A 118791-nucleotide genomic window follows, 5' to 3' on the forward strand; every position below is an offset into this window, starting at 1 on the left:
TCTATTAAAATACAAAAATTAGCTGGGCATGGTGGTGCACGCCTATAATCCTAGCTACTCGGGAGGCTGAGGCAGGAGAATCACTTGAATCCAGAAGGCAGAGGTTGCAATGAGATGAGATTGCGCCACTGCACTCCAGCCTGGGCGACAGAGTGAGACTTTGTCTCAAAAAAAAAAAAAAAATATTACAACTCCACACTTATTTTGATTCCAGGAGTAACTGATGAAATCCCCAAATTCAGAGATGCTTGGAGATCCCTTGAGAAAGCCATCAGTCCTGTGTGGTTTCCCTCTGTGAAGGTAATTTGCCATCCAGATGCTGTGAAAATCACCACGACAGCCTTGCCTTGCCTCCGCAGCACTGTACCATGCCTCGGAAACAAGCTCCACCATGAGACATTACCACCAAGGAAAACCAATTCCAGGAGGAATTCCTGAAACTAAGCTCAAGGATACATCTGCTGAAAGCTCAGACAGGTTGGCCAATCAACATTCACAGATGAACAATGGGAAATCCTGCAATCACGTGGAGTGACCCATGAAATTGTCTAGGCAACTCTTGGAGACAAAAAAAAAAAAAGAGAATCACCATCATCTGCAACAGGCGACAGTCCATAAGGACCCATGGATTTTTTAAAAAATTGAACCTCGGCCGGGCGCGGTGGCTCAAGCCTGTAATCCCAGCACTTTGGGAGGCCGAGACGGGCGGATCACGAGGACAGGAGATCGAGACCATCCTGGCTAACACGGTGAAACCCCGTCTCTACTAAAAACTACAAAACACTAGCCGGGCGAGGTGGCGGCGCCTGTAGTCCCAGCTACCCAGGAGGCTGAGGCAGGAGAATGGCGTGAACCCGGGAGGTGGAGCTTGCAGTGAGCTGAGATCCGGCCACTGCACTCCAGCCTGGGCGACAGAGCGAGACTCTGTCTCAAAAAAAAAAAAAAAAAAAAAAAAAAAAATTGAACCTCACAAAGAAATTCAACAATCAGCTAATGAGTCAAAGGCCACAACCAGTATCCTGTAAGAAACAATGTCAGACCACGAGGATGACAGGAAATCACCACGTCCAAAAAGACCAGACTAGACAAAACCAACCATGTCCCTTGAGCACTTGCCATAAGAGATCCCGGTGCCATCTCTTTCTCTAGCCACACAGGAGGAGGGCCGCACTTCCAAGACAGTTCCAACTCAAGAGGTTACCCTTAAAACCTCTTGGTGAAAAGAAAGAGAGGGGACAAAATTGAGTCTGATGTCAGTAGTGAACTGGCTGAAACACTGGATTGATCAAAGAATTTTAGCATCCTATAGATGGCAAGTTTGATGCAGTGTACTTGGCCTTTGACATATTAGCAAGCATAATTGAGAAAAAATTCAAGATCCTTGATGGAAACTTGGAGAAACTTCAAACTGATATATCATTCATGCATTCGAGAGCCATCAAGGGATACCTCCTACTGGGAATTTTTTTTTTTTTTTTTTGGGATGGAGTCTTGCTCTGTCGCCCAGGCTGGAGAGCAGTGGTGTGATCTCGCCTCACTGCAAGCTCTGCCTCCCAGGTTCACACCATTCTCCTGCCTCAGCCTCCTGAGTAGCTGGGACTACAGGCGTCCGCCACCACACCTGGCTAATTTTTTTGTATTTTTAGTAGAGACAGGTTTCACTATGTTAGCCAGGATGGTCTCGATCTCCTGACCTTGTGATCCGCCTGCCTCGGCCTCCCAAAGTGCTAGGAGTATAGGCGTGAGTCACTGCGCCCAGCTGGGAAGCTTTATTCTACATCACTTGCAGGGATATCAGACCCTCCTCCAGCTGTCCTCACACCCGCTGTGCAGGCTGCTGGAACCACTGCTGGGACCTACAATCCGGAGAGTGACTGGTAACCACCATGCACAAAGGTGAACTGCAACTATATGGAGGTAACTGAGCACCACACCCACAGAGCCAGGATCATCCAACCCATTCGCCCAACCCCAACCATCACCTCGTGGCAAAACCACCCAAATCCCTTCCCATCTTCACTCACAATCCCCCATCGAGTTCGCCCCAACAACACACCAAATCATATTTTTTTAAAGTAGCTGACATTCCTAAGGCGCAGTGATCTGGGAGGGTCTAGCTCGAGAAGTACCCTAAAGTGCACAGGTGGTCCTGTACCCATACTACACAGAGTTAAAGAAGGCTCCTCCCCTCAAGCAGTCAAGGCAGCACAAGACAACAGTGTGTTAGGAGAAGTATTTTTCTGAGTGATACTTTCACCCAGTTTTGCTACACTCCTTACAGCTGTGCTGAGGCTAGGGAAAGAGGTGAAATGGTCATCAACCTCCCCACACAGAGGGGGCAGGAAAAGATGGGAGGGTCAAGATAGGACAAGAAAGGGGAGATGTTCTCAGGGAACAATGAGGATGAAAAAGAGGCAAGCTTAAGGAAGCAGCCAGAGAGGGAAAAGGGAAAAGTCTGCAAGAAAGCTTATCCTCCTGATAGGCTGCCTTTTAATTCTTCCCAATTAGGTAGGTAAATGAGTACAATTACTACAGCTATCCTAAAGTGATAAAATGTGAAGCTTTGGCTCATGAAGATTTTAATGCCCATATAGGTTCAAAGAAGCATGACCTATCCTGTCTGCACCATATATATATGAAAGGAAGCTAAGGCTGTTTCCAAAACAGCCTTGTGATAGAAATGAGACAAACCAGGAACAATACCCACGATTCAAAGGAACATCATTTTAATATCTGAAAGTAGCATAATGTTCAGCCAATAGGCATTGGTACAACCATACATACTGCTTGTTTACAGCAGGCATCCCTTCTGAGTGGTTGGCATCTGTCCTGTACCAGTTGTTAAATATTTTGAAAATCATCTCTGTATTAAAATAATTGTGGCCCTAGGAGATAGGGAATATGAAATAAATGAAAGATTCCTTTAACATCAAAGGTCTTTAGAGTAAGACTAGAATACATTAGTATATTTTAAAAGTCTAAGGAATGCAAAATTCAATAAAGTGATATAGCCAACCCGTCACCTAAGAAAGAAAAACACATTGGGGAACTTCCCACTGTACAAAGATTTTCCAGGATGGAAAACTAACATGATAGAATTCTCTGGGTGCTGATGGGCTTGCTAATTACATTCTGTGCACAAAGGAGGGAAAGATTTATAAGCACTGGATCCCAAATACTTTACATTCATTGCAACATAGAAGAGAAAAACCATGAATGTAGTTTTAAATTAAATATCAAAACTAATTTCACCACTTACAGTTCATTTCCCAGTGTGACTTTTTGCATCTGAGAGCCAGAATGTTTGTCAACCAAAAGAAATCCATGATGATGAAGAAACCACATGGCTGAAGGTGATTTTGGTCCATTGAACTGATGATCGTTCACTACTAAGGCAGTTAAGGAGACAGTACGTAAGCACTTGGATCTCACCAGGATGGAATTGGAATGTATCCTCAAGAGACAGCAGCAAGAAGTCGAAGAGTCCCGCAAAATGGCCAATAAAAACACCATATCCTCCTTTCTATTCACAAACAACTATTATCAAATCTTTCCCAGATATCTAGAAAGCAGACACTATGACAAATCTTCAGGCTAGGAAGTCCTTCCTGGTATCTAAACTAATTCCTTCTATTGCAATCTAAGCTCAATCTCTTACTCTATCCTCAATGAAAACCAAGAGAAGTTGCTCATCCTCATTTACTGTTGATTTTCCGGGGATCCTTTTCCTATCTAAGCGACACAACTCAAATGTCCCTTCTTGGCCCTTGTATCATCCAAGGTTCTTGCCAGTTATGCAGGCTGCTGCTAGGGAGTGATGGAGATGCACCCAAGTCAGAGGCATCTTCTGGCTGTGGTGGCAGGCACTGCCAATGCCCAGATCACGGATCTTCCTGGTAGCTGACCTCCTGACAATCTCTGGGTCTGACCAGCATCCCCCAGGGGAGGTAATCAAACCAAGGCCCAGGGCTGCCTAGGAGCCTGCAGGCACTAAAAGCACTGGAGAGCCAGAGAGGATTTCCTCTCTGTTCCCCTCCTACTCCGCACTCCATCCTTTAGGAAGAGGGACCTCACTGAAGGACTCCTCAGTGGCAGAATGAATCCATATGGCTTGGCAGGCCAGCAGAGAATTTCAGAGAAAATGTCTGGAAAATGGGAAGCTAGGTCTTCAATGGTGGCTGTTCTAAAGTGAAAAAGAAGGAAGAAGAGGAGAAGAACCAACAGGAGGTGGTCTTCTGCTTCCACATTCACATCTGGTGACTGGCTGCTGGTATGGGGATAGCTGGATGCCCTCCAATGCACACCAAAAATAACTGAATGCTTCGGCATGGCTTTGAGATGACCAAGGACAGGGCCAAACTTGGTCTTGATTCTTCTCTGAGAGACTCGCCATTTTCTCTGTAACCAGAACTTCCCTGAGGCACCACACGGCCCAAATCTTCCATCCCAGCAAAGACTCTTAGTTGAAGAGACTGAATAAAAGTGTTACAATTAGACAAAAAGGGAACATATGATTCATTCCTCCTTTTAACACAATACTTTGAAGATGTCACCACAATTTGGATCTGGCCATATTTTAAGTTCATTTACAAGTAGACTAGTTCTCAACTAAAAATAACCATGTGCGTTATACATTTCGACAGCTGCCTGGATTTTCCTCCGAAGGAAACAAGATTCTATATTTCACTCACATTCAGCAGAGATTCATTTTAACCCATTCGATGAAGACATAAATCACCACTACCACCCACTGGTGGCTGTGACTTTTCAGAGCACTTTAATTTCTCCTCAGAGTAGCCTCAGGAGTGGGGTAGTGAGTTATTATTATCTCCATTGCGGAGTAAACTGAATGCCAGAAATAGTGGTCTGTCAAGTTATACATGGAATTAATCGAAGGACCAGGTCTCCTGATTCCTAGCTTATTTATTTATTTATTTTTAACTAGAAAAGTTGACTTTAAGAAGGCCTCAGATTTTGTCTTCAGTTATTTACTTATACTTAAATGGTATTTGGACTAAACTATTCAAGAAATTTGGGCATATAGCCTACCTCAGTGCAGGCAAAAATGCCTCAAGTTCTTCCATTTTCTTCATTAACCTGATTAAGGTTGATCTATGCTATTAGCAAATGATATACAGAATTTGGTTTCAAAACAGAAAAACAGTTACGGCCGGGTGCATTGGCCCATGCCTGTAATCCCAGCACTTTGGGAGGCCAAGGTAGAAGGATCGCATGAGTCCAGGAGTTCCAGACCAGCCTGGGCAACACAGTAAATCCTCGTCTCTATAAAAACACAAAAATTAGCCAGCAGGGGCGGCATGCACCTGTACTCCCAGCTACTTGGGAGGCTGAGGCAGAAGGATTGCTTGAGCCCGGATGGCAGAGATTACAGTGAGCTGAGATTGTGCCATTGCACTCCAGCCTGGGAGACAGAGAGTGACGGTCTCAAAAAAACAAAAAAAGAAAAAAAAGAAAAAAAAACAGTTACAATTTAGTATTTCAAAAATCTTTACTTGTTGTTAGTTCTCATTATGTAACAAGTTAAACATGTTAAAGAATGTATCAGTACTATCAACACTATCTGAATATTTTAGCAATTTTCTACCTAGTGTGGTTGCAGTAACCAGAGACATGCCCTTTAGATTCTGAAATGAGAACTAGAAAGAGGATTAAAGGAAATAAAGAGGCAAAGCAAATTTATATGCCAAAATAATCCCATCCGGACCTTGAACCTGTGTAAACGGGCTGCTTAAAACACCCTGACCAAATATTTAGGAAACATTTTTACTTTTTAAAGGCTTATAGCTATTCTTATGCAGTTAGCGGCAGTTCCTGGAAGTGCTATTTATTACACAAATTCCATTTTACAACTAAAACACATTTTACCTTCAATATTGCCATTGTCAAAAGCCAGAAATAAATAAAAATCAGATGTTACAGTTCGCTTTACCTCTTTTCCTTTGCATTTCCAGAATTCATACTGAGAGCTTTCCAGACTGTAGTTTTAGGCATTTCATCAGATATATTAATCTCAGAGGGGTCACATCTGAAATCAGCAATTAGGACAGTGAATGTCAGACATACAAATAAAATATGTATCACAGTCTATAATGATCACTGCCCCACCAGAAGGGAAAAGATGAGGTTTGAGACCACCTAGCTAACAGCTCTCAGGAACTCTGGGAACAAGATAAAGTCTGATCTTTCTTCTGCAGCCACTGAGGTCAGAATGGGAAGAGGCAAGGTGGCCCATGAGATGGTGCTGAAAGCTGGGCTGGTGTGTCACATGGCAGCCAGTCCTGCCCCCACAACTGTGCACTTCTCCGAAGGGCCTCACTGGAGATGCTGCTGACAACGCTATGATATCAACAGTGCAGCATCAGGAACTACCACTTACTGAGCACTAGCTGTATGCCAGGCACTTTTCATTCATGTCCTCATTTACACAGCCAAATCTCTTCTGTTCATAGTTCACAAAGGACTTTCCTAATATCTTAACTATCATAGCAACAGAGATTATTAACATCCTCATTTTGAAGATGCAGAAATGAAACCTCTCAGAGCTAAGTGACTATCCAAGGTCAAACAACAGCAAGTAGAGAATCAAGACCTTGAATCCAGCCCTTGATTTCCTAGAAACAGAATGGTTTGATGTTTTCTGCAAGCCAGATTATCTCCTTTTAAAATGCCAAGAGAGGAGGCAGCATCCTGTTAAAGGGGAAACATTGTTCCCACTTTGCCACCAGATAAATCAAGCTCACAGCTCCTTCCACAACAATGTGTAGAAAATTTATTAAGAACCAAGACTATTATTAAGAAAAAGTGTCCTAATTTCCCCCACCGTATAAACCACAACCAACTCAATGATTCAGCAATAAATTATTCAGAATCTCAATGACCCAGATATCCTGCTCTCTTCCTTCTCTGCTCCCTCTTGACCTCTAGGTTTTTCAGCCTATGGTACCTAGAGGTACACAGTGCTATGTGTACCTCTTCCAATTCAGAAACAAGACGCCAGGAGTAAAACCATGAACGGACCAATTTAGTTTCTTGTCATTTGTGGTGAGCAATAGGTTTGACAGAGAAAGGAGCTAAAATCATTGGCAGAAGTAAGTAATTTTCATGATCCCAGTTCAATTCCCCCTTGCTCCCAGAACTACAGATGCCACAAGCCAGGCTAACATTGACTATTTCTGCCTATCCCCAAAAGCTTGCCCAAGCATTGGAATTTCATGCCTACTAGGCTGAGAACTCTCTGGAAATAAAGACTACGTCCTTTTCATCTTTGGAAGATGGCAAGGAAAGGCAGAAGGAACACTGGTTTGAGGAATAGAAGACAGACCAGGGTTTGAATCCTAATCTTTCTATTCAGCAACATTGTAACATTGGATAAATTGCCTAAAACCCTCTAAGACTTAGTTTCTTCACTTATACAAATGTGGATAGTGATATTCATATGAGTACAGGTTAACTGACAACACGTAAGTAAACCCTCTAGCACAATCCCAGCACAAAGGAGGCACTCAGTACATTGACTTTCTTACCTCTTTTCTCCTTGTGATTCCCATAACCTGATATAGTGCCTGGTACATAGCAGGTATTCAATAAACAATGAGATGGAAAAGGTATTTTCACAGGATGGAACTGGGAAGCTGAATGTTTAGCTCTTTATGCTAGCAGCTGCATGTGTGACACCACCACCACCACAAAGCCAGAACACTTAGAGAATAACCCAAAAAGTAAAGTCCTTGGTGTTTGGAAGTTTTACCTGCAACTGACGCTCTTTCCAGGACTACTTAGTAACTTCCTGCTCTCTAAGGGGAACTTGTCTCCCCCAATTTCTAACATTTTCTCAGCCTCCTGAAAGAAAAATAAACATTATCATATCTTGGACCAAGTAAGACCATAAGTTCACCAGACCATTCTTCTATCACAATTTCTACCTAATTTCATTGCACATTTATTATAAACAGTATGATTAGGTTCTTTCGTAGATTTGAGTTACCACAAAATGAGAGACAACCAGATATTTATACATGTGGAATAGCATTCAAAAAAGAAAAAAAGAAAACATCAATCTGAGTAAACCTCTAGATCTTATGACCAATTTACTACAAATATAGCAGACAGAAGAACATTTTAAATGACACCAAGATACATTTAGCAAAATATAAATGGTGAGAAGCCCTAGAGGTCAAAGACCCTGTTTCTTCAATTTTAAAAAAATGGAAAGGGAACCCCCAAAAAGATTTAAGAAAGATATCAACCAATTGCAATATATGGTTCTTCTTTGGATTCTAATTCAAATAAACAAATTATTAACAAGAAGAAGTCTTTTCTTTCTACCTTTGTAGGTTTAAAATAATCCAAAATGTAGGCTGGGGGTGGTGGCTCATGCCTGTAATCCCAGCACTTTGGGAGGTCAAGGTGGGCAGATCATGAGGTCAGGGGATCGAGACCATCCTGACTAACACGGTAAAACCCCATCTCTACTAAAAATATAAAAAATTAGCTGGGTGTGGTGGCGGGCACCTGTAAGTCCCAGCTACTTGGGAGGCTGAGGCAGGAGAATGGCGTGAACCCGGGAGGTGGATGTTGCAGTGAGCTGAGATCACACCACTGCACTCCAGCCTGGGTGAGAGAGCAAGACTCCGTCTCAAAAAAAAAAAACAAAAATAAAAATAATAAAATAATAATAATAATCCAGTAAGGTAAAAGATCTCTACTAAGAGAACTACAAAACACTGCTGAAAGAGGTCAAGCTGGCTGGGTGCGGTGGCTCACATCTGGAATCCCAGCACTTTGTGAGGCTGAGGCGGGTGGATCACGAGGTCAGGAGCTCAAGACCAGCCTGGCCAATATAGTGAAACCGTCTCTACTAAAAATACAAAAATTAGTAGGGCATTGTGGTGTGCGCCTGTAGTCCCAGCTACTTGGGAGGTTGAGGCAGGAGAATCGCTTGAACCTGGGAGGCGGAGGTTGCAGTGAGCCGAGATCACACTGCACTCCAGCCTGGGTGACAAGGCGAGACTCCATCTCAAAAAAAAAAAAAAAAGAGGTCAGGCACGGTGGCTCATGCCTTAATCCAAACACTTTGGGAGGCCAAGGCAGGCAGATCACTTGAGGTCAGGAGTTCGAGACCACTGTGGTCAACATGGCAAAACCACGTCTCTACTAAAAACACAAAAATTAGCCCAGGTGTGATGGCAGGCACCTGTAATCCCAGTTACTCAGGAGGCTGAGGGAGGAGAATCGCTTGAACCTGGGAGCAGGAGGTTGTAGTGAGCTGAAATCACGCCATTGCCCTCCAGTCTTGGCAACAGATCAAGACTCTGTCTCAAAACAAATAAACAAACAAACAAACAAAAAACACACTGCCGAAAGCAAACAGAGATGATTTCTTTTTCAGAGAATCATCTCTAATCTGACTTCTTTTTCAGAGAATCATCTCTGATTTCTTTCAGCAATGTTTTGTAGTTCTTGTAGAGCTCTTTCATGTTTTTGATTAGGTGTATTCCTAGGTATTTCATTTTCTTTGTGGCTATTGTAGTTAGGATTGTGTTCTTGGTTAAAAGAAGACATACAAGCGGCCAAGAAACATATTAAAAAATGGTCAACATCATGCATGATTAGAGACGCAAATCAGAACCACAAAGAGACTCCATCTCACATCAGTCAGAATGACTATTATTAAAAAGTCAAAAAATAACAGATGTTGGCATGGTCGTGGAGAAAACGGAACATTTCTACACTGTTGGTGGGAATGCAAATTAGTTCAGCTCCTGTCGAAAGCAGTTTGGAGATTTCTCAAAGAACTGAAAATAGAACTAGCATTAGACCCAACAATCCCATTACTTGGTATATACCCAAAGGAAAAGAAATTGTTCTGTCAAAAAGACATCTGCACTCATATATTTATTGCAGCACTATCAACAACAGCAAAGAAATGGAATCAATCCAGGTGCCCATCAATGGCGGATTGATAAAGAAACTGTAGTACATATATACCATGGAATACTATGCAGCCATAATGAGAACAAAACCATGTTCTTTGCAGCAACATGGATGCAGCTGGAGGCCATTACCCTAAGTGAACTGATGCAGGAACAAAAAACCAAATAATGCATGTTCTCATTATAAGTGGAAGCTACACATTGGGTACACATGGACACAAAGATGGGAACAAAAAACACTGGGGATTCCAGAAGGGGGAAGGCAGGGGAAGGGTTGGAAAACTACCTATCCGGTACTATATTCACTACTTTGGGCGACAGGATCATTAGAGGCCCAAAGCTCGGCATAACTCAACACACCCATGTAACAAACCTGCACATGCCCTGAATCTAAAATAACTTTTTTATTTTATTTATCTATTTATTTTTTGAGATGGAGTCTCGCTGTGTGGCCCAGGCTGGAGCGCAGTGGCGCGATCTTGGCTCACTGGAAGCTCCACCTCCTAGGTTCACGCCATTCTCCTGCCTCAGCCTCCTGAGTAGCCGGGACTACCTGCGCCCGCCGCCATGCTCGGCTAATTTTTTTATTTTTAGTTGAGATGGGGTTTCACCGTGTTAGGATGAAAGGATGGTCTTGATCTCCTGACCTTGTGATCCGCCCACCTCGGCTTCCCAAAGTGCTGGGATTACAGGCGTGAGCCACCGCGCCCGGCCTAAAATAACTTTTTTTAGAAATCCATAATAAAATGTTTTCTTAGAAAATAATCCCATTAATTTAACGAAAATAATTACAGAGAAAAAAACTATCTGTACAAAGATGTTTAAAGTAATATAAAACAACTAAAAATTTTAACAAAGGAAAAATATTTAAATTAAATATGAGATAATACTATAGAACATTATACATCCATTTTTAAAATATGATCATGATACAGACAAATAGAAACATGAAAGTTTCTTATGAAATCAGGTTGAGGGAAAAAAACAATACATATGTGCTATATATATAAATATGAACTCACAATTATATAATTATCATAGTTATATGAAAACTATGTTAAAAAATGGAAAACAACATAAAGAAATGAACATGAATGTTGGCTATCAGGTGGAGAAATTTTGGAGTCAAGTCTTCATCTTTTTCTTTTATTTCATTTAGCTTTTAAAACAATTTTATAAAGTAACACGTTAACAAATATGTGCTTATTTCAGGAATTTTGGAAAATAAGGAATATAATGTCTACCAGCCACCTCGAACTTAACATCCAAAGGAGATCTCTTGATTTTCCTCCTAAACCTGCTGTTCTCCTTGGTCTTCCCCATCTTAATAAATAGTAAAACCATTCATTCAATGGTTCGGTCCAAAAATCTAAGAGTCATACTTGATTCCTCTTTCACCCATGCCCACCATCATTAGCAAAACCCATCAGCTCTATCTTCAAAATAAGTACCCAATTCAGCCACTTTCATCACCGCTACCTTAGCATAAGCCACCCTCCCCTTTTGCCTGAGCTGCTGCCAGCTTCCTAGCTGGTCTCCCTGCTACCACTCTGTCCCTTCCAGTCTTACTGGATTTCTTGGTGTTCCTCAAGCACACCAAGCTCATCCCTCCTTCAAGACCTTCGCACTTTCTGTACCCCTGGCCTGGAATGTTCTTAATCCCAGATATTCTCATAATTTGCTTCTTACTTTATTCAGGTCTCTACTCAGATGTCTCCTCAGAAGAGTCATCTCTAATCATCCTAAATAAAGTAACTCTCTCACTCCCTACCTTCTTAAAACATATCACTACCTAAAATTATATATATATTTTTATATACACATTTTTATATACACACACATATATATATAAATTATAGCACTTTGGGAGGCCGAGACGGGTGGGTCACGAGGTCAGGAGATTGAGACCATCCTGGTCTACACAGTGAAACCCCGTCTCTACTAAAAAATTCAAAAAACTAGCCGGGCGAGATGGCGGACGCCTGCAGGTCCCAGCTACTCAGGAGGCTGAGGCAGGAGAATGGCGTAAACCCAGGAGGCGGAGCTTGCAGTGAGCCGAGATCGCGCCACTGCACTCCAGCCTGGGCGACAGAGCTAGACTCCGTCTCAAAAAAAAAAAAAAAAAAAAAATTATAGCACTATAACCAAGAAAATAAATATAGACTTGTTTGCTTGTTGACAGTGTCACCTCCGTGAGAACGTAAGCTCCATGGGGTCGGTCAGGGACTCTCTCTGTCCTGTATACTACTGTGTCTGGAACAGTGACAACAGAGTAAAGATTCAATAAATATGGAGGAAGGAAGGATTAATGTATAATCCTTACCACCTAGAGAGACATAGAGAACCACAATAAACATTTTGGTGTATTTTCTTCCCATCTTTTTCATGTGTGTGGGGGGTGCACACATGCACGTGTGTGTGTGTACAGTATGTGTATATGTTTTAGTAAAAGTGAGGTTCTTTGGCAGTCTTACTGTATGCTCCATTTTATATTCTCTATGTTTTTCACATAAAATGTCAGAAACATGTCCACATATCTTTTTTTTTTTTTTGAGACAAAGTCTTGCTTTTTCATCTAGGCTGGAGTGCAGTTGCATGATCTCAGCTCACTACAGCCTCTGCCTCCCGGGTTCAAGCTATTCTCCTGTCTCAGCCTCCTGAGTAGCTGGGATTATAGGCATGCACCAACATGCTTGGCTAATTTTTTTGTATTTTTAGTAGACACAGTGTTTCACCATGTTGGCCAGGTGTCGAACTCCTGACCTCAGGTGATCTGCCCGCCTCGACCTCCCAAAGTGCTGGGATTACAGGCGTGAGCCACCACATCCAGCCTTTTTTTTTTTTTTTTTTTTTTTTTCCTTTTGAGACAAGATCTCTCTCTGTCGCCCAGGCTGGAGTGCGGTGGTGTTATCTCAGCTCACTGCAACATCCGCCTCCCAGATTCAAGCGATCCTCCCGCCTTAGCTGGGACTACAGCACATATCATTAAGTATCATTACAAAATACCATCATTAAGTATTTTTTAAAACTTTATTTTTAGGCCAAGCACAGTGGCTCATACCTGTAATCCCAACACTGGGAGGCTGAGGCGGGTGGATCACGAGGTCAAGATATCGAGACCATCCTGGCCAACATGGTGAAACCCCGTCTCTACTAAAAATACAAAACTTAGCTGGGCATGGTGGCGCACCTGTAGTCCCATTACTCGGGAGACTGAGGCAGGAGAATCGTTTGAACCCAGAAGGCAGAGGTTGCAGTGAGCCAAGATCAGGCAACTGCACTCAGAGCGAGGCTCTGTCTCAAAAAAAAAAAAAAAATTATTTTTAAACTGTTGTATAATAGTCTATTGTAATATATTTACTCTAATTTTCTTTTTCTCTTTATGCCATCACAATTAAAATATTTTGTCTACATTGCTAATTGTATTCCTTAGGATAAATTTAAAAATTAGAGTTACTGGGCCAAAGGGCATATACCCTTTTTTTTTTTTTTTTTTTTTTTGAGACGGAGTCTTGCTCTGTCGCCCGGGCTGGAGTGCAGTGGCCGGATCTCAGCTCACTGCAAGCTCCGCCTCCCGGGTTTACGCCATTCTCCTGCCTCAGCCTCCGGAGTAGCTGGGACTACAGGCGCCCGCCGCCTCGCCCGGCTAGTTTTTTAGTATTTTTTAGTAGAGACGGGGTTTCACCGTATTAGCCAGGATGGTCTCGATCTCCTGACCTCGTGATCCACCCGTCTCGGCCTCCCAAAGTGCTGGGATTACAGGCTTGAGCCACCGCGCCCGGCAGGGCATATACGCTTTTAAGACTCTATGGTTAAACTGCCCTCTAAAGAGATTTATGCAACTCATATTACCACTTTTAGAGTGTGAGAAGCCCATTTCAATTACAGTCTTGCCAACACTTGTTTTCATCTTTTAAAAATCTTTGGCCGGGCGCGGTGGCTCAAGCCTGTAATCCCAGCACTTTGGGAGGCCGAGACGGGTGGATCACGAGGTCAGGAGATCAAGACCATCCTGGCTAACACGGTGAAACCCCGTCTCTACTAAAAAATACAAAAAACTAGCCGGGCAAGGTGGCGGGCGCCTGTAGTCCCAGCTACTCGGAGGCTGAGTCAGGAGAATGGCATAAACCGGGAGGCGGAGCTTGCAGTGAGCTGAGATCCGGCCACTGCACTCCAGCCTGGGCCACAGAGCGAGACTCCATCTCAAAAAAAAAAAAAAAAAAATCTTTGCCAATTTGACAAGTAAAAATAATGTATTCTCCTTGTTTAAATTTTCATTTTTTAATATTTATTTTCATTTCATAAAATCCAGATGCTGCACAATCATTTCTTTGATTATTAGTGAGAATGAAATTTTTGTCATAGGGCAACTGGCCATTTGTACTTCTTTTTTGTAAATTATATATGTCCATTGCTTATTTCAATTTCATATTATTAATATATAAGAATTTGAATAGTAAAGATATTAACATGTCTCAACTTATCTGTTATTTTTAAATTTTGTTTAGAGTTTTGGATGCCCGAAAGCATAACATTTTATGTAGTGAATTCTATCAATATTATCTTTAAAGTTTTCTTCCATTGACTTTATATTTTATCATTGTTGAAGCTTATTTAGAAATACAAAACTTTTGTTTTGTTTTCTTTTGTTTTTTTTTTTTTCTCGAGATAGGATCTCACTCAGCCTAGGCTGGAATGCAGTGGCATGATCACAGCTCGCTGCAGCCTCAACCTCCTCGGCTCAAGGTATCCTCCCACCTCAGCCTCCCAAGTAGCTGACTACAGGTATGTGCCACCACATCCAGCTAATTCTTTTTTTCTTTTAGAGACAGGGTCTCATTATGTTGCCTAGGCTGGTCTCAAACTCCTGGCCTCAAGTGATCCTCCAGCCTCGACTCCCAAAGCCCTGGAATTACAGTGATAAGCCACTGTGCCTGGCCTAAAAAAAAAAAGTCTTTTAAAAGTTTTTTCAAAGGACACTATTTTAGGCACTAACTGTATTTGGAAACACTTCCCAGCTCACTCATTTCTTGGTCTGGTATTTTCATTTTGCTACACATTCTTTCTTTGCATATGTAGGCCATTTATTGAGGGTCCATTGTGTAGATGACAAGATGCCAAGTGCTGAGGGAAATGAAAAAAGATAGAAAGTCCTATGCAAGTTATCTTTGCATAGTGCCAACCATTTACAATTAGATACATTACAAACATTCTAGGAAATGATGGGTCTTATATATTTGTCAAATTAGTCCTTTTGAAAGAATGTGAGCCATTGAATCTGTTAATAAGGGCATATTGTATGTTCACATTCTAGGTATGAGCCTGTTGAGTAGATTGTAGACAAAGGAAAAAATAACTGGTTGTCAAACCCAAAAATGAAGAACAGACAGGAGCAAGAATCCCTAATCCATTCTCAGCTGAGAACATCTTTGGAGGTAATCTTCCTAGCTCCTAAATATAACCCTTGGGATTCCAGACATGCCAGCTTTTCATGTGGCCCTTCCTATGTTCTGTAATTTGAGGCCCCCAGGTATACAGTTGGTGCAAGGACTATGACCTCTTCCTCCTTGGCCTTCTTTTTGGCATCATCCAACTTCTTCTTTTTGCTTTCAGGCATGAGATCATCTAACCAGCTCAGCTCTCGCTTAGAGAAACAGAGATCCATGACTTTCCTGACAAAGACCAAGGCCAAAACCTGAAGAAAAATGAAAAAAGAAAGTGAATGAAAAGTACTAATTTCCTTCCTGGACTTCAAAGCAAAGCCTTATTTTCACAGCAGACTAGGACATTTCAAGCAAAATCAAACTCATAAGAATCATAACTCTCACCATTTATTGAATGCTTTCTTTGTGCCAGGTAACATATGTTACATACAATATTTTAACTATCATAATAGCTCTACAACTTAGAGAGCAGCTAACTGGATTCTGTCATTGAAAAGATGAGCTCCTCATCTGCAGACGGCTAGAGGTCAGCAGGAAGGCTACAGGACAGCAGGTGGGTAGAAAGCTTCTGCTGGAGCTGGGCCATGGTGAGACCAGCCACAGCCAGCCCAAGCATTCCTCACAGTGGGATGACGGGTTCTTAGAAGATCATCTTTATTCCTTCTGATCCTTTGCCTATTCATTCCCCTACCCAAATCCTTGCTTTGGGCCTGCATCATGTGTCTCCAGTGGTTTTTGTCTCTGCCCTCTGGCCTGGCCTGACACTCACTTTATAAATGAGGAAACTGAGGCCCGGAGAGAAAGTGACTTGCCTAAAATCTGACAGCTGATTTCCCCAATAAAGGTAGGTCCAGGGCATCCCAATTGCTGCTCCACTTTCTTTCCATGAGGGCCATTTTAGCCAAAGGAAAACAAAGAATTAATCCTGTCTGGGTAGACTGGTGTTCATTAGCTATATTTGGTGACTGCACAAGGAATGAGGCAAATCAGGCTTATTAAATTCAAGTACATTTCTCTCTAATTTTAGTGACTACTTTCCTGATACATCTGGAATTGATAGGATCCCTTCTAGGAGTTCCCAGTAATTTACTATTTCTTTAACCCATGAATATAACACACAAATGCAAAGCCTTATACGTATTCTGACAAAATTGAGAAACCCACCAGGAGGTTGTGGATCTAGAAGATTAGAAAAAAAATTAAAGATAGAATTTCCATATGATCTAGCAATTCCACTCCTGGTATATTCCCCAAAGAATTGAAAACAGAGACACTAACAGATATTTGTACAGCCATATTTACAGCAGTATTATTGACAGGTGAATGGATAAACAAAATGTAGTGTTTACATACAGTGGGATACTATTCAATCTTGAAAAGGAAGGAAATTCTGACACGTGCTACAACATAGATTAACCTTGAAGACATTAGGCTAAATGAAATTAGCCAGTCACAAGCTGGGCGCAGTGGCTCATGTCTATAATCCCAGCACTTTGGGAGGCTGAGACAGGTGGATCACCTGAGGTCAGGAGTTTGAGACCAGCCTGGCCAACATAGTGAAACCCTATCTCTACTAAAAATACAAAAAATTAGCTGGGCGTGGTGGCGGGCACCTGTAATCCCAGCTATTAGGGAGGCTGAGGAAGGAGAATCGCTTGAACCTGGGAGGTGGAGGTTGCAGTGAGCCAAAATCGCGCCATTGCACTCCAGCCTGGGCAACAAGAGTGAAACTCCATCTCAAAAAAAAAAAAAAGAAAAGAAAGAAAAGAAATTAGCCAGTCGCAAAAGGACAAATTGTGATTCACTTATATGATGTACCTAGAATAAGCAAATACATAGAGACAGAAAGTAGAATGGTGGTTGCCAGGGGCTGAGGGTATGGGAGAATGGGGATTTAGTGTTTAATAGGTGCAGAGTTTCAGCTCTGCAGGATGTAAAAAGTTCCGGAGCTGGAGGGTGGTAATGGCTCCACAGCAATGTGAATGTACTTAATGCCACTCAACTGTACACTTAAAAATGGTAAATTTTATAGTTATAATGTTTTACCACAATTTAAAAAATAACAATGATAATAAGAATTTATTTTTTGAAACCACCTCACCATCATTGGGAAAACAATGGCAGCTGGAGATGCCTTGATGACCCAGAGCAGGACGAGACAGGTCAGCTGGATGAGGGTGAAGAGGTGCACTTTGCGCAGTGGCACATGCCGCAGGTAGATGAAATCTGGCTGGTGCTTTGCAGGCATCCCAAAGAGCTTTAGACGATCAAAGAACTGAAAGGAAGGAACTGGCATTTATATTCTGGAGGGCTCTCTGGGTCAGAAGCTTTGTTAGACCCATTCATATCTCTTACATCACCTGCTCTGAAAGGTAGGTAACACCATTTCCTCTGGACAGAAATGGAAACTGAGACTTTAAAAGACCAGGCAATTTGGCCAAGGTTAGTAAGTGGCAAAGTCAAAATTTGAATCCATCTTTTCTAATTCTAGGTTCAAACTTCTTTCTCCCATCCCACTCTGTGGCTCCTAAGAGAGCTCTTTCTCAGGGGGTGTTGGAAACAAAATTACATCTTTTTGCTTATTATCAAAACCAAATCTCTTACTGGTTTTAGGAGTTTGGAGCTATTCATTGATTATTTATAGTGAAAAGATAAAATAAAACCTCATAACATCCTAGATATATAAAAAATGATCATCCTGACAAAAAGGAAAAAAGAGAACCAGAGATTAAATAATCCGCCCACGTTCATATTCGAACTCAGTATATAAGAATGGCCATTGGGCATTCCATTCAAACAAAGAATCATAAGCCTAAGTTACTATATTATCTGGAATACCCAAGTTATCAATGACAAGCTCCTGATTTTTCTTTTTGAAAGACTTAGAGCAATGAGTTGATGGATGGAAAAATGCAGAGTATAACAAGAAGTGACATCTCCTTACCAGGAGCAACTCGCACTATTCCCCCATCTCTCTTCTGCCAGTGAACCCCCTCAAAGTTAAACACCCCATTTTTACACGTTAGCCTGACACTGAACTAGATCTGTCCATGAGTGAAAGCCAGTTTGGTTCCTGATCAACCTTTCAGATCCAAGTTTACCAGCACCTGGCAAAGCACCTAATGTTTAATACGAGCCAAAAAAAATTGTCTGTTGAATAATTAATGAATGACTGGGGCCATGACATCAAGCCAGACCACCCTGAAAGTCTCTGTACTCTCCTGCCAACATGGCTGTTTTTCTCCCGGTATCCAAATAAGTGTCTAAAATAGCCTAAGTGGCAAGACTAGGAAATAATTTTCTGAAGAACTGGTTGTGCTTCTCTTGGGGAGCTGTCTCTCCCTGGACAGGACATGCAGTAAGAAGAAACTTCCCTGGCTGAACCATACAATACCTGAATTCCCTGTAGTGAAGAAACTCCCATGTAGAGGAAAACTCCATAGAGTACTGGCATTGGAATAAACTGAAGACAAAAGGACAAGAAAGGCCAGAAATTAAATTTGGTGTCATAGCACACTCAAAACTATATAAACTTTTAAATCTCCAAGAATGCAACAAAGCCACAAAATAGCTGCAGAAACATTGCATTAGTTTCTGCTGCCTGTGGGTGACTTAGGAGTAGAAGCAAAAGCAGAAGCTGACAATGATAAAAATCATTTGTTCCGAAATGAAATGATTACAAGTAAGTTAGGCCTCCCATCTCACCCATCTGGCTCTTCCTCCTCCATGGGGATGGGCACACATACACAAACACATACAAACACACACACACACACAAACACACCCCTCTCTTATAGAAATAATGCCTTTTAAATCTTCTGTAATCTCACAATCACTTCCTCAAGGATTTGATGCATTTTAACGTGAACCAAAAAAGCTTCCATTTTTACTGACCAGTGGCTTGAGGGCAAGAGTGGGGAGGTATCTTATCAGAGAGGTAACGGTCTGGGGGGAAACACCGACATTATTATATTGCACTTGAACATCCACATAGTATTTAAATACGACTTTCTGATCACATCATGTCTATCAACCTAGGTAATCTTCAGATTGACTATGAGGTAGGGAAATTGGGCCTATAGAATCAAGGCAAGGAAAGTCTCAGAGCTGAAAACTAAAATGGACTCGTTTTTATTTTAGAGCTAAAGAATATTCCCAAACCTAATTCTTAGATTTAGAAAATCCCTCCAAACTAACACTGGAACAGAAAACCAAACACCGCATGTTCTCACTCATAAGTGGGAGCTGAACAATGAGAACACATGGTCACAGGGAAGGGAACATTACACACCAGGGCCTGTCAGGGGGTTCGGGGCAATTGGAGGGAGAGCATTAGGGTAAATCCCTAATGCATGTGGGGCTTAAAACCTAGATGATGGGTTGACAGGTACAGCAAACCACCATGGTACGTGTATACCTATGTAACAAACCTGCACGTTCTGCACGTGTATTCCAGAACTTAAAGTAAAAATTTAAAAACCAACGAACTAGAAAATCCCCCCATTGGATTTTATGTTCCAGCTGTAGAGTGACTAGACATGCCAATTCTATGCTGTTTGTGAACTACTGAATAGTTGTCCTAAGAGAACTGTCCTGAAGCAGCTAGAGGAAGGCCCGGTGATGGCCACTGCCATGGCTTCATGGTTCTATCTTGGAGAAGCAGCAACGTTTAGGCTCTTCCAGATGGTGCCTCAACCAGGTGGGAGCGGGAGTTGGGATGGGGACAGGGAATATGGGGTGGGAAAGGGGCGTGAGGAGAGGTGGGTGGTAAGGTTGAGTGGAAAGTTGGGGGACAGGAAGATGGTTCAGAAATCCTTCCCATCCCTCTCAGTTCTCACCCTTGAAGGGCATTTGTGGTACAGGCTGGGGTGGTTGAAGATTTGCCAAAAAGAAGGAAAGAGGAGGCAAGGGAGACAAGGCAGTGCTCCAGAATGATTGGTGCCTGGTAATACAGCCGTAAAGTTTCCTTCTTACCCCAATCTCCCAAATGCAGGCCTTCCACCCACAAAACACTTTTTTAATGTTCAAAGTATCCTCTATCCGTACCGGGGAAAAAAAAAAAAACCCTCTCTTTCAGCCCCACTTCTTATCCGAGCCACTGCTATTTTTCCATCCTGCTTCACAGAAAAACCTCTTGAAAGATTTGCCTGCACTCTTTACTTCCTTCCCTCCTATTCACTCTTTAGCCACCTATAATTGGATTTCTACCCTATAGTTCCACTGAATTCCTTCTCTGATAAGATACCCTCAACTCCTGCCTCAAGTTACTGGTCAGTAAAAAAGTTCCATGTTAAAGTACACTAAATCCCTAAGGATTTGGAAAAATTTTGAGATTATGGAAGATTTAAAAGGCTTCATTTCTGTTAAAGAGGGGTGTCTGTATGTGTGTGTGTGTGTGTGTGTGTGTGTGTGTGCGCGCGTGTGTGTCTGCCCATCCCCAGACGGGGGTGGAGGAAGAGCCAGACATGGAGGCCTGTAATTTAAAATACATGTAATCATTTCATTTCAGAACAAAATGATTTTTATCGTGGTCAGTTTCTGCTTTTGCTTCTACTTCTAAATCACCCACAGGCAGCAGAAACTAATGCAATCCACTGACTGTGCTCTTGTCAGATAACCTGAGGCCTCCAATGTTGCTAAATCCAATGGCCTTAGCTTAGCCTTCATCTTCCAAGATGTGTCTACCCAATCCCTCTTTCTTGAAACATTTTCCTCACTTGGCTTCCCTGATACCACATCCCCCTAGTTTTCCTTCCACCTCTCTGGCAACTCCTTCTGAGACTCTGTTGCTATCTCTTCCTCTACCCAACCTCTAACTCTGCTCTTCTCCTATGTCCCACTTCTCTTTTACATCTTCTCTTTTCCCTGAGTTCTCTCATCTATTCCCTCGGCTTTCAGTACCACCTATGTGCTGGTGACTCTCAAATTTATATTTTATTCCAGAAGCCTCCTCTAGCCTCTTCACTTAGATGACTCCCAGACATCTCACTCCAAATCTGATCACAGCCCTACTCCTCACAAAAATCATACAATCTTTTCCATCTTAATAAATGTCATCACTCTCCACCAGATGGTCAAGTCAGAAACCTAATAGGCTTCTTCGATTTTTCTATTTTCCTCACCCCATTCCACATCCAGTCAACAATTGAGACCTTTGGGTCTGCCACCATGCTATACAGAAGCCATGCCTTTTTATCTGTCCCTGCTACCAGCTTCCTTATCAAAGACACCAGCATCTGTTACCTGCAACAGCTTCACTGGTCTGTCTTCTATTCTTCCGTAGACATCAGCCAGAGTGATCTTTTTAAACTAGCTGGATCATGTCCCTCTCCTGTTAAAACCCTTCAAAGGTTACCTTGCGCACTGTCGACAATGTGATCTGCCCCGCCCCTCTTTCCTTCTCATTGCACTGTGCTCTTGTCTTGACTCAATGCCCATGAGCTACATGGCCCTGACATTTCGTAGAACACTTATCACTCTTTCCCACCTCAGGGCCTGACTAGACTGCTTTTCTCCCCTCCTTCCATGCCATCTCCCACCATCCATGGCATGACTGGCTCCATCTCATCTTCTTTTTTTTTTTTTTTTTTTTTTTTGAGACAGAGTCTCGCTCTGTCTTCCAGGCTGCAGTGCAGTGGCGCAATCTCGGCTCACTGCAAGCTCTGCCTCCTGGGTTCACGCCATTCTCCGGCCTCAGCCTCCCAAGTAGCTGGGACTACAGGTGCCCGCCACCACGCCTAATTTTGTTTTTGTATTTTCAGTAGAGACGGAGTTTCACCGTGTTAGCCAGGATAGTCTCAATCTCCTGACCTCATGATCCGCCCGCCTCAGCCTCCCAAAGTGCTGGGATTACAGGTGTGAGCCACCGCTGCCTGGCCTACACCTCATCTTAAATAGCATCTCCTCAGAGAAGTCTTCTCTGACCACCCTAACTAAAATAGACCCCTCCTGAATTCTCTATAGTGCCAGAAAGCACTGTGTATTTCCTTTATATCACTACTGACATTCTGTAGTTATCATGTTTGTTTTCTTAACTAATTTTCTTAACTACATATTATCTGTCTTACCTCTGTAGAATAAACTCTTTCAGGGCAGGGATTTGTACGTATATCTGTTTGGCACCACTGTATTTCCAGCACCTGGCATGATTCCTGGCACAAATCAGGCCCTTGATATTTGCCGAATAAGTGAAGGGATGATTACCTTTAAGATAGCCGTCATGAAGACTGAGCAGCCCATCAGCACAAAGATCATAAGGCCTGTCACTCTTTGTTCTCGGATGCCCAGGAATTTGGGCTGTTCTCCAGGAGCAGAGCATTCAGATTCTAGCTTGAGGCTGTTCACATGTGTGATGGACAAGACGGTTGCAGCTACAAACCAGGGCAGGCCCATGATGGAGCAGACACCCAGCATGATGGCCACCATCAGTAGGTCCAGGTGGTAGCCACAGCCTTTCTGTGGGGAAACACATCAGTAGGCTAGCTGTAGTCGGGCACAGAACAGTGAGCTAGGGGTCTCAGGCCCAAAGCAGGAAGGGGTGTATGGATAAGAAGGAAGGGGTTCCGGGATCCAAGAGGAGTCTTGTAGCCCCTCCTGGTTAGGAGGAAACAAAGAAGAAAAAGGGGAATCTTAGCCTGTCTTATATATGCCAATATTGATTCTTTTTCCAAGTGCCTCTAGCTTACTCTGAGTCTTACACATTCAAAGATCCATTCTTCTCTGGAAGAGTAATCAGACACCATGCCACATCTTGACCATTCTAGATGGTAGAAACTATAGGAGTTAGAGATAAATGTCCTTATTGGCTTCCTACCACATACCCCCAGATCCTTGACAGATTTGGATGTTGCTTGCCTGCTCTGTTACTTCCCTAGGATCCTAGGGTTCCAGTTTCAGCCTAGAAACTATAGTAACAGACACCAATGGGAGAATACCTGCCTCTAGGAAACAGTGGCCCAGGCCCCCACCTGAACGTCAGGAAGACAAGCTGTACAGCTGCTTGACCCAAAGCATATAGCTATATAGGGATCACCAGGAACTCTACCCAATCACCTTCCCCACAGGTGTGAGAGGACAGTAATGGAGTCCACGTTGCTTTCATACCATACCACCATGCTCCACTCTAGTCTCATCTCCAAAGCAGTCTTTGTTAACAAAGAATGGAAACCCCTTATGAACCTCTTCTATGAGATTCTACAGTTTCTGGTATAAATGTGCTTACCCTACAATTAAAAAAAAAATGTAACAGATTGCCATAGCAGCCTTCTAGGTCAGAACCTCTTTTTACCTTGAGCTTATGTTCCTTCCTGTTAATAATGACGGCTGTGATCTGCTGATCCATGAATATCAAGATAGTGCAGAGAAGAGCTGGGATAATTGCAGCTATCACAGTCCACCAGGGATTGGGGCCAATGGGATTAATGATCCATCCGCGATCATCCCTTGTTGGCTAAGGGGGAAAAAATATATTATTTTGGTAGTTTAAGTTATAGTCATTAGGGTAAAACATATCAAACTGGATCACAATATCCATATTTCTTTTTATTCTTGAGTGAGGGTTCTTAAAAAAAAAAAAAAAAGGCATGAAATACAGCAACTCCTTAGGAAATCTATGACCTTGTTCTGAAACCATTCCCCAGAGTTAAAGACACCAACGACTAACAGAAATTCTTGGGTTTGCAGGATGGTAGATAAGAAAAGAAACAACTTGCTGAAACTCCCTTGGCACATGGGACCCAAGGTAGCATGAAGAGATAACTATGAATGCTTGAGGACTTTCCAGACCTCCCCTTTCCTTCTACCAATAACCTACTATCCCAGAATCCACCCCCTAAACCTTTTCTAATTATTGCAGTAAAGCCAGTGCAGAGAGACAGATTTGAGCTGAATTCCTGTCTCCTTGTTAGTAAACTTGAAATAAAAAACTTTTCTTCTGTCAAAAACCTGGTATCATAGTACTGGCTTCTAGCACATTGGGCAGCAAGCCCCTTTTGCTCAGTAATAGTTCCAAATCCCCTTTGAAACAGTCAATCTTCAATTATCAATTTCTTGTGAAATATTAATTAATCTTGCACTTCCTTCCACTTACTTTCCAAACCTCTGTGTAGAGAGAAAACAACTGTATCTCAACATTAACCCAATTAAAACATAATTAACAACTATATCTGTTGTAAAAAAAATTTAATGACTTCCAAAGAAAAATATACATAACTTAGACTATTCTCCTACTACTTCTCTCCAGAGCCATATAATGTGTGTCTACAGCATAAACAAAGGCAAAGTGGAGCCATCTGCATGGCATCTCTTGGGCTTTGATAGGACTGGATTGCTCCAACAGTCTTCTCCCATCAGTAGTGAAACAGGAGTCCAGCCATCAGAGACCTGAGAAGGAGCCTAAGACGGCTAAAGTTGGGGGTTTGTTTGACCTAGGATCCTCTCCAATTCCCCTGTAATACAACTGTTTATAAATCTTATTGGGGTGTTCACAACATATCTAAACTCACCTAGATCCTGACCCTACCCCTGCAGTGTACTCCGAGGAAGACAAGTTCCCCCTTTTTTGGCAAGTGGTGCTAGAGGATAAAAGGCCAGGGATACCAACTGGCCCAGAGTTGACCCAAACTCAAGAAACAAAGCGTAGACTGTTATATTTGATTTGGTTCCTTATTAGTATGGCTCTAGGATTCAAAGACTCTTTAATAACACCACCAAGTCCAAAATTATGAATGGGTTAGCTTCTGAAAGTTTATAGAATCTATGTTTCCTTAGTAACAATGTTCTAAGTGGTAGTTAGTTATCAGACCAACACAAAAACTTATTAAATAAACCCTTAATGACGTTATACCCTAGTAATAGTACTAGCCCTCAGATTGGGTTTTGGGAGTTAAGTGTCATGTGGTACAACAGGGAGGGACAAAAAGAAGAAATCTTCTTCTCTGCCTCCTGAAAATGGAGTCTGTCATGAGCAACATATTCTTTGACATTCTCCCACTTCCCTTTCTCCCCTGTCCTACCTCCCAGAGGCCTTCTTCACAGATGTCCCAGAAATTCAGTGCCTTCTGACTATCTTAGGCCTATCCCTTAGGGAACCTTTCCAAGGACTGCTTAATGTTCCCAAATTACCTATTTTTACACAAAATCCATTCCTCCTGAAGCACTGACCTCAGCTAGGTATTAGAGAGAAAGCTGATTGTGCTCATTCACACAAAGGTGAGAATGTCATATTCTAGAAGGTATTATACTTACAAGAGGGATTTGTTAGTCCATAAACTTCCAACTGGTGGCATTTCAGCAAATTCAACAAAATTAAAAATTTTCAGACAATATGGAAGAAGGTATTTCAACAGGCCTACTTCATGGGTAGAGAGAAAAAAGAGAAAGGAAAGGGACAACTGAAGGGAGCATTTAGAAGTCAGGGACTGCCTTTATTCCTGTCGGCCTTCTCCTCACCAACTTCTCCCATTTTCCTACTTCATAATTCTTCTCAAGTTACTGAGTACGTACAGATTTTCTCTCCTCTCTGCCCTATGGGGATCTATGGAACTGAGCTCAGCTTTTCTATCTTCTTTGTCTACTTAGTCAGTGCTCCCAAACTGAAATTGATTTGGAGTCCCCATGTATTGATCATTTGTTTGACTTTTTGTACAGGTTCTTGAAAAATACCGTATATTAGAGAAAGTTACACAAACAAGGAAATCAGATTGAGATGATTTCGAAAGAGATGTCATGATTACTCTGGCAGGAGCCCCAGACTCCTGATGATGCTCCTCTTAGTTCCATTCTCCTCCTTCAAGGAAGGGGCACCATCTTTGAAGGTTCAGGCCAAGTCCTTTACCTTTTTCATCCTTCCCAGTGCCCTTATACAGCTGATGCTCAATGAAAGTGCTGTTAGCGAGGCTTGTTCCAGAGACCCATGTTTCCACAGTGTCTTGAATATGTTTATGTAAATGTGCACATTCCATTGTTTAAATATTAATATATTAAGAACAATAAGTGGTATTAATAATAATAATAATACTTTTCATTCATTAAACAACCTTGGTTTTTCTGTTCTCTGGCTTTTCTGACTTGAATTCAACAAAGTCTGAAGTTTGCTTTTCTAAATGACAAGGTATGAGGAGCAAGGTTCAGATTTAGAGGGCTGTAAAACTCATGATTAGAACATGAAAAGGCCTTTGAAATTTACTTGGCATCAGAATGTATGAAATTACATGAGTGCACCAAGCACTCTGAGATCTGTTTACCTTGAATACACTGGGAACTTGAAGCTTTGGTGATGGGACTCCAATCAAAAAATCAATAATCACCATTGTGAAGATAGTGAGGAAAACAGCAAAGTCACTCACCATGGAGCGTACCTGGCATGAGAAAGAAGTGGAAACATGTTTTGGCAGGTCAAATACAGTAGAAAAGAGGTTAGTATTGTAAAAGCCTTAAAAATCCTCAGAAGAATGTTTTCATCTTACAGTTGAATTAATGCAAGCAAATTTAAACAACAGGAATATGTTAATCGCCCAATTAATGCCCATAAAGTGTGGATATGATGAGGGAAAATGAACCCTCCTGACAAATGCTAACATAACCCAGACCAGCCTCTGAAGAGTTATGTTTGGGGCATTTAGGGCAAAGTTGGGACTGTAGTTCTGAGAACTTGGATTTTCTGGGACCAGCCAAGGTCTTCAGTGGTAGCCAAAAACCTCAGCAGCAGCATCAACTCCACTTCTCCCTCATACCCAATATCCAGTCTATTTGCAAGTCCTATTGGCTCTCCCTTCAGAACATATCCCAAGTCTGATCACTTCTTACCACCGCCACTGCTCCCACCCAGATCCAAGTCACCATCAGCTCCTGTTTGGGTAATGGTAGCAGCCTCTGACTTGCTTCTGCCTTTGCCCTCCAGTGTTTTTTAAATGCAGCCACTGGAGTAATCATTTGAAACATAAGTTGGGTCATGTCACTCCTCTATCAAAACCCTGAAATGGCTTCTGGGCCAAAAAGCCTTCTTGGCCTGAGGGCCACACAACTGGCATCATCACATCTCCCACCTCAGCTCCTATTGCTCTCCTGCTTGTCCACTCTGCTCCAGACACAAAGACCACCTTGCTGTTTCCTTAAACATGCCAGGCTCACTCCCACCTCGGGGTATTTGTACTTGCTCATGCCTCTACCTAAAATGCTTTTCCTCCAGGTAACCTCTTGGGTAGCTCCCTCACGTCTTTTAGGTTCAACTCAAATATCACCTCCTTGAGCTCTTCTCTGATGATCCTACTTAAAATTGGCCACCTCCCTCCCCCCAGAACTTCCTGTACTTCTTTACTGCTTTATTTTCTGCCATGGCACATATCTCTATTTTGTTGGAGATTCCCATCCAATTTAGGATCCATCTTAAAAGGACTGCCTCATTTTATAGTGTGGCTTTAATAAAATACAGTGCCTGGCAAATGACCCATGCCTGCCTTAATTAAGCTTCCAAAAGAGTGAGAGCAAAATATATCTTAGCCACACGTAATACCACTGGTACCTTAGCCTGACTTCACTTTACTTTGAAGCCCAAGGTTTCCAGTTCCTCCTCCATGGTTTTGTTAGTTCTTCTCTGAATGTAATATAAATTCTCTGAGTATCCACTGCCTCCCCATCCCCAACATGAAGCCCACTTGACCATCCTGGGGCCCAGTGGCCCTTTTCTCTTCTGAACTTCTACGGCACATACATCCCAGTTGGGCATCCAACTGTTTACTACTGTCGCATATGGCACCTGATTGTTTCATGTGTTTTTCCTTCCTATCTGATGACAGACACTATCTTCTAAATTTCTGTTGTATCCCCCTAGCACTTAACCCAGGCCTGAGCAAGTAGTCAGTATAGAATAGCCACTGTTAACTATTTGTCCTAACAGGAAACAAAGACCCAGAACTTATTTAATACGTACCTCTCATGACTGCCATGTAGGCTCACTGAAGTCTAAGAATGTATTCTAGTCATATATGGTTGTACACGAAATATTTAATTAACCAAGTCCTCCTCCCATTTATGTACCCTGTATTGAAAATGTGCCTGGCTGAAACCTCACTTACAGGAAAAACCACCATTTCCTCCTGATTTGAATTCCCTTTCTTTTCTTTTTCTTTCTTTCTTTCTTTTTGTGTGTGTGTGTGTGAGAATAGCTTTTAATTTAAAACACTTGAAGCAATAAATCACCTATCTCCCTTTCCATCAGAGGCAAGTATTCTTCCCCCAAATTGGATGTAGTTTAAACAACAACTGTGACTAGTGAAAAACGAAACAAATACGATCTCTTTCAGGAAGCAGCATCAAAACCTACTGGGCTGGTGGGTACCGGCAACAGGCTCAGCCTCCACCAAGGCCGAGAGAAGCAGCACACTGAGAGCAGCAAGACTTGCGTGGTATTTCACCCAGCTTTGGACAGACTCAACAATACCTGGGGTAGGGGGAACCACAAAAGAAAGATGCCTAAAATGAAACACATATGCTCCTCTCCCTCATGTGGCTAATATCCTTGGCACCTAGAAGATGCTAGAAAAATAAGTGCAAAGGTAGCAGCTCCCAGGTAAAGCTGAGGGAAGACAGTTTGGGCCTTATTTGCTTTTGTTTTTAATTGGGGTCTTACATATACATTGGTTTTCAGGCAGAAAAATTTTCTGCTTTCTGGAGGGTGTTCTGTGCCACACAGTGCTCCCGCCTCCAGCAAAAATATTTGTGTTGTTTCTGTCTCTTTGAATGCTTCACTGAATTACCTTCTACCTATGGTATTTCACTGCCTACCCCATACCATGTAAGTGTAGAGTAGCATGTCCAGTAGAATTACATTAGCCAGGCCAGGCAGGTGGCTCACGCCTATAATCCCAGCACTTTGGGAGGCTGAGGTGGGTGGATCACTTGAGGTCAGGAGTTCAAGACCAGCTTGGCCAACACGGTGAAACCCCATCACTACTAAAAATACAAAAATTAGCCAGGCATGGTGGTGCACACTTGTAATCCCAGCTATACGGAGGCTGAGGCAGGAGAATCACTTGAACCCAAGGAGGTGGAGGTTGGAGTGAGCCGAGATTGTGCCACTGTACTCCAGCCTGGGTGACAGAGTGAGACTCCATCTCAAAAAAAAAGTACGTTAGCCATATGTCTAATTTTAAATTGTTTAGTAGTCACATAAAAAATATAAAAATAAGTGAAAATAACTATAATATTTATCAAATTATTTTATTTAATAGATATATCTAAAATACTGTCATTTCAGTATCTAATCAATATAAAATATTGATGAAACATTTTATATTCTTTTTTGGTACCAATCCTTCAAGATCTGGTATAATTGTATGTGTACAGTACAGTCTCAATTTGACAAGCCTAAGTTCAAGTGGCCATTTGCCACATGTAGCTATTGACTACCCACATTAAATACCGCAAGTCTACAGAATCTTAAGCAAACTCTTTCAGAGTGATTTACTGAGTGGGAAATCTCTGTGACACCGTGCAGGTCATCTTATATTACCAATTCAAGAGTGCAGAACTTTGTTTTTTTGTGTGTGTGTTTTTTTTTTGAGACAGGTGTCACTCTGTTGCCCAGGCTGGGGTGCAATAACTCACTGTGTCATCACAGCTCACTGCAGCTTTGACCTCCCTGGCCTCAAGTGATCCTTTCACCTCAGCCTTCCTGAGTGGCTGGGACTATATGCGCACACCACCATGCCTGGCTAATTTTTTTTTTTTTTTTTTGTACTTTGCAGAGATAGGGTTGTGCCATGTTACCCAGGCTGCTCTCAAATTCCTGGGCTCAAGCGATCTGCCCGCCTCAACTTCCCAAAGTGCTGGGATTACAGGTGTGAGCCACTCTGCTTGGCCCAGAACCTTGTTTTATAACTTAGGATTTTTTACTTTAAAGAAAGGATAGGATCACAATTGTATCTACTTCCATCCCCTAGTCCTGCCCCTGCTCCCTGCTGTCTCCCCACAGAAGGCCTGTACTGATGTGATTTAGCAACAATGATACCTACAAGGTGAAAAAGACATCCTTTCTGTGATAGCTTCGTCAGCACTTGTTTGGGGATCATAACTCCAGTTGAATTAAAATTTTAAAATACTCTATAAATGTTACAAATTTAGCTGAAGGTGGTTCGGAGGCTTTTCTAGGAGGGTGTTTTAAATAGATTTGTTTTTGAGGGGGATGGTAGCAAACTAGCTCATGGACTGAAAAGTTGTGAGTCTCAAGAGTGGAAAAAAAATGAGATGATTACAAAGAAAGTAAAGACAAGTGGAGCAGGAATAGAAATGGGGTGGGGACACTAAAAATGACACAGGTCCTAAACTTCGGTGTACACTCTGTAATAATCAAAAAATATAACATCTAAATCTCTAAATGGTCCCTCACATTTCACATGTCTGACCCTAACAATAGTAACCACAGGAAAATAAAAATAGAAGAGAATGTTAGGGCAGGAAGGGACTTCTGAGCTCATCTAGTTTAACCCATTCATTCTAAAGAAAAACGCCCAGAGAAGTAAAGCAACTTGGCCCTATCACACTTAAAGGTGGAGTCAGAGTACAACCCCAGGTGTTCTCACTATGAACTGCAGGTAAGGCAGTTCAGGTAAAGCAAATAAATTATACAGGGAACAAGAGGCTCAGGCTACTCCCGTTGTACTTCCTGCAAGCCCAAAGTGAGAGACAGAGAAACAGCAGGCACATTCTATCGTAGGTAGGAGAAAACAACCAAGTCAACTCCAAAATACTGAAGAAACATTGACGTAAAATGTCATTTGAACATGATTCTTCCAGTAGTCTTTTCTGTATTTTTTTTTCCTTTAAAAGAAAATTCCCAATCTGAGCCAAATTGGATTTCTGATTAGTTACATGGGCATTTAGATCAATGAACAAAATACAAATTTTGACACATTATGTGTTCCAAAGATATGTTCATTGGGATTCCATACAAATGGAAATCAAAAGATATTTACAGGAAGAAAATACTATCTTTCACATGAACATCTGCATACAGTGAGAACTTCACATTTATACCACCGTGTCTCACACAGACAACTCCTAACAGGCTAATAATCAGTTGACCCAATCCACGTATTAATCCACTTTTCACTCACAGATAGTATTGTCTGCACACATGTGTAAAATTAAGCAGTACATTCTAGACTTTTATTCCAGGGGAAACTGCCTTGTATATATTAAGACATACATATAAATACATTTTTAAGCAAGAAAGAAACCCATTATTTGCTCCAGTTTTTCCCAACTCTCAATCTGAAATAAAGAATAGCACTTGGCCGGGCTCATGCTTGTAATCCCAGCACTTTGGGAGGCCGAAGCAGGCAGATCACGAGGTCAAGAGATCGAGACCATCCTAGCCAACATGGTGAAACCCCGTCTCTTACTAAAATTACAAAAATTAGCTGGGTGTGGTGGTGCGTGCCTGTAGTCCCAGCTACTCGGGAGAAGGCAGAGGTTGCAGTGAGATCACACCACCACACTCCAGCCAGGCGACAGAGCAAGACTCCATCTCAAAAAAAAAAAAAAAAAAAAAAAATTGCATTTATACAAAACTTGGCCTTGTAGAAACAGCCCTCTGTTTTGTGAGGCAGAAAAAAGGGCAGCCATAGTACACTTTCTTACAATATGTTTAGGCATCAGAAGGGCTGAATTTCTTTTTCTATTTAATGAAATTAAGTAACATATAAGTTATAATCTTAAATATTGATTTTATACCATTGATTTTATAAGGTTTATAAAATTTTATTATAAAATGTGTATTTTGCTCAAAATACACATGCTATCTTTGTCCCCCCTTTTTTTTTTTTTGAGACCGAGTCTCACTCTGTCACCCAGGCTGGAGTGCAGTGGCACGATCTCAGATCACTGCAACCTCCACCTCCTGGGCTCAAGCGATTCTCGTGCCTCAACCCAGTAGCTGGGATTACAGTCATGCACCACCATGCCTGGCTAATTTTGGTATTTTTAGTAGAGATAGGGTTTCACTATGTTGGCCAGACTGGTCTTGAACTCCTGACTTCAAGCAATCCACTCACCTTGGCCTCCCAAAGTCCTGGGATTATAGCCATGAGCCACCACACCCAGCCCCTTTGTCTACATTTCAATCCAAACACCCAATCATCCTCCATCCCCCAAAAAGGCCTTTGTTTTGTAACATAATTGAAGACAATCCATTTTTGATGCCTGTGTGGAGTCACTATTCTATGGGGACTGGATTTTGTAAGGCTGCTTAGTATGGGGATTTCCACAGGAGTCAGCAACTTCAGTAACAAAGTGGGCTGCTTTAGGAAATCCAACTCAACATTAGAAGGTAACACCAGTAGGCATAGTTGAGTAGAGTATTACTACACCATGAGCTCCCCTCCTTCTGTCAATCCCATCTGTTCCCAAATTGAAGAAAATGTCAGAGAGGAAAAGGCAGGGAGCATGCTAAACTAGGACCCACCATGGCACACCACCTTATACTCTTGGTTCATCATATCAGATCTCACTGTATCCTTGAAGCATAATTGGAAAGAGACGGCAGGTGTCATCACAACATTGTGCAGATGAGGTGAGGCACAGAGAGGATGAAGGACTTGCCCAAGGTCCACAGCCAGCATCCAGGTCTCCAGGCCATGGGCCTTGGACACTGCATTCCTGGCTCACATGGTATTAAGCTCCTATGAGACAGGCGCCCCAGTCATAACCAGAATCCTGATTGTTCACAACTCACCACATCCTAATCCAATGTTTGTGCTATATTTCACCCAGCTGATTCTGCTTTATTTTCCTACAGTTTCTGGAAAAATCCTTTCAACCAAACAAATATATGTTAAGCAAACAGCAATAAATCCTGTTTCATTCGACTGAATAATTTGAAATAGAAACTCCAGAGACTCTGGAATTTGGTGCAGAGCAGTAGGAAAATTATAGAATGCTATCGTTCTACTTTTCATCACATTTGAAACTCTAATTTAATCCCAGGTTGCAACTAAAATACTGAAATAACCAAAATGGAAAGAATTGTCTTTTATAACATCACATAAAGTTTCTTTGCATCTGAAATTTTTTTTTTTTTTTTTTTTTTTTGAGACAGAGTCTCGCTCTGTTGCCCAGGCTGGAGTGCAGTAGGGTGATCTCGGCTCACTGCAACCTCCGCCTCCCGGGTTCAGGTGATTCTCCTGCCTGAGCCTCCCAAGTAGCTGGGATTACAGGCATCTGCCACCACACCAAGCTAATTTTTGGGTTTTGCCATGTTAGTCAGGCTGGTCTCGAACTCCTGACCTCTGGTGATCCGCCCGCCTCAGCCTCTCTTAAAGTGCTGGGATTACAAATGTGAGCCACTGTGCCTGGCCACATCTGAAATTCAAAGTGTCCAAAATCACACTGCTAGTCACAGCAGATAAGCAGTGAAGTCAAATCAGGAGGCGATACATGGAAAAATGGCAGAGATGAGCCTCTGGCCCCTGAAAAATGTAGAAATGGAGGCAGGCAAAGAGCTCAGAAATGAGAAAATACAAATTTGGGGCACTTCGCATGACAACTTCCAGGGAGTCATCATGTGGTACGGTAAAACAATACTATTTTAACTAAAAACAAACATTATACTTTTTGGGGAAATGACTGCTGAGAAATAGAGAATTCATCTGTCTACCTTTAGCAAAGTACAATATTATGCTGCTGTGGGCATCTGGCATTGTACCACCAAATATCACAAACCCAAGTGAATTCTTGACAGCACTTAAAGGGATAATTCGGCCCTTTTTCTGCTTTGAAATATAAGTGAGAAACTAATATTTTAAACTGTTCCTGAGTTACAGTTTCATTAAAATATGTACTTGCTTAATACCAACTGCTTAGCCTTTAAAAACCAAAAACCAAACCTTTACAGTTGGTCTCACACTATCACACACATTCACAAACTCATATTATGAATTTTTGTATGATTTAAACTAAAAATATATTTTATTGAAAATGCTGTATTGGCTGGGCATGGTGGCTCACCCCTATAATCCCAACACTTTGGGAGGCTGAGGCAGGCGGATCACCTAAGGTTGGGAGCTCGAGACCAGCCTAACCAACATGGAGAAACCCCATCTCTACTAAAAATACAAAATTAGCCAGGCATGGTACGTGCCTGTAACCCCAGCTGCTTGGGAGGCTGAGACAGGAGAATCACTTGAACCCGGGAGGCGGAGGTTGCAGTGAGCCAAGATTGCACCACTGCACTCCAGCCTGGGCAACAGAGTGAGACTCCATCTCAAAAAAAAAAAAAGAAGAAGAAGAAAAGAAAATGCTGTATTATACATGTATAGGTCAGAAATTTATTGTGTGCAATGAAAAAAAAATGCCATAAATAATGCTCCACCCAAAAGCTGATTTTCTCCATGAAACACCAAGAAGGTTTTTCATTTACTGCAGGTAAGGCCACACCACTGGCCACATAAATAGGTTTCTCTGAAGGCCACTACCACCCATCCCCCAACAGAGGACTGGGAGCACATCCCCATTTTTGATGTACTGATGGTAGATCTCTTGCCAGCAAAATGAATACCCTTTTTAATATTATCTTCTCCTTAAACATTTATTAATACTATCTACAATAGTATATCATCACTAAAACAAATTTTTTCTCAGTTCTATTTCAGAAGGCATCAAATGATTGTGTTCTTTTTTTTTTTTTTAACTTTTTTATTTTTGAGACAGAATCTCACTCTGTCGCCCAGGCTGGAGTGCAGTGGTACAATCTCAGCTCACTACAACCTCCACCTCCCAGGTTCAAGTGATTCTCATGCCTCAGCCTCCCAAGTAGCTGGGATTACAGGCGTGTGCTACCATGCCCAGCTAACTTTCGTTTTTTTAGTAGAGATGGGGTTTCAACATGTTGGCCAGGCTGGTCTCAAACTCCTGACCTCAGGTGATCCACCTGTGTGGGCCTCCCAAAGTGCTGGAATTACAGGTGTGAGCCACCATGCCCAGCATGATTGTGTTCTTTAAATAAACTACAAATACCCAATGTATTTCTTCATATCTGACTGTTCTAACTTTCTGGCAAATTAAAAAGGTATGTGGCTTCTTCTCACTGATTCATATGTTTGAGGTTTAGCTTGGTATACTGTGGTAAAAGTACATGTAATCAAGGCCTTTAGGGGGCCTTTCTGTGGCACAAACTTTGTGGTCACTGTAGATCACCCATCTTCCTTTTATATTTTTGACATGGCAAATGTAATGGTCATTTATTATAGATGTTTCCATGTGACTGAAGGATGTAAATAATTCATGCACTTATCCTTTTCAGTGTTAACTTTCTGTGAGGAGGTCCCAGTAGCCATTCTCCACCTTCTCAAGTTCCCTTTCAAAGAAACAGCCCACGTAGCTACTCCACACTCAGCCTCTAATCTTGCCCTGCCAAAACTGGCAAAAGCCTTGTTCATAATACAAACAATGCTATCTGCACCATGGAAAGGTTGCTGAGGTGTCAAACAGTAATACAAACCAAGTCAGGAGCATGCTGGTTGCTGCAGTCATTGTCGTCAGTGATTTCATAAGCTATTTAAAAAGCCATCCCTGGGAGAAGATTTTTGGGTCCCCTAAAGTATCCAAGGTCACAACCACAATTTACTGTATTCAGGAGCCAGCTGTAGCTATTGTGTGTTAAGTGTCTCAGAATTCTGGAAATGAAACATAACAGCATTCTGGAAATAAGACTTAATAACTTTTTAAAAACCATCACTACCACCTTAACCTTAACTGGCACTTGTAGACCAAAAAGATTTTAAGTATTAACCCTTCATTCCCAACCACAGATCTACGAAAGAGGCTGCCAGACACTAGGAGAGAATGCCAGTGTGGCTCATCAGGACATCTGGAGTTCTCCACCTGGCCAATCAACCCCATAAGCAGCATAGAGGCTGAGAAAAGATTCTGTTATATTTGATTCTAACATGAAAGAAACGCATGAACATGCTACCTACTCGGGTTGGGAAATAACGGCTCGTCTTAAACTGTCTTTAAGGTGCTTGAGAGGATGAAGGTGGTGAAGAAGAGAATACAGGACCAAAAGAGGACATCAGGAGTATAGGGTCCATGATGGCCACACGCAGATCCCATGAACTCTCCATGCATCTCCTGGCATTCCTGGAGGAACAAGCATTCCGGGTGATGAAAGGCAGACACAACCGAATAAATAGCTGTTTCCTTCTGAGTCCACCACTCATTGTCATCCATGGTTGCTGGGAGCAGAGGCTGCAAGCAGCATCCCCTTGACCTTTATGCAGTTGCAGGGTCCTCTCTTGCACAGGCAACTTTCAAGTAGGGTGGCTACTTATGGTCCTAAGACATAGAACCAGAAGTGTTCTGAACAAATACTATTTCCAAGGCTCTGGAAGGACCCTGGCAACTTGTATTATTCTTATCACAGAGGACCTCCAAACTTGAATATTCTTCAACCCCACATGTCTGGATCTGCCCCCTGTCCTGCATGGTTTCATCCCCACCTACCCTTGGTGCAGGGTCACTGGGTAGGATGTGGGGGAAGAAAAGAGAAGGGTAATCTTCTCCTTTTACGTACAAGAACACTTCTGAAAGGATAAAAGAAAATGAGTAAGAATTGTTTTTTAAAAAGCTTTATTTTGGTAAATGCCAGAGTTTGCCAAAGGGCCACTCCTCCCTTTCACTTAGAAGTCCCTCCTAAACCTGTGGTCATAATGCTAGGACATCTGACAGCTCCAAAACTTACACTGACAGTCAGGTTAGCCCAGTGGACTTCTGCTGTCACAATGTTGTGGTCCTTCCAGTACTGGAGGGTATGATTGTTCGGATTCTCTGGGAGAGTACACCTGCAGCTGAGGGGAAAAATTAAAAAGATTCATGAGGAAAACAGCCAAATATCCAGTTAAACGTTTTTAGAACAACTGGTTTAAAGGCTGTCAGGAGCTGCCTTGCTGCTGCTTTGCATACTTCAAACCTAAGTAGTTGAGGCCCCTCTGTAGGCCCCATCACACTCTAATTTTTCAGTCGGTCATTACTAAAGTTGGACTCAAATCAGCCCATGGATCTTGGATTAAACTGTGCCGACAACCACATTTGGCATCTGATATGCCCAGAATGAGTCCTGATTTTTTTTTTTTTTTTTTTTTTTTTTTGCCTGATTTCTATCTCTTAGGCTCTTGCTAAGAAATTTAATCTGCATAGCAAGGAGGTTTCGATATCCTATTTACTTCTCAACAACTTCCTCCAAGCCTGAATATCTTATTCCCTATACCCTTCGTCATGCTCTTGTTCTAGAAGTCAGTGTCTCCTGGAATCGTGATGTAAGCACTTCCTGACACTGAGTTATCTTTGGTAATATCCCACTACCTTGGCCATTCCCTGGTCACTCATGGTAGAGCCAGACCTAGAAGCTCTATTAGCTTCCCCAGGCCTCCTACTCCAGCCAAACCAGACCAGACCAGACCACACCGGTGCCATCGGCCACCATGTTGTCTCCCAGTCCTAGCATGCTTCATGCACAACCTGGCTCCCAATATGGTCAACTGACACAGCCATCCCTACTAACTTTGTATGATCTGTGAATTTAATAAACATGCCTTCTAAGATATGGCATGACTGAATTAAAATTCAAAAAGCTCTCAACAGGTTAGAATAATAGGAAGAAATCGACAAAATGAAAAGTAATAGGGAAAGCTATAAAGCCCTATACTTAGGTTTAAAAAATCAATTCCAAATAAATAAACTGTGGTACATCTAGATAATGAAATATTATTCAGTAGTAAGAAGAAATGAACCATCAAGTCATGAAAAAACAGAGGACCTTAAATGCATATTACAAAGTGAAAGAAGCCAATCTGAAAATGCCACGTACTGTATGATTCCAACTATGACATTTTGGAAAATTCAAAACTATAAGGACATAAAAAGGTCAGTGGTTGTGAGGAGTTGGGGGGAGGGAGGGAGCAACTGGCAGAGCACAGAAGATATTTAAGGAAGTGAAAGTATTCTGTATAATATTATAATAGAGGATACATGTCATTATACATTTGTCAAAATTCACAGAATGCACAACACCAAGAGTCAACCCTAATGTAACCTATGGACTTTGGGTGGCAATGATATGTCTGTTTAGGTTCACTGATTGTAACAAACTTACCACTCTGGTGTGGGATATTGATATTGGGGAAGACTGTGCCTGCACTGGGGTAGGGGGTATATGTGAACTCTCTGTACTTGCTGTTCAACTTTGCTGTGAACCTAAAACTGCTTTAAAAAATAAACCATTTTTAAAAACTCAATTCCATACATATTAACATAAAATCACTGAAAGAGTTGAGGAGCTCTAGCTTCACATCAGCACCATATGAATTAACAGGAGATTGCGGCCGGGCGCGGTGGCTCAAGCCTGTAATCCCAGCACTTTGGGAGGCCGAGACGGGCGGATCACGAGGTCAGGAGATCGAGACCATCCTGGCTAACACGGTGAAACCCCGTCTCTACTAAAAAATACAAAAAAAACTAGCTGGGCGAGATGGCGGGCGCCTGAAGTCCCAGCTACTCGGGAGGCTGAGGCAGGAGAATGGCGTAAACCCGGGAGGCGGAGCTTGCAGTGAGCTGAGATCCGGCCTCTGCACTCCAGCCTGGGCGACAGAGCGAGACTCCGTCTCAAAAAAAAAAAAAAAAAAAAAAAAAAAAAAACAGTAGAATGCGACTTAAAAAAATACCATCTTGAGCTTTATTAACAAAGAATTTGTTTCTAGAACCAAAGTCTACTCAATCCAGGGCTGGTCACTTTGCCTGTCTTCTCGGATATAAGCCTCATAAAGACAGATCCTTTGTCATGTTTGCCACTATGTTTCCAAGGCCTAAAACAGTGCTTGGTACATAATCGGTGCTTAATAAATATTTGTTAAACAAAGAAAATAATGATAAAAAGAGGTCAAAGAATGAACCTTACAGAAATGAGAACTCTAATGCCAATAGGAGCCAATTCACTAGGCTTTGAAGATGATACTCCCTAATCATTGTTACTTTCTAGTAAAATAAAGTTCTAATAAATTTTTTATTAATTCTGATTTTTAAAAGGTTAATGAGTGAATAACTAGAATAGATGAAAGTGTATCTGCGGCTGGTTCGCAGATGCCTCCAGACAGTGTACTCTCTCTTCTGAGATAGTTTCGGACTGCAGTTGTTCATTTCACAACCAGATCCTCCACATCAGAATTGTACAGCCAGAACTTGATGTACAGAGCTAAGGGAAGAGGATCTTTAGTCATAATTTGGAGAATACTATTACAGAGAAGAAATGTTTATAGGACCAGAGTGTCCCAGATGGTTGAAAACACAGCCAGGTACTGTGTTTCTTTTCCAAGTGATCCAAACCATATTGAACACATAAACAAATCATAATCTCTTGAGTTGAAATCTAGGAGGTAAGTAGGCTTCTGGATCTTTATGATACAGTGTGAGACACTTCTGGATCTGAAAGGAATGATTAATATATCTTCACCTAATAATTCCTAAGAGTTGCCTATACATACTTTCAAAGAAAGAGAGTCCTTCATTTCAACAAAGGAGAGAGTCCATTCTCTCACTTGATAACATAGTCCAGAGGTTCACAAGTCCTTGCAAAAAGAAGTTCCTCCCCATAACTAACTCAAATTCTCCCTGTTACATTTGCAGCCCATTTTTGTTTCAGTGCCTAGAACCAAAAGACATGGTCTGGAAAGCATTTCTTGGGTCCCCTCTGTGGGACTTCTAGTCGATCTTCTCTGTCAACACTTTTGATTGTCCTCCTCTGGCAGCCCTCCAATACTCCTTGTCTGTATCTGACATCCATTTCCCAAAGGGCAAGACACTTCTTGACCAGAAGCTGTAAGCACTGCCTAGCACTCTACATCAGCAATTAAACTCAGGCCCTTTGCTCAATTTTTAAAAATAAGCAGAAAGCACACTTACTAATAGAGGCTAAGGTGGTCCAGCTGGCTGTGCATGTGGATGGGGTAGGTCTCTGCCAGGTGAATCAGTTTTTCTATTGCTTCATAGATGAAAATAATGCAAATTAGGGAGGCAAATGCTTCTTCAGTGAAACGGGTAATGTAGCAGACAAGGGAACTGGCATCAGTTGCCACAAGGACAATACACAGGAAAGCGGTCCACAGTCCAATACAAGCTCGCAGGGAGAGGTATGAAAGAGCATAGTCTCTGAAACAAGACCAAAGTTCATCAGAAAGCACGGATGGATGGCATTAAGAGACAAGGAGTCAGAAATGTGGTTAATTCATCTCATCTAAACCAGCACTGGAACCCAGTTTATCCCTAATTCTGACTGTATTTTACTTCTAAATAATGCTCTGGCACAGTTATGATACAGATTTGCCTCACAGGATATGGGCAAGGATATGAAAACTGAAAAAAGAAATTGTCTCATATACATTCCTGCCATTACTACCTAATGTAATTATGACCTTATTCTTGCAGTTAAGAAAAAAGGGGGCTGGTCCTAGTCCCATGAGCTGCTACTTGAAATATAAAAGGAAAAAAGATTATATAGGAAAAGTTGGGAAACCACAGCACTCGTGTGCCCCACTACCACTAGCAAAAAAAAAAAAAAAAAAACAGAACAGGTGGGGGGATATGAGGCCAAATTAAAAACTGACTCACAATGGAAATGGAGAAGTTTGAATTAGCTAAGGAAAGTCTTTTTAAACATAAAATGTCAAGACTTCAATAATGGCTGAGGAATATTAATCAAGCTCATTAAGAATAGGAGATCTGAGGCCGGGCGCGGTGGCTCACGCCTCTAATCCCAGCACTTTGGGAGGCCGAGGCGGGCAGATCACAAGGTCAGGAGATCGAGACCATCCTGGCTAACACAGTGAAATCCCGTCTCTACTAAAAATACAAAAAAAAATTAGCTGGGCGTGGTAGCGGGCGCCCATAGTCCCAGCTACTCGGGAGGCTGAGGCAGGAGAATAGCGTGAACCTGGGAGGCGGAGCTTACAGTGAACTGAGATTGCACCACTGCACTCTAGCCTGGGCGACAGAACGAGACTCCGTCCCAAAAAAAAAAAAAGAACAGGAGATCTGCTATTTTAGGTATGGTGCTACCTGGGGGCAGGACAACAGACCAAATTATGGTCTCCTTTCAGGTTTCTTCCAATCCAAATGATATTGTCTGTCTGTACTGAGTAGAACCCTGACATTTAATCCTGGCAACATAATCACTAAATCTGGTTAGGGTTTTCAGAAAAACAAATGTCTTACTTGCAGAATTTGAACAAAATCTTTTCAAACACAAGCACTGGCCCAGTACTTCCCAGGATGGTGAGAGCCTGTCCCGCAAACAACGAATAAGCAATCCCAGTCATGGAGGCTCCAAACAAGGATTCAATTGCACTCTAAGAGGAAAAAAAGCCATCACTGAGTCCGTAGCCCATCAGTACAGAGTAATGTTGGCTTAGCTACATTCCTGACTTTGCTCTCCTGTGTGCCTTGATGGCCATTTGCTTGTATTTCATCTTAGCAAGAGTGATGTGCACACACCATCTAATATTCCTATAAACAGATACTACTTTAATAATTCAGGTGCCCAGATCCATTGACACATGATTCCTTAACTAACTCCTATTCTTCAGTGACTCAATTCAGTATTTGAAAATATATAGAAAGCACAGTGATACCATTCACACTACAAGCTCACATATAGAGTCACTTTAAATCTTATTTTAAAATGGCATCACTATATCCAATTTCCATCACTGAGGCAATAGAAAATTCAACTAGGCAACCAGCTACTGAAGCTGATGCTCAAGCAGAAGAGTCTGTTCTAAAGAGAGGACCGTGTTGCTCTTTGGTATGATGTCAGAAGACCATGGTAATTCAGAGGAAAAATCTAATCTCTTCAGTCCTAGACCAGGTAATTTCCCCCACAGTGGACTTGGCCACCGCCACAATATTTTAGGTCTTGTTTGGGACCATTAGAAGTGGTTAAAAGTCCTTACTATGCGTCCCTCAGTGGCTTCTCCAAGCAATCCCCCAAAGGTGATGACAGGTGACATGCAGGCACAGTACAGGAACAGAAAGGAGGCCAAACACTGTAAGCTGAGTGCATCCCGGTAGTCACTCCAGTACCAGGGGGCCTTCCGCTTGATGTCCAGCACCAAGCCCCCAAATAGCCTGTGGAAACACAATAGACAGGCCTCTAACAGTCTCTCTTCCCTAAAAGCATGTAAACAGCACACATTTGAAAGCATTTCAAATGTGCTCCGTTTAGAGGTAAGATTTTGGCTTCAGTTTGACTCCAGTACAGATATCTCTCTTGGGTCAGCACAGAGTCTCTTTGCAACCAAGGGTATGACTTATGGTAAATTTAAATGAATATCCTAAACATACAAAGAATTAATTTAGGTATGCATATTATCCATTCAATAAAAAGTTCAAAAAAATTAACATGAAAGCAAGTATTAGCTTCAGACTTTAAATTCTGAGCTGTTAGGAGGAAATGTGCAAAACCAACTTAAGGTATTAATTATTAAATGTTTTCTAGATAAAAAGCCCCTATCACATGCACTTTCTTACTCTGCACAACTACCCCCCTTACTTGTGAGAAATGTGTATAATAATTCATTCATGCAATTGACAAGTAGCAGCAGATACTTGGTGCCAAGCACTGTGCCAGGTACTGGAGATGCAGTAATGAGCAAGACATGAACAGCCTTGCTCTTCAGGACCAAGTCTAGTGCAGGAGACAGGCAGTATTGTGAGGGTGCTATGGTGGCATAGAACAGGGAGGGGCATTTCAGCCATGACTTCAGGGAGGGACTGGGAGTTAAGCAGATGAGGCAGAGGGACCAACATGGGTGACACTTAAAGGTGAGAGTGCTTGGTGGATCAAGGTGCTGAGAGATGTGAGTGGATAATACAGTGCGAAGGGTGAATGCCAATAGACAAGGCTGGAGAAGCTAAGTCAAAAAGGCCTTAAAAATGGTTTTATTTATTATTATTATTATTTGAGACAGAGTCTCGCTCTGTCGCCCAGGATGGATTGCAGTGGTGCAATCTCGGCTCACTGCAAGCTCCACCTCCCAGGTTCACACCATTCTCTTGCCTCAGTCTCCTGAGTAGCTGGGACTATGAGCGCCCGCCACCATGACTGGCTAATTTTTTTGTATTTTTAGTAGAGACGGGGTTTCACTGTGTTAGCCAGGATGGTCTCGACCTCCTGACCTTGTGATCTGCCCGCCTCGGCCTCCCAAAGTGCTGGGATTACAGGTGTGAGCCACTGCGCCTGCCAGAAATGGTTTTAAGGAATTAAAACTTTATCCTAATAGCATGTCAAGTTACTGAAGAACTATAAACAGAGGAGTGACATAATCAAACATAGATTCTGGAAGGACCACTCTGTGGTAGTATGATGAATGGAACATAGATTAGGATGAGAAATGGATGGATTCAAGAGCTAATCAGGAGGTAGAATCAACAGGACTTGGTGGCAGGACTTCAGCGCCCTTCTCCTCTTCTCAAAGATGAGACAGACCAAGACCAAGATATCCCACACTAAGGAGGAGATGTGTTCCCAATTCAATCACTTTTTCTAAGAGTGGAGCCACTGCACCAGGGGGAGGGCTGTCAGGTGAATAACAAAAACAGCCACTCAGCATTTTATAGCACAAATCACCTGGTTTATTCTACCAATCAATGGCATAGAAAAAAAAGGAAGAGGGACTATTACAGAATGGGAACATAACAACCAAATGCAAACTCTGATTGACTCCTATGTCAAACAAATGAACTCTAAAAAAGATGTTGCTAACACAATCATAGAAAGGTTTAATAAGAATGGAGCACTAGACGATGTAAAGAATGATTGCTAATTTTGTTAGTTTGATAATGACATGATAATTTTTGTAATGTCCTCATCAAAGAGATGCATACTGAAGTATTTACAGGTAAAATGTCGGTGATTTGGTTTAAAATAATCTAGAAAACATAAAAATAAAATTAACTGGGAAGAAACAGATGAAATAAGATTGGCAAAATGTTGGTAATAGTTGATGGGTATCTGGGGATCATTAAACTATTCTCCCTACTTTATGTTTGAAATTTTCTATAATTAAAAAGCTATTTTTTAAAAAGCACACAAGCTACTCTCTTATGGAAGGAGACTTGGTGAGCTCTCTTTCCTTCTCTCACCTAGAAGACTGGAGGAGTATGAGGAGGCCTGGGATCTGTATGCCAGGGGAGAAGATCCAGCCAGCCCTTTCTCCTGGAACACTCTCTCTCATCTAGCTAGTACAATGGGTGCACAGGTGGACACAGGACAGACACTTACCCACCCGCTCTGGTTCTGGTGGGTATAGTTGGGTTCACCTTTCCTCAACTTACAGCAGTAACATCATAATCTAGGTCTGGGTTTAGGGAAGAGAAGCAAAGCCAGCCTTGTGATCTGCCTTAGTTTTAGCCTATCTGGCAAACCTAGCTTAGGTAAAGGAGCTATCTACATGATCTAGCCTAAATCAAGAGGCCTCAGGGTTTGGGGCCAATGCTTCAGTTAGTAATAAAGTGTCACTTTGTCTTGCTTTCTCCTCTAGGTAAATAGCCCCTCAATACCTTGCAGGCAGCAGTAATTTATCTGGGGCAAGATTCAAGTATTTCTGGGTTCTTAGCTAACATAGCATCTTATTATCATGTGATTATCACCTCTTCATTACCAGTCATCTTCCTCTGGAGAGCATAATTCTGTGAGAAGAATCCCCCTGTATAATAGTGACCCCCTACACACACATACACACACACACTCTGAGGCTACCTGAGATGCTGCCATGAATACTCAGCCCCTAGACACAGGAGGAGAGGAGTATCTGTGAGCAACAGACAAAAGATTTATGTGAAATGGATTTCTGAGAAGCCGTAAAAAGGGAAGACATCTATCTGTCTAGCAGTGATTAAAAGGTAGGGAAAGATCTGAGCTCTTATAGATGGTATAACTATAAATTAATAAAATAATTTCTGAACACTTTATGAAGTCAACCTCATACCTCATTCATGCATAAAATCAGACTATGGTTGCACATCTACAACAGATATTCATCAGGCATGGATGCTTCTTTCTGTACTTGGGATTTCCTTTCCCTTTCAACACTGTCCTTCACATTCAAGTTTTCTGGGGCAAGAGGCACACAGGGATATGAGTTTAATTTAAGCTTGATGCAAGAAAGGACTTACCGGTGTAGAGGGTCACTAGGCTCTGGAGCATAGACTTAAGGAACCCTTCCCTGGAGGGCTTTAGAAACAGGCCAACCATCCATTTGTCTGGTATACTTTGGAAGAAATCTGTTTGAAGTGTGGGGGGATCATCGAGATAGCAGCTCCTGATTCTTTTTTCCATTAACCCTTCCCAAAAGTGGCATCCCCCATAAGGGACAGAAATCTACCCTGAAAAGACCCTTTCCAGAGCACCCTCCTTGCTGTGGAGCTTGTGGCCTAGGAACACTCTAGTCATATTTTCTTCTTTGTTACTTATGGCATCCCTGCCTTAGTCAATATCAGGGAGGTTTAAGACCTGTCTTAACCCTGGCTTGGAGGGTCAGATCACACAGAACTCACAGTACCATTTCAATTTTGTCTTCTTTCCCACCTTCTTAGAGTCTACTTCACCCTGCCTTCAAATACTTCTCCATCCAACAAGGATAACATTCCCTAAGATGTTATCCAAGTTTTGCTCCAAGATTGTGCAACATGGCATGCATAAAGCAGTTCTGCATCTCAAAGAAACACAACTAATAGTCCAAAAAATTATAAAACCCAGGCTAATGTGGTTTTAATATGCAGTCCAGGAAAGTACAGAAACTTATAGGATATCCACATGCAAAAAAAGGCTCACATTTACCTCCCACATAATTTGAGACTGAGAAAGAGGCCAGAGCTGGACTGGAAATATGATCTTCGCAGCCATTATGCCACCTTGCCTAAGGGGCTACAATGGGAGGAAGGTCATATGGCTTGAGGCCCTTTACTAAGGGCCCTAAGGAAAATGACAGAAGCTCAGAAAGAGGAAGCATCTCCCATATCAAGCAGAGCTAAGCTCTGAGCCCAGAGCTTCCTTTTAGCTTTGTCAATTCCAGAAGTTCCTGACATGACATTATGGGAGAACTCCTTCAAACTCCATTTGAATTTGTGAGTTAAGATACTTGCGGTTTGTGAATAAGCATATGATCCTGGCAATATAGGATTTCCTTGGGGACATCAGATGCCATTTCCAAGATCTTATAACTGTTGAGATCCAATATAATGGTCTCCCAAACCCTCAGGTGGAATTGATTATAAGTGACCCCCTTTCACAAAGCCTGGGACGCTAATCCATTTGTTTTCTTTGGCACCAATAGCAATCTAAAATCTCACCTCTGCACAGATACTGGTTTGAGGAAAACCTTGTTGCCCTAAATTCTACTACTTTCAAACTCTTAAGTTCCTAAACTGTGGATACCCTTTATATCCAAAAGATAAATTAGAATTTTGAAATATCAAATCCATACTCAAAACCTTTTCCTGAAAAAATTACTACCTCCTCTAGGAGAGTCTCTATCCTGGAACCCCTTCTGAGGACACATGCTTCCCTTGAACTGCCTCTCAATACCAGGCCTCCCCACCCAATTGAGACCTCTCCCAACTTTAAAGAAAATGTTTTTTAAAAAGGGAAGGCTGCTCCCTCTTTTCAGTAGCCCTTCCATTGCAAGCACTCCTTCTTTCCACCAATGCTCCCTCCCAGAGCACAGCTATCTTCCCCTACCCTCCAACACATTTTTCCTACCAGAAAACATGCTCCTCGGCAGGACACTGCTAGTCAAGTACCATTCTCTCCTGTTTCTCTGTCTCCTCTCCTGGTTTCTCCCTGGATTTCCAAGATTGGAAAAATAAAATGCTTTCCACAATTCCAAAACAACTCTGAGTTTCCACTGGGTGGAGTGCTGAGGATAGAAGAGTAAGGAAAGCAACCTCAAGCAAGGAGGCAGAAAAGAAGAAAGCAAGGGGTTAGAGGACATAAAAGCTGCTTTCCATAATCTGAGTCCTGCCCTGAGAATCTCTACCCAGCAGAACCTTCTTAAACACAGCACAGCTTAACAGAGACAGAGCCATAGTCTCAACCTTCTCTGGGGACACCTCTGGATATCACACTAACTCAGAATATCATTCTCGTTTACCACCTTCTGACCTAGGGAATAAAACCTCCTAGTCTGGGGACCTGCTTCCCTCACCTACCTCCTCCTTGGACATCTGTCCTTAAAATGTTGGCCTAAAAGAGTAGATTGCCTATTCTGAGGCACATACACCTAAAATAGTACCTGTCTTCCTACTCTAATGGAGTTTCTTAACCTAAAATATTTTCCTAAAATGTTTCTTAACCTAAAACATTTATCATACCTAGTCCATTCCATGCTACAAAATAGACATCATTCTAAAAGTATTCATTCATTTCATTCATTTGGCAGATATTGAGACCCTACTCTGTTCAGGGCACTGTGCTGGGTCCTAGGAATGTAATGGAGCCCCTGCTCTTTGGGAACAAACAGTCTAGCAGAAAAGACAATAGATCAACCAATAATAATAAAGTATGATAAAGGCTGTAATGTAGGGAAGGGAGGTCAGAGCTCAATACTGTGATATTACATAGCAGGAACACCTAACCTCATCCAGAAAGAGTCCTAGAAGGCTTTCCAAAGGAAGCGACACAAGAACTGAGACTAAGGATAGGTAGGAGTTAGCCAGGAGATGAGGAAAGGGAAGAGTGTTCAAATCAGAGTGAACAATGGTAGGAAGGACTGGAGGTGAGACAAAACATGGTAGGTGATTTGAGAAACTTGAATGAATACAATATTTGATATATTCATAATACTTCTAGTCAGTGATTCCATTTGAAATGTCATTCTTCAGCCAATAAATTCCCACTACAGAGAAGTAGGCTGAAAGAAAGAGGATGCCTCGTTGCTTTACATAACTTCTACCCAATAAGCAACATTGCTGTAAAACGTCCCAGGACTTACCGCCCAGTGCGCTGAAGTTCTGGCCCACTGTGACCCCCATGTGGTTCCTGTTCTATGTGGCAAACATTTCCATTTGGAACTCCAGGCATTTTCCTTTTTTCCTTTTAACAGAAGACTACAAAATTAGTAAAGGTAACATCTATCTTTCCATCCTGCTATCAGCAAGGAGTGGCAATGGGATAACCCAAAAGCAACCAAAAATGCCCAAGTGTTTGTAGCTTTCAAATACACTTACTGACTTGATGCAGCTTATTGACTTTACTGAAACACACACACACATACCGCATAATTTCTCTTCCTGTTCCGTAGTACCTGACTCCTAACTAAGCCTTGCCTAGAAAGAGAAAAATGGGGGCTTTGGCATCAGATATGACCTAAGTTCCAGTTTCAAATCTGCCCCTGTGTAATCTGACTTTACCTTAAAATCTTGCCCTAGAAGATAGTTGTATTCCTCCTTTTGTAAAACTAGAGATAGCAATATCTTTTAAGGGATGTTCCCGGGAAGGCTGAATTTGCATATATAAAGCACCTGGCTGGTGTCTAGTACACAGTAGGAGTTCCTTTCCCATCTTTAATATGTCAGAAAGATATCAGACATTCTATTTGCTCTCTTTATACAACTTGATTTTTCATTTGATGACTTGTATACAATGTAGTCACAAGAAATGTTCTCCCTTCTCTCTGCTATTTCACATCAATCCTTCAAAATTTGGCTTAAAATTCATCCTCAGGTAATCCTGACTAACCCCATCACACCTGAGCCAATTTATGTTACGCAAATTCTCTTTTTTTTTTTTTTTTGAGGTGGAGTCTCGCTCTGTCACCCAAGCTGGAGTGCAGTGGCACCATCTCGGCTCACTACAACCTCCACCTCCCAGGTTTAAGTGATTCTCCTGCCTCAGCCTCCCAAGTAGCTGGGATTATAGGCACCCACCACCACACCCAGCTAATTTTTGTAATTTTAGTAGAGATGTGGTTTCACCATGTTGGCCAGGCTGGTCTCAAACTCCTGACCTCAGGTGTCCACCTGCTTCAGCATTCCAAAGAGCTGGGATTACAGGTGTGAGCCACGACGCCCGGCCCAGATTCATTTCCATTACTGTTTTGATATTCTAGGTGCACCAAAACAGGGCTGCATCTTGATATATTTAGCATATACCCACATGGACTTTGCTTTGTCCATGGTGGGCAGTCAGTAAGTGACAATAGCCACATTGGCTGATGTGCATTACCTGGGAAGGGACGTTTTTGGGTGGCTCAATTCTAATGGAGGGATCCCACTCTCCTGGAGGGAGCACCGTCACCTGGTCTAGGAACTCATCAATCCCCGCCAGGAGATCATCTCGCTCTTTTGCTTTATATGCTACATCATGAAAAATCTACGGAGAAGAAAAAACCCTCAGGAAAGTTAAAAGTAACTTTACATGAAACAATCACCAATGGATATGGTGAAAAATGAATACAACCTCTTGATTTTTATCTCTGTCATGGGGATCTGAGATGCAGAAAACTTTAGCACTTAGAGAAGTACAAGGATAAAAGGATTTAAAAAATGAGTGTGGAAATGAGATGCATCAAAAAGAGCTAAATATATGTCTGCTAGTATAAGAAGAGATAAGACATGACTCTAAAGTTGTACAATTATGTTACCTCCACAAAGGATGGAAGGAAAGGCAAGATGTATGAAAAAAAAATTTTTTTAAATCAGTTTTCCCAGGTTGAGAGGGAAATTTTCTTGATCATGAAGGTTGGAAACACTGGATGGAATTACTAATGAAGGTCCTTCATGAATTAAGCCTAACAATCAAAGAAAGCTGATAAAAAACAGGCCACACCTCCCTCTGCTGCCTAAGGCATATGCCTTGAAAGCCCTACTTTGCAGTTTACCAAGCAGTGCAGTCCTTATTAGAGTATGCACTGTGGGTTCTATGTCAAAATGTCAAAATGTCTGATTGTTTTGGTACAGACTAGTCAAGACATTCACACTACACTGCCTGAGGTCACACCCATGACTTTATACAAACTGGTCTCATTTAGTGGAACAGGAGTGAGGTTTCTATATGTAAAGAGCTTGAATGTATTTAATTAACCATCTTCTCTTGAAAGTTAAGCCAACCTTAATATATTTCTCTCTATATCCTACTTGGCAATAATAGTTTCCCCAGAAAAAGATTTCTCTGCATTCTTGATTACTCAAAAAAGGAGAGATAACATAGAAAGAAAAATCCTTTAGAGCTTGGTCCTTCCACACTAGGCTCTCAGAGAAGTGCCCTGAACTACTTCCCAGCAGACATTGCAATGGAAAGTATTTTATCCCCAACAATTAGCATAGTGCCTGGCACAGAGTAAATATTCAATAAATATTTATGAGATGGAAGACTGAAGCAGAAGTTGCACATACCTCATCTGTCATGATGGTGGCCATGGATCTGCCAATCTCATGGTACTGCTGACCTTTCCCTGCTGGACCCAATAAGATAAACAAAAATCTGGCAAAACACACAGAGGAGGAAATTATGTGAGTAAATATAAAGAAGGGCTATGAGTACTCTCTAAACAGCATAAGATTTCTCTCTCCTATCATACAGAAATCATCACTGCAGCACCTTCAAAAAAAAACAAAAAAAAAAAACAAGGAGACAGTAATGAAGGAGCACTTTGAGTTGCCTTGACCTAATAATAGCTCTACTATGGGCATTGGAAGCTATTGTGTGGCATCATTCAATAATGTGGTTACATTTCTTAGGGTTTCCATAGACACAATTCCTAGCTGTAGAAAATATGCTTTTTCAAAACATGGCACTGTGGTGCAAATTCAAGGCTGTCTGAATTCCACTTATTGTTCTAATAAGAAAATGATGGGGAGAGGAGAGGGATAAGGAAGTTGAAATCATCAAGCCTTACATAGGAGTCTAAATGTGTTCTGGACATCTGAATACTCTCTATAAGTAGCAGGGCTCCGAATCACCAGCATCACCACCTTCAGAGTGCATGAATAGCCTTTTGAACAAATGCTTGTATATCTGCAAACCATGCAAACCCTGCCAGAATTGTGTAAAGGGAAACAAATACCTTTATTCAGAGACGTTTCCCTGGAATATGGCTCTATAGAACTGAGAAGATAAGACTTGGCTTCCTATTTTAACAAGTTATTGGCCCTTGCTATGTCCCGTGAATGGTCTCAATTCTCTATTTCCAAGGCTGTAGATACTGTGCAGTCACAGCCTGAGAAATCTCAGAATTCCTTTTCATGGTGGTTAATCAAATATACCTCAATTTTCTGAGATTACCCATTTTTTTTAAAAAAGGACAGAGTCTCACTCTGTCACCCACACTGGGGTGCCATGGTGCCATCCTCGGATTCTAGCTCATTGCAGGCTCAAACTCCTGGGCTCAAGTAATCCCCCGCCTCAGGCTCTCAAGTAGCTGGGATTAGAGGCACACACCAGCACATCTGGCTTTTCTGCTGAATTGTAAACACCATTCCTAAAATTAATTAATTCTAAACTTCAGTATTAACTGGTTTCTTCTACCAGCACTACATAAATTTGAATATGAGATACAATGCATGAGTTTTATCTTTGCCTTTACCTTGTTGGGATTGGCACTTCTGTTAGGCCTGAGAGAAGAACAGCTGGAGACAGCCTCACAAAGGCAACAATGGGACGGTCCAAAATATCCACCTCTCCAACCAGGACATTGGAGGCCTCAGCCCCAGTAGGAATTTTTTTCATGAAATGAAGGTCTACCTGAAAGTTCAAAACAATCCTCTGACAACTTGGGACCCACCACCTTAAATATCATTTTTTAAATTTTTATTTACTTTTTTTTTTTGAGACAGAGTCTCACTCTGTCACCCACGCTGGAGTGCAGTGGCACAATCTCAGCTCACAGCTCTCTGCCTCCCAGGTTCAAGCAATTCTTGTGTTTCAGGCTCCCCAATAGCTGGAATTACAGGCATGCACCACCATGTTAAGCTAATTTTTCTGTATTTTTAGTAGAGATGGGGTCTTGCCATGTTGGCCAGTCTAGTCTCAAACTCCTGGCCTCATGTGATCCACCCGCATCAGCCTCCAAAGGTGCTGAGATTACAGGCGTTAGCCACGGCACCCGGCCCCATCACCTTAAATATCATACCTCATACCTTACACTCATATGTCATTTTATGGTTAGCAAATGTTTTCTTACACTATTTTATTTGATCCTTACAAAAACCCCAGAAGGAGGATATGACAGACTGTATTCGTCCCACTTAAAGGAAAAAAAAAAAATGAAGTATCTGAAACCCAGAGAGGTGAAGTTGCCTTGCCCAGGACCACAGAGCTTTTAAGGTATAGATTTGGATTTTAAAACCAGGTATTCTTATTTCAATCCCAGTCCCCTAAGCTTCCTCCAAGAGAAATGTTTCTGAAGCTCTGGGTCACATTCTTTCCCTTTTTAAACACTCAAATGTTTTGTCAGGGGTTTCAGGTTTTCTAAATAAAATGGGCAGCCCTTATGAGCAGAGAAAGTGATAAGACACTATCTGTGTTTTAGAAACACAGTGTCAAAGATAGACCAGAGCAAGGAGAGGCTAGAGACAAGAAGACCAAGGCTTGGACCAGAAGCTGTAGTGAGGCACTGCTACTACAGAAGGCCTCAGATACCAAAGCCACAGTCTTCAAGGAGAGCTTCAACCAAGAATTACTTTTAGGAGACATCTGTCTCTAAATAGATATCCAAAACACTGTTTTGGCAAAACCCTTGGGGGTGAGAAGGAACTGCTGGAGAGCAGGCACCAAAAAAATAATCAAAAAATCAAGAGATCTGTGTTAGGGAAGATTCTAAGTAGCTAGTCTCAGTTTTCAGTAGGTTGAATCTGGAGGAAGAAACTGTTGAGTCAGCTTCATCCAGGCTGAAGTAGAAGGGAAAAGACATGCACAGATGGGCCTCCTTTCTTAGGGAAAGAGTCTTGAAACACTAAACCTTACCCAGATTCCAGCAATTAAACTCTGGATTCCACTAAAAAGAACCATAGGCCTAGAAGCCAATTTCCCACGACTCTGCTCACCTTGCTTAAATCCACAGGACTGTGTTCACAATTGACTCCATTTTTTACCTCAAGATTTGTAGTTGGAACACACTGAGGAGACACGGTTTGACCTATTTGGAGAAAATCAAACAAAATCCTGAGTCCCTGCCCTTTTCCCCTTCTGACACATCCCACCCAGCATCAGTTGGTTCTGCCTTCTCCTGCAAAGCCTACATAGAAAAGAGGTTAAGATGACTGTGAAGTCAAGACCCACACACATCTTTCTCTTTATCTACTAGTTAGTGGTAAGAGGACAGAGCTCTTGCTACTTCTACACCTTCTTTCTGAACACATTTATGACCCTCTTTTATTTCTCTATTAAGGCAGTGATCCTTCACCAGATGTGCATATGAGAGAGCCCTATGGAAAACTTTTCAAAAATATAGATTCCCAGGCATATCCCCTGCACCCGGTGATTCAATATGAGTAGAGACCAGGAAATAAATGTAGATGAGACCCTGCCTGGCCACAGGAAAAGGAATCAATCAGCAACCGAAATTCTGAGTGCTTATAATCCACCATGCATCTGGCTAAGGCTTTACATGGATTAACTCATTGAAGTTCACAATAAATTTGTGGAATAGGTCCTATTATTACTCTTACTCTATAGGTAAGAAAGTGAGACTTAAAGAGGCTTAGTAGAGTGCCCAAAGTCATACATTTTGTGAGTGGTAAAGCCACAATCACAAGCCTACAAGTCTGACTCAAGAACCTACTCTACTGTATTTTGCCTCCCTAATCTAAGACATTTGTTTGCTCCTAAAAAGCTCCAGTTTACTTGCTCTGGTCTCAAGTTATCCTCAATGTGGCTATCTCTCAAAAGCTACATCAGTTCTGAGGCCACCCTGGGGCATAAGTCCCTCACTTTGGGTCCGTTAAAACCTATCTGAGGAATGCCATGAGAGAGAGATGGGCACCAGTCCCAGTCAACAATCTTACTAGTCTTGAAAAAGTATTAAGTGCCTAAGTGGACATGGAAACATATTAGACAAATACAGCCCCTACCCCTAGTAAGTCAGTATCTCCAACTAGTTCCCAATGTCTTATTAATAATGAGAGAAAAATCACCTAATAATCTTACCATGTTTATCCATTGAATGAGGATCAGACTGCTTCTTGCCAACCTCAGCGAAGGAGCGAACAATGGGAATGAGGTTGTTTCTCTTCTTTTCATTCTGATGATGATGCTTTTTGAGAAGGGCTTCCCGGACTTTAACTCTCATGCTGTCATTCAGGTCACTGGACAGTTCTTGCTGATCCAGGATCAGGTCTGGAAAGTAGGCACTCACATGAACACTCAGACTGAGGGTTAATGAATGCAAGGAGGCCAACATCAGGTGGAGTGGGGTAAAGGGCATAGAGTAGGGGGAAGCAGCTCCACTAGGGTCATTGGGGTGCAATTTTAGCTTCATGTCTGAAAGTACCATTTGATGATAGTGACTGTGAAAAGTTATACTTTATTCATGTAACAAATTACTATTATTGGGCATAGAAACTAGTGAGCACTAGCACAACAATTTTTACAAATGAGGAAACTGAGTCCCAAATGCTAGAAAATTCTCCAACGTCTTACATCTAGCAGTTTGCAGAGCTGGGATTCAGATTCAGGACTGTGTAATTTGAAAGTTCACATTATCACCTACTTTGTTCTGTCATCTGCCAAATTTCCCCTACATTCCCTTCCTCTAAGATTTTAACATTGCTATAACTGTCAAGAAGAACTATAACTGTAGAACTCCAAAGGGATATTTAGAAGAGGAATCTATAAGAAAAATTAAGTTAACCACTAACCCCAGACAGTTACCACCAAGCATCACCTTTAAACCTATCAAGCCCAACAGAGTTGAAGGGGAAAAAAATCTCAATACCTAGGGATAAGTGGCAGTCAACATAGCAGTTATCAGTATGGGTTCTGGAGTTAAAGGCCCACATTGTTTCCCTGTTCTACCACTTTCCAGCTGTGTGATCTTGAGCAAGGTATATAATCTCTCTATACCTCAGTTCTTCATCTGTAACATGGAGCTCATATTATCCGTCAGAAGGTTGTTATGGGAAATTAAACGAGATAATATAGAGAGAGTGCTGACTTTCCTTTATGCACTTTACTCTGTATCACTAAAATATTATGAATATATTAGGTACCTGATGTGAAGAATCATAGCACTTTACTTCAGTCCTACATACTACTTCAAAAGCCTCCCAAAAACGTCAACCTATCCTCAATTTCTAATTCCATCCACGACTATCCAAGTACTAGAAGCAATAAATGAGGAAGACCTATTTCATACTCAAGCTGAAGAGCCATATTTCTGTATTTTTAACCTTTATATTCATTGGTTCCTTCCCCCGATATTATAATCATGCTTCAGGACCCTTCATCTTGGGAGAAAAAAAAAGAACATCCACCTCATGTCTCCCTCTATCTATCGCCTCCTGTCTCTTATCACTTAAAGTTATCAGAAGAAGCCGGGCGCGGTGGCTCAAGCCTGTAATCCCAGCACTTTGGGAGGCCAAGACAGGCGGATCACGAGGTCAGGAGATCGAGACCATCCTGGCTAACATGGTGAAACCCCGTCTCTACCAAAAAATACAAAAAACTAGCCCAGCGAGGTGGAGGGCGCCTGTAGTCCCAGCCACTTGGGAGGCTGAGGCAAGAGAATGGCGTGAACCCGGGAGGCGGAGCTTGCAGTGAGCTGAGATCCGGCCACTGCACTCCAGCTTGGGCGACAGAGCGAGACTCCGTCTCAAAAAAAAAAAAAAAAGTTATCAGAAGAAAAATTATCCACCCCTTAACTGCCACTGCCCACAGTGCAGGTGATCTCACCTGAACTACTGCAATAGCCTAATGCATTTCTCCCATCAATTCACCCTCCATACTGCTGTCATCATTATCTTTCTAATATGCAAAATCTGATTGATCATTACCCTGTCCAAAACTCTCCAGTGACTGCTGTTGTTTACAAAGTTTTTTTTTTTTTTTTTTTTTTTTTTTTTTTTGAGACGGAGTCTTGCTCTGTCACCCAAGCTGGAGTGCAGTGGCCGGATCTCAGCTCACTGCAAGCTCCGCCTCCCGGGTTCACGCCATTCTCCTGCCTCAGCCTCCCGAGTAGCTGGGACTACAGGCGCCCTCCACCTCGCCCGGCTAGTTTTTTGTATTTTTTAGTAGAGACGGGGTTTCACCGTGTTAGCCAGGATGGTCTCGATCTCCTGACCTTGTGATCCGCCCGCCTCGGCCTCCCAAAGTGCTGGGATTACAGGCTTGAGCCACCGCACCCAGCCATTTACAAAGTTTTAAACAGCTTCAATGGCTCCCAGGGATTCTTCTCCCTAACAAACAACCTTTTTAGGGACATTTATGGGATTTCAGACAAATAGTCAAAAGTTAGAAAAATGTGACTCCAATGACGAACATGAGAATTTCATTTTTTCCCAGGCAGAGTGATACTTCTGGGGTGCCTCCCTGAAAAAGAGGGGGACCCAATGTCCCATCAGTGCTTACCCCTCCCCTGGGTCCTCCTATGATCGCAGACAGACAGAATGACTTGGATACTTGAAATAGAGTAAGATTTGGAGAAATATTTCTTTAACCTGTCCAGCCAAACAGAACCAATTCAAGGGAAAACTCACACTATGCACCCAGGTGTTTCTCCATGCAGGCCCCAAACACAATAACTTAACACTCAATCTCTTCAGGAAGAACAATCAGACATCTCCTCTTCACATCTCACTGAAGAGGTAGAGGCACTTTGGCTCAAGTTCCTGCATATCTGCCCTAGATGCTATATTTTCAAGTCTTTAATTCTCTTTACTCCTTTTTTCCACACAACTTCCAATTGTCCCTTTCTCTAATTATTATCAAGCATGTCTCTGTCGTTGCACTTATTTTAATTGTCATTTCCATGGCTATTTCCCCCACTTGAAGGTGAGCTCCTTGAAGGCAGAAACCACTTCTTTCTTTTTCTTTCTTTTTTTTAAGAGACAGGGTCTCACTCTGTCACCTAGGCTGGAGTGCAGTGGCACCATCTTGGCTCACTGCAGCCTTGACCTCCCAGGCTCAAGTGATCTTGGTGCCTCAGCCTCTTGAATAATTGGGACTATGGGTATGAGCCACCATGCCCCGCTAATTTTTGTACTTTTTGTAGAGACAGGGTTTCACCATGTTGACCAGGCTGGCCTGGAACTCCTGAGCTCAAGTTATCCACCCACCTTGGCATCCCGAAGTGCTGGGATTACAGGTGTGAGTCACCGTACCCAAGGGGACTTTATTCCCCCATGCCTACCACATTACCAAGTATATAGCAGATACAAAATAAAACATTTGCTGAATAAACAGACAAATGGAAACTTAACACCATGTCATTTGAATCCCATAATACACCTGTGAAGTAGGTAGAGTCGTTTGTTAGCCTGAAACACTTCCCACAGTCAAGGACATTGAGGCCTGGAAGGTTGTGGCTTGCCCAAGGTCACACAACTGTATTTTTTCTGCCATACCACACTCTTTTTTTCCCCACTCTTCTTAAATTTATTAGAAAATTTCTCTGTTTTCCCTTCCCCAACCTTACCTGAAATTTCTTCTATGCTATTTGCACGCATATCCAGAAGGACTGTTCCATTAATAAGGCAGCTCCTTAGCTCAAACAGGCTGTGCAATGAAAGGGTTGCCACGTAAGGCTTGCTCCAGCGCTCTCCTCCATCTTCAACATCTTCTTCAAACTTCAGCCACCTGAAAGCATTACAAATAACTAGACGCCAAAGATAGAAAATGAGGAATTTTTAAGAGAGAATCTCCAATGTAAGCCACAGAGGAAAATATCTGGATAGCCATACTGAACATTGTAAAATCTAATCTATATGTTCAGGGTACATTGGTAAGTGAAAAAAGCAGGAAAAAGAACACTGCAAGATTGAGTATAGTTTAATTCCATTCTCATTTTTAAAAAAATTTTAAAAGTCAAATACATACATGTATAAGACACCAAATATTACATTCCTCATTAACCCTGCAGCTCTGGAATTACAATTTTTTTCTTCTTTTTGCTTATCTTTATTCTTAAACTTTCTATAATAAGCATGAGTTACCTGTACAATTAAAAAAATAGATTTAATCTATATCATTTGGACACATTGACAAATCACATTAATAAAATATTTTTCTTTTTATCATTGTCCTGTGTGACCTTTAGTGTTCAGTGCTCTGTGTGACCTTTAGAAGTCTGCCAAGACAGAATAACAAAAGACTAATTGCCTTTTCACTTAGTACCAGGTCAATTGGCCTGTTTAAATCTCTCAGCCCATAACATTTACAATGCAGTAGGCATCCAGCAAGAACCGTTTCAGTGAGAGCTGAAGCCACACTTTCCTAATTACCCACCTCGCTCCTTCCTCGAGGCTCAGGCATCATCTGTAAGGTTCACTGGTCAGTTACTAGAGGAGCCTAGACATGTCCTTGGTTATCCTGAGGGCTCTTCTGGGATTTGAGTCTCAGAGAAACATAGTTATTCTACAACCACTCCAGGAAGCCTACAGTCAGGCTGGATATAATCCCAAGGGTCTCTATGAGGTTGAATTGTCCCAGAGGAAGTTAAAGTCTCAAAAACTCTGTGACTGCTGGTGAATTTGAACCCTATGGTTCACTTGCAGAAGAAGTCTGGACCTATGCTGCGTCTGCTAAACTAGATTCCCATGAAGGTGGCCCTGTCTACATCTTCTAAGCCAGACCTATAATAGTACCAAGATAGCCCATAAACTTACTCTGAGCCCCAAACAAATGAGAGGGGACCCCTGAATATCCCATGTTATTTCACCAATCCCATGCTCCAGGTCAGCTGGCATAGATATCACCAAAGACATCATAAAGATGCCAACACCAAAACTCTCCATGGGAGACGCTGGAATGTCAGTCCCCATGTCAGTCACAGCTTCTCCCAAGAAGAAACAAGGCAGGCAGGCCTGTTACTTGCTGAAAGGTATACATTTGCCTACCCAAGCAGATCTTGATGCAGGCCATTTTAGGGCCTCACCTGGCTGTTTCCTTCCACTCAGCATCTTCTCCCTCTTTCATACAGATCTCATCCAGCTCTGTAAACAGCTCATGAGGCACATGCTCTTCATCTTCCTCGGTGCCAAGAATGAACTGAACACGCTGAGATGGTGTGTCTAGGAAATCAACCAAAGAGAAAGGTCTGCTCTAGCCTCACACTTAGAATAGAAATAGCATTCTTCCCTACCTAACAACTTTAGGAATATATATAGACAACGAATGCAGAAGAAAAATATTTCTTTATTCTCAGAGGAAAAGCTACTCTGTAGAAGTAGTTTCATGGGATGAAAAATTTATGAATGAAGACCACTTGAAGAAAACCCACAAGAAACTGGAAAACTGATGAATTTTGATCAAAAAGATTGGCTAATTCTCTAGCAAGGGACTTTACCTATTATGGTATTGATTTTAGGAGGTCAGAACTGTGAAGTTTTCACGAAAATATTTTTGCCTCTCAGAGGCATTTCTTCTTGGAAGGAAGCTCTGAAAATCCTACAAAAAGGCTCAAGAATCAAGACCAGCTGCTAATGTCAGTCACATGTCCCCTCAGCCTCCCCATGTCTCTGGGCCATGGACACCCGCCCTGTCTCCCAAGGCCATTACCGTGGGCCAGGGCTTCCAGGCCTTCCTCCCCCTGGCTGGCTCCTTTGCCTCGCCCTCGTCTCCGGTGCTTCTGGCCATGAGTGCGGTGGTGCCGATGGCTCTGCCGGCCAAGCGGCATCCGAACTCCCACATATAGAGTTCTATGACCTGGAAAGAAGCAGAAGGTCTGTGGAAAGAACTCCTTTAGTTAAAAAAAGAAAAAAAAAATGCCTAGCATAGTTAAGAGAAAAAAATATCACAGTTCTTTGGTCTGGTCACACTCTGGAATAACAAAACTTCAAAGACTTCCAGGAGTAAAGATATAGAGATTTGGAGTTGAAGGTCTCTTCCTTTGTCCTGCACATGCCTGCAAACTTCACAGAGATCTTGTGAAGACTGAAGAAATAATGTGATTTCCAAACTGTAAAGGCTGATTCAGATGTTATTGTTATGACGATGACAATTTGACTGAGTGATTTTTTTTTAAGGCAATACAGTTGCTCTATGACAAGTGTGGCAGGTCTTGGCAGAGAGGCAGTTTAGAAAAGTGGTTAAGAGCACAGGTAAGGCTCAAATCAGCCCACCTGGGTCCAAAACTCAATTCCATCATTCACTTGCCATGTGACCTTGAACAATTTATCCAATCTCTCTGTGACTCATCTTTAAGAAGAAATATTAAAAGCTTAGCATTTAAACTCACAGAGTTTTCATAAGCAGTAAATAAGGTTATGCATGCAAAATGCTTAACACAATGCCTGGAATAAATTGTAGCAGCCTAGGATGTATTCATCCTAGGATCAGCTTCCATTATTTTATTTTCTACATTGTAGCACACACAATCTAGAACAGTACTAAAAGAGACTAGTTATAAGTCATGAGGAGGGTGAGGCTAGGGTTAAAAAAAGACATTAAATACTGTACAGAGAGAGGGGAACATGAGAAAATAAGTGACCCAATATTGCTCCCTCCCTAGTTCCTCTGCTTCTATTCCTTCTTTTCTTTTCCTCCTATTCTTTTCTTCTTGAGACAGTATCTCACTCTGTCACCCAGGCAGTAGCCTGGTCATATCTCACTGCAACCTCAAACTCCTGGGCTCAAGCAATCCTCCCACCTCAGTCTCCCAAGAAGCTAAGAATACAGGTGTGCACCACCACACCCAGCTAATTTTTCAATTTTTTGTAGAGACGGGGTCTGGCCACGTTGCTCAAGCTGATCTCAAACTTCTGGCCCCAAGCAATCCTACTGTCTCCACCTCCCAAAGCGCCAGGTTTACAGGCATGAGTCACCACATCTGGCCTTATTCCTTCTATAAGCCTGCTTTTGTTTTGATCCAGATTTCCAGGTCTCTGTCACCTTTACCTGGCCTCCCCTTGCCTTCTTGCCAAACCTGAAGCCCAGAATTTGGGGCTGCTGATGCTCCCATGCCCAAGGCATCATGCCTTGGTCTTCTCCCATTTCTGCCTGGTTACTGCTGCTCAGCACTCTAGATCTCAGACCCATTCCCCACATCTTCCACCAAAGGAGCTGTTCTAATCCTTAGCCACTGTCTTCAAATCCACAACCTTATCCACATTCCTTCCTGCTGAGAGCAGGTGACATTGCTTCAGTTCTTTTCTTTTCTTTTTCTTTTTTTTTTTCTTTCTTTTTTAGATAGGGTCTCACTCTGTGGCCCAGGCTGGAGTGTGGTGGTATGATCACCACTCACTGTAGCCTTGAACCCCCAAGTTCGAGTGATCCTCCCACGTAGCTAGGACCACAGGTGTGTACCACCACACCCAGCTAATTGTTTTGATTTTCAGTAGAGACAAGGTCCTGCCATGGTGCCCAGGTTTGTTTCAAACTCCTGAGCTCAAGTGATTCTCCTGCTTTGGCCTCCCAAAGTACTGGGATTACAGGTGTGAACCACTGCACCCAACCCTCACTTCAATTTTTCCTGAGAAGAGATGGAAGAAGTTCTTCTCTTCCTCAGTCTGGCCCCCTCTCCTCTGCCAAGCTGGGTATGTTAATGAGTATGACTCTCTATCTCATTGCCTCCCACCCCTCTAATGTCCCGTTGCTTCTGTTATCCTCAGTCTCTCCTTTCCATCCATCCCTGCCACAGGTTTCTCCTGACTTCTTAAAAAGAAACCTTCCTAAGCAGTGCTACCCTCCCAAGCTTCTGCTGTTTCTTCTTTCCTTCTCTATCAAACCAAGTCCAAAAACAATCACAGCCTGACTCCCTTTCCTTACCACTTCCTTGTTCCACAGCCTCTGCATATGGCTTCCGACCCCAGTCTGTGCTGAAGCTTCCCTCGTTAGGGACACCACACCACTCATTCACCAAATCTCTATCATCTTACATCTCTCTCAGCTTAGTTCAAAAGACTTTCTTGAGAGCCCACACGTTGCAGGCAGTATCCAAACCACCTGGATGCTCTGGGTTCCCTGAGCTCTGGTGCCACTGCCCTCCCCTGGTTCACTTGCACTACTCTGACTGTGCTGCTCCATCCCCCAACAAATCACCAAAGGAGAGCTCCTCAGGTTTCTGTCCTTGGCCCTTTTCTTCTCTCTTTTTAGTGTTAAACACTCTTCTATTTTCAAAATTCACTTCTACAAATGACCTTCAAATCTCTATCTACAATGATTAACATGTCACAAAGCAAACTCACCATCCTCCATCTCAAATCGGTCTTACACTCATTCCATGTTTCTGTTCATGGCCTTGCCATTTTCTCAACTTCCTAGGCTTGAAACCTGAGCATTACCTTAGATTTTCAACTCCATTCCCTTTCTCCCTCACTGTACTTTCTATAGATTAGGGCCATCAAAACTCCCACTTTGACAAAGTAGGGGCCCCTTCCTGTCTCTCACATTAAATTAACCCTGCAAACAAATCCTCCTAGTCACAGCTCTGATCATGCATGGCTCACCCATATGAATTCAGGACCTTCATGCTCAGTACTCAATCTCCTTTTTAGTCTTTTATACTTTTAATACAAATTATACATTCAGTGGGGAAAAAAATTGAAAGACCTCTCAAGAATTGAGTAACGAGCTCAAGAGAAACAAAAAGTGGAAATCCCGGACGGGCGCGGTGGCTCAAGCCTGTAATCCCAGCACTTTGGGAGGCCGAGGCGGGCGAATCACAATGTCAGGAGATCCAGACCATTCTGGCTAAAATGGTGAAACCCCGTCTCCACTAAAAAATACAAAAAATTAGCTGGGCGTGGTGGTGGGTGCCTGTAGTCCCAGCTACTTGGGAGGCTGAGGCAGGAGAATGGCATGAATCTGGGCAGCAGAGGTTGCAGTGAGCAGAGATCACACCACAGCACTCCAGCCTGGGTGACAGAGCGAGACTCTGGCTCAAAAAAATAAAAAATGGAAATCCCACATGCTCACAGAGAATCAACATTCTGGGGGGAAAAAATCTAGAGATGTATAACGGCCATGTACCTCAGCAACCAAATGGCATGGTTTTGACTCCATCTCCTCCTCATGCACTGCAAATACACCTTCCTTCTTGGTATTATTTCTGATTTCCCCCATCAGATGTGCTGCCTCATTCCTTTAAATTCCCAGTGCCAGGCCAGGCACAGTGGCTCAAGCCTGTAATCGCAACACTTTGGGAGGCCAAGGCAGGAAGACTGTTTAAGGCCAGGAGTTTGAGACCAGCCTGGGCAACTCAGTGAGATCTCATCTCCACAAAAGGTATTAAAAAAAAAAAAGATAGCCAGGTGTGGTGGTGTGCACCTGTAGTCCTAGCTATTTGGAAGGCTGAAGTGGTAGGATTGCTTGAGCCCAGGAGTTCAAAGCTGCATGAGCTTATGAGCTATGATCATTACCACTGCACTCCAGCCTGGCTGACAGAATGAGACCCTATCTCTAGATAGATAGATAGAGAGAAAGAGAGAGAGAGAGAGAGAGAGAGAGAGAGAGAGAGAGAGAGAGAGAGGCAGATTCCCAGCACCCTTGGTTAGCGCTTTTCTCATGTACTTATTTTTCTACTTTGCATCAAAGTTAAGCAGCTATCTCTCTTATTCTCCACTCTTCACTTGGCAATTTCCTCACTGTCCCAAGTTAGACCTTTCTCTCAGAATGCCTACATAATCAAGCACAGTGTTTCACATATGGTCATTGTTCCACAAATGTTCAGCAAATAGAATATCTTCTAAGTACCTCCCTGCAAAGCATAAGCCCTTAGGACTTCCTCAGGAGTACATAATCTGACCTAAGAGGGCCTCTGACTCTGACCTGAAGGGGCTACAAAAGGAACATGTAACCAAACTGAATGTGTTTAGGGCATATAAAGTACTCACCAGGGCATAGGGAGGTTGATAAAGTCCTAACTGACCTGAGAATGGAGAGCTTCATCAGGAAGACTTCCCCGAGAAGGAGACTTGATGGGAAGAGTTGTCAACTCTTTATCTTCTTCTTTTCCCAGCAATGGGGTTTCCTAAGGACTGCACTCAATTTCCTTGATAGTGCTCTCCACTTCCAAGTCAGGTTAAAGTGCCTTGGGTGCCACTCTAACACCTTTCTCTATTTGTCTCTCCTTTTATTTGACCTCTCTGTTTTCCAAATTCCAAAGTGATAAAGCAAAATAAAAAAGAAACAGTAAGGATTAGAGGATAAGATGATCAGAGATCTGCTAGAATGTTCAGAGGCAGGAGGATAAAATGTTTAGTATCCGGTGGAATTGCACTTCTTACCCTCCCGTCTCAGGAGAGTCTTCTGTTGCCTCGTGTATATCTCAGGTCATTTTTAAGAGGCAGATCTCTGAACATAATGGAGTCATCTTGCAACTTCATAGAAACGGAAATATAGAGCCAGAGGAGGTCATCTGCTAAGATGTGGGATTCCAGACCCTGACATTATCAGTATAAACTATAAAAAGCATATAGCGTGAAAATACTAAATTGAATACCATCTTAATAAAATATCATTTGGTAACTCATTATGTTCCATTATAGTATGTTAATGAAATCCCTGTAGCACACTACTGAGACCAACCCAGGTGGCATTAGCAGCAGACTAGAGTCAAGCAATTGTGCCAGATCCTGTCCCAAGGGCTGGGGATACAATAGTGAACAGAACAAAGTCTTCAGGACACATATTCTGGTTGGAGGAGGTCAGAAATAAAAACAAAAAAAAATCATTTAAATATTGATTATTACTACGAACCAAATAAGGTACAATGCTAGAGTGTCTAGGGAAAGGGGTAGGATGGAGAAGGGAGACTTTAAAATGATTAGAGGGGACATCTGAGTGATAAGAAGGAGAGGCCATGAGAAGACCTGGGAGAAGAGTGTTCCATGAAGGTGGAAGATCAAGTGCACAGGTCCTAAGGTAGGAATGTGCAGAGCTGGTTCTGAGGCAAAAGGATGGCCAGTAAGGCCAGGACAAGATAGAAAAGGGAAGGAAAGGAGATGTACAAGGACAGAAAAACAGGCAGTGGCAGTTCATGAAGAGTCTATGGGCTGTAAAAAGCATAATTAGATCCTGAACAACCACTTCTGCCCAGGCACAGCGGCCCACACCTTTAATCTCAACACTCTGGGAGGTAAGGAAGGAGGATCATTTGCATTCAGTAGTTTGAGACCAGCCTGAGCAACATAGCAAAACTCCACCTTTATAAAAAATAAAAAATTAGCACAGGCATGGTGGAACATGCCTGTAGTCCCAACTACTTGGGAGGCTGAGGTGGGAGGATCACTCGAGCCCAGGAGTTGAGCCACGATCGCACCACTGCACTCAGTCTGGGTGACAGAGTGAGACCCTGCCTCAAAACAAAACAAAACAAAATTTAAAACTAAACAACCACTTTGGCCTCTAAAATGATGACCTGGGTGTTGTAAAATCTAGTACAGCTAGATAGAGCTGGGCTTAGGTTAAGAACAGCCTCAGTGAGAGGTGACTTTCAGTTCTTCAATAGAGACATCCCAACCATGGGTTTCTTCTTCCCAACAAACCCCACAAAGGATTACTGGCCAGGCTAGAACCTCTACTTCTCCTTGCTCCTTGAGCCCATTCCAAATACTTCCACTGGGCTCACGCTGGTATATGGCTAGTATTATTTAATTTTAAAGGAGAAATTGAGGAGGCAGTGATTGGATATTAGAAACTGCATTATTAGATTTCATGTTATTGGTTTACATTACTCACTGTCACTATTAAAGTAAAACAAGGAGGCCAGACCAAATGACTTCCCGGGCTTGTCCAGATGATGGCTAGTCCAGGTTCTAACGTTCAAGTCCTATGAAAGTTTCAGGCTAGGTTATTCTTCAGAAAAGACACGATGGTTCAATTGTTCTCATGTCCTGACTTACTACTGCAGAAAGGGACCACAGAAGGGGCTTAGTAAATGTTTGCTGACTGAATAATATACGGTTTTGCTTGGTATCTAAACTCTCACTATGTATGTTTGAGGCATAATGGGGAAGACATCCTATAGATGCCTTGAATGGCTCTGTAGGAAGTAAGGTAAAGCTTACTTTAGTACAATCAATTCTCATGAACATTAGCCAGTCACAATGCCTGCCTTTTGAAAATATCAGAGAGACAGGCAAAAATGAAGTCAAGTTCGGCAGGGGGTCAGAGCTAAGAAGGACCAAGTGGCTATCAGAAAATCAGGCATCAATTTATAGCGTGGGGGTTCTAAAGCAAGGATTTGGATTTTGTGAGAAAAATTGGCAGAAAAGATGACAAACAGACACTAGAAAATGAATATAGCACCAATAAAATCCAGTCCATCTAACTGGAAGCTGGCCATCCAGTGACTTCATTAAACTAATTCTGTGGTCACTTTGTTGGCCATTCAACCGTTCTTTGCCCCGCTCTTCTACCTACCAACTTGCCCAAATCCCATTTCTTCCCATCTAACTCCCTATTCTTTTTTCCAAAAAGGGTCAAACCTAGTCTTTTGGAACTATCTGTGTGCAAATTAAGCATTCCAATTTAGTAAAAATTACGGGAAAGATGTAATTTTACTGTATATTTTTAAAAATAAGTACATATACACATGCAGAGAGCAATCTTTAGTGAACTGGCAATGAATCATGTGAAGCAGGACAGGAAGCATAGGTTTGACCTAACCTGCAGATGGAGATTGCGCCTACCAAGCAAGGTACAATGCAGTATATGCACACTGTTTACCCAGCACTCACACAGAGCTCATTAGCACATACAACAAGGTGCTCGGCTCCTCTGGGCTTACAGGTTAACTCAAGCCCAGAAAGTGTTCTGTGTGACAGAGCAAGACTGCCTCAAAAAATAAACAAACAAACAAAAACAAAAAACCCACATTCTTGGACTAGAGGTTGTTGTTTAATATAAATAAATAAAATGGGGTAAGGCAGTGATTTACAGTTTATGTCATGTAGGCAGAAGGTATGAAATACAGGGGAAGGAAGACCTGGAGATTTTTTTTGCACCCAGCACTCACACAGAGCTCATTAGCACATACAACAAGGTGCTCGGCTCCTCTGGGCTCACAGGTTAACTCAAAGTCAGTAACTGCGGAGGTGAATCTCACATGTCAAGCAGCTGTAAGCCTTTTTAAAAGTTATAAATATGACCAAATGGCTCTTACCCCTGTCAAAAACATATTAGAAGGCCTTAAACTTACTCCAGAGTTCATTAATCTAGTAGTTAATCTGGAATAATGATCTGCCAGAAAAAATGGAAAAAGCCATTCCTCTAACTAAAGCAACTGCCTCTTGTTCCTCTGGGACTGGGAAAGTCCACTGAAGCACATCATGGACTATTGCTCTTCTTGAGTTTATCTTTGGAAAGTGTTCTGATGTTTGCTTTTGACTCTTCCCACATATTAAAAAAAAAAAAAAAAAAAAGCAACATAATGGCTTAATCCAACTTCTCTTACTGATAGAATTAATTTATGCAAAAAGAGCCACACTTACAAAGTTTCTAACAATGTGCACAGACTAAATCTCAGAAATAGTTCTTAGAATGAGGTAAGGATAGCCAGGCATGGTGGGACATGCCTGTAGCCCCAGCTACTTGGGAGGCTGGGGTGGGAGGATCACTTGAGCCCAGGAGGTCAAGGCTGCAGTGGGCCAAGACTGGGTCACTGCACTCCAGCCTGTGTGACAGAGCAAGACTGCCTCAAAAAACAAACAAACAAAAACAAAAAACTCATATTCTTGGACTAGAGGTTGTTGTTTAATATAAATAAATAAAATGGGGTAAGGCAGTGATTTATAGTTTACGTCATGTGGGCAGGAGGTATGAAATAAAGGGGAAGGAAGACGTGGAGATTTTTTTTGCAGCCACAGAACCTTGTATCATGGCATGCATATTGAATCTGAACACAATTCGCTTCTGTGTTCCATCAAAATGGTACTCATTTTATTCTATGCCTTCAAGAGAGAACACTACCCTGAGTACAGCCTCACTGAGTCCTAGGGCTGCCCTTCAGAGTGAGTCTGGGTGGAACCCACAGCACAGCCAACCCTACAGCAAATCCCAACTGTCTCTTCTCTTCTCCAGAGCTGGTCTAAAAGCACATCAGGCCTGAGATCTGGTTCTAGCTTGTCCACCATTTGCATGTAATGCTTTTTTTTAAGTGTTAACATAAATAAGCTTCTAGTTTTCAAAAAAGTCTGTGTACAAAGGACCATCTCCCAGCACACTATGCACTAGTAAGGCTATCATCATAGGAGGCTTTCTTTTTTAGCAAAGTAGAACATGCATAAAGAACAGATGACGTCATCTGGAGAAGCTGCTCCCACTGCCTGATCTCCATGGATGGAACCAGTTATTAAGATTCAAGAGAGCGGCCGGGCGCGGTGGCTCAAGCCTGTAATCCCAGCACTTTGGGAGGCTGAGACGGGCGGATCATGAGGTCAGGAGATTGAGACCATCCTGGCTAACCCGGTGAAACCCTGTCTCTACTAAAAAATACAAAAAAAAAAAAAAACAACTACAGGCAGGCGCCTGTAGTCCCAGCTACTTGGGAGGCTAAGGCAGGAGAATGGTGTGAACCCGGGAGGCGGAGCTTGCAGTGAGCTGAGATCCGGCCACTGCACTCCAGCCTGGGGGATAGAGCGAGACTCCGTCTCAAAAAAAAAAAAAAAAAAGATTCAAGAGAGCTTGTCCAGGTTTCTTATTCTGCTCCCAAGTAGACAAGAGTGTTCATAAATGGTTACCTCCTTGCTAAGGGCAAAGGTCCAGTGGTGCTTGCTATAGGAAAACTAAACTGACAGCAACGTGGCCCCAAGATGCAATGAGACGGTAGAGAGATCCTGGGATCATCAGAACAGAAGAAGAGGCAAGAGCAACATACAAAAATTTTATTTGATGGGGCAAGATATTGAGGTTGGGTGGTTAATGATAGTTACTGTCCTCCCTCCCTTGCAGGCTGTGTGGCAGAATGAAAAGAGCAGGATTCTCTCCCCAGCCTCACTTGCTATTAGGCTGGATGACCTTGAGCAGTTTCCTCATGTGTAAAATAGGGATAATGATACCTACCTGCCTGGGGTGCTATGAAGATGAAAAGGACAACTTGTATAAGGTGCCTAATCTAATGCCTAACATTCAATAAATGTTAGCCTTCCATTCCACACTCTTTCCTTCTCCCACTCCCTCCCAACTGCTGCAACTCACATTTTCTCTTCTTCCATCTGGTCAAAATAACTTGGAAAACTTCACCTTGGTATACCCAAACACCACTGACCTCCACAGAGCCACCTACCATCAGTTCTCATGGTAACAGACCCAAAGGCTGAGTCAGCCTCTACAGCTTCCGTTCTCCCCATCAAAAGGACAAGTTTTCTCTGGAGGTTGTACAACTTTGATGAAAAAACTGTCACGGGAACAGGCAGTACAGAGAGAACATTTCACATGCTGTCTCAGGCATCAGAAAGTTGCTGTTTCATAGCCTTCAACATTGCAGGGGATGCTGCAGAGATTTCACAAAGGCTTTTGAGCCAAATGTGGCTTCTCATTAAAGCTATACTGGACATGAGCCTTCCTCTAATGAAACTGAGCATCAACACTGATAATCAGAAAACCATGGCCAGGTGTGGGTCCAACTCCTAACACTCCTAACACATCAGCTAGTCCCCACGGGAAGAAGGAAAGCAGGACACCACACAACGGTCATGTGGGGAGCCAGGGGTGAGGTGTAGAGAAAGGAAGAGCTGAAATAAGGTAAACTGGACAGAGTGGGTCATCCAAAATGCCTCTTCCTTCCTTTCCACTTCAGCTGGGCTTTTACATAACTTTGATGTTATGAACTCCAGAGTATGTCACAGGTGTGTTCCTGTTTTCCCTCTTGTTAGATGAAAACACCAGGCAGAAATGGGTATAATTAGAATAGAAACAGTAAATATTGGAAATGGGGTAAAAATAGGGTTTTATAGCCAAACTGAGTTTTTAAAACTATTTGTATTTTATTTTCTCTTTAAGTTTTGTATATATTTGTATTTCCAGGCAGTTGTCAAGAATCAACGCACTGAACTGAGTACATCACATTCTCAAAGAACAGGTAATTTGTTAATATTTATATTGGACTGCACAGAGTTCAAAGCACTATCCCTCATGTGGGCAATTAGATCCTAATGATATCCCTATCAGGTAGTACAGGTATTAGTATCCCCACTTATATTTACCAGATGAGGAAATTGAGGCTAAAGGAAATCAAGTGATTTTTCCCCAAGGTCTTACAGCTAGTGAGAAAGAGTCAGGACACACAGCCAGGTCTTCCCACGCCAGGCTGCCCCTCACCAATTTTCCTGATTACACAGCACGGCAGTTCTTACCTTCCAGCTCTTCTTTTTCATAGTGAATGTTGAGAATTGTACTGGTCCCACCCTGATCCACCACAGCTTCTTCATCTGGTCTCTGTTTAAACACAAATAAGTAGTCACAGTAATACACATACCTCATTCAAATATACAAACCTTGTGTATGCCAGATCCTTCTGAGATACTTATGGGGAAAACACAATGATTTACATGCATTTTTACATCTGAACTTCACAATACCTTTTAGATGCAAATATGGCAGCCATTCTCTCTCTCATTTTATAAATGAGCAGACTGAGACTCAGAGAACATTAAGTAATGATGACGCAGGGTCACAAGTGTCATAAAAGGCAGAGCTAGGACTGAGCCTAGGTCTTTAAAAAAAAAAAAAGAGAATGGGTCAACCAGGCTATATTGCAGTGATACAATCATAGCTCACTGCAGCCTTGAACTCCTGGGCTCAAGCAATTCTCCTACTTCGGCCTCCACAGCAGCTGGGATTATTAGGACATGTCATGAGCCCAGGTCTTATGGCTGTAAAACTCATGCCTTTTCCACCCCCGCACTCCATCTATACTTCTGTGTAACATGCTGGCATTTTGCAAGTGCTGTGAAGCAGGTTGTCCCATTTGCTGTAGATTGGTCTCCTTGGCCTCTTTGCAGCATTTGGGCCTGTTTACCACACGCTGTCCTTGAAATTCTCCATCCTGCTCCTCTTACCAGGCCTCCTCTGTTTCATCCTTAGGCCTTTTCTTCCTCTAACAGTAATTTCCAAGAAAGAGCTCTCTATTCTTTGTTTTCCTCACTTGAGACTTACAATTTCAACTGCAATCTGAAACTGTGGTTCAGTAATTGATAAGCCACTAGGATGCCACACCTCAAGAACCATGTGTCTAAAACCCAACTAACTTTCCTTCCAAAACTAACACCCTGTGCTCATTTATTTATTCCTGCCAATGGCACCATCATTTATTAGGCCTACAGGTGAAGTTTCAAAGTTACTTATTCATCCATTCCACATGTTTTGAGTGCCTACCATATGCCTTCAGGTAGCTAGTTCCCTTTTCTTACCAAGTCTTTCTTCCTTTGCAATTTCTCCAAAAAATTAATTTTCTTCTCGAATCCACTCTTCCCTACATGCTCCAACCCTTTAAATCATATTAGGCAATTTTTTTTTTTTTTTAGTGGAACCACACCCACCTTCTTTACTTAGTGCTGCTCTCTCTTCCTGGAACTACCATTCTCTCCCTGTCACTCCCACCATCTGCCACCACCTCTGAGAATGATCAAAAAGATCATCCTCTCTTTGATCTCAGCCTCAACACACTTACGCACCCCCACTTCCAAACTAAGCTAGGTTCCCCATTTATATACCCTCACAGTACACTGCAATTCTCTTAGTAATAAAATGTCTTGGCCGGGTGTGGTGGCTCACACCTGTAATCCCAACACTTTGGGAGGCCAAGGCAGGTGGATCACCTGAGGTCAGGAGTTCAAGACTGGCCTGACTAACATGGTGAAACCCCGTCTCTACTAAAAATAAGAAAATTATCTGGGTGTGGCGGTGCATGCCTATAGTCCCAGCTACTCGGGAGGCTGAGGCTGGAGAATCACTTGAACCGGGGAGGCAGAAGTTGCAGTGAGCTGATATTGCACCATTGTACTCCGGCATGGGCAACAGAGTGAGATTCTGTCTCGAAAAAAAAAAAAAAGTCTCCTCTGTTCCTTGAGGAAGGAACTACATCCATCTTCCTCGCCACTGTATCCTAGCACCCAGCACAGACTTTTCACATAGTAGGTGCTCAATAAATCTTTGTTAAAAGACCGAATACACAATTCTCAAAAGACAAACAAATAGTCAACAAATATATGAAAAAATGCTCAACGTCACTTATCATCAGGGAAATGCAAATCGAAACTACAATGAAGTATCATCTCACTCCAATTAGGATGGCTATTATCAAAAAGACAAAATATAACAAATGCTGGCAAGGATGTGAAGAAGAAACAACCCTTATACACTGTTGGTGGGAATATAAACTAGTACAGCCACTGTGGAGAACAGTGGAGGTTCCTCAAAAAACTACAAATAGAACTACCAGGCCGGGCGCGGTGGCTCAAGCCTGTAATCCCAGCACTTTGGGAGGCCGAGGCGGGTGGATCACGAGGTCAGGAGATCGAGACCCTCCTGGCTAACATGGTGAAACCCCGTCTCTACTAAAAATACAAAAAACTAGCCGGGCGCGGTGGCGGGCGCCTGTAGTCCCAGCTACTCGGAGGCTGAGGCGGGAGAATGGTGGGAACCCGGGAGGCGGAGCTTGCAGTGAGCCGAGATCGCACCACTGCACTCCAGCCTGGGCGACACAGCGAGACTCCGTCTCAAAAAAAAAAAAAAAAAAAAAAAAGAACTACCATATAATCCAGTAATCTCACTATTGGGCATTTATCCAAAGGAAAGGAAATCACTACATTAAAGAGACATCTGCATCCCCATGTTTATCGCAGCACTATTCATAATAGCCAAGATATGAAATCATCGTAGGTGTCCAACAACAGATTAATGGATAAAGAAAATGTGGCATGGCCGGGCGCAGTGGCTCAAGCCTGTAATCCCAGCACTTTGGGAGGCCGAGGCAGGCGGATCACGAGGTCAGGAGATCGAGACCATCCTGGCTAACACAGTGAAACCCCATCTCTACTAAAAAAATACCAAAAAAACTAGCCAGGCGAGGTGGCAGGTGCCTGTAGTCCCAGCTACTCGGGAGGCTGAGGCAGGAGAATGGCGTGAACCCAGGAGGCGGAGCTTGCAGTGAGCCGAGATCCGGCCACCGCACTCCAGCCTGGGCAACAGAGCAAGACTCCGTCTCAAAAAAAAAAAAAAAAAGAAAGAAAATGTGGCATATATACACAATGGAATACTATTCAGCCATAAAAAGGATAAAATCCTGTCATTTGTGGCAATATGGATGGAACTGAAGGACATTATGTTAAGTGAAGTAAGCCAGGAACAGAAAGTTAAACACTGCATGTTCTTACTCATATGTGGAAGCTAAAAAAAATTGATCTCATAGAAATAAGAAGTATAACAGAGAATATTAGAGACTGGGAAGGCAAGGGGGAAGAGGGTAGGGAAAGATTTGCTAAAGGATAAAAAATTACAACTGTATAGGAAGAATAAGTTCTAGTGTTCTATACTACAGTAGGATGACTATAATATAGAGTTTCAAACAGCTAGAAGGAAGATATTGAGTAACCTCAACACAAAGAAATAATGTTTTAAATGATAGATATGCTAATTACTCTGATCTGATCACTATACATTAAATGTATTGAAACATCACTATGCACCCCAATGAATATGTACAATATTACTTAAATATTACTTGTCCGTTTCAAAATAAAATTTAAACGTTTTAAAAGAATGAATATAATGGCACCTATCCTATCAATACCCTGAATCACAAGACCCTGAATTATTTAAAAAAAAACTCTTAGTTGATTTCCCTGGCAATCTATTTCCCTTCTCAAACCTGCAACTCCAGCCAAGCTGACTGATCCCGAGAACACTGTGCACATTCCCACCTTCATGCCTTTGCTCATATTGTCAGGTCATCTAGTCATCTAACATGCCACTTCCCCAAACTCTCCAGCACATTAAATCCCCACCTCTCCTGTATTAGTCCGTTTACGTTGCTTTAACGGAATACCTGAGACTGGGTAATTTATTAAGAAAATAGGTTTATCTTGGCTCACAGTTCTGCAGGCTGTACAGGAAGTGTGGTGCTAGCATCTGCTTCTGGTGAGAGAGTCAGGAAGTTCACAATCATGGCAGAAGGCAAAAGGGAAGCTGGCGTATAACATGGAAAGACGGGGGCAAGAGAGAGGGGAGGGCCCAGACTTTTAAACAACCAGATCTTGTGTGAACTCAGAGCAAGGACTCACTCATTACTGCTGAGGATGGCACCAAGACATTCATGAGGCATCTGACCCCATGACTCAAACATCTCCCACCAGACCCCATCTGCAACATTGGGGGATTACATTTCAACATATTGGGTGGGGACAAATAGCCAAACAATATCACCTTCCTTCTAGATCCCCCTCAAGTTTCCAGCTTACTGTTCCAAAGTTACTATTTTGTAGTTATCATCTATGCTCCCAAATAAGACAACTCTGAACATAAGGCAATCCATTTTCCCAATGGGAAGATTCAAATACAGTTTTTGAGGCCAACTGGAATAAACAAATTTTTAGGGAAGTAAATAAAATAGTCTAATATCTACTCAGGATATTTTATTTATTAAATTAGCTTTATAGACACTTAAAATTATATATTATTACTACCATGGAAAAAATCTCCAAGATATAACGTTAAGTTTAAAAAGCAAGATGGAGAAAACTGTATGATTTGCTACCTTTTATCTAAGAAAAGGTGTTGGAACATAAGTGTTTGCTTACATTTTAAAACAAATAGGCCGACCGCGGTGGCTCATGCCTATAATCTCAGCACTTTGGGAGCCGAAGGCAGGTGGATCACTTGAGGTCAGGAGTTCAAGACCAGTCTTGCCAACATGGTGAAACCCCATCTCTACTAAAAATACAAAAATTAGCCAGGTATGGTGGTGCACGCCTATAATCCCAGCTACTTGGGAGGCTAAGGCAGGAGAATCGCTTGAACCTAGGAGGCAGAGGTTGCAGTGAGCCAAGATTACGCCACTGCACTCCAGCCTGGATGACAGCACGAGACTCCATCTCAAATAAATAAATAACAAATAAAAGAAGAAAAAGTCACAAAAGATTTTTTTAAATAGTTACCTAGAGAGGAAGGAGAGAATAAGATGCAAGAGACAAAGATAGAAGCTAGACTTTTTTGAATATACCTTATTTTGTAAATAATTTACATAATGTAAAATTAAAAATTTTAAAGTAATTCCCCAAAATCAAAAACAAAATGAAAACAAAGGTCAACTTGATGGTATAAATTCCAAGAGAAATTAATCTAAGTAACATTAAAACATAATAAACTGACTGAACATCCTTAGTGGTATATACTCGAAGGACAAAGAAGAATTTTAAAAGATCTGAAACTGCTTTTTGGTTATCCTATTTTTGGTTGTAGTGCTGGTGTTGGTATTCTGAGGCTTGTTGTGTGTTGTGAGATAAAACAAACAAGTGGCTATGTGAACTTATTCTGTCACTCCCAATGCGGCTAAGGACTGGGATTCTTGGCAAGGGAGAAAGGAGATACAGTTTTAAGACAAAGGTAAATAAGAGCCATGCAGTCCTAAATTTGAATTGGAAGTATCAACAATAATATATAATGTGTTTTTATTTTTAATGTTTTTAAATTTACAAATTTATATTTTCTAGCTCTGCCCACTCAAAGGCTTAGAAAAAAATGATCAATCAGTAGCAATGAGTACAATTAGTATCTACATTAGAGTCTCTTAAAACACCATTTTGTAATAAAAGGAATCAGAGCTCCTTGGAGAAATGGTTGGTCATAGGTCCCAGCCAGGAAATGTACAAGGTAAATCTAAAACATCTTATTATGTTAGATACTAAGGAAGCACTCAAAGACAACTAGGGTTGTGTCCTAAGGACTCAGGAGCCAATTTAAAGGGGTCTCTTGCCAAAAAATAGGACAATTTGAGCATCAATAGGGTAATGCCTACAACAGATTGACCATGTCAATATGTTAAGATTGATGAGTTCACTTCACAAGGTCACTTTTATTTTATTTGTTTATTTATTTATTTATTTTTAAAATAGAGAGGTGGCAGAGTTGAGGGGTCTCACTATGTTGCCCAGGCTGGTCTCAAACTCCTAAGCTCAAGTGATCTTCCTTCCTTGCCTCCCAAAGTGCTAGGATTACAGGTGTGAGCCACCACACCTGGCCTCACACGGTCACTTTTAAAATTAACTAATTGGTCACATTTGGAGGATAACACTAATGAACCAACTCATTACTTTGAAAACTGGCAAATAATTTATCTGGTGTTTCCTAGATAAACTGTACCATAGAGTGGTACCACAGAGTAGATGAGAAAAGCTTCTCATTATGGAAGAGAATAAATGAAAAGGGAATGATGGAACAAAAGCATTTTGCAATCCCTAATGGATTGCACTGATTTTCAACAGCCACTAACATCACAAAGAAGAGACAATCAGACATTGTATGCCTCCTAATGGGAGACCGTATCACCACCCATGAGGTAATCTTACCAAGTAAATTGTCCCTGAATCTGATCAAGCCTCTAAATCCAAATACCAGTTTACTGAAAGTACAATAAAACACAGTTCCTTGAAAAACAACACCATGGGAATACAATCAGCAAAATCCAGACTGTGTCCCCTCAAAAGTTCTAGAAGGATGGGTACTGTGTCTTATATTCATCAATATCTACCCAGCACCCAGTACAAAATGTCCAGCACATGGTAAGTATCCCATACATTTCAATGAATGTTTATTAGTTTTATAAACTCTTTCATAATTGATCAGATGTTTTCTCATAAACCTATATATAAAAATAATTATATATGAATAATTATTCATGTTGGCTCCCCTACTGGTTTTTAATATCCAGAGGATAGGAATCAATTAATTATAATACTTGGTACTGTCTTCAGACACCTGACATAGCAGAGAACACAGTGGGAATCCAGAGGAACAGAGGGAGGGAGGGTACGAGAGATGATAGATTTCTTTAAAATTGTAACTGCAAAATATAAAGAGCAAGGTCAATCATCTGAAAAATTCAGATTGAAAAACTTTCTTGCTGTTTGTTAGTTTCCTTAATTTAGATTGGTTAACCACAGCCTAAATTCACTGAATAATTGTTCATCCATTTTCTTTGTCTTGCCAAAGAAAACAGAGCCACTGTCAATAACCATTAGCGAAAGCATTTGAAAGGTCAGGCTTGAATGTGAATGTGTGGACTTTGTTTGAATTCTGGTTCAAATAAAGCAAGTATTTTTTTAAAAAAAAACTGCCAGGTACTCACATAAATGTAAACAACTAAATGAAAATTTGATTATATTAGAAAACTATTTTTTCAGTATAATAATAATCTTGTGTGTTATGGCAGTTATGTCATTGTTTTTTAAAAGTCTTTAATCTTTAGGGCTACACACTGAAATTTTTACTCATGAAATAATATGTCTGAGATTTGGAGAATAGATGAACATAGATGAAACAAGATTGTGTGGCCAGGCTCTGCGACTGATGCCTATAACCCCAGAGCTTTGGAAGCTGAGGTGGGAGGATCGCTTGAGGCTAGGAGTTCAAGACCAGCCTGGGCAACATAGTGAAACCTCGTCCCTACAACAAATTCAAAAATTAGCTGGGTGTGGTGATATGGGCCTGTAGTCCCAGCTACTCTGGAGGCTTAGGTGGAAGAATTGCTTGAGCCCAGGAGTTGGAGGCTCTAATGAGTTGTGTTTGCATCACCGAACTCCAGCATGGCTAACAGAGCAAGACCCTGTCTCAAAAAAAAACAAAAAAAAAAAACAAAAAAACAGATGGTGTGTTCATTGTTGAAGCCAAGTCATGGGTACATGATGATTCACTATGCAAAAATCTCTCTACTTTGCTATATGCTTGAAATGTTCCATAAATTTCAGGCACATACAAAGTTTGTTTGAAATCATTAAAAATGAAAAGAAAGGAACATCAGGTCTCTTTGGTCTGTGCTTGCTGCAGATTCCTCACAAATTAGCTATTATTTCCTCTGATACTATCATTTATTTATGGCAAAAAAGATCTCTCAATTGTGGTCCATGGATTTCTAGGGTGCTTGTAAATGGGCTTCAGAGGATCTGTGGGAATATGTGTGAATGTGCACTTTTCCTAGGAGAGGGTCCATAACTTTCATCAGATTCTCAAAGGGGCTTGTGACTCAGAAAAGATTAGAATCATGAGAAACACATTATATAAGCTTAGGAGAAAAGGGAAAGGAAAGGAGAGGTGAGAGGAGGGGAGGACAGGGGAGGAGAGGGGAGGGGAGGGGAGGGAAGGGGGATGGAAAAAACCCTATTTCTGAGTATCCTCTTTTCTGAACTTCCTCTTAGTTCACTGATAATGACCCACTACGTAAATGTGAATTGACTTGAGTGCCTACCTCAAGGACTAGATAGACAAAAAGAACTAAGAAGGTTAAATACACATTAAAATGCTGAAATTGCAAAGCAAGCCTTGAGAGAGAAAGCATTGTTATGAGCCTTGAAAAATGAATGAATTATAACTGAGTAGCAGACCAGATTCTCACTTACAGTAAATGGAAATTAAAAGGCACCGGCAGAGCTGAGTCTTACACAATGGCCCCAGCTCCTGGAAGCAGCCACAGAGGTTACAGGGGACAGGGAAGGTGGGAAGCAGATCCCACCTCAAGCTCTCTCTCTAACACACTTTCCCTGAGGCTCCTCTCTGGACCTGCGTGGTGGTGGACCTGCCCAAATGAATCCCACCTCCTTTCCTGCAGTAGGTCTCAGACTTTTTACCTCAAAGAACCCTTTCATCTTTTTCAGTGTTTTCAGACAGTATATACAATACCATTCTACTTCACTCCCACTGCTAACCCTGCCAAGAGCCCCCCCAAAAAAGTCAAGTGTTTATTGAGTTCTAATACATTCAACCACTTAAAAATCAACAAATATAGAGATGATTTCCAGGGTTTGTTTGTTTGTTTTGAGACAGAGTCTCGCTCTGTCACCAGGCTGGAGAGTGCAGAGGTGCCATCTCAGCTCACTGCAACCTCCGTCTCTCCCGGGTTCAAGTAATTGTCCTGCTTCAGCCTTACGACCAGCAAAAGTGCTGGTATTACAGGTGTGAGCCACCATGCCCAGCCATTTCCAGGGTTTCTAATCAGCAAACCAAGGTAATACACTTATATACCTCACATTGTGTTTTACATATATTGCCTCATTTAATCCTCAAAACAGTTCTAAATCAAGGCTAAGATCTCACAAAAGCTAAGTGGGATAAGAACTCTAATCAAGTCTGTGTTCCTTACTAACATTAGTAAGTCAGTACGCTAAGATTGCCAAAAGCAAAGAACCTGGCCATTTAGTCAGAGGGACCAATCAGGGATTAATGCCCACAGTTAAGAATAGCTTAAGATCCACATTATTACTTTCTTAAATCGTTAGCGCTCCAGAATCCTGCACCCCAAACTGCCCTTTACTGACCAGACCTCCAATAGTTCTTCATCTCCTTATTCACTTCCATCTTCCTCTTTATCCAGCAGAGCCTCAGAATGCTGGCCCTTTGGAGAGCCCATCACCAAATCTGACCCATGGGTCCCCAACTCTCCAATGCCCTCAAATACTTTCTCACTGAATGAAAACACCCTATAGAAAAATAAATCCACGAGGACTCATGCAGCTGTTCCAGACTTCCTCTTCTCAGTGGCCACGAGCTCCTGAATACCCATGAGCTTCCCACTCTAACTGTTCAGCAGCCTGCCAGGGGCTTAAAATTCCAAAACAGCTCTGGTTTCTCAGTGATTCTTTTGCTGAACCCCACTTGGAGTCACTCCTGTTCAGTATAGATTACTAGGTAGTACACTGTGATAGAGAGATTAATAGTCCTCTAAAGAGATGCACATCCTAATCCCTAGAGTTTGTGAATATGTTGCCTTATAATGGCAAAGAGGAATTAAGGTTGCAGACGGTGGTAAGGTTGCTAATCAGCTGTCTTACAATAAGGAGATCTTCCTAAATTATGAAAACCATTATGTAATCTCAATGTAATAATAAGGATCCTTAATGTGAAAGAGAGAGACGGAAGACTAGAGTCAGAGAAAAATCTGATGACAAAAACAGGTTCTGAGAGATGCTATGTTTCTGGCTTTGGAGATGGAGGAAGGGAACTATGAGCCAAGGAATGCAGGCAGTCTCTAGAAGATGGCAAAGGCGAGGAAACATATTCTCTCCTAGAACTTCCAGAAAGAAACAGTTCCACCAACACTTTGATTTTAGTCCAGTGAGACCTGTATCAGATTCCTGAACTATAGAACTGTTAGATGATAAATTTGTGTTTTTTAAGCCACCAAATATGTGGTAATTTGTTATGGCAGAAATTGAAAACCAATACATATATTATGACTTCCTGACTACCAAGACCAGGATCAGTAAACTTGTTACTACCTATGGGAAACAACCAACCTCTCCATTATCTAAGATCTGTTGCTGTTACCTGGCAGCAGATTTAGAATAGACACGATTGCTTTTCTGTGTCCTGATTACTACCATGACCCTGTCTACCCTTGCCAAGGCAAACCATGAGCTAAGACAATTACCTACAGATTTTGAAGGAAGTAAATTTGCAGTCTGAATTGTCCCCAGTTCTCTGCTCAAGTCTCTGCTTGGCAAGTCTGCCCACATCTCTCCTACTGAAGCTCCCCAGCAGATCTGGGAAAACCAGATAAAAAGAATGCCCACAGGTTCCCCAATTCTCACATATGGAAAGAATACCTAGTATGTGTGAGGAGAGGGTGGAGGGGTATGTGCAATGTAGTGAGAAGAGAAACTGCTATCTACAGTTGATATTTTTATTCAATAATATGAGCAAATATTTACTGATTCCTTACCATAAACTGACTATAACCCTCAGAAAAGTTGACCCACTCCCTCAGCAAATATTTGCTGAGCTCCAACATGTGCCACAGTCACTGGGCACTAGAATCCAGGTCTCCTTCAGAACTCTTGTCTTAGAGCTTTTTCAGGTTCATCATAAGACATGGGGTGTGACTCTACTCCCATCAGCCATGTTTCTCAATTATCACCCACTTACCAGGGGTTATTATTCTGAAGATTTCCGCAAAATTTTCCATTCTGAGCGGACCTGATCCACATAAATTGCCCAAATTCGCATGCTTCTCCATCTACCACTTTCACCCTCCCTGAACTTTCCTTCAGTCCCCAGCACCACTTGGCTCAAATGCTGAGGGTTCCAACCTCACCAGTTTTCTCTTTCAACACCTCCTTCTGCTTGTTCTGAAAGTGCTTATCAGGAGAACTGTGAAGCTACCAGGTGTCCCCAGTTCCAGTCCAAAGTAGGGGCTTTCCTTAAAGCTTTCTGACTTCCTTCCTCTATTACTACCCCCTATTAAAAGCTCATTGACTCTTAAAATTTCAATAACCGGCTGGGCGTGGTGGTGATGCCTATAATCCCAGCACTTCAGGAGGCCAAGGGGCGAGGTTCATTTGAGAACAGGGATTTTGAGACCAGCCTGGACAATACAGTGAGACTCTGTCTCTATGAAAATTGAAATTAAAAAAAAAAAAGCTGGGCATAGTGGTTCATGTCTGTAGTTCCAACTACTAGAGAGCCTGAGGTAGAAGGATCACTTGAGCCCAGGAGGTCAAGGCTGCAGTGAGCTGAGATCATGCCACTGCACTCCAGCCTGGGCAACAGAGTGAGACCCTGTCTCAAAAACAAATAAAAATTTCATAACCATGTTCAGAGATCTCATCGAAATGACGACTAATGTAGGTCTTCATTAACTCATCCTGAATTACACCAATGACCTCCTAGCTGGCCTCCCTTGTTGCAGTCTCTTCCCATCCTGTCTTCCCAAACACTTAGTAAGTGCTTATTCAGGGCCAGGTACTGATACAGGCACCAAAGACACAACCACAGTAATGTACAGTGACTAAAGGCACGTCCTTTGGAGAGACGCAGTCCTGGGTCTGGCAGGGCCACAAGCAACTCCGGCACTTAGAATTACTTAACCTCTCTATGCCAGGCCGGGTGGCTCATGCCTGTAATCCCAGCACTTTGGGAGGCCAAGGCAGGTGGATCACCTGAGGTCAGGAGTTTGAGACCAGCCAGGCCAACATGGTGAGACCCCATCTCTACTAAAAATACAAAAAATTAGCCAGGGGTGGTGGCAGGCACCTGTAATCCCAGCTACTCGGGAGGCTGAGGCAGGAGAATCGCTTGAACCTGGGAAGTGGAGGGTGCAGTGAACTGAGATTGTGCCACTGCACTCCAGCCTGGGCAACAAGAGTGAAACTCCATCTCAAAAAAAAAAAAAAAAAATTAAAAAAAAGAATTACTTAACCTCTCTATTATCTTTGCTTTCTCATTTGGAAAAGATAATAAAGTTGCATAATTCTCAGGGTTAAAGAGAGCATTAAGTGAGATAATGCATGGAAAACACTTAGCATAGTGCCTGGCACAAGGCAAGCACTCAATAAAAGTTAACAGTGACAGTAAATGGAGCTGTCAGGTGAGCAGCAGAGATGAATATGTATATTCCACAAGTAAGGGTTCATGGAAGATAGCACTTGGTAGTTGTTGTGAGCAGAGGGAGTGAGTGACGAATATAATATAATGATATGGAGCCAGACCTTGAAGGTTAAAATGGAATATTCTAGGCGGAGAAGAGGGGAAAGATTTTCCAGCTTCAATGCCTGAGCAAAGACACAACACAGAGGGAAGAGACGCTGTGTAATGAAGTAATGGCCATCTGTCACTCTGTGCCAATCCTGACTAGACCTTGAGCTCCTTAAGGGGAGGCATCTGGCTCTGGATACTGGAGAGCTGCTCATTCACATATGCAATTGAGCACCAATTTTATACCAGGCACTGTGCTAGGTGACAAGATTTTCTGCTTGTCCCCTGCCCTCAAGAAGCTTCTAACTGATACCATAATAAACAAGAAACCAAAAGAAGAACAGTTCAGTTGTTATAACAAGTCATATGTTATAAGAAAATAAAGCCGGGCGCGGTGGCTCAAGCCTGTAATCCCAGCACTTTGGGAGGCCGAGACGGGCGGATCACGAGGTCAGGAGATCGAGACCATCCTGGCTAACACGGTGAAACCCCGTCTCTACTAAAAAAAATACAGAAAACTAGCCGGGCGAGGTGGCGGGCGCCTGTAGTCCCAGCTACTCGGGAGGCTGAGGCAGGAGAATGGCGTAAACCCGGGAGGCGGAGCTTGCAGTGAGCTGAGATCCGGCCACTGCACTCCAGCCTGGGGGACAGAGCAAGACTCCATCTCAAAAAAAAAAAAAAAAAAGAAAAAAAAACAGGATCATCTTAAAGAGAGTGACTGGGATGAAGGTTCAGAGAAAGCCACTCTGAGGAAGTGACATTCCAGTTGAATCATGAGAGGACCTGGGTAAAACAGCATCCTGGGCAGAGGGAATGACAGGAACAAAGGTCCGGAAGTATGCAAGACTCACTGTATTGAAGAAACAGAAAGCCAGAGGAGGTGCAAGAAAGAGAGTGGAGGAGAGGCAGTCCTGGGAGGGTGGACAAGAGCCTGATTGTATTCAGGCTTGGTAGGCCATGATAAAGAGTTTGGATTTTATTCTAAAATGCACCAGGAAGCCACTGAAGGGTTTCAAGATAAGACGTGACATGATCTGATTTGTGTTTTTAAAAGCTCCCTGCGGCTGCCATGAGGAGAGTAGTCTTATAGAAGGGCAAGAAAGAAAGCAGAGGGAACTGTTAGAAGGCTAGGGCAGTAGCTCACATCTTCGAAAACAGCGCAGCCTTATGATATTTAGAGGTGATGTCTGGAACCTCTCTATTCACATCAAGTTACACAATCTGCTCACTTTACAAGGCCCATCTCCACACAGCCTGATTGGCACACAGAAGGTTTAACTGGTCATTGCCAATCAGTTGACAATGTCTCTCCCCCGAGTCATCCCCATCTCCCTTCCTCCTTCTACCCTCATTCTCTTTTCCTCCCTATCTCTCAAGTTCCCATTTGTCTATATTACGTGACTCCAGCCTTCACGAGGTCCTACTGTTCCCATTGTATTCCTTTTCTTCTCCTCACCCTACCACCCATGAAAGTTTCACAAACTAGATATAAAGGAGATATTTTCTATCCTACTCCAGATCTATCCTACTCACAGAACACTAACAGAAACCTAAGGATCATGATGCCCTCAATAATACAACCTGTTAACATTCTGCATGTTAAGGACACTGTATCCTCACATCCCTTCCAACCTATTCTCCCCACTGCAGCCAAAGAAATCTTTCAATAGGAAAATCTGGGCGGGGCGCGGTGGCTCACGCCTGTAATCCCAGCACTTTGGGAGGCCGAGGCGGGCAGATTACGAAGTCAGGGATCGAGACCATCCTGGCTAACACGGTGAAACCCTGTCTCTACTAAAAATACGAAAAATTAGCTGGGCGTGGTGGTGGGCACCTGTAGTCCCTACTACTCAGGAGGCTAAGGCAGGAGAATAGCGTGAACCTGGGAGGCGGAGCTTGCAGTGAGTGGAGATCACGCCACTGCACTCCAGCCTGGGTGACAGAGCAAGACTGTCTCAAAAAAAAAAAAAAAAGAAAGAAAGAAAAAAAAAAAAAGAAAATCTGGCCGGGCGCGGTGGCTCAAGCCTGTAATCCCAGCACTTTGGGAGGCCGAGACGGGCGGATCACGAGGTCAGGAGATCGAGACCATCCTGGCTAACACGGTGAAACCCCGTCTCTACTCAAAATACAAAAAACTAGCCGGGCGAGGTGGCGGGCGCCTGTAGTCCCAGCTACTCGAGAGGCCGAGGCAGGAGAATGGCGTAAACCCGGGAGACGGAGCTTGCAGTGAGCTGAGATCCGGCCACTGCACTCCAGCCTGGGCGACAGAGCAAGACTCCGTCTCAAAAAAAAAAAAAAAAAAAAAAAAAAAAAAAAAGAAAATCTGTTCATGATCTCATTTGCTGTCTCCTGCCCTCTCTCTCTCTCCTGGTTAGGAGAGACCCCCTCTCTTCCCTTTCCCCTCTACTTAAACCTCTTCAGTGGCTTCCCCTTGTTCCTCAGACAAATGTCAACTTCCTCAGCATGGGTTCCAAATGGCCCTGTGTGTTATTACCCCAGAACACACCTCACATACCATTCCCCTCATTGCTCCTTGTTGCTCTACCACACTGGCCTTATCTCAGGTCTCTAGCCAGGTGTGTCCCCCTCTGCCACAGGTCTTTTGTGTAGCTGTTCTCTTTGCCTCTCAGGCCCTGTGATCCCCCTCTTCCCTCAGTTAACATTTATTCATCCTTTAGCTCTTTGCCCAGATTTTCTTCCTTAGGAAATCTCTGAGACCATGGCTGGAACCACTGTTATACACGCTTATGGTACTGTCTATCTTTCTTCAAAGCATTTATCACAGTTTATAACATTTATTTGTGTGATATTTGATTAAAAATAGTACTTCTCCCCTCCCCCACTAGATGATACACTCCAGGAGGGCAAGAACATTGCCTATTTTTTCTTACCATTGTATCCCAAAGATTGAATACATTTAATAGGCTTTAAGGGGGTTAGATATGGATTTTCCAAAATCTTAGATATTCTTTTCTGACAGAGCAAGGAAAGAAGAATGTATCTTCTATTAATAGTAGCAAACTATTAACCAGGAAGAAGAGGAGAGAGTCAGTGTCTGATACTCATTCTCTTGCAAACTCAGGATATTTCCCCTGCCTCCTCTGGAAAAACATCCCTGAGGTCAACATGGCACTTGTTTCCAAGATGTGTCATCCTTCCTGAGATGGCCCATTACCGTCTTCAGAGCCTTTCACTTCAGACTTGCCTCCTCTTCCAGCCCTCTTTCCAAAGCAGAAACCAAACCATCTGATTGCACAGGAAACGGGGAGTGAGAATTCAATGGGCTGCCACTCATTCACTGAGTGTCACACAATAAACATTACTCCACAAAGCCCTTTCACAAACAGCACTTCGTCTCATCCTCAAAACAACCCTGTGAAGCAAGCAAAGCAGACATAACTATTCCCATTTTAATAGTTGGAGAAACTGAGGTTCAAAGAGGCAAGTGACTTACTCAAGGTCACAAAGTCTGTGTGAAGCAGAGGTAGGACTTCAACCTACAGACTCTAACACTTAGTCCAATGCTTTTCCTTATGTTAGCCGCCCCAACAGTTCTAATACCAGTTACTTAACCTTGGTTTTCTCATTCCCTTAAATAAGCACCTGTTCCTGACCCCTCCACACATCCTCAGCCCAGTTTGCAGTCCCTACCCAGAAGTTTTCAGGTGTCTGCGCAATGGGGCAAAGGGAGTCACAAACAGGGTCACCCTATCGGGGATTACTCCCAGTCTCCACAGTCTTTTCTGGCTTTTCCTCTGAACCACTGGGGAACCAAAAACCCCCAGAAATGAAAACACAAAGAGAAGACGTGCCCCACCAGAGCAAGGTCCCTGGCTACCCTTTCTGCCCACGTTAGGGCAGGACAACGCGAGGCCAGACGCCGGCCCCTTCCAACGGACAGACGCGAGGAGAACAAGAGGTCGCAGCCCGCCGGCTGTCAGGGCTCCTGGGCGGGCGGCGCAAAGCATGCGGCAGAGATGGGCCAGCTCCCAGGTTCGGCCCAAGGTCACTCTCTTGCAGCTCCGGCCCGGTCCCCAACCGCCCGGAGCGCCCCCTGGTGTCCCGGGCTGGCCTCCCCTCGCCCTCAGGGAGCGGCCTGGGAAGCCCGGGCTCGGGGGCAGAAGGAAGGAGGGTGGGTAGAGGATGAGGAGGCTGCGCCCCGGGGAGGAGCGGGAGGCGCGGGAGGCGGGGCCCTACCTGATAGCTGAGGACGCCGTCCGGCTCGTTACTCCCGGCGGCTGGCATGGCGGAGCCGAACTAGGTCTCACCGGAGGGCTCCAGGCCGAGCGTCAGCAGCCCGCGCCCTCTCGCCGGGTCTGAGCAGATCACTCGAACGGCGACCCCTACCCCGGAGCCAACGGTCAACCATCAACCGCCGCCGCCTCCATAGCCACCGGCCCGCGAGGCATCCGCCGCAACCAATCAGCGAGCGGCCTGCGCAGCCAATCAGGGCGCGGAGCACGAGAGGACGCTGTCCGGCGGTACCCTGGGCTACCGGGGGGAGGGGGAGGAGCCGGGGAACCAACCGCTCCAGGGCCCGGTTGCCTTGGAAACCGCCTCCCTCCCTTCAGAGGCCTCTGGGCGTGAAGGTCCTTCCAACTGCTTGCTAGAAAATCTCTGCTTCTATTTGCAGCTGCACCTGACCCTTGAAAACTGCGAAAAGTGTCGATTTTGCCTATTCTGATTTCATTCCTTGGGAGATGATGTTTAAATTCCTGGGAAACATCCTTCGCGATTACAGGAGGAAGTAATTGCGGATGAGGGGAGAGGGCCTTCTACAATTAATTGTTTCTCCTTGAGCTAATGGCCAGATTAAAGAGCATTAAAGTGAAGAAGGCAGGCAGTGTCAGGCCCCCTCACAGACTCACTATGACTTAGGTCTTCCTCTTGAGTCTCAAGTCAGAAGCAAAAAACACAGGGTTGAGCTGAGAATGACTGTTGAAGCAATTCCACAAAAAGGCTTCCAACTTTTCCAGGAAATGATCTAAGGCAAATTATTATTTAACAACAGAACTACTGACCTAACACAACGTTAGAATATAATGAATAATGCATTCAATTTGATTTGGATTTATTAGAAAAGAGAGGCTGGCTAAACTCAAAGCAACCCTCTCGCCTCAAGAAAAAGAAAGGTACCTTTTGGGGTTTTGGGGGGTTTTTTGTTTGTTTGTTTTTTTGAGACAAAGTTTCACTCTTGTTGACCAGGCTGGTGGTGTGCAATGGTGTGTTCTTGGCTCACTGCAACTTCCGTCTCTCCAGTTCAAGCAATTCTTCTGCCTCAGCCGCCTGAGTAACTGGGATTACAGGTGCCCGCCACCACGCCTGGGTGATTTTTTTGTATTTTTAGTAGAGATGGGGTTTCACCATGCTGGCCAGGCTGGTCTGGAACTCCTGACCTCAGGTGATCCACCCGCCTCAGCCTCCCAAAGTGCTGTGATTACAGGCGTGAGCCACCGTGCCTGGCCATGGGGACTTTTGTTTTATATGCACTACAATACCAGACTTCAGGTAGGTCCAAATTTGGGGTCAGGGGAAGAATTGTTGCAAATAATTATCAGCCCCAAAAGAAGCTACAGTTGGGGAACATAGTCCGATACATGTTAAAAGTTTCCACCACTGCTTACCATCCTTTGTGTTGGTCCTGAAATTGGAAACAAGGTTGGGCTTCAGGATCCCTGAAGCAGAATTGTTTTTCTAATGTCCTGTATAAGCCTCGTGTCTCGTCTCTGAGTTTTAGTGTTCGTTGCCACACACTTCATCCATCTCTTTACTAATCCTGTCATCTTGAATCTGGAATTCACATCCTACCCTCATCCCCATTTTTGTCCATCAAAATGTTAACCATCCTTCAAAGTTAATCTCAAAAGCCACCTCTTCCAAGAAGCCTTTCTTTATTCTACTGTCCCTGATACCCCAAACAGGTGTCATCTCACCCTCCCCAGAATTCTCAAAGCACTTTTCTTATAGTAGTTGCCATGCTGTGGTTATTTAAGTACTTTATATGTTGACTTTAGCTTACTAGAATATTATGAGTTCTTTGAAAGCAATGATTATTTTTCTTATGCCCTTCTGTATACTCAACAGAGCCTCAGGGAATCCCAGGCACATAGAAAGTGCTTAGTAAATATGAATGCTTTTAATTCAATCTAATAAAAAATGTATTGAACACCTACTAATGAACAGGCAGGCCCAAGTAACACTGTAGAGGCAGAGAAATCTAAGATATATATCTCCAAGGGAGCTTAACAGGTTAATCAGGGAAACAGGATATATGTTAATGAGTAATATTATATAAACCATGAAGATTACAAAAATTCAGAAGAGAAAATGATCTTCAGGAAGGTTTCACAGAGGACACGGATTTGAGCTAAATCTGAAAACATGGGTAAGATTTAGCTGATCCAAGGTAAGAAGAGCAAGCATCTCAAGTCTTAGACAAAGATTTAAGAATAATAATGCAGGCCGGGCGCGGTGGCTCAAGCCTGTAATCCCAGCACTTTGGGAGGCCGAGACGGGCGGATCACGAGGTCAGGAGATCGAGACCATCCTGGCTAACACGGTGAAACCCCGTCTCTACTAAAAAATAGAAGAAACTAGCCGGGCGAGGTGGCGGGCGCCTGTAGTCCCAGCTACCCGGGAGGCTGAGGCAGGAGAATGGCGTGAACCCGGGAGGCGGAGCTTGCAGTGAGCTGAGATCCGGCCACTGCACTCCAGCCCCGGCGACAAAGTAAGACTCCGTCTCAAAAAAAAAAAAAAAAAAAAAAAAAAAGAATAATAATGCACATGGCCCATTCAGGGTAGCCACAATTTGGGCCAAAGCAGAAAGTTATAGAGAAGAGCAGTGGGAGGTAAAAGTTGTGATAGAGAAAGGCTGTGGGCTGGGCATGGTGGCTCACATCTGTAATCTCAGCACTTTGGGAGGCCAAGACAGATGGATCCCTCGAACCCAGCAGTTCGAGACCAACCTGGGCCAACATGTAGAAACTCCATCTCTATTTTTAAAATACAAAAAAATGAGCCAGGCATGGTGGCATGCACCTGTAGTCCCAGCCCCTCAGGAAGCTGAAGTGGGAGGATCACCTGAGCCCAGGAGAGGCTTCAGTACACCACTCCACTCCAGCCAAGGTGAGAGAGTGAGACCCTGTCTCAAAAAAAATAAAAAATAAAAAGAAGGCTGTGATCAAATTGTGGAGATCTGGCTAATTCATTCAGACTTTATTTTTCATATATGATAAAAAAGTAGGACACTGAAGGCTTTAGGGAAAACTTCCATGCACCAGAACCTGGGTTTAGTGGTATAAATGCATTGTGTCATTTAATAGTCATAATGTCTCTACTCTTTTTCTATTTCACAGGTAAGAAAACTGAGGCTTCAGTGAAGTTGAGCAACTTACTCAAGGTCAGGCAATCATGAAGCTGGGATTCCATCATTCATCTATTAATTCAAAACACTTTTGCTGAGAACCTATGTATCGTGCCCTGTGTTAGATGTTGGGAAAACAGCAATTAAGACAGTGTCCTTGGCCTCATGAGCCTTACAATTGAGTGGGAGAAAGTAAAAAAGTCATCAAACAAGATAATCACTAGTTATAATCACTACTGTTAAGTAAATAAAGGGTTATGTGAACAAGAGTAACTGGCATGGGATAGGGAGAACTTCTCTGAGGAGGTGGGGAAAGATTCACCTGAGGAGATGACTCAAGGACAAGCTCTCTGATTCTAGAGTTCTTGACCACTATGTTGTATTGGCCTATAAAAATGGTACCATCTCCAAAACCTGCCCTTAAGGGAGAATGGATTAGAGGGGGAAACCTGAGGCAGGGCGTCAGAAAGACTGACTCTAGCAATGTGGTAATTCAGGAGCCAAGGATGGGGGCCAAAGAAAAGATGTGCCCACATCCCCCACTCCCCTGGAAGGCAAGTCCCAGCCATGGCAGAAGGGGAGTAGGTAGGGTAGGGAAAGGAATTGAGAAGTAGTGGTGATTCCTGGGAGGTCTGGTGAATCTGACTTCTCTCCAGTACAAATGTGGAAAAAGTCAGAGCCTCTGGCCCTTGACTCCAGGGTCAAGAGCCCCATCTTCTGGCCTATTGTGCGAATTACAAAGGGAAGTAGGCCACAGAGGCAGCAGTTAAGGTTGCTGCTATCTGGGGCACTGCAGAAGACAGACTCTACCCTCCCAAGGATGATTTGGTCTCTCTTTCCCAGAAAAAGCTGGTTCGCTTGGCTCTAGGCACGAGGCTCCTAACATCTACTGCTCCTTACCCTGGTTGGAAAAACTCAAATACATGGCTCTCAGCCTGGGCGGCAGACAAGTCCTAGTGGAGCTGGGGATATTCAGCCAAGGACATCACCTCACACTGATTATTTTTCTAAAGAAATCAGAAAAAACAGCATAACAGAATTCAGAGTTTCTTGAATCTTCAGTTAGCCCAGAAAGAGGCATAAAGTGGACAAGAAAATGGAAAATACATGTGTAGAGGTAGAGACAACACATACACACACACACACACACACACACACACACACACACACACACACACACACATCATACCAATAGGGAGGCAGGGAGCTATGCTACATGGGTGACCTCGCTTCATCCTTGCAACAACTCTGAGGTAGGCACTATCATCCCATTGTATAGATTAGAAAACTAAGGCTTGGAGATATAACTTCCCCAGGTCACACAGCCGGCACAGTAAATAGATGGAGACACTAGACTGAGCTCAGATGAAATGATTCCACAGTACATGAGCTTCACCATCCTACTGTCTCCCATGGGGATGCCTGGAAATTTCATCCTTCTCTAACATTCATAGGCTCCACTCTCTCTTTGTGGCTTCCTGACGTGGCCATCCTTCCAGATTTTGTTTTAGACCCATTCTTTCTCTTCTATAATAACAATGGTTCTTAAACTTTGCGGAAAGTGGTAGGTCTTGAACTCCCTGGAGACATTAGAAAATCTATGGATTATCTTTTTCAGATAAGTAAACAAAGCCCAAAATTTTGCATATAATTGTAAGGATATGTTCATAGACTTCTCAAGGAAGCATGAGGCACCTTATGTATATGATCCTTAAATATCCTGAAAGACATTGAGATTCTTCTATTCAGAGACAGTCACAAATATAAGAAACACATAAAGTCTGAGAAAATGTTCTTAAATAATTTGCAACCAGTTTTTTCATCAAAAGCATCTTAACTCCTCCATCAGTTTACTGTGTCTCTTGTTCTGTGTGAACTGTCCAAAGGGCCACAAGGGACGAGGTCTTAGGCTTTACTTGCCATTAAATAGCTCCCAGTTTCCAGCTGCATCTTATACCTGATTTTATTTCTCCACTTCGTCTTACTATCTAAACCCAAGATGTGGTTGGAGGAAAAGACGTTGGGATCTGAGGAAAGACTTAATTAGGGCTTGTTCATGCTGTCGTCTGGGAGCATTTCCTGTGCAAGGGAGGGGTGAGAGGGGGAGTGAGAGAGCTTCTTTGTCAAGCTGAAAAGGTTATGCAGGTGCATGATTTGCTTTCAGCCCTTGCCAAGTCACAGCATATTGAAAGAGACTACAGAATACAATTTTCATTGTTCACAGCATGCTGCCAGCCTGGAACACTACACATCCCAGGGAAGAGTCTGAGGTGCCACAAAAGCCGAGAGCCAAGCTCCTGGCTGTGAAAATCGCTCCCCACTATTCATCATCATCAACATCATCCACAGAAGTTCGTTACACCACACTCAGTTACACTTTGCTCCAGACTGAGAGAGGCGCTGGGGCAGAATACAAGTGAAATGGCAAAACCTGACTTCTGCCTTCTTTGGTATCACTATTAAGATATTTGGACAGAGGCAGAGGTAGGGGAAGGGACCTCTGGAGGGAGCAGAACAAAACAGAAAAGCTGACTGTAAAAAAAACTGTTGTCATCCGCAAGTCAAGAATAGGCCTTGGAGGAGAAAAGCTGTAGGACTTCCAGATCCAGATGGGAAGCCATTCAGAAATTTGAAAGCAGCAGGTGTTAACCAAGGACTACTTGCCAAGTCCTTGATACAAGAGCTGAACACATTCATAGTCAATACATTTATCTTATCCATGTCTAACCAAACCTAACCCTGTTTAGAAATCAGGTCTATTTAAAGTGATTTCATTCCACATCTTATCTATTTAGGGATAAGACCTCCTGAGCTTGTTATACTAAGTATTATACTAAGTAGAGAAGTTCTTATTTCACTTTTAGCCCATAGGCCTGGGATAGCTTTAAGGTGGCAGCAAATTCAATACCTGACATTTGTAATCACCACTATCTCATTTATCTTCAATGGATTGGTAAATATACACAGAATATTTGAAGTCTAGGAAGTGGAAATGTAGTTAGGTATAGGGACTTGCCCAGGGCAGTTAATAGCAGAGCTGGGTCAAGAATTACTAACGCTTTCTACTTAATTGTATAGCTTCCTAGAAATATTATTCCATTCAGCCATTTCCTGCATAAAATTGAACTGACTTCAATGAAACAGTGAAAATGTGAATCTTCTTTAGAACTGACATTAACCCCTCCCCCGTAAGCAAAAGCCCAGGGTTTCTCCTCGTTACCCTTTCCCATAAGATGAGAGTTTTCACATAATTTCCACTTTGGAAAGCTTGTCAGTGACACCTATTCATTAGTTTACTGAAAAAACTCCCATGGAGTTCTGAAAATAACTATTACTGAAGCACATTGTCTGACATAGATATAAATTCAATCCAAGCTACTCTTACTTCCAATAATACTTCCCTTGAGGCCTTTTATTTTGCAGTTTGTGTGTGTGTGTGTGTGTGTATATATATATATATATATGGTGTGTGTGTGTGTGTGTATGTGTGTGTGTGTATATATATATAAAAGATACCCATTCAGACATTAGGACTGGAGCAAAAGGAAGAGATAGAACGTGAATTTATTTCATTTATCTTTTTTCTATCTCTAACATTTTACCAAATTGAAAGGGCCAGCCCCCTCCTTAAAGAAGGCAGAGTTATTTAGTCCTTTCTGCAAACCAACAGAAAATATAAGAAAGAGTATTTGCTAGATTTGCCAAAAAACAGAGCTATGAGATGGTTAGCCAACAAATAGCAGAGGAAAAAATACAATCTTAAAACACATGTAAGGATAACCAGCTTTGCTTGGGGTAGGCAAAATGGACTAGAGCCATTATAATTAGACTATAACTTGTATATTGTTTTGGGTCTCTCCGGAACTTGTCCCTGCCCCCTAAGAATTCTTGGAAGAAACTTAAATGTCCTATAGACCAGTTCCTATCCAACACAATTCCCCTCCACTCCATCCCAGAGAAGGAGCCATCTAATTTTCCCTGGATATCTCTAGTGACAGAGTACTCACCATTGAACGAGGCTGGCAGCCCCACTCCAGGTTCAATCTGCCTCCTTGAAACTTTCACTCTTCATTCCAAATGCTCTCCTCTGTAGCTCCAAAGGCAAAGTCTGCTCACTCTTCTACATGACAGCCTTTCAAATTCTTGTAGCCCATTATGATATCTTCCCTTGTTCTTATCTTCCTGAGACAGGGCATGATCAGGATGGGATTACTGTCTCCAGCAAGCCACTTGCACCCCTATAATTCCAGACTGCCAGGAGTCTGGAATTTAGCAATGGAATGCACAGTTTAAAAAGACTTCCAGCCAGACATGATGGCTCATGCCTGTAATCCCAGCACTTTGGGAGGCTGAGGAGGGCGGATCACCTGAGGTCAGGAGTTAGAGACCAGTTTGGCCAACACGGCGAAACCCTATTTCTACTAAAAATACAAAACTTAGGCCGGGCGCAGTGGCTCACGCCTGTAATCCCAGCACTTGGGAGGCCAAGGTGGGCGGATCACGAGATCAGGAGTTTGAGACCAGCCTGGCCAACATAGTGAAATCCCGCCTCTACTAAAAATACAAAAATTAGCCGGGCATGGTGGCACATGCCTGCAATCCCAGCTACTCGGGAGGCTGAGGCAGAAGAATCACTTGAGCCTAGGAGGCGGAGGTTGCAGTGAGCCAAGATCGTGCCATTGCACTCTAACCTGGGCAACAGAGCAAGACTCCATCTCTCTTTTCTTCTGAGACAGGGGGTCTCACTCTGTCACCCAAGCTGGTAAGATCTTGCCTCAAACTCCTGGGTGCAAGTGATCCTCCCACCTAGGCCTCCTGAGTAGCTGACATTACAGGCACACTCACGGCCAACTAATTTTTGTATTTTTTGTGGATAAAGGATTTCACCATGTTACCCAGGCTGCTTTTGAACTCCTGAGCTCAAGCAATCCACCCACCTTGGCCTCCCAACGTGCTGGGATTACAGGCATGAGCTACCGTACCGGCCAAAAGACAATTCTTACTCTTAGGAGATGCATGCTGCAGTGTTAAGGTAGAGTATCATGATGTCTACAACTTACTTTTGAATGATACAGCAATACAGATATAGAAACAGATAGGTACGCCTAGATAGCTATATAAGGAGAAACAAAGCAAATATGACAAAATATTAACAATTGTGGAAGCTTTACAGATGTTCATTGTCCTTGTTTTGTTTTGAGACAGAGTCTCACTCTCTCACTCAGGCTGGAGTGCAGTGGCACTATTTTGGCTCACCACAAGCTCTGCCTCCTAGGTTCAAGTGATTCTCATGCCTCAGCCTCCTGAGTAACTGAAATTACAGGCATATGCCACCACACCTGTATAATTTTTGTATTTTTAGTAGAGATGGGGTTTCACCTTGTTGACCAGGCTGGTCTCAAACTCCTGGCTTCAAGCAATCTGCCTGTCACATCCTCCCAAAGTGCTGGGATTACAGGCAAGAGCCACCATGCCCAGCCTACTGTCCTTGTGTTTTAGCGTCAATTTGTTTCAAACTTTTCACAATTAAAGGTTGGGAAATAAAGGGCCAGAAAAGGTGGGAGAGAATGCAAGTGAAATAGAGACATGTTCAAAAACACAAATTCTCAAAAAAAAAAAAAAAAAAAAAAAAAAAAAGACCTCCATCAAACAGGCAAATTCCCCAGGCCAGTGGGTACTACTTAGGACACCACTAGTCCTAAGCTGGTGAAATGCCAAAGGTACAGATTATTCCCAGGATAAGAGTCATGGCTAAAACAAGGTAACTCAGAAAGTTTGAAAGATAAAAGAATGAGCAAAGGTATGCCAAGTAAATTTTTAAAAAGGATGAGAGTAGAGCTCGTGCTCTTACCTTCTGGTAATATTGATTTCAAGGCGAAAATTATTAAACTAGACTAATATAGGCACTGTATATTTTTATATTTAATTTTACTTTAGATTTGGGGGTACAGTTGCATTTCATATGCAGGTATATTGTGTAATGCTGGGGACTGGGCCTCTAGTATGCCCGTTACCCAACTGGTGAACACTGGTGAACCTGAAAGGTAAATTTTCAATGCTCGCCTCCCTTCTGCCCTCTCCCCTTTTGGAGTCCACAGTGTCTGTTATTTCCATATTTGTGTCCAAGATAGGCAATTTATAACAATAAAGGTTTACATTACAATGAAGATATAACACATATCTGAGTAAACAAATAACATAGCAACAAAGATATAAAACAAAGTTTACTGGACATACAAGGAAGAATCAACACACATTATACTAAGAAGAGCTTATTTTACCTCTGTCAGCCTGTGACAGAGCAAGACAAAAAATAAGTAAAGCTCACAATTGGAAAACCTAGAGGAAATGGATAAATTCCTGAACACCTACAACCTACCAAGATTGAACCAGGAAGACACAGAACACCTGAACAGAGCAGTAACAAATACCAAGATTGAATCAGTAATAAAATGTCTCCCAACAAGGAAAAGCCCAGAACTGGATGGCTTTCCCGCTGAATGCTATCAAACACTTAAGAAGAACTAACATCAATTATTCTCAAACTATTCCAAAAAATTGAAGAGCGGGGAATTCTCTGTAATTCATTCTATGAGGCCAGCATTACTGTGATATCAAAATTAGGTTGGTGCAAAAGTAATTGTGGTTTTTGCCTGTTTTTCCCCCCAATGGTAAAAACCACAATTACTTTTGCACCAACCTAATAGACAAGGATATAACAATAACAAAAAAGAAAACTACAGGCCAATATTTCTGTTGAACATACGGGCAATAAACCCTCAACAAAATCAAACCAAGTCCAACAACACATCAAAAAGATACTGCATCATGATCAAGTGGGATTTATCCCAGGGATGCAAGAATGGCTGAACATATGCAAATCAATATACTGATCACATTAACAGAATGAAGGACCAAAAACCATATGATTATTTCCGTAGATGCTAAAATAGCATTTGGTAAAATCCAACCACCTTTCATGATAAAAGCTCTCAACATATTAGCCATAAAAGGAACATACCTCCATACAATAAAGGCCCACATATAATAAATCCACAGCTAATATACTGAATGAGGAAAAGCTGAAAGTGTTTTCTCTAAGAACTAGAATAAGACAAAGATGTCCACTTTCACCACTCTTTTTTGAGGTAGGCGCTCACTCTGTCACCCAGGTGAGAGTACAGTGGCGCAATCACAACTCATTGCAACCTCAACCTCCCAGACTCAAGTGATTTTCCACCTCGTTTTATGATTTTTTGTAGAGATGAGATCTCACTATGTTGCCCAGGCTGGTCTCAAACTCCTGGGCTCAAGTGATCCTCCTGCCTAGGCTTCCCAAAATGCCAGGATTACATGTGTAAGCCACTACATCCGGCCCACTCTTATTCAACATAATACTGTAAGTCCTAGCCAGATCACCCAGGCAAGAAAAACAAATAAAAGGCATTCAGATTGGCCAGGCACGGTGGCTCACACCTGTAATCCCAGCACTTTGGGAGGCCGAGGTGGGCGGATCACGAGGTCAGGAGATCAAGATCATCCTGACTAACACAGTGAAACCCCATCTCTACTAAAAATGCAAAAAATTAGCCGGGCGTGGTGGCGGGCACCTGTAGTCCCAGCTACTCAGGAGACTGAGGCAGGAGAATGGCGTGAACCCAGGAGGCGGAGCTTGCAGTGAGCTGACATCACACCACTGCACTCCAGCCTGGGTGACAGAGTAAGATTCCATCTAAAAAAGGCATTCAGATTAAAGAGGATGTCAGACTTTCCCTCCTTGCAGATGACATGAACTTATATGTAGAAAAACCTAAGGACTCTACCAAAAAACTCTTAGAACTGACCAAAAAAGTCAGTAAAATTGCAGTATACAAGGTAAACATAAAAAAACAACAGTTTTTCTATATGCCAATAATGAACTAGCTGAAAAATAAGCAAAGAAAGCAATCCCACTTACAATAGCTACAAAAAAAAAAAAAAAAAAAAAAAGACCCAGGAATAAATTTAACCAAGGAGGTGAGAGATTTCTGCAAGAAAACTACAAAACACTGATGAAAGAAATTGAAGAGGGCACAAACAAACAGAAAGACATCCCCTGCTCATGGATGGGGAGAATTAATATTGTTAAAATGACCATACTACCCAAAACAATCTACAGATTCAATGCAGTCCCCACAAAAATACCAAAAACATTCATCACAGAAATAGAAAAAATCATCCTAAAATTTGTCTGGAACCAAAGAAGATCCCAAATAGCCAAAGCAATCCTGAGCAAAAAGAACAAAGTTGGAGGCATCACACTACAGTGACTTCAAAATATACCACAGAGCTAGAATAAGCAAAACCAGCATGGTATTGGTATAAAAACAGACACACAGACCAACGAAACAGAATAGAGAACCCAGAAATAAATCCACATATTTGCAGCCAACTGATTGATTTTTAGCAAAGGCGTGAAGAGCATGCACTGGGGAAAGGACACCCTCTTCAATAAACGATGCTGGGAAAACTGGTTATCCATATGCAGAGGAATGAAACTGGACCCTATCTTTTACCATATACAAAAATTAACTCAACATGAATTAAAGTCTTAAATGTAAGACCAGGAACTATAAATACTACTACTAGAAGAAAACATACAGGAAATGCTTTGGGACGTGGATCTAGGCAAAGTATTTCATGGCTAAGACTTCAAAAGCATAGGCAACAAAAACAAAAATAGACAAATTGGACTACATTAAAGTATAAAGCTCTTTCACGGCAAGGGAAACAATCAACAGAGTAAAGACACAACCTGTAGAGTGAGAGAAATTATTTGCAAACTATTCATCCAACAAGAAACTAATACCCAGAATATGTAAAGAACTCAACAGCAAGATATAAAACAATCCCATGAAAAAATGAACAAAGGATCTGAGTAGACATTTCTCAAAAGAAGACATACAAATGGTGAACAGGTATGTGAAAACAATGCTCAGCATCACTAACTGTTAGGGAAATGCAAATAAAAACCACAATGACATATCATCTCACCCCAGCCAGGATGGCTATTAATAAAAAGAAAAACACAAATGCTGGTGAGGATGCAGGGAAAAGGGAACTCTTATAAACTGATAGTAACAATGTGTATTAGTACAGACATTATGGAAAACAATATGGAGGTTTCTAAAAAAACTAAAAATAGAACTACCATGTGATCCAGTAATCTGATCACTGGTATTTATCCAAAGGAAAGGAAATGAGTGTATCAAAGGGATACTTGCATCTCCATGCACTATTCACAATAGCCAAGATATGGAATCTGCCTAAGTGTTCATCAATGGATGAATGAATAAGAAAAATGTGGTATTTACACACAATTGAATGCTATTAAGCATAAAAAAAGAATGAATTTCTATTGTTCGCAGCAACATGGATGGAACTGGATGTCATTATATTAAGTGAAATAAGCCAGGTACAGAAAGACGAATATCACATGTTCTCACTCATATGAGAGCTTAAAAAAGTTCATCTTACAGAAATAGAGAGAAGTATGATAGTTACCAGAGGCTAGGATGAGCAGGGGCAGGTGGGGAATGAACATAGGTTGGTTAATGGATAAAAGCCTACAGTTAGATAGAAGAAATAAGTTCTAGTGTCCAATAGCACAGTAGGGTGACTACAGTTAACAACAATTTATTGTACATTGCAAAATAGCTAGAAGAGAAGATTTGAGATATTCCCAAGACAAAGAAATAATAAATGTTCAAGGTAATGGATATCCTAAATACCCTGATTTGATCAATACATGCTGTATGCATGTATCAAAATATCACGTGTACCCCATAAATATATACAATTATTATGCATCAACTAAAACATTTTTAAAAATAAAGATGTACATCCAAGTAATGTAATTCATATGATCTAATTGATATATATTAAATTCTATATTTTGGAAACAAAGAATACATATTTTCAGTGGTTCATGGAGTATTCATCAAAATTGATTATTAGGCCAAAAAACAAAGACCCTCAATAATTTTGATAGAGTGAAAGACATCCTGTTGTCAAGAGATAATAAAACTTGAAATCAGTAACAATTTTTCTTTTTTTGAGACGGGATCTCACCCTGTCACCCAGGCTGGAGTACAGTGACACCATCACACCTCACTGCAGCCTGGAAGTCCTGGGCTTAAGCAATCCTCCCACCTCAACCTCCCGAGTAGCTGGGATCACAGGCACATGCCACCACGCCCGGCTAATTTTTGTATTTTTTGTACAGAAGGGGTTTCAACCTCCTGGGCTCAAGCGATCCTCCGGCTTTGGCCTCCTAAAGCGCCGAGATTACAGGAATGAGCCACCATGCCCAGACAACAATTTTTTTTAACTCTACTAATAGAACTTCTTAGACGCTTAAGCAGCTCTTTCAACTGAAACTGTAGAAGACTAGAACCAAACATTTTATAGCTTTAGATAATTACATACATAAATATGAAAATGAAAATAAATGAATTAAGCATCCAACTCAAAAAGTTAGAAAAAGAACCACAAAATAACTTAAAAACGACTCTTTTTTTTTGTGGCAGGTCTTGCTCTCATCATCCGGGCTGCAGTACAATGGCATAACCACAGCTCACCGTAGCCTCAACTTCCTGGGCTCAGGTGATCCTCCTACCTCAGCCTCCTGAGTAGCTGGGACTACAGGAGCACACCACCACACCTAGCTAATTTTTTGTATTTTTAGTAGATACGGGGTTTTGCTATGTTGCCTAGGCTGGTCTTGAATTCTGGGGCTCAAATAATCCACCCACCTCAGCCTCCCAAAGTGCTGGGATTACAGGTGTGAGCCACTGCACCCAGCCTAAAGAAAGACTTTTTAAAGATAAATGTAGAAATTACTAAATTAGAAAATTGAAAAGCAATAGAGCATCAGAAAAGATTAAAGCATCAGCTAACCAAATCATTGCATAGGGGAGGAACAGGGAAGGAGAAAAAACATAAATGCAAATAATAATAAATGAGAATAAATAACCTCCACTGATAAAAAAAAAAAAAATTGCTCAACTCTGTATAAGGAACTGTAATCTCAATTAAACAGGTAATTCTGTATTGAAAAAAAAAATAGATTGTTGGGCCAGGAGCAGTGGCTCACACTTGTATTCCCAGCACTTTGGGAGGCTGAGATGGGATGATGGCTTGAGCCCAGGAGTTTGAGGTTACAGTGAGTTATGATCCTGCCATTGCATTCCAGCCTGGGCAACAAAGTGAGAGCCTATCTCAAAAAAAAAGAAAAGAAAAGAAAAGAAAAGAAAACAGAAAAAAGAAAGAATGTTTGAAGAGATAGGAAATCCAAACCATGGAGTGTGGGAAGGGGGACAAGAAAGTTTTTAAGAAATCCCCTCTAACTAAAAAATGATTGGCCAGGCGTGGTGACTCACACCTGTAATCCCAACAGTTTGGGAGGCTGAGGCAGGTGGATCACCTGAGGTCAGGAGTTTGAGACCAGCCTGGCCAACATGGTGAAACCCCGTCTCTACTAAAAATACAGAAAAATTAGCTGGGCCTGGTGGCACATACCTGTAATCCTAGCTATTCAGGAGGCTGAGACAGGAGAATTACTTGAACCTGGGAGGCAGAGATTGCAGTGAGTGGAGATTGCGCCACTGCACTCCAGCCTGGGCAACAAGAGTGAAAAATCTGTCTCCAAAAAAAAAAAAAAAAGATTAATTTCAAGACCAGATGCATTCAGGATGACTCTAACCAGAAGAATCAAAGCCAGCGTCATACTTAATGGGAAAGTAGAGATATATTCCCGGTAAAGTAAAAAACCAGCTAAAGATGACGAAGAACACTACTGTTACCTGGTGGGTGGGGAAGGATTGAATAGGTCAATGTGTAACCGAGTATCTCAGCTTCAAGATGCATTTTAAAACTTTTTTTCTCTAAACTCAAAATATAGCCTTGAAATGTACTTTAAAACTCTTTGTTTTCCTCCCTTTCCCGCCAGGCACTCCCATGCATTGTGCTTACTTATCTAATTATGTGCTTGCTTAGAAATTCCACGGACCAATTCTGAAATAAACCAGGCATAGAGACCCAGCTGCAGAATCCTCCTGCAGGAAAGTTACAAATGATGACGCCATCACCATCAGGCCAAAGTCAAACTGATGCCAACCAGGCCTCGGGAGGGGCGATTATCAAGATAGCCATGGAACAAGACACACAGAACCCGCACCCAACATTTCCACGTTTCCCATACCACATTTTCCTTCTTAAATCCCCTTACTCAGCCCAAAAAGTTGAAATGGTTTTTTGGAAGCATGAGCCTAGCCATTTTCCTCAACTGCTGGTACTTCACCACACCTCACCTCTTGAGTATTTGGCATCTCAGGCAGCGACCAGCCAGACTTACATTTGGTTACAAATAGAACTTGACAACAGAAAAAAAATAAATGTATAAAAATCAGAGGTGCAGTGGTGCACACCTACAGTCCCAACTACTAGGAAGGCTGAGGTAGGAGGATCCCTTGAGTCCAGGAGTTAAAGGCTGCAGTGTAGTATGATTGCACCTATGAACAGCCACTGTGCTCCTGCCTGGGAAACACAGCAAGACCCCATCTCTTTAAAAATATCAAAAAGAAAGAGATTAAATTATATTATTGTAAACCTAGAAAACCTAAGAGAATCAACTGAAAATGATTTCAAATAGTAAGAAAATTCAGAGAAGTGAGTGACTAGGCAAAAGAATATTATGCAAAGATCAATAGCTTTCCTATAACACAAAACACAACTGATTAGATAACAAGATGAGAGAAAAGATTCCTGTTATATTAGCAAGCAAAGAGAGAAAAGATCTAGCAAACAGTAAATAGTGTGCAAGAACTACAAGAAAAAAATCATTAAAATACTACTGAGTGGCACAAAAGAGTCTTGAATAGATTGCATAACTGTATATCTGGTAGGAAAAACTCAATTTATTAAAGATGTTAGCCAGGTGTAGTGGTGTGCACCTGTAGTCCCAACTACTCGGTAGGCTGAGACAGGAGGATTGCTTGAGCCTGGGAGGGCAAAGCTGCAGTCAGTCATGATTGTGCCACTGCATTCAGCCTGGGCAACAGAGTGAGATCCTGTCTCAAAAAAAAAAAAAAAAGAGTATACATGTATGTTACTTCTCCTTTCACTCATCTATAAATTTCAGGACATCACAATAAAATTATGAACAGGGTTTTTTTAAATTAATGGGCAAGCAAAAATATCCAGAATAACTCTGACAAACAAAAACAACACTGGGTAGCTAGTCAGATGCGTTTCTCACTCCTCTGTTCTAAAAGGAAAATGTTCTGGAGTGAGCATCACACTGGCAGTTTCCTTTTCTTGAGGAACAGGTGGGAAGGGGCCCAGCAACAGCTCCCTTGACAGGGACTCCATTCCACCCTTCCCTCCAGATGCAACATCACTGCTATGTGGCTCCAGCAGAGCCCCAGCTCCCTTCAGCCATACTCCTGGGCAGCCTCGGGCCGTCAAGCAGAGAGAGGTGAACATCATGCTCCTGCACCATCGCCCCTGAGCAGCACCTCCAAATACTGGGACCACTGGTCTTTGCCATCTCAAAGCTCCACCACCACATCTCTCAGAAAACCCATTATAGGCCGGCCGCAGTGGCTCACGCCTATAATCCCAGCAGTTTGGGAAGCCGAGGTGGGCAGATCACCTAAGGTCTGGAGTTTGAGACCAGCCTGGCCAACATGACAAAACCTCATGTCTACTAAAGAAAAATACAAAAACTTAGCGGGGTGTGGTGGCACGCGGCTGTAATCCTAGCTACTCAGGAGGCTGAGACATAAGAGTCGCTTGAACCCAGGGGACGGAGGTTGCAGTGAGCCAAGATCGGGCCACTGCACTCCAGCCTGGATGACAGAGTGAGACTCTGCCTCAAAAACAAACAAAAACCCATTATAGGTTGAATTGTGTCTCCCAGAAAAAGATATGGTGAAGTCCTAACCCCAGCCCCCAATACCTGAGAATGTAACCTTATTTGGAAATAAGGTCCTTGCAGGTGTAATCAGTTGAGATGAGGTCATACTGGAGTAGGGTGGGCTCCTAATCCAATACGACTGGTGTCCTTATAAGGAGCCAGGCATGTGAAGACACAGTGTGACAGGGAAAACACCATATGAGGATGGAGAATTGGAGTGCTGCCTGCACAGGCCAAGGAACACAAAAAATTGCCAGCCAGCCACCAGGCGCTAGGGAGAGGGAAGGAAGGGTTACCATACAGACTTCAGAGGGAGCATGGCCTCGCAGATTTCCTCAGCACTGTGAGACAGTAAACGTGTTTGGAGCCACCCAGTTTGTGATACTTTGTTATAGCAGCCCTAGGGAACGAATACAGATGCCTATGGTCAGAATCTGTGCGCCTCCCACACCAGGGCAGGCAGCTGAGCACCCAGTGGAAGTGGCCTGGTGGAAAAACCAAGAGTTTATGCAGGAAATTTTGAGCAATTCAGTTAGGGGCATACTTCCTGGAGAGCAAGGAGCCTATGCTTTAGAGACACACCCCGCTGTGGTTTGAATGTGTCTCTCCAAAATTATATTGAAATCTATGTTGAAGCCAGGCATGGTGGCTCACACCTCTGATTCCAGCTCTTTGGGAGGCCAAGGTGGGCAGATCACTTGAGCCGCGGAGTTTCAGACCAGCCTTGGCAACATAGTGGGGTCCCATTTCTACCAAAAAAAATTTTTTTTAATTAGCCAGGTATGGTGATGCACGCCTGTAATGCCAGCTACTTGGGAGGCTGAGGCAGGAGGATTGCTTGAGCCTAAGAGCTCCAGGCTACAGTAGGCTATGATTGTGCCACTGAACTGCAGCCTGGGCAACAGAGCAAAACCTCATCTCTAAAAAATGAAAAAGCAAGCAAGCAATTTATGTTGAAATTTAATCTCTAATGCAACAGTATTAGTGGTAGGCCTTTAGAAGATGATTAGGCCATGAAGGCTCCTCCTGTCAGTCAAGTTGCCCTTCCGCCTCTCTCCATGCCAGGACACAGCAACAAGGCACCATCTTGGAAGAGGAGAGCAGCCCTCACCAGACACCAAACCTGCCAGCACCCTGATCTTGGACTTAGCCTCCAGACTGAGAACTAGATTTCTGTTGTTTACCAATTACCCTGTCTCAGGTATTTTGTTACAGCAGCCCAAATGGAGTAAGACACACCCCCAGGAATAAAATATCACTCTAGTATCCACTTCCTTTCACAGGCCTCAAACGTTGCCCAGCTTCTGCAGGGAGGACTGCCTGGTCTAGCCTGGCTCCTCCTCATTAGCTGCAGTCCCCTGCTGCAATGAGCGCTACCAGCCAGAGCCAAATTCCCCTCAACACTAGTAACCCCAAGGATCTAGGGGAGAGGGTGAAACCTCAGAGGGCCACAGACCTGATATCACTGCATGTGGGGCCTGGAGCACTAAATTATGAGGAATAACAGGGGGATGTTACTTGCTCCCCAAATTGTGGGGGCCACCAATGTCACACAAATGCCCTTTACTCTATTTGCGTCTCTCCCACTTACCTACCTGGCAAACTTCTACTCATTCATCACCAACCAGGTCATGTCACCTCTTCTAAATCCTTCTGAAGCAGCAAGTGAATTTAGCCACTTCCCTCTTCATGCCACCACTGGGCCTCCTACATACACCCCTCTGTTACACATTCATATCACATTCTAGAGTGACTATGCTGGAGACTGGAAGCTCCTTACAGATAGGGACCAGGTCTTTCTTGTCTTTCTCCCTAGTACCTAACACTCTACCCCACACCAATAATGCTTTATGGCTTCCACAGTGCTTTCAAATGCATTAACCTTTCCAACTGTGAATAGACTTAGAATGTTATTTATACCAGGCCAAAATCTCTCCCTTGGGATAATTTTATTTTGCAGTTGGTGATCTCTCTCATTAGACAAAGAGTTCCTGAGAGTGAAAGACTAGCTCTTTGCCCTCCTCTGGTCCTAACCCCACTTACACAGAAGTAAATGCAACTACAGCTGCTGCCACAGCTGCCTCTGCCCCTGTGGCTACCACCACACTTGCTACTGTTGGGATACTCTCAAGGAAATGCCCTGATAACCCCATTACATCACCTCTCTGGTGTGTTTGTCCTGTGTATCTCCAGGGAACCAGACAGTCCAATTTGTTTAATGCCACATGATCTGCTGCACTCACACCCTATTTTACGGCCTTAATTTAATTTATTATAGGCATCATTACATGGCTCTGTTTTTCTGAAAAACAAGTCACCTCTTATGTGCGGTATTTGATGATCATCACTCTCCTAGCTGACAAAGGCTGGAACTTTTTACATCTCTTTTCTAGTAATAGATAATATTTCTTCCTGGAATGAGTCGAAAACCTTAATAATGTTTATAACCTTTGACCTGGAAAATTTCATCCTAGAAGTTTATCCTAAGAAAACGGCCATGGGGTCCTGCAGGCATGGTGGCTCATGCTTATAATCCCAGCACTTTGGAAGGCCCAGGTGGGAGGATTGCTTGAGGCCAGGAGTTTGAGACCAGTCTGGGAAACATAGCAAGACCCTGTCTCTACAAAGAAAAGAAAAAGAAAGAAAATGGCCATTGATGAACATAAACGGGGTTTACAGCAGCATTATTTATATACAACGGGGGAGACCCTCACTGGGGAATTTGGGTGCAACCTCTTCAAAGCAAACATGAGGGACATGATTAGGCACAGAATATCAACAGGCTTAAGCCTAATGGTGTAATGAAGCAGAGAAATGGTGACCTCCCCAGTGCTCAGAGGGAATGAGGTACAGTATGTCCTGAAGCGCTTGGAATAGGCCAGACACTAACCAGCCTCTTGCCTCTCAATTCTTGGGATCACCTTCTCTACCAAGGGGAAACCTTCCAGTTTCCTGGTCTTCCAAGATCTTCAAGATCTGCCTGGAAACTGCATGGTTCAAGGGCCTCTCATAGGATAAAGCCTACAAGGATGGGTGGTCCCTCCCTTCCAATCCCATGTGTTCCCACCTCCCCACTACGAGTCACCACCCAACTCCCTTCCTCTGCTCCCTGGAGAGTCAGAAGCATCATTTCCTAAGCTTTTCTTGGGAGTTTCTCTCTGCTTCTTCTCTGCCAGACCTGGGTTTTTTATGAACAGATAGCCCTTTTACCTCAAGCCCTTTCACCCTCTTATAGCAGTAACTTAATCCAGTGTATCATATTACTTATTAATCAGATTATTTTGGTTGAAAGTGACAAAAACACACTTAAACAAATTTCAACCAAAACAAGAAAAAAATATGGAAAGGAAAAAAGAGAGAAAAGAAAAGGGAAGGAAAGAAAGCAGGGAAGGAGGGAGAAAGCAAAGAAAGTGGAAGAAGGGAGAAGTCTAGGGATAAATGACTTCAGGTACAGCAGGATCCAGGAGTCCAAAAGATATCACTGGAGTCCTCTCATTCTTTATCTTTCTCTGCTTTCTCAGCGTTGGCTTCACAGTCAAGTTGACTCTCCTGCCTCATGTAATCACAAAGAGGATCACAAGCCACCCTAAACATACAGACTTCCCATCTAATGATCCCATCAGTGGTCATGTGGGGGTGGGGGAGAGAAGATGGGGAGAGGAGTTCATCTTTTTTGCTTGCTCTAGGAAATGTCTCAGAGAAGGCTCTGAGTGGCCTGGCTTGGGTAACATGCCTAACCCTAAACCAATCACTGTGGCTACAAGATTACAGATTCACCTGGCTGGTGCGGGGGAAGGAGGTCCTCATCTGAATTTCATGGACTAAGAATCAAAGGTAGTTCCCTAAATGATGCTAAAGGAAAAAACAGGTTCTTTGTACTCAACTGCCCTGTCCCAATCTCTGCCTTTCCTTGTACATAGTCAAGCTCCCCAGCCTCTCTTGTATTTGGTCAGGAGTCAACTTCCACAGATTGACAATTTTATGCTCAACAGGCAGCCCAGGGTTCCAAATCCATCCAACCCCTTCATGTCGCTCCCAATGTCCTATTTGCGTATGCTCTTGTGTTGCAGCAACAGCGGCTGCACAGTAAGAGTCCTATGATTTGCTCACAAGTCTGACCTCACCCTGAGTGAAGCCTACTTCCCTTGCCTGCTCTAAGGCAGAGATCACCGTGCCAGGCCCCAAGCAGAAATGGGAAGTCCAGGTCCCTGCAGCCACTGCCACCACCTGTGGTTGTGCAACTTGTGTGCCTTGTACACACTTAGCTTGTCAAGCAAGCATCCTAATGTATAGCTTTGCATCTGCCCAACAGAAAGGATGCCTTTTAGTTATGTACACAAGGCTCCCCGTGGGCTAGCAACCGCCCTGCCTATGGCAAAGGTACAGATAAGGAATGATTGCCCCAAGGCTGACATGGGAAGAATCTCAAGGCTTAGACTTTAGACTTGGGTGACATGGCTTGATTAACATAATTAATGCCGGGTGTTAAATAAAACAGGTGCTCTTATTCCTTCTGGGTGCCATGTGGCTGGGGCATAAAGGCAGTGAACCTGCAGTTGTGTGCTCCTCCAGTCTGGCAAACATCTTTCTCCCCCCACTGAATGGTAACATCGCCAGACTCTGAGGGGTGCTTCTCTGGGAGTTGACATAAGAGGCCATGGGAAGCAGCAGCCACCCACCCACATGTGCCCTTGTTTCCTTTCTATCCTGTGCACTGCTTTCAGCTGCTTTGGAAGTAAACCTAAAATGAAAGAACTTTGAGCAGGATCCAAGTGGCCATTCTTGCCCACCCTCAAACCCAGGCCAAATTTCATGATTCAGCCAACCTCATCAACAGGCTGTCGTGGCTCCTGCCAAAACTCAGAAAATGAGTAAGTAACGCTTTCTGGTGGAGTAACAGGCACATATCAAGAAACTCACGTGTTGGCTCCACAGATCCTTCTGTTCAGGCTTGAGTGGCCACAATTTAGTAGAGTTCAGGTATCCTGGGTCTCCCTGCAGGTAGTGAGGAGTGCCTCTGTGGTTGTTGCTGTTGTTCTTGCTGAACACAGAGCATGTATTATGTTTCGAGCACTGTTTTGAGCAGTTTACATCTATTACCTAAACTAAATTTCACAACAGACTCTATATAATTGTCCTTTAAAAAAAATGAAAACAGGCTAAACAACTTACCCATAACTACACAACTGCCAGCTAACTGGGGGACTTCATGCAGCGATTCTCAGAGTCTCTTCTTTCACTGGGGGGGGATTCTGTCAGGGACCCCTAGTACCATATTGAGACATGCCTCTCCCATAGCATCTGGGCGTATGGGATGATGCTGTAAAGAACAGAATAAGCGACAAGCACCCCTACAAGGCACCCGTCTTTGCCCATCACTGGCAAGGAGAGTGGAATCACCATATTGCACTTAGATTAATTGCAAAGGGATCAATAAATGCCTAGGAGTCAACTACTCTGACCACTTTAGCTTTCATTTTCTATTTTTTGAGACAGAGTTTCACTCTTCTACCCCAGGTTGGAGTGCAACGGCGTGGTCTCCGCTCACTGCAACCTCCACTTCCCAGGTTCAAAAGATTCTCCTGCCTCAGTCTCTCAAGTAGCTGGGATTACAGGTGCACACCACCATGCCCAGGTAATTTTTGTATTTTTAGTAGGAATGGGGTTTCACCATGTTGGCCAGGCTGGTCTCAAACGCCCGACCTCAGGTGATCCACGTGCCTCAGCCTCCCAAAGTGTTGGGATTACAGGCATGAGCTGCTGTGCCAAGCCTCACTTTAGCCTTGAAATTTAGCACCTGTGGGTTCATCAGGGTAGCAAATGCCAGGACAGGATAACACATTACAGAGCCCATCGGGGTTTTGAAAGTCCAGTCTCAAGCTCAGCACAGCAGGGCTTCTTCTCCCTCTTTTCTTGAGGCATCCTAGCTTTGCACCCCTTAAATCACTCGATGGTGTTGCGAACCTGGACTGGTTTCCCTTCAACAGTAGCTGAATCCCGGGATATTCCAAGTCTTGATGTTCAGTGAGTGAAGCCAATATCTTTTCAAAGTCTGAGCTCACCCGCTGTTGTAACAACATATGCCTGTCACATCTTACTCTAGTCTTGCAGAACACACGTGTATCAAGGCATCGCTTCAGGTCTGCTTCTCCTGATGGTTAAGATATGAAGGGGCCTGGCACCGTGGCTCATGCCTGTAATTCCAGCACTCTGGGAGGCTGAGGGACGAGGATCACTTAAGCTCAGACATTTGAGACCAGTCTGGGCAACAAAAGGACATCCCATCTCTACAAAAAACAAAATAGAAAAATTAGCTGGGTGTGCTTGCACATGCCTGTAGTCCCAGCTACTCAGGGGGCTGAGGTGGGACGATTGCTTGAGCCTGGGGAGGTTGAGGCTGCAGTGAGGAGTTGATATGGGAGGAGGGCAGGGAAGTGCTGGGAAGGGAAGGGCGTGGTCCCTGGCTGGGGCTCCACCCCCAGGGCTGTGCCCATGGACCTAGGTGGGGACAGGCGTTTCTGTTTTCATGCCCAGATGTTGCATTTCTGAAGACCACTGTGGCCCACCACAACCCTATCCTGTGCCTATAAAAACCCCGAGACCCTAGCGGGCAGAGACACAAGCGGCTGGACGTCGAGAGGACCAGATCAGCGGAGGAACAGAACGCACAGGCAGCTGGACATCGAGAGGAATACACCTGTGGAAGAGCATACTGACATGCACTGGCAGACGCCGGCATGCCGGCAGGCCATGGGCCCAGGGAAAGACATAGAGTTTGCCTGGGGCAGTCAGAGGAGAGCCCAGCTGCTGAGTGGCCCAACTCAGGGGAAAACCACCTCTCCACTGCATCTCCCTTCTGGCTCCCCTATCTACTGAGAGCTACTTGAACTCAATAAAACCTTGCACTCATTCTCCAAGCCCACATATGATCTGATTTTTCTGGTACACCAAGGCAAGAACCCGGGATACAGAAAACCCTCTGTCCTCGCAATAAGGCAGAGGGTCTAAACCAGTTGGTTAGCACAGCTGCCTTTAGACAGCAAAACTAAAAGAGCACACAGTAGCACACGCCCACTGGGGCTTCAGGAGCTGTAAACACTAACTGGCGACAGAGCAACACTCGTCTCAAACAAACAACAACAAAAAACATGTTGGCACTGTCCAAAGGTAGATGCTGCTGTGGGATCGGAACCCCACAACCTGCCCATCTGTATGTTCCATAGAGATTTCAGCAGCCGGGCCCTCAAGAAGTGAGCCACTCCCTTTGTTGCACTCCCGGTGAGGAGGACAAGGGAACCTTTCCCGTTTCACTGTGACGGTGCCACTGCACTCCAGCCTGGGCAACAGAGTGAGACCCTGTCTCAAAATAAAAATAAAAAATAAAAAGAATTATATATATGTATATATAAGGGAGTTAATTCACACTCCTCTCAAGTACTGCTGGAAAAAAGTTATGTCATATAAACAAACTAGACAATCTATAGCCCTAGTCATCTTTTCCATTGAATGGTTAAAGGGTTCACCGACCCCTAAGGTGTTCTAGGGTATCCCATCAAACTGATGTAACTCCATGGGCAACTTTGAGTGTGTTTTGTGTTTTTTGTTTTTTCCTCACTAATCTTTTTTTTTTTTTCTTAGTACCACTCCTCCCCAGACAACAGCATCAAATACCACCAACTCCCCACCTGGCAGTGGGTCCCAACTCTGAGAAAACCTATACACATTACAATTGTACGTGACTATTTTGCCCACTACCACAGTGGGGGATTTAAAGGTCTTCACTGATAGTAGTTCTTCAAAGAGTTTCTGTAAATTCCTGATTTCAAACAATAAAATCTATTTTAATATGCCCTCAGTAAACATAACTCACATTCCATTCATGGAGAAAGAAAAGTTTATTCTACTTTAGGGCTTCCTTTGCAGTCTTTCCTCCTGATCTCTGGGTGGTTAGAAATCCTTGAGATCAAAGGCCTCGGGATTTATCTGCAGGTCCAGGTGGAACAAACCCAGGAGTGGGCCAGGGGGCAGTGATTGGCTCTGCGTGGCCTCTGCCCACTCCACCCACCACACCCAGGAGGAGGGACCACTTTGTACCTCCATGCTACCTTTGGACAGTGCCAACATGGTTTTTTTTTTTTTTTTTTGAGACGGAGTGTTACACTGTCACCAGACTGGAGTGCAGTGGCGCAATCTCAGCTCACTGCAACCTCCACCTCCTGGGTTCAAGCGATTCCCCTGCCTCAGCCTCCCAAGTAGCTAGGATTATAGACATGCGCCACCACGCCCAGCTAATTTTTTGTATTTTAGTAGAGACAGGGTTTCATCTGCCAGTGAGTTATTCTATCACCTCTCCTTTACTTACAATCCAAAGCAATATTAATATCAGATATTAATATTAATAAATTTCATTTATTAATATTTGACATACTTATTCATATTTATTAATATTAAATTAGGATTTAATTTAATGAAATTTGTGGGTTTTTTAATGTCTAAGAAAACAGAAACTTCGGCCAGGTGCAGTAGTTCACACCTGTAATCCCAATGCTTTGGGAGGCCAAGGCAGGTGGATCACCTGAGGTCAGGAGTTCAAAACCAGCCTGACCAACATGGTGAAATCCTATCTCTACAAAAATACAAAAATTAGTCGGGTGTGGTTGCGCACGCCTGTAATCCCAGCACTCCAGAGGCTGAGACAGGAGAATCGCTTGAACCCGGGAGGCAGAGGTTGCAGTGACCGAGATCACGCCACCACACTCCAGCCTGCGAGACAGAGTGAGACTCCATCTCAAAACTAACAAACAAACAAAAAAAGCCGGGCGCGGTGGCTCAAGCCTGTAATCCCAGCACTTTGGGAGGCCAAGACGGGCGGATCACGAGGTCAGGAGATCGAGACCATCCTGGTTAACACGGTGAAACCCCGTCTCTACTAAAAAATACCAAAAAACGGCCGGGTGCGGTGGCGCAAGCCTGTAATCCCAGCACTTGGGAGGTCGAGACAGGCGGATCACGAGGTCAGAAGATCGAGACCATCCTGGCTAACACGGTGAAACCCTGTCTCTACTAAAAAATACAAAAACTAGCCGGGCGAGGTGGCGGGCGCCTGTAGTCCCAGCTACTCGGGAGGCTGAGGCAGGAGAATGGCGTAAACCCAGGAGGCGGAGCTTGCAGTGAGCTGAGATCGCGCCACTGCACTCCAGCCTGGGCAACAGAGCGAGACTCCGTCTCAAAAAAAAAAAAAAAAAGTGGGAAAGAAAACAGAAACTTCTCTGTTTTTAGGGGAAGATAACAGGTGTTGCTTTTAGCTGGAGGACTGTTTGCTCTGTGGAGTTAGTTTATAGCCCCTTTTATTACTTCTCTTTGGGCGAAATAACTGTCAGACTGAAATCCAATTAACTGTTTCAGAAGGTTAAATGTGCATATGTTTCTTTTTTTAAAGAGAGATATTAAATAAGAAATCACAGTTTTGAACAGAAAAAGTTCTCACAGCAAAATTTTATAAGCATTTGGATGTTTTATTCATTGCAATTATGAAATTTCTCTATTGTGAAAGGCACAGACAGATCTTGCGCACTTGATTGCTTTTAAGGAGATGATCTTGTGTGATTTAAGTAGAAAGTCTATAGTTACAGTTTGACAATCCCATATGTCTCCCAAGAGAGGAAAATTGATTAATTGTATGATATTTGGAGGCTTTCGGTTATACAAAAGACTGACCAAGAGTCTCCTGAAATAGATAATATAAAATGCCAAGGAATCATTTTAACAAGAGCTGTAAAGATTAGGAAGAGAGAGCACTAGAAAACTTTTCTGAGGATCATAAACTAGAGACTTGAATAAATGGAGAGACAGACTTGCAGAAAGTAGTGGCTAAGTGCTCAGACTGCAGTTACAGGGACCTGCTGTGCTTATAAACTTCTTACTTGTAAAAATAAGGATACTCGGGCTGGACACAGTTGCTCGCGGCTTTAATCCTAGCACTTTGGGAGGCCGAGGTGGGTGGATCACTTGAGCTCAGGAGTTTGAGACCTCCTGGGCTCAATAGATCCTCTCACCTCAGCCTCCTCTTGAGTAGCTGGGACTATAGGCACACACCACCATGCCTGGCTCATTTTTGTATTTTTTATAGGGACAGGGGTCACACTATGTTGCCCAGGCTGGTCTCGAACTCCTGGACACAAGCAATCTTCACATCTTAGCCTCCCAAAGTGCTAGGATTACAGGCATGATCCAACACTGCTAAGTTATAACACCATTAATTTAAGATACATACCAATTTCAGAAATGTTAAAGATTTTTTAAAATGCATCTTAGAATTGATGAAATACATATGTACATATAAATCATATATGCATAGAAAAAGAGCAGACTATATCATACCAAAATAGCAACATTGGTTATCTCTAGGTAACATAATTATAGGATAACTTGTCTTCTTTTTTGTGATTTTCTGTGCATCTGAAATTTTGCACATTGAAAATGTGATATTTGGATCATTAGAAAAAATAATATATTCCCCATCCCACCTGACTCTTTCAACCCTTCTCCCTGTCTCTTATCCTCCTCTCTATTCTCTTTGGGTTCTTTGTCCAGGTCCCAATCCAATGCCATGCTGAGCCAAATTGGAGCTTGAGGCAAAAGGAAAAATATAAGCTCCTGGCTTTAAGGCAAGGAAACTAATTAGTCATGTTTTCAAAACTAACTGTTTTGCTTATTTCATTTTGAATTGTGAGATTGCCACGTTTGACCATTTCCCTTGACCAAGTGATGATCTTAAATAAATTATAATTAACTAAGGCTGAAGTAAAATCATAATAAATTCCATTTTGGAATAAATAAAATATTTAAAGTAATGCTGTGAGTTTTAATACACCTATGTTTCAAGTTTTCAATGTTTTTTCAACTAATTCAATGCTCTAGGAAAAAATAACCATTTAAAAACAGAAAAATATGTGTGAGGGTAGATATTTTTCTTTTTTCCTTAGGCTTCAATACGGCTTAGGAGGAAACTATTCTTTTTTTCTTTCTTTATTTTTTTTTAATAAAGATGGGATCTCACTGTGTTGCCCAGGCTGGTCACAAACTCCTGTGCTCAAGTGATCCTCTTGTCTCAGCCTCCCAAAGTGCTGGGATTACAGACATGAGCCACCATGCCCAGATGATTCTTTATTTTAAATTTTTGATACTTTGTCTATCACTGATTTTTTGCATTAATTTTGATGTTTTTTAAGATATTGCATTAAAGTATTAATTATCTTGGTTACTGAGTTTTTTGCTGTCCCCTTAAATTTTGCACTCAAGAGAAGTGTCCTCGCTTGCCTTACCCTAGTCCTAGTCCTAGCTCTGCCCCTTCATAGTCCTTTTTACATCAGGCTCCCCTGACAAACTATGGGTGTCTGGATGAGAAAGATGTGATTTACTATCCTTGTATCTCCACACCTGACCTAGCATAGAGGCTAACACATGGAGCACTTTAACAGCATTTTATTGAAGGGAGGAATGGAGGAAGGAAAGAAGGAAAACAACTAATGATCATGGCTAACATCCAAATTTCAACTGACTGCTTATTGTGTACCAGACGCTGGGTTAAGCACTTTGCTTATTTAATCTAACAACCCAATCATAAAAATCACATATCCATTTTACAGATGCGGAAACTGAGGCACACAGAAATGGGTGAATTGTAGCGCATGAGTGATTATGGCAGAACTAGGAGCAGCTCTGCTTGGGTTCCCTAAAACGTTTGTTGCTTTGACTGTTTTTCTCCTGAGCATGGGAATGAGATGAGGAGTAAGTGTGAATATGGAGGAAAGAAGTAGAGCAGCAGATGTAATTTAGAAGACCAAACTCTCACACGGTCACATGTTATCTCACCTGAACTTCATTAACAACCCTAAGTCTCATTAACTGCACTTTACAGATAAGAAACACAGAGGTAGGGAGGGAGTGGGAAATGAGAGGTAATGATAGGAGAGGGGGAGGTTGACTAGCTGGCCTCCCTTCTAACCTCCTTGGCAAGTTCACGGTATCCCCTGCACACTCCCGTAGCTAAGTGGAGCCAGCACCTCCCACTGAAAGGCAGGTCTCCCTCACTCTGCCCCACCCAGAGGTGGGTATCCCCTCACCAGGGACCCTGTGGAAGGAACAGACCAGATAAGGGCCAGGGATGGTGTCAACGGCCTCGAGAGCTGCCTTGTCACGCTTTCACTGTTCTGCTCCCCTCCAGGTTTCCTGCCTTACAGGGCGAACCCCCTTGACGCAGGCTCATGTGAAAAGTGAAACTCAGAACACCCAAAACCCGAATCTAAAACAACCAAGAAATAAATATAAGATTGTGAGAAAAAAAAGAAATTCACAGGACTTCCTGAGAAGGGGTCATCCTGGGTCTTTGCAGCTAAGAGAATCCAGACATGCCCTGCAGAAGCGCTTATGGGAACTTTCAGTCATGAATATGTATGGGGCCTTGGACCCAAGGTTTCTGGAGATAGAGACAATGTCTACAGAGGTCGGAAATGGAGCTTTCACTGTATACATTTTCATAGTGCCCGACTTCTTACCATGTGCATATATAACTTTTTCATTTTTATTTTCCATTTCATTTATATATAATTTTTCATTTACAGAAACCCATTTTTTATTGTTGTTGTTGTTTTTTTCCAGAGACAGGGTCTTGCTCTGTTGCCCAGACTGGAATGTAGTGTTGCAATCATAGCTCACCGCAGCCTCTAACTTGTAGGCTCAAGCAATCCTCCCACCTCAGCCTCCAAAGTAACTGGGACCACAGGCACATGCCAACACACTGGGTTAATTTTTTTATTTTTGTTTTTTCATAATCATATATGTTTTTTAAACTTTTAGGTTCAGGAGTACATGTCCAGGTTTGTTACATGGGTAAATTGCATGTTACAAGGGTTTGGTGTACAGATTATTTTGTCATCCAGGTAATAAACATAGTACCCAATAGGTAGTTTTTTGATCCTCTCCTTCTTCCCACCCTCCACCCTCAAGTGGGCCCCCATGTCTGTTGTATTTTTATTTTTTGTAGACAGGGTCTCGCTGTGTCAGGCTGAACTCAAACTCATGGCTTCAAGCAATCTCCCACCTCAGCCTCCCAAAGTGCTGGGATTACAGGTGTGAGCCACCACCCCCAGCCTAAAAAAACATTTTTCGAAAGTTGCCTGCACCACCAGAGACAGAGGTTGCAGTGACTATTCTGTGGCGGCTCATCTGCAAACCTTCCTGGCATGGTGGAGAGGAAGCCTGCACCGTCCTTCCTGTTAGGAGAGAACAGCTCAGTGCATGACACATTAGGGGTGGGTCACACATCCTGCGAACTACATGCACCTCCAAATTAGGCAGCTAATTATTCTGAGGATTCCAAGTCACATTTAAAATCAATGTCAGCTGAAGTAAAATCAGATGAGTAATGCAAACACACAATCTGGAATGCAAAACGCACAACGCAGACTGCTGCTACTTCTTGGGAAGCTGGGCCCAGGCCTCTCAGGAGCTCCAGGCTGGGGGTAATGGTCATGACCCTGTCCTGGGAAGGAATAGGGACCATTCACCTCAGGTTAGGTTGGGTCCTGACTAAGGTGCTGGACTCAGGTCAGGATCACACAACCCCTGAGGGTTAGAGGGCAGAGGTGGAGGAAGGACAGAGCAAAGACGGTAGGTCGGACCCATACAGGGAGTGTTCAGACCCAAGGAGAGAGACATGAGGGGCAGCATCTCACAGTCTTCCACAGGAAGTGCCCTCATTCTGAGAAAGACAGCTGTCAAGTAAAGCACATGACAAGAATAGAAGCAGCTGGGGCAGTGAGTTGGAATCAGAGTCCAGAGGGTCGACAGAGGGGCTAAGGTATGCTCAAGGAAGCTCTGTAGAAAGTCTCTCTGGAGCTTAAAGCCCACAGCCTGGAATGTGAAAGGAAGGGAGTTGGTGGAAGGCTGCTTAGAGTTAGGGGAGTTGGGCACCATGCCAAGAGTGAGCGGATGCCCCCCTTTCTACTCCTGGGAGAATGTCCATCCTTCACGTCACTCTGATCACGTGTAGCTGGGCAAGTTCTTCTTCTCCACACTCTCCTGGCCTTCTTTCCTGACTCCATCAAAGAACACCTCACCTTCTGAATAGCTCAACCCTACCTTGGAGTCTCAGGTTAGAAAAAAGATTACTTTCTTCATTCACCTGTTAACACCCAGATGGCTTCCCTGCCTTTCCCAGTGCGTGTCAGAACTGTCTTCTTGCTAGGATCTACTCACTCATG

The 118791-nt window shown here is 42.8% G+C and overlaps 1 protein-coding gene across 1 annotated transcript; it reads right to left on the bottom strand.

The window, feature by feature from the left end:
* Positions 1-2710: 2710 nt before the first annotated feature.
* Positions 2711-87669, bottom strand: SLC4A8 (solute carrier family 4 member 8). The gene is given in 26 exon segments (XM_010374008.2): positions 2711-4472; positions 5951-6046; positions 7769-7860; positions 15511-15648; positions 17499-17672; positions 18792-18860; positions 22601-22852; positions 23685-23846; positions 26641-26754; positions 36370-36402; positions 36404-36532; positions 37134-37239; positions 40346-40591; positions 41654-41787; positions 42391-42565; positions 48430-48530; positions 49662-49808; positions 50831-50918; positions 52021-52178; positions 53480-53571; positions 54582-54770; positions 58066-58226; positions 59524-59659; positions 60147-60293; positions 70883-70964; positions 87405-87669. Coding segments are annotated over 26 exon segments (3282 nt in total). The 5' UTR covers positions 87453-87669; the 3' UTR covers positions 2711-4459.
* Between the last annotated feature and the right edge of the window lie 31122 nt (positions 87670-118791).

Source organism: Rhinopithecus roxellana, chromosome 10 (genome assembly GCF_007565055.1).
Source record: "Rhinopithecus roxellana isolate Shanxi Qingling chromosome 10, ASM756505v1, whole genome shotgun sequence".
NCBI lineage: Eukaryota > Metazoa > Chordata > Mammalia > Primates > Cercopithecidae > Rhinopithecus > Rhinopithecus roxellana.